The 119,585-nt window shown below is 39.6% G+C and overlaps 7 protein-coding genes across 8 annotated transcripts; 3 read left to right on the top strand and 4 right to left on the bottom strand.

Annotated features, from left to right (window-relative positions):
* Positions 1-4,987: 4,987 nt before the first annotated feature.
* LOC112576605 lies at positions 4,988-22,021 on the bottom strand. Its single transcript, XM_025259185.1, has 5 exons — positions 21,603-22,021; positions 15,090-15,626; positions 10,744-10,881; positions 9,983-10,096; positions 4,988-7,758 (listed from the first exon to the last, which is right to left on the bottom strand). The coding sequence occupies exons 2-5, from the start codon at positions 15,381-15,383 to the stop codon at positions 7,423-7,425; spliced, it is 882 nt and encodes a 293-aa protein (XP_025114970.1). The 5' UTR covers positions 15,384-15,626; positions 21,603-22,021; the 3' UTR covers positions 4,988-7,422.
* A 7,410-nt stretch (positions 22,022-29,431) lies between these two features.
* On the top strand, positions 29,432-40,819 carry LOC112576604. The gene is given in 10 exon segments (XM_025259184.1): positions 29,432-31,150; positions 33,100-33,263; positions 33,551-33,749; positions 34,046-34,400; positions 34,815-35,300; positions 35,651-35,909; positions 36,138-36,770; positions 37,345-38,253; positions 38,255-38,522; positions 38,525-40,819. Coding segments are annotated over 8 exon segments (3,477 nt in total). The 5' UTR covers positions 29,432-31,150; positions 33,100-33,263; positions 33,551-33,571; the 3' UTR covers positions 38,914-40,819.
* A 2,546-nt stretch (positions 40,820-43,365) lies between these two features.
* LOC112577055 lies at positions 43,366-45,463 on the bottom strand. The gene is made up of 5 exons (XM_025259967.1): positions 45,192-45,463; positions 44,624-44,815; positions 44,294-44,396; positions 43,911-43,968; positions 43,366-43,719 (listed from the first exon to the last, which is right to left on the bottom strand). The coding sequence occupies exons 1-5, from the start codon at positions 45,456-45,458 to the stop codon at positions 43,392-43,394; spliced, it is 948 nt and encodes a 315-aa protein (XP_025115752.1). The 5' UTR covers positions 45,459-45,463; the 3' UTR covers positions 43,366-43,391.
* A 1,184-nt stretch (positions 45,464-46,647) lies between these two features.
* Positions 46,648-55,549, top strand: LOC112576698 (gamma-soluble NSF attachment protein-like). The gene is made up of 10 exons (XM_025259347.1): positions 46,648-46,797; positions 48,050-48,117; positions 48,672-48,756; positions 49,247-49,264; positions 49,590-49,730; positions 50,207-50,273; positions 50,715-50,785; positions 51,026-51,184; positions 52,614-52,743; positions 53,001-55,549. The coding sequence occupies exons 1-10, from the start codon at positions 46,733-46,735 to the stop codon at positions 53,127-53,129; spliced, it is 933 nt and encodes a 310-aa protein (XP_025115132.1). The 5' UTR covers positions 46,648-46,732; the 3' UTR covers positions 53,130-55,549.
* An 861-nt stretch (positions 55,550-56,410) lies between these two features.
* LOC112576696 lies at positions 56,411-79,464 on the bottom strand. Its single transcript, XM_025259346.1, has 22 exons — positions 79,147-79,464; positions 72,866-74,209; positions 72,285-72,501; positions 71,526-71,663; positions 70,970-71,196; positions 70,245-70,498; positions 69,390-69,681; positions 68,862-69,029; positions 68,320-68,473; positions 67,931-68,111; positions 67,285-67,380; positions 66,580-66,717; positions 66,312-66,443; positions 65,964-66,091; positions 65,512-65,747; positions 65,232-65,370; positions 64,229-64,469; positions 63,965-64,085; positions 63,508-63,658; positions 62,977-63,089; positions 62,429-62,636; positions 56,411-61,654 (listed from the first exon to the last, which is right to left on the bottom strand). Exons 2-22 carry the CDS (start codon positions 72,954-72,956, stop codon positions 61,105-61,107), a joined length of 3,975 nt encoding a protein of 1,324 aa, XP_025115131.1. The 5' UTR covers positions 72,957-74,209; positions 79,147-79,464; the 3' UTR covers positions 56,411-61,104.
* Positions 79,465-80,907: 1,443 nt separating this feature from the next.
* LOC112577427 lies at positions 80,908-97,862 on the bottom strand. Its single transcript, XM_025260492.1, has 21 exons — positions 97,677-97,862; positions 96,717-96,949; positions 95,533-95,653; positions 95,000-95,079; positions 94,639-94,704; positions 94,340-94,394; positions 93,967-94,068; positions 93,495-93,559; positions 93,099-93,216; positions 92,528-92,626; positions 92,241-92,357; positions 88,875-89,134; positions 88,113-88,233; positions 87,807-87,886; positions 87,242-87,307; positions 86,683-86,737; positions 85,949-86,050; positions 85,727-85,788; positions 83,167-83,284; positions 82,652-82,750; positions 80,908-82,184 (listed from the first exon to the last, which is right to left on the bottom strand). Exons 2-21 carry the CDS (start codon positions 96,908-96,910, stop codon positions 82,065-82,067), a joined length of 2,100 nt encoding a protein of 699 aa, XP_025116277.1. The 5' UTR covers positions 96,911-96,949; positions 97,677-97,862; the 3' UTR covers positions 80,908-82,064.
* A 988-nt stretch (positions 97,863-98,850) lies between these two features.
* LOC112577071 (ankyrin repeat domain-containing protein 27-like) lies at positions 98,851-118,820 on the top strand. Of its 2 annotated transcripts, none has more exons than XM_025259992.1 (27): positions 98,851-99,218; positions 99,837-99,995; positions 101,688-101,828; positions 102,057-102,116; positions 102,462-102,552; positions 103,665-103,748; positions 104,209-104,303; positions 105,019-105,078; positions 105,435-105,491; positions 105,851-105,993; positions 106,266-106,399; positions 107,047-107,125; positions 107,370-107,435; positions 108,107-108,191; positions 108,748-108,858; positions 109,213-109,402; positions 109,921-110,060; positions 110,598-110,690; positions 110,941-111,049; positions 111,159-111,313; positions 111,438-111,662; positions 111,886-112,005; positions 112,148-112,342; positions 112,643-112,762; positions 113,124-113,282; positions 113,769-113,859; positions 114,099-118,820. In XM_025259992.1, exons 2-27 carry the CDS (start codon positions 99,876-99,878, stop codon positions 114,707-114,709), a joined length of 3,534 nt encoding a protein of 1,177 aa, XP_025115777.1. In that variant the 5' UTR covers positions 98,851-99,218; positions 99,837-99,875; the 3' UTR covers positions 114,710-118,820. The 2 variants fall into 2 exon arrangements, with proteins under 2 accessions (XP_025115777.1, XP_025115778.1); XM_025259993.1 differs by having other exon boundaries at positions 98,854-99,218; positions 99,837-99,977.
* Positions 118,821-119,585: the final 765 nt, after the last annotated feature.

Raw genomic sequence — 119,585 nt, 5'->3', positions numbered from 1 at the left:
GAGGAACTTCATGGGTTCAGCCTCAGCGACAAATTGACTCCTCCATCCCCAACAGGGGGCGCTTGCTGCCTCTTCATCACACCGATGATCTTCTGCCACTTAATTCTCTTTCTCGTCCAGACCTCATCGTCAAACCCCATTTTTTGGAGGTGAGGTACATTTGCTTTTCTGACCTCGTACACACATGACGAGTAGCCCATCAGCTGACAGCCATCCTTCCACACAGCCATCCGAGCAGGTGGCGTCTGCTCCTGTCGTACCTGTCGGTCTCACCCTTGACGAGGACAGAGAGGACGCGCTGTCGTCACATTGTCATCGACCATCACGCCCGCCATGTCGACCAGAGAATCGTTTCGACTTCAAATGTGCATTCCATATCTGCTAGACCCGGAGATCAAAGAGCACATTTGCTGAGATGGGGCATTTTTATTTTAGTTTATTTTTCTGGTTATTTATTTCCTTACGGTTTGCCTTTTTGCACCTTTCGGTGGAAGCTTTGTGAGTGAGTGAATGAAAGAATACCGACTCCTTTTGAGGATAATGATCGAAATTTTGAATTAAATTGAAATGGATCGATTAAGTAAGTTGTATGTCTTTTTAATTTGTCTCTGAAATGTTACCTTTTTCTCCTGCAATTGAGTGCGGGTAGGTGGGTGGGCGACTTGGCATGCGTGCTCCTGTCTGCAAGTTCTTTTATGTACACGCCGTGAATTACTGTAGCAAGAACAGACGCTTTATAACCTTCATTATCATCACTCAAAGACTCTCAGGTTGTTGTGTAGGTGAGAGAGTGAGAGAAAATGGGGCAGAGAGACAGATCGAGAGAGTGTGGTGTGTGCGCGCGCATGAGAGAGAGATTCATGTACACAGTTCATAATACACACTGTGGACTGAGTCCCAGAGAACGGCTGTACTGAGCGAGTGAGATTAAACCTTAAATCCTTTGCCAAAAACAGTTGCTTCTTTTTATTCTCTTTTGTGTCATACACCGGCGGCAGTTTGCCAGTATTGCCAGTATTGCCAACGCCATTTTGATGTAACGCTCAGGCAGACCTACATCCACCCATCCAGCCACTCAGCCTCCCATCTCACCTTCCTCTGACCTTGTAGCAGCTTTCATCACCGGAAACATGTTTCTCGCAAGTTTTGGAAAGCTTAAAGAAGTAACATGTTGTGATCCAATGCCAATCTTCTTGCTTCTGCTTGCTTCCTGTTAGACTCCTACACTCACAAGTCGCCATGTTTAACCTAAACAGACACTGCGGAAATCTCTTTGTGTATTTCTTAGTTGTTCTGGATAGTTTCATTACTTTCTAACTTGTTTTTGAAGCTGATTATTTTTTTTCAGGTTCTGTTAGAGCAAACTATGGAGTGGGGTATGCTATGCTGCTGCTACGAGACCTGTTTGTGCTTTTTCGTGACATCCCCCTGTACACCACCCACGCTGTCAACAGAGGACTGAGCTCCGCTTTTCACGATGAACCACTCACGTTCACTTTTTCTATGACCACAAGGTAGATAACTTCACGTTTGTTAATTTTTTTTTTAGCTCTTATAAACATTATATACATATACTTTATGTAAATTGATACTGTCATCTGTTAATGCATTGTGTTTTTCCGATCGTCTGCATCAGGACTGGATTGTAGACACAGCAGCCGGTGTTGACCACGTACGCCGGTGGGAAACCATGGTGATGTGAAACCGTTTGGTGAGTTTGTGATTTTCTGTTTCCGCATCATCGAGTTCCTAGGAGTCCTGATCAGGGGGCGAGAGGTTGCTCGTGTGTGTGAGAGCGAGTTTTATGCTAGAGATAAATCCTGTCTGCTTGTTTGAGAGTGTGATTTATGCTTCAGAGTTTGATGCTGTATGTTAGTTAGTTTGAGGGTGTGATTTCTGGGTCGTGGCACTTATGTTATGGTTGAAGTTATTTGTTTATGTTTACAGATTGGTAGGGAGCTTTCAGTAGCCTTGTAAGAGGGTTTAGCTAAGGGCGGGATTTAAAGAAAGGAGTTTCTTCTTGTGAAGCCACCTGGTGATAGATGTTCCTCCTGTTTTTTTTTTCCACAGGCTTTTCTTTTCTTTTCAACTCCTCCTTTGAAGGCCTCAGTGGCAATACCATTATCTCTCCGTCAGAACTCCACCCCAGTGTTTGCAGGTGCTTTGTCCCATTTTTCTTTTTTCACCTTTCCCCGTTAGGTTTTTAATTTATTTTATACGTGGGCGTGGGGCGATTCCTTGCTTTTCTTTTGTGGGTATATATATTGGTTTTCACTGTTATTTTCTGCGTGTGAATAAACTTGTTGTTTGCACCATTCATTTCGTCTTTGCCGTGGGCTACGCTCATCAGTCATTCAGTAGTAACGAGTGGCGGTGATTATGCATCCGGGGCGGTTGTTTGCTTTTCTTTTGTGTGTATACATTTTTTTGTAATATTTTCTGCGTGTGAATAAATATTCTGTTTTGTTCATTTTGCGTTTGATGTGGTCTACACTCATCAGGGGTTCCATAGGGATGTCGTGTCCCGCCTCTCACCAAGCCAGTGTGGTCGTGGCGGCTGAGTGGCTGCGACTGTGCATCCGGCGATGCCAGGGGTGGACGGGTAGCACCGACAGGTACACGTAGGGAGTGTCAACAGACAGAAGACCATCGTCAGACCCAGCCTCGGAACACAGACCTACCTGCTGTTGCGTAAGTAAATCTTTGATGCTAAGTCGCCTCATGCTTCTGGCCCCGTCCGTTGTCAACCGTTCAACTTGCGTCACCAGTAGGCTTAATGGCTGACCTGCCGGGCTTCTAATAGGATCGCTATAGTCTGTCTTGTTGTCATGGAAACTGCTCAGTCTTGCTGGCTTCCATGCGGCGTCTTATTGTCACGTGATTTATGGCCTTGTCGAGGGGGAAGTTGCTGCGCCGTGCAGTAAAAAACGAATTCGATCGAACGAACGATTTAGAATAGAGAGAGAGAAGGGTGAAGGTTGGAAGTTCTAAATTGTAGTTCGACCATATCTGTTCTTTCAAAGCAGCTAAGATGAACCTGGAGTGTGAAGTGAAACTAAAAACCTTTCCATGTGAGGGAAACACAGGAGGAGGTAAATCTATCGCCTTTTGTCACCACGACCGTTGGCGGACAATCTTTCAGATAGAAAATTCCTTTGACTGATTGGCTGAGTGCCAGCGTCATAAAACATGAATAAAAAAACCCACACATACATATATGAATACACAAAAAATGCGTGCGAGCTTCTTTTTTTTGTAATCAGCAGATTGTCAGAAAAGCTTTCAGCAATTCATATCAGAACGTAGGAGAATATAGCATAGCAGGAGAATTTGTTTTTGCTGAGCAGGTAAAGGTTATGGTATGTATGCCTGTACGCAGAAGTAAGCACTTGAAGTCATATGTTGGTCATTAGTCATTTGTACACACAAGCGCGCGTGCACATACAAACGCACACGCGTGAGAACGCGCGCACGAGCGTGTACACTCGCATAGACAAACATGCATACACATAGACCTGCACACACACACAGACACCTGCAAGTCGTTAAAACAGTGTAGCAGTCAACATGTGATGTCCAAGTGAAAAACTAATCCAGGGAAAGCTACATTTGAGAACAGAGCTCGAAGCTCAGTCGACTTTAAAAAGAAAAAAAAAGGTCAGTCTGTCTGTCTATTGACTCGATGCGGCCATTTGGACGGTTAGTGGAGCTACTTGGCCTCTAGGAAGAGAGAAGGAATGAAGTTAATGAGAGGCTGGGAGTTGTGGGTGATCTACTTTGCCTTCCCTGCCATTGATAGCGGCTGATGTTCAGTATAAATTTAGCATTGCCCATCGGCTCTGTAAAGTGAACTTCAAAAAATACTGTAAAGGATCCCGTAGCTTCCACTTTGTTAAATTAACTCCACTATGCCGCATGAAAGGGGTGGATGAAGATCACCCAGCCGGTCTGCATCGAAAGTTTCTTCCTTTTTATGTCGGATGACCCCTCCACTTACAGCCTCCTCTGAACTGGAAGTGGGGTGGGTATAGGTGTTTTCCAGGGGAGAGTCTGACGAGAGGAGAGATGAGAGCATCTAATGATAACAGCTTGTGATGTGAAACTTTTACTTACAGGTGTAGACCACAGAGCATATAACTTAAGCTCCTGTGTGTGTTTTGTGCGCGTGCTTGCTTACCTGTTTATCTGTAACATTTTAGACCTGTGTATATAGACAGTGGAGGGGAGCACATTACAAGTAATCTCCATTATCTTATTCTGTAGCAAATGTAAGCCAATGTAACGGAGGTACCAGGGGGTTCTCCTTAAATAATCATGATATGTGCGGCAATCAAGATGGTCCCTAACAGCAGTTTTTGTGGCTTTTAGTCCTCGAACTTGTCTTCTGGATGCCTGGAGATTCGTGCTGGCAAAAAGTATTGAACGGATATACACCACGGTTTCTCAACAGGACGAACCTGGGAAGTGAACCGAGTGTTTACACAGCCGTACACACGTACAGACGTACAGACAAGCCCTCCCCGCACTTGCACCAGTTTCCAGACGCCAACATGTTGCAACTTGTGCTCCGCGCATGCGCAGTCGTGTAGGCGGATATTAGTTCGTGGTGTAAGGCCGTGGTGGGCGTCCCCCTGCAGCGGTTTAGGGGCGACTGCTGCAACACGCGGTCTCTCTCCCTACTTGGCACAACAATGGCGATTGTTTCCGTACCGCCCGGGACAGCCGTTAAATTTTGCAGCGATGTCGTCCCCTGCCGCAGCGCTGCTGCAATAGGTGGATGTAGATATCAAGCTAAGTAGGATGGCGCAGGTCAGGCTGACCGGGGTCAAATCGTCTTCCGCAAGACTGTACGTCAACAGAAGCACATGCTGTGCAGCTAAACAAGCCGCCAATCAGGTTGGCCGGATACCGACACTTAAAGTTGTTTTTGTCAACAAGTTTCGCAAAAAATCGGACAATGAACATAAACAATAACATTAATGTGGGAAATATTTTTGAAATTCTTTTATTTCTGCAAACTGGAATTATAGAATAAGAAACACATCGTTAACTGTCATTGGCGTTGAGACATTCAACTGTTTTTAACGAACGAGTGAAAGTAAATGTCCTTTGCAAACGAACGAGTGAAAGTAAATGTCCAGTTGCAAAATGATAAAAAAGACAATTTAACATGAAACAATGGTGTAGTGGAAATAAATAATGTCTGTGTGACGAATAACAAATGCATCATAACAGAACAACCAGGAATAAAATTTACTAACCAGAAAAGCTGTGTCATCCGTTTGCAGTCTGCACCAGTTACACATTCAACTCACCAAGACCGTTCAAAAATATCTCAGATACCTTTCGCGATATCTAGTAAAGGGCGGTTTGTTTTTTTTTTTTTGTTTTTTTTTTTAAGTCGAAGGACAACAAGAGATCGTTGAACAAACTGCAAAAGCAGGTATGTAACAAGTGAGTATGACAGTCAATGCTTTTGCACCCAAAGAGTAGAGTAACAGTGCTCACTGGTGATGTGCACCCAAGATGGACGCAGAGATTATTAACAGGTCTGAGGCTCAACAAAGCCATTGACAACAGATTTATTTATATTATATCTTTTATCTGAGGATACTGTTCGCACATAATCAATCATGTAATCAATCAATCTATGTAAATGATTCACAGAAAAGCTCAAATCTGGTTTTCCCAATTCCCCACAATTCTTCATGCACAGTTTTCGACAATGCGCGCGCACACACACAACTGCTTCTTTCCGGCTGAACCGCTGATGTTATCATTGCAACAGGAAGAAAGGGCCAGTTGAGGAACACATCAACTGTTTTTATTCTTTGTAATAAATCAGGAAATACTGGGCTCATGAAGTGCGTGGGTGTCAAGTCAAGGTCCTCATCCTTACACGTCATCTCTCTTTTACCTTCCTGGAGGAAGGGTTGCATGACATTTTGCTTTTCCTTTTACACATTTACTAGTGACCGTAACTTTCACATGCTGAACGGATTCTTTGTGCACTTTTTTGTGAGAAACAAGAATAGAAACGCTCATGCGAGCGGCCCCTAGCACATTCGCGCTTATGTAGGTCTTCTCTCCTACATACAACGACGTCGTGCAAGCGACCACCTGCCAACGTCTTGCACCCTACTGCGCATGCGCCAAACAGACATCATTTTATCACCTCACCCCTGGTCTTGGTGTCACGAAAACCATTTCTCGGTGACACGGTCCTGCCGCGCCCAGTTCCTAATGGGAGTCTGTCGTCTGCAACACCCACCGCGTGTAATGGGAGCCTGACTCCGCCTCCGCTGTCTCCAGCAGTCACATGACTTGGCTGTCATCCAGTGTAAGTATCAGCTTGAAGATAAGACCGAACTGTGTGAGGAAAGTCACAAAGGAGATAAATTGTTTGGTCACAACCATGCCGATGATGAATCTCAACAAACAACAGTATCTGGTAGTAATCGTCTCGGGTGTCTTTAAGAGTACATCACAGGTCACGCATCCACTGACATACGTACTGACCTCCGACCCCCAAAATGATCAACACTTTTCAGTCTCCATCGTGTTGCAGAACGCTGTTGTTTCTAATGCCAGGAGCCACACACACACATGGTGGTCACTCATTTGTTCCAACATACAAAGAATTTTTCTCCTGTCTGTCCACTTTCTCTTCCCGCCTCTCGCCAGACTGACTTCGGCATCTCCCCCTTGACCTGTTGGGTCTTGCGATATTTGATCCCTGACCATTAACAACAACAGCGATAAGATTAACGATAGAACTCGTGTCCAGTGTGTCTTTATCTTCTGGTCATCTACCTCGCACTAGTCAAGCATTTCAAGCGCACCCCCGCACATGCGCACAACATGTAGGAAGTTCAGATTGAGAGAAGCATGGGTGTGCGGGAGTTGGGTGAACCATGAAAACGTGCGGACGGTGCCAGACGATTGTTCCACGTGAAAGTCGTTTGTATAATTCGACAGGGATTGTGGCAGGGGATGGTGGGTGGAAGAGAATGGGGAAAGGCCGTTAAGAAATCTGAAATACAGTTCATCAATGGAATGGTCACCGGATGTGGACATGTCTCACCACTGCGATGGAACAGAATAACAACAACACGTGACTGAAAGCCCGCAGTCCGTAGCTGTGCGAAAGGAAAGCTCGCTCAATTTTTCCCAGCACCTGAAGAAAGCCTCCCGTCGACCTCAACAGCTAGGATACAACGTCGACGCATGCGCAGGAATGGATGACGTCACAGCACACAAGACGTCACAAGCTGGAAGCGGTACATGATGGCGTCATCGAAGCGTTGAGTGACGCGGTTGGCCGACGACAGTTAGACGTGACGACTAATGAAAGCATGGAGGAGGGGGAAAGGAGCGTTGGGGTCGACCACCAGCTCCCGTCGACTACACCAAGAGGAAACATCAAGACGACAAGATGTCCTCCACCGAGCTGTCGTTGTCGGTGGTGTGGATGGCTAGTCCACCTATGGGCACGCTGTCAAACTTTTCATCGCTGGACGAGTCGTTGATGTCCGCCTCCTCGCCGTTGGTGTCCGCCACCTCGCCGTTGGAGCACGTCTTGTCGTCCTCGATCTCGTCACCCGGGGTGGGCCAGTTCCAGCACAGGTTGTTGCACTTGTGCTTGGCGAACACCGACTTGATTCCGCTGGCGCCCTTGTCGGTGAGGCCGTATTTCTTCTCCACGGAATGGATGCAGGGGGTCGTCAGTTTGTAGCCTTGTTCCTCCGTGTGGATACCCTGCAAAAGGGAGGCAGAGAAATAAAAATGCGGAACGTGGAACGTGTCACATTTTATTTGAAACAGAAATATGGAAGCCTTCTTCTCCGTCCCCTCTAAAAAATGGCCACGGAATTTTATGTGGGAGGGAGAGAGAGAATATTCAACACAGAGAATACTGAACACGGAACCCTATTTCAACCCTATTTATTATTCGAAAATAACAGAGAAAACTGTATTTTCCATCTTTTATTCACACACCTGTCCCACACCTGCAGACGGAAACTGCCGTAACCAGTATCACAGGTGCAGACATACAGGTGCGCACCTGACTGACTAGGTGTTGGGTTATATTTCTGTCAGCAGTTTCCTCCACTGCTTGGAGTTCCCCATGCAGCTGAATGTCCTTACTGACCCCTGACAATGAGCGTTTGACTGACAGACATGTCGTGAACCTCACAACAACAAGCTACTGTGTTGGGAGGGGAAAGCGGGACAGTGGGACAATTTTTTTGGTCACTCGACTTCCTTAATCCAACTTCGCAGTCTCGGTACTGGGTGTGACCACCTCGTGTCTCTCACTTCAGTTGCTGTCGTGGTCGCATTCACGACGAACGACTAAAGTCAGGTTTCACGGAGGCAGACACAACTGGGGTCGTAGTCATGAGGCGAGGGTAAGTCGTTGACCCAGGGCAACATGGGAAACTCAAGTTTTCGAAAATATAAAGCAGTGTTCAAACCCAGCAGACGCTGTTTTACCCCGTAGATATAGTTATGAAGCGGTGGCAGTATGCCCTGGGGTAAGAAACAGGAAGTAGTGTGTACAGGATCTAGCTATCGCAATGTCAACTGAAAACAAGAGGCTCACCCATCTTGTCCTTCTTACCCACGAGGAAACAATCTACTCTCACTTCATAGCTTAGGCCCTTGGCGAGTCAGCATCAAGTGAGAGCTTAAAAGGCAGGGAGGGAAGTAACTCAGATTCAAAGGGAAGTTATCTTTTCTGAGAAAACGTCTTTGCATTAAAGTTATCAGGAAAATATCTTTATAAAGTTTCTAGCACATTTTTGTCAAAAATTTAACCTATCGTAGCATATTACAGTCTGAACTTTTTTTTTTACCAGGAACTTGAAGAACATGAACTTTCCTATTTTTAGCTAAGTTGTTGCTTTTTTAAACTCTAGATTTTGGTTGGTTGACTAGGAAAGTGCTTCCGCCTATAGAGGAGAAGGGAAGAAATCAGGAAAACCAGGGTCTCCCATAGGTGTCTCATACAGTGTCCGGAGACGAGATATGAGCCAGGGTCTCATTAGTGATGGCAAGCGATTGTTGTAACCACCACACCACCAACTCTGTTTCCTTCCGGAACTCTTTTGTTTCACTCGGACTTCCACGTGAGCCGTCACTACTTTCTGACCTTTTGATGACCAGTCCCTACCTTACAATGACCTCGAGCTAGATCACTGAGAAACAAGCTGATACAATTATTCTCCATTGTCTTTGTTACATCCTCCAGGATACTGATGACGGCAGGGAGGTAAGGACATCCGGTACAGCGACAACTACGGCGATTTGGTAGAATGAAGTTTAGTGACTGGCAAAGTTTAATTTCACATCGCGAAATACTGATTGTTGTAGAGTAGGGAATGTAGAACATGACAGTACATTTGGACAAAAGTAGCTAATTTATTTAAGAAATGAAAGCAATCCTATAACCCAGTGTATTCGCGGGCAGTGAAATAAGTGGTTCACTGTGTCTAATATACGTTCGCAAGCCCCTCTCCTTCTTCCTCCCTTATTCCCCCTGATCAGATGATCAAAGAACAAAAACTCTCATGCGATATCAATCACATTTAGAAACATCAAATTTTATAGTCCTAGAGTAACTGTCATTGCAAAGCTCTGACTTCCGGGTTAGGACTACCACGAACTGCACATAAACCTTACTTAGGTCATCACGATCATGCACGGGGCGCGTGACGAATCAGACCTTCCTCTCGAGGAAAACAGTGACTTCCATACAAGGTAGTGTTTAAAATGAAGCGACCTGATCACTTCCTGTTAATTAATATGCTCGTGACAATGCCTTGTTGTGGGTTTTCAAGTTGAGCCAAAAATAGAAACAGCTATCCAAGTTTAGGAAGCACTTCACAAAGAGGATACTCTTCGTGTGATTATTTACGAGATAGTTGTATTTCCTATAATCTCTGTGAAATTAAAATGGAGGTGAATTGTGTGAATTTACCTGGAATCCACATAAGACGAACTTCTGACCGGACTCGTGGTATGTGAAGTGAAGGAAGGCGTCCAAGGAGGATGGATCCTTCCTGGCTTTCTCCCCATTCTTTCGCAAGAATGCCTGAACACACACACATACACACAATCAATGCATTCTAATATAATATCATAAACCAACTCATTACTTAAACATTGCATTACTTTTTCCGCCGGTGTTTGTGTGTGTGCGTGTGTGTCCGTGCTCCACATGGCGGTTAACAGTTTTTGCCAACGCTGAATGACGTCAGAGAAAATGCCAGATGAGTCTGTTAATGACATTTTTGTGCTCATCGTTCGCCGACTCTGTGGAAATGGTAAAGGTCAGCCAGTCAGTCTTTTTATCCCACGGCATCTGATCCAAGCATCACATAGTTTCGTGTCCTGAAAGCATTCACAATCGAATTTCTTCCACCAGCCTTCTTGGCCAGAAGACGAAGATCTTCTTGCGGGCTAGGATTCCACACTCCAGGCAGACATGTCAATAAAAACTTTACCTGGACGAAGATGGATGAGCTCATTTCGCGCAACCCCACCCTCTAATTATCCGAAATGCTTGCATTTCAGTTTCCTACCCGCCCTGGTGTTGCTGCTTGCTTGTCGGAGGACTTTTTTTTTGTCTCCCTGCTAACAACTCCACCAGTCGCCTCATGCATGCGTTGGACAAGGGGACAGACAGTTAAACTGCCTGCACAAAGCAAGCCACATTCCTCCCTCCCGCTTCACACCTACCTTGTACTCCTCATATTCCGCCAGGTTCTCCTCGATCAGCACCCACTCCTCTTTGTCCAGAGTTCGACTGCGGTGCAGCAGGTAGGAGCCGACACCCACTTTCTCCACCGTCGACTTGAGGGGCAGCGTGAAGGTGATCTGGACACAAAAGACATGATCGCTGTAGAAAGTGGGAGGGGTGAGTAAACAACCCAACAGCCATCTGGCCGGTAACAAGCTGCAATTTTCTTTAAAGAAAAAAGAAAAAAACCCTTGTAACTGGTGTGTCAGCAACATCAAAGGAAGAAACTGTTTGATTGATGACTGTGGGTTTTCCCCCCTGTCCAACATTGATGGAGAGTAATGTGTGGAGTTGGTCTCGGCAATGTCGCGAAGAGGTTAAATCAACCCTGACTGATTTGATTGGCTTTGTATGTCAGGTGTTCATAGCCGGGAGTGTCCTGTAGGCACGGCCGTTATGTTCATTCTGTCATCATTAAGCTGACACGACAGGATAGAGCAAATAACGACCAGTCGCCTGACTACACCCGGTAAACCTCTCACCCAGAGCAGAGACCACGTGTGTCATAGCCGTTGCCATGGAGAACAGACGAGACAGTCTCCAACATTTTGACCTCATGGTCCTACCCGCTTGACCAGTCGTGACGTCATGACTTTGAAGGGGAGAGGCAATCATCCCCAATAAAAATTGCCACCCTGATATAGGCGAGTACCCTATCAACCTTTGTTTAACGATGGCGGATTACAGCGTCCAATCCTTTTCTCCGTACCGCTATCACCACCCTCAACCTCACCGACTCACCCGTTTAAAACCCCGATTGCAGTAGCCGTTATCATGACGTTGCAATCTTCAAACACATCCGGTGCAAATTACGGACGACACCCGAGCTATTTTTATTTGCATGGATGGACCGCAGCTGTGAGATTCCGTGGAGCTCGTACTCCCTTCCTGTATGCACGACCCCTGACCCCTACCCCCTCAGGTCATACCGTCATGCCTTCAACAGGTATGTGCAGTGAGGACGCATGCCTACAGGGTGACAACATTTCCCGGCCTCGTCTCTGGTTGGCGACTGACCCCAGCCACCTCTCGCGCGACACTGTTGCTGTTGGTTTACCTGCATGACGTCATGGTTCAAAAAAAAAAAAATAAAAAATTCTCTACTCGGGCTAAAACTACAAGTCGACACAAATATTCGTTTACAAGCTTCTTTCAACTATGCACACGCGAGCTCATCATGTTTTTGTTTTTTTTTCTAGAGAATTCTCGAGCTTGCGGGGGAGATCATATTGCAGATCGGTTTTAGTCTCTCCCATCTTCACCCCCACCCACATACGTATAATTCTCTCCCCTTCCCCAGATCTTTGTCTGATTGCAGGTGTAATACACTGGGTTTGTCAGTTATTTCAATTGAATGTCTGCAGGAGTGCGGTGGGGAAAGCTTACATTACGGGTGTGAATGTCAGAGGAACGGGTTGTGTACAAGTGTCACTGCATTATGCTGACAACACCGCTTGACGTCATAGCTACCCGTGGTTGAGGGGATCGGGTTGCCTTTAGGCAATGTTAAAATACACCTGTGTTAAACACTAGTGTGTTACATAATGTTACAAACATGTTGAATACGTGTTATCAGTGTGTTAATGCCGAAATGAACCTTTCTCAACTTCTTTTCCAACATTTTCTCAGTCTCTATTTCTGAATGTGACACACGGGCTTATAACAGTGAAAATTGTTACACTTAGGTAGTGCAGAGAACCGTAATTATTTTCCTTTTATTCTTTTATTTTCGTTAGTATGTTACAGATTTTGGAAGATAAAATGGCGTCTGAATTTGATCGAGGCATGCGTATCGTTTGTACATCTTTTTGCTACACTCACGCCAGAATATTAACCTGGAACTTTTCCCTAAAGATTTTCTAAGGGTTCGGTGTTGAGGGGGGAGAGACAAATAGTCTGCGTGATGCCAGACGCTTTGTGTCAGAGAACGCAGCGAACTTTGCGAACTCTGCGAGGCACTAGGTCGGGTAAAGGTCACGGAAGGCCACGGTGCGGCGCGTGTCAAGGACTTCGTTTCTTTTTCCACTTCCTGTCTGGTTTGTGCCTCTTTGTCCGCCGTCACCACCCTCCCAGGTGTGTGCACGTACGCACTGGCCGTTGACCTCAGGTCGTACCTCCACCCACCTACCCCCCTACACACTCTCCTTCCCACATGCGAGATGTTAGTTCTTGCCCCTCCTGTTTCCCTCCCTGTTCAGACAAGCCGAAAACCCTCATCCGCTCGAGTAAGTGATGATCGCAAGTGGTCCTCCCTGCCGAGGACTTGCCCCGACTCACGTACACCACAACGGTCGTTAGTGAAGAACGTCGACTTCAGGGCGGACGTGTCGACATGCTGTCGTTCTCGTGTCCATCGACTCACTTAACTGGTTTTAGTTGACCCCGTGGCATGGTGCTACAGTTAGCAGGCCACAGCAAAAAGATCCTCTTAAAAAAGGAAAATATAACTGTTTCGGGTTATTCTTTATTGTTATTCTCGTAATAGTTTCTACCTGTACGCCCTTGCAAGCATTCTTTGTTTTGAATCCCATTTTTAGATTACCCATCAACACACACCGCCCTCGGTTTTCTCTCGTGCACTGACAGTATCTCCTCCTTTTGTAGAACTTGGCAACACACCTCCCTTCTCCGCACCGGTAAAAGGAGTTCACCCCTCAACCCCCACAGCAAAATCTTGTTGCTTAATCTTTCCTAAAGGCCTCCCGGCGGTGCTCTTCTATGGTGGTAAGGTCTGTCGGGAAACGATTGGAGAATGGAAGAGAGAAAATTGAATTTCCTCGATGATAAAAGCACAGGCGAATCCTTCAGAGAGCTTGGAAATTTGCATCAGATATATGATTGTGGAAGACAGCGCGCGTGTGTGTGCAAGTACACGCACACATAGCTCAATGCACGGTCAGGCAAAACGAACATTCTCTAACGATCCAAACAGCTAAACACGTGACAAAATACGAATACGTAATGTTTATTCAGTGTATAGTCTGTCATATCCAGTTAGTAAAAAAAAAAAAGACAACAATAAACTTCCGCACACTGTGGTCATCAGCTCTTCACAATGGTTGAGGAAGCCTCTAGTCCGGTCACATCTCTTTCTCCCTTCCTTGCTGATTCCATCGCAGTCACCACGACCAGCAATTAAGCCTCGAACACCACGAGGAGACTTCGCCCTCCTATTAACAAGCTTCGAGCGCTTTCTATTGATACAGTAAGGTACAGTCGCACAGTGGCAACAGGTGAGCATTTACGACCCAAGTGCAAGACAGTCACTGTCAGTGTAACATTTTTTTTTTTTATTCTCTCTTTATTTCGTTCCGGGGACCATGCCAGTAAATGTAGGACTCCAAGCTTCTTCAAGTAACAAAGAGCTGTTTTTTTGTCCGTGTCCTCCCATGGCCTCTATTCCAATGTTGCCCCCTAAGACCTCAGGTCTGTCCGTGTCTGCAGGTTAAGCTCATAGGCTGTTTTCGGTGTGTGAGAGAACACTTCGTTCTTTGAGAACACTTTGCCTTTATGTTCGAAAATACACGCTTCCCACTTTTTAGAACCTTGCCTACATGGATGACGCGCGTTCGAACTAACTCAAGATTTCAGCCCTCAACCGCCCCTCGTAGGAGAAGTGGATTGTGGCCAGAAGGAAGCGCCAGCCAGACAGACTATTATTAGCGTGCTCACGTGCTCACGCATGCAGGAGTGTGAAGGCAGCATAAGTGTTGGTGCAAGTGCATGAGCACCTGCTGGTGGATTCGAACGGCGCGACTGTCATCTGTCGACCAGGAAGTGAACAAACCACATCAGTGGTGACTGCGCTTTTGGCCTTGACCAACGTACATCCGGGCATGATTCACAAGTCCGTAGGAGGGACCGCGTCCTGATGTCATTCCTGACAGAAGACTATCGATGGTTTTATAAATTTATTTTTGGGGTGTTCACAAGGGCGCTGCTTAAAAATAATTCGTTTAGCGCGTATGACGAACCATTATGAGCTACGTGAATTTCCGTGATTCCGCGGAGCCCACGTACCGAAAAGACAAGCACAACGGCGAGGTTTTACGAACTGCGAAGGTTGCCAGGAATGCAAATCCGTGGTGTCATGATCTCCACCGTTAAGCAGGGGGGCAGGGGAGGTCACGGCCTAGCTTGACCCGCGATACTCGTCCTGTCAAATCCCTTCCACCCCTACTCCCACCCCATTAAGGCGAAACACCCACCCAAGCAAAGCACATCCCATCACCAGCTGATCCACAAGCAAGAACAATTTTCGACAGACAGACATGGCACTACTCACTTTATCGCTGGTGTCGTTGACCAACTTGTTGAACTTGCGACTGAGGCGCCTGGCGATGATGTGCTTGAAGATCTCCTCGTCGCACATGGACTCCGTGCCCTTGGCATGACGGAAGACCTTAACCACGGCATGCTCCCCCTTGCGGGGCCCGTCGCCCTCCAGGTGGGCCCGGTAGATCTTCTTCCGCACACCTTTGGCCGACGAGCGCGTGTGGAAGCTGGCCCGGTAGTTCTTGCCCGTCAGGTCCGGGCACGAGCTGTTGGTCTCATTGCGAAGGCGGAAGAAGGAGGACATTGATTTGGCCAGCTGCACCAAGTTGGACCTCACGGCGGGTCGACGGCGGAGGTTGAGCTGACCCCGTTCAAAGCGATTGGCAGCCGTTGCGGCGGAGTGTTGGAGTTCCCACCCGACGGTTGCAAATACTCCTAGCGAAGTGTAGAGAGGACTGAAAGTCGTTCACGGATCGCTGAACTGGATGGGTGTGGGGTGTCTATCAGCTCCCGCTGGACAACTTTCTTGGTGCCTCCATCTGAAAAGCTGGTGAGAAGAAAACAGTTGGTTTTTGTTTGTTTTTTTTTTTTTAACAGAGGATGAACAAAAATGAGTTACGCATGCTTTCATTCTCTCAGTCGCTCAGACAGAAAGACGAAAGGATGGACAGACGAGTAGATATCGAGTTACAAGCTCTTTCAGGAGTCGCTTAAATATCTAACCCAGATTCTGGATAGCAAAACACGATCTAGTACTACACGATTTGCAAGCTACACACCTAATGTGAGTGGCTGGAGGAATAATGTCTGGTCTGTGTAAAAAAAAACCCCAGAGCAGGAAGGAAAGTAGAAGGTAAAAAAGAAGAGCCTCTCTTCTGTGTGTTACACCGGCAGTATTAGTAGTTATGTTGTCAGACTATAATCTTCTGCTCTCCCATGTAAAAACACAATATTTTGGGAGAGATAACCATCTACGAACCTTTTTTTTTTGGAGGGGGAGGGGAGGGGAGGATCTTCTACCCACCTGCCTTTATGGTTAGTGTTTCAGGCGTGACTGCATTTCAGTGGGGGAATAATAACAGGCTTTTTAATGACAAGTACCCGATGAACTGCTGCGCCAAGGCCCTTAATGATCCTGGCATACTGCAGTTCGCTGAACCGAAGAATTATTAATGTTTTTCCCCAAGGATATAACAGTCATTTCCAAGGAGAGAAGAGAAAAACACGTTGGCATCGATAAAAAAAAAGAAAAGAAGTCTCAATTAAAAATGCGTTGACGCATTATAGATGTACAGTAACATTCCTTCTAAAGAACTATGTTCACTCGATATACTAACAGACATACGACCGTCGTTCTTACACTCTCTTACAGTTATATCTATACCTTCTTTCTTCAATGTAACTGCCAACTGACTGAACAGGGGAAGTTCATCCAAGAGACAGGATCCCTCCCTACACGAGAAGCGCATCACTCAGACACGTTCGGACCAGCAGACGGCGCCCAGGAGGCCAAATGGTCGCCAATGGCAACAATCGATGGAGTGAGCCGCCTCCCAAGACATGACTTGATCACCATTTTATTTATGCGTCCATCAGACGACCCAGATATCCAATACTAATGGTCCTCATCACAGCCGTCTCATCTTTCCTCAACAGAGAACTCGTCAAGGTTTTTCACGTCTCAGCGGGAATCGAATAACTCTTCGCCAAGCGTGAGCGAGAGAAGAATGTAGAATCGAACAGAAGGTATTTTGTTTTATTTTTTCCCCCCGAATATTTTTTTCCTGTCGGTGGTGGTATGATGTTTCAAGGTAAAGCTAGAAGGCATCGTGCCCCAGACCGCCTGTTGACAAAGACAGGTTCAGACAAACTCCCTTCTCCCGTTAAAAAAACGATTGTGAGCACAAAACCAACAGGACCAGTTGTAGGACATCCAAGTCGGACGCCGATGAGACGCTGGAAGATGCAGCTGGTGTCAGGACACATCAGTGGTGAGTGCAAGCGACTAATGCCTCACGGCTACTGCACATCAAAAATTTAAACTTTAACGGAAAAAAAGAAAGAAGGTGAATATATTCACTGGACGAGAACGCTTTACTCAGCGGATGGAAATATTGATTGAGCGCTGGAATGGTTTGCTGATGTCAGTGAATACTGCTCTCTAGTATCCTAGGGAACGATTTATTGCAATGTTATTTCCTGATTTATTACAATGTTATTTTATTTTTTTGCACAAAGCGTGTAGTGTTGTATCGTTGTACCGACGATACGTCACACTGTACAGATGGATCTCATCTCGATGTTAATAAACCTTTTACAGGGGATCTCTAAGTTCGGTGTATAAAGGGTGTATAGTGGATCTTGCACTGATGCAAAACTTGAACATTGGACGCTTGTACAGTCAATGTACAGTCAATGTACAGATACCTTCTACAGCGAGTCTTCTACTGAGGTTAAAGGTTGTTCAGTGGATCTTGTACTGACTGTACTGTCAGATGGTGTGTACACGGATGTTGTACACGGGATCTTCGACACTTATGAAGTGATCGTTGCTGCGAGAATCCGTGAATAAAAGCTTTAGTAAGGCACCGGACACAAACACTGACCTGACTCTGCACTTACATACTAATGTACACTGGATCCTATACGCAGACCTCGTTTCATTATACATACAAATAGCCGTTTCATTATACATACAGCCAGTCGTTTCATTATACATACAACCAGTCGTTTCATTATACATACAACCAGTCGGGTATCGATCGGATGCAGACCGTATCAATCACGTATGACTTGTGCCGTGAACTTCAGCTGCATATTATAAGCTGCACGACCATGCATTCATTTTCTACCTGTTGTTATTGTTTGTTTGGTCACAGCTGTGCATGCTGAACAGTTCAGCTTCCTGCATGCGCCATCTTTAATTTTGTCACATATAACTTATTTAGTCTCGTCGGACTAGATGAGACATCGAGACAACATTATCGTCCGTCCATCTCTCAGCCTGGGTTCACCTGCTGACAGACCTGTGCCGTGGATGTAGCCTTGTAACAAGGTGCAATTCGCACCTGCTGCATCTGAGTCTTGTGATGATCGTAAATATACAGAGCAAGCCCAGGTGGACCGTCGCCTGAGGTCACTGGCTGGACTGTCGTGGTCCTGCCACGTGGCACACCCAGCGCCATGTATGGTCGTCTGCCCCAAAACAACACAACCGCCGACTGTCGGATCCTGAGAAGTCAATGTGGGTGACGCAGTTAGCAGTTGCCACGAGCATGGGGGGTATCTGCGCACTGCCTTGTGCAGGGAGGACTACATGGGTGGTGTAACAGCCTTGGGTTTATAGCTTCTTCGTTTCTTCCCAGTTTTGAGACGCATTTAAAATGGGATACTTGGGATTAAGATGATGCAATTCTATTGCTACGGGTGCCATACAACACAACAGGCGCATTTTCAAACTGTATCCCCCTCCTCCTTTTCCTCTTCTCCCCATCTCTCTCTCACATACACAATTGTGTCAGAAGCCTGAATCATTAAAAAAATAAATCGTATCTCTCTCTCACACACTCATAGTCAGCTGATGTTGAAGTCAGCAGCATCACTATGACCAGCTGGTACCCACTGATGTACTTCAACCCTGCGCGGTTTATTTTTCAACTACATTGGATTCTGACGGTGGAATGCGTGGTCTTTATTGATCACAACAAAAACAACAACAACGTACATCAAATCCTGTTTACTGTCTCCTTGTTCCTGTTAGCAACCAAAGTCACGGTGTTCAGTGAAAAGCGCAGTACACAGAGGCAATGGCGGCGCGCGCGGAGGCGTTAGGTTCGGAAATATGGGTCGGGGGGGTTGTCGGGTCGAAGCTGTGATGTGATAGTTTCGGATATTTTTCTCGAACCTTCTTACGTGTTCTCCGGAATTTCCCTTTCTCGTCGTTTCGTAAACACGTGGTCCGCGGGGCTGGTAAACAGGTCTGACTGGGGACAATGGAGATGAATGGGCGATTGGTGTGATTAATGGGCGGCGTGTCGATGCTGTGTATCGGGTTCGGTTCGAAGGAATTTAGAATTCTGAGTGCCCGATGGATGATACTTAGCTAGCGGAAGATCCCTCGACTAAACTAGCCAATTAGCTTGTTAAGAAGAGTAATTACTCTGCTGGTCTTTCTTCACATCCTTGTGGAGGGCGATTGGAGACACTGATTATTGAACACGCATCGCTCTCCAATGTCTTGCTTTTTCCTCACCGACAATCATGTGACTAAAATGTCCGATACACCTTTCTGCTTTCGTTCCTCCTAACAAGGATAACATCCAATCCTGATAAGCACATACCCAAGACAACACAGCAACCTTTCAAAAAAAAAAAAAAAAAAAAAAATTCATGACTACCGGATGCGAACCTAGTCGATTCCTGCTTTAGCATCCCTTGCTCTTGTCAATCGTCTCCTCTTTACGACATGTCATCAAAATGTCATTAACATCCCTTACAAATTGCATCTGTCAAACTACATGCCACACGATGCATGCCAAGTGCTGCATGTTTTCTAAAGTGATAAGTGACAATAGTTCAGCACAACAAACAGCAGGATACCCTGAGTGCTTCAGCTGCCAGGGTAACCAACCACTGTGGCAGTCTTACGTTCACCCTGTCCTAGTTTTTCTTTTTTCCATTCGCATGTACACAGGATGTACTTTTGATTGTTGACGCTTGATCGTGTGAACCAGACATACTTCCTCCATTATTTTTTTTCATCATTATTCAGCAGGAGCGACTTTTCTTTGTCCTGCTCTGAACTTAGACGGTCAGAAGTGACTCACCCCACGGACCTTATTATCACAGAGATGGCCCGACCCTTCTCACCTTGCTGCGTCCTCTTAATGGTAGGGGCAGGGAAGGGCAAGGGTGACCTTTGTGGTTGTAAAGAAAAAATAATGAAGAAACCTGCGAAACACGCAATACTAGAGGTTTATTGCGCCAGTGCGCACACACTCCACAAGGCCGCGAGAGGTGGCCGCACACTATTGCGAAGACGCAAAACCTTTTACGCACAATACTCAGAAACCAATGTTCGCATTCGTTTCATTAACACATTTTTTTTTAAAAAGACTGGTAGGTAGAGTGTGACGGACTTTCTCTCCCCTCTGTTCAAATGCCTCTCTGACATAAGATCGCATGCGTGTTTATAAACAGGTTTACACAACTATAATTATATATTTCTATGAGTGCAACTATTTTTAAAAGGTCGTGGTGTTAAGGTCTATATATCATAGCTCTCAAAACTAGTCAAGAATAGCGATCGAATGCGTCCTGTCAATCAGATCCTTTCAAACCCTGAACCCATGATCGTCTCCATGATCGACAGGACTGTGGATCGCCCATTAACACACCAATGCCGCCGTGTGAACCACTTGCAGCGGGCACCGGGTCGACTGGTGCATGCAAACCGGCAGCATGGTAATGAGAGCGAGACGATTAGTCCCCTTCCCCTACCCCCCACCCCCCTACACAACGACCACGACCACCGCCATCGATCACCTTCCTCGATGGCCTGACGCCAGAACTTTTTGACCCTTTGCCAGACTTGCAGGCAGGCTTTTACAGCCATGGTGTATGATGAAACCACCAGGTGTGCTGAACGGATCCGTTGGTGCTAAAAGGGTCCTGGTACTCGTAGACCGCAGCTGAGAATATGTTACATGACTGCCTCTCATTTTGTAACGAATTGGAAATAGGTTTTGGTTGTTGTTTTGCTTTGCTGCTTTTGTTGTTGGTTGTTGTTTTTTTGTTTTTTTTGTTGTTGTTGGGGTAGGGTAGGGAGTTAAGCATTACTGTTGGTTTTGTAGCTACGAAGTAAATTAAGGGTCTCGAGACATACAGCAGAAGCCCTGTCATGCTCATCGTGAAGACTGTTGAGTGATAGCTTTGGACTCCTTCCAAAAACCGACCAAATTTTTTGGTCTTAAACCCAAAAGAGAGAATTAAGAACTGGTTGCAGTGCATTGTTTACAAGAGTGTTTACATGATTTAAATGTCTAGCTGTCTGTGTCTAGTCATCGTGGATATCCCTCCTGAGCGCTGTCAGTCGTGCGTTGCTGGGGTCAACGAGGACAAGCGTAATGTTAAAGAGATACAAGTATAGGGCCCAGCAGCCCAAGACCTCTTGCGTGACCAAGCAACACACTCGACTAATTAACGAGCGGCTAAACGACCTTGTTGAAAGGAACTACGTAATAATTCTAAACTCAGGCTCCATTGTTAAGACTAATGTAGGATAATCTAATACATTAAATGCCAGCATCAAATACCTTGACCCCTCCCAAACCATCCTACCCGCTACTGCACCCCTCCCACACACACACTCATCCCTAACACATTCCTGAATGTGAAGCTCCGACGGTAGTATTGATATTTCTCGCAAATATCGACAGAAAGTCAACACACTTCTCGTTACGTCTCTCTATCTCTCTCTTCCCTTCTCTCTCTCTCATTCCGCTGTGATCAATAAGTGGCTTACCTTTTCGCTCAGACAAAAGATGCCGATGCTCCAACCGAACTTCTCACGAATTTCAAATGAGACGCGATACCGGTTAACGCGATTCGTGTATCCGGCGTTCGTTCGCTCCTATCGCGTCGTCCCCTTGGCCGCTGCCGTGCGTTCGTTGGCTGTCGCACAAGCAAAGTGATTTCCCGAAGCTCGGCCGCTATAATTATATAGCGAGGGTTTCCCTCAAGAGCAGGGTGTGCGGGGAATTAAGAATGGGGAAGGGTGGAGAGGAGCGAGCGTTGCTGACGTCACATTACGGCGCGGGGCGCCGCGTGGCGCGAACAGTCACTCCCCGACGAGCACGCGGCAACGTCGTGCAACGTTTGGTATGGTGTTCAAACGCTGTCATAATTGTGTGAATGGTGGAGTGTTGATGAGAAGGGTGCGACCGATCGACATTCAGTGTACGATGGAGTCTGTGATTATATACAGGTTACCACTGTAACGTGTAACACTGTATATACTCACTGCTGACCGCCGGGAATATCTTGATCAGGGAGTAGATGTGATTTATCTGCATTTCTCCCGTCCTCGTCGTTTTATCCTTTCTGTGGCTATATTCATCTTTTTGGGTCCGATATACTTCAGTTGATGTAATTATATCCTTTGAGTTCACTCCCTATTCGCAAAAAATTGCAGACCTAATCTCTTTTCAGAGACACGGATCCATTTCTGCAGTGCAGTTAATTCCTGCTCAATAAAGAAATGTTAGCTAAGACCAAACTTCAGACTCTTTAAATTTTTAATACTTAATTCCCCCTTTCCCCTTTTCATGAATTTTTCTCTAACCCCCGCTTTTTTCCTTGCTTCTTATCGTCGTTTTAACGACGGGTCAGATGAGCCAGGGCAGAGCATACGAAACATTTTCGATTACAGTTTATCAAAAACCGCCGCCGATTTTTTTTTTTTTTTTTAAAGATTGGGGAATCGCGGGCGGGAAATAAATAAATCTCAAGGTCAGAATAATAGTACAAAATAACAATTTTATCTTGTCCAGGTTTTCATAATATTTTCTCTATTTTCGAATGGGTTCAGCTGTGGCAGGACCAGACGCAAACTTGACCCATTTTGTTTCCTAAAAATAATGAGGATACTAAAAATAAGGATGCGTACGTCGGTTGAGCACTCCCACATTTCAAGCCTGATGGTGGTGGTGGGGATAAAATGATTTAGTAAGATTAACATAACCCCTAACTATAAGTGCTGACACAAGCTCGACTTATGGTAGCAGTTTGAAATACAAGAGACCGCATAGGCCTTCAGTGGAATCTCACCTCACAGACCATTCAGTGGGGTGGATCGACATAGAGAGCGCGTGTACTTGCGTGCACAGCTATACATGTGTGTGTCTGCGTGTGCACGCGGACGGGTGACTACAAATTATGACTAGGATGATTCAGAGATTTTCACAATTAAGGGAAGAATTGTATAAACACGAAAACGAAAGGGGAAAATAAAAAAAGGAACATTAAAGGGAAAAATACATCAAAACAAAACAGTTAAACAACAACGATTGCCTAATCTGGTTCCTTCGTTGGAATCTCGTGTAGCTTACTCCAAATCTGTTGACTGCTACTAGCCTATTTCTTAGTCATCTTAGTCAAGCTGGCTAAAATCCGTTTAGCTCATTTTTTTTTCTTTCAAAAAATCTCGCTTATGTGCTAAGAATCTACCCCACCCTACACACACTACCCTAAGATCACGTGGTGGTTACTTCAGCTTTAGTCATACAAAGGACCTATACAAAAATCATAATGCTCCGTTGAAAACAGTGCGAAACTTCCCCAAGTTTTAACAGTAAATTCCTTCTTGTTGTTGTTGCTTTGTTTGTTTTTCAACACTGAACAATATATGTTCAGTTTGAGTTATATTTCCTCTCTAGAAACTTCGTGAAAGGAGCCAAAGTTCGATCATGCAATTCAAGGGAAATAATGCCTTTGACTGTCTTGAGTTATGCTTGGAAGAGTTCCTTCTCTTCAGATCGTAACCTTTTCCTTTATGACGGGCGCCGGCCATTAAAAAAAAAAAAAAACCCAAACAAGGTATAAAGACCTTGAGGTTCCAACTATGTTTAAAAATGGATGTCAATAAAATTGCACAACATTTAGACCACTAAAAGTGCATCGTAAGGTAAGTTGGACTAGTAAGATTTATTTCTTGACAGTTGAACTAGATGGATATACACATTCCTGAAAGAAAGCTGGACTATGTGGATATACTTCTTGAATAAAGCTAGACTACATCTTTACATTTCGAATGCAGACAAACCACGCTGACTCTAGCTAAATCAAAACAGTGTTATTAAGATGATGATGCTCCTCCAACGTTCGAACTGTTAATGTTTGACTTGGAAGATTTTACGGTCTGGTGAACAATAAATTAAATGATTTGTTATTTCGAAAAAACAATAACACAAAAAATAGGAGTGTAAAGATTTAAAAAAAAAAAAAGCTGATCTAATATATAAGTAGTACTAGCTATTGCTTATACCCACTCGACCTCTCCGCTGCAACCTCAGGTGTGACAGATGACCTTGTCTGGGCAGTGTAGCTGGTGGCACTGACGCAGTCTTATACCTGTACGTGTCCTGTGGCATCACCTGCAGTCTGCCAGCTGTTTACCAAGCAGCAAAGAACGAGTCGTGGGAGTTTCTTTAATCAACAGTCGTCTTAAGCTCCATGACCACAGCTGTGGTGATCTTCCTAGCAAAAGAAGTTTATACCAGTCGAACGCTGACGCCACTAAATTGCTCCTGCGCACGTTTCTTTACTCCATTCTTTCCAACACTTTTACATTTCTCTCTGCACTACAAACCTCTTTCACTCAATCATTTAATTTTTTTTTTCGTTTAGGTCATCGTCAAGAAATTGGACACTTTATGATGTCTCGCTGCGTGGCTTTCATGAAAAACTGCGCCTTGTGCAAAAGAAAAGACTGTCGTAAACAAGTTTAGTGTTGATTCTTTTTAAAAGTGAAAGTTCAAACTGAAGTCAGGTACGGCCGGGTGTCATACATGCCACTCTCCTGACAGTAACAGATTGTTTCAACGAGGTCGATGCGTGCACTGTGTCCGATGGGGCTGCCGCTGTATTGTCTGGTGTGTCGTGATTGCTCCCATTAGGGTGGTCCCCGAGGAGATATAGTTTACCTTTGTGCAGGTGGTCTGGTCTCTAATTAGTCAACACTGTCCGAATAAATGACAAAACAGACGAGAGAGGGAGGGAGAGAGATGGAAGGGAAAAAAAACCAACATAATGGGACGTTCAGGCGGACTAAGAGATGTTGATCCATAAAGACCATGATAATGAGAGCAACTATAGACACGCGGCCTGTTGTCAGGTGGTGTTTGTCTCGCGCTCTCTCTCTCACTCACGTGCCTGCTAATTGCGCACTCGTTGTCTGACAGCACTGCTGCTAGAGTGCATGTACTTTCGTTCTTTCCAACCCCAAGAAAGATCTAGCCACATCAAAGATTCAAATGCTGTCATCCTAGCCTTTCTTGTGTGGTGGCTGTTGGCTGAAGGACAGGAAGGGATGCAAGCAGGTCCGGTTCTACCACGGAAGTGTAAACACGGGACATTAGTGCGTGATGTAAACAAGTGCTTGCTTCTACCAGGCGAGCCAGGCAGTCGCCCAGCTCAAGCATGGATGGGGAAGGAGGGGAGAATGGTCATCGTTTTGTTTTTTAAGTAACGAATGATGTTAAGATAAACATCAGTACTTTAATTGCAAGAAATCTGTCTTGCTTGTACGTTGACTTCGCCTCGCGAAGTTTCTCAGTCCACTGTGAAGCGAATTTATTTTCCCCGAAGTTTATGCAGGGACCTCACCCGAACCTTCTGATTGGTCCACTTGGTCATGTGACTTAATCTCCAACCCATATAGCTTTGCAAACACTCATGGCCTTCTTTCGGGTTGTCGTCTGCTCGACTTGGAGACTCGATCACATACGACAGTTTGTGGCACGAATAAGCAGCTTTAATAAATATTACAAACAATATCAAGGCTCGGGTAAGGTCTCTACATAACAATGCTTTGCGGATAAAACAAATTTGCCACCGGGAAAGCGCCAGCATGTGAAAGCGTCAAGGCGCATTTGAAGTGTCTGCACCGGGAAAGTGGAAAGCGGGTTGGAGCAGATCGAGACTGTAAATAATTTGTTATATGTTATTTATAGTCTCTGATTTGGAGGGGCAGGTGGGGAGGAGGGTAGAGGTCGTGGTTGGGTGGAGGGGTGAGTACTGACCAGGTAATTTACGTTTCCATATTTATGCTCACAGGAAAACTGCAGCACAGATTTAGGAACAAGAACACATAATTTGTCACGCATGATTTTTCTGAAATATGCTTTGCGCTCAATTTTTTTTTTTTTTTTTTTTTATATTTATAAATTTTAAACCAAGGATAAACGTGCGAGAGCTAATAAGAGTATTAGAAACCTCGACACTCTGAGATTAGGGTGGCCTAGAAACTCGAGATATTTTAGTTTTAGGCAGAAAAGAAAAACCAGATCAGTAGACAGTGCTGCGGGTTTCTTGTCTACATCAGTGTCTTTAGGTGAGTGAGTGAGTGAAATTTCCTTTTTCGTAAGTCTGTCAGATGTGGTAGGTGTGCAAGTGTCCGTGTGTGCATGACACACGCCTGCCATTGACAGTTGGACGTACTTTTACTTTTCGGACAACAAGTAATTATTGTTTATTAAATAAAGATGGGGATCAACTACCTTAAAAGTTTTCGTTTTAGTTACAATTTTTTGACTCAGAGGAGTCCTAATAATTCTGGTCTTTATGGGTCCTGTAGGCTGTAGTCATTATCATATATCACAACCCCACGTGATGTGGTCTGTAGGTGAGACGACAAGAGAAAAATCTTACTTGTGGATTTGGGGTTTGGATGAAAAGAGAGGAAAAGTAGTGTTTATTAGTAGGAAGCCATTGGGGTATTAGCCCTGGCTACGTGTTCTCTGGCGCCTGAGAACTCCGAATCGTGGTTTGACCAACAATACTGAATATTTAGTCAAATCATTGAGCAGAAAGACTACCAACGCAAGTACTGTCAAGTCTACCATCGCTCACTGGCATTTTTCCCTTTTTTTTTTTTTTTTTAAATCAACAGTTTCGGGTGAGAGAGAGAGAGAAAGAGAGAGGGGATGATAGATGTGTTAACCAGGAAACCAAACGAAACCCTTTCAGTTGCTGAAATGCAACATACCCAATAATTTACGCGCTGTTCACAATGGCATGGATTCCTTACACACTCTACATAGCTGTTTATAATGATTGATAGACGCTCTCTGCATTTTTCTTTTTAAAGGAACTGGGACAGTTTCAAACTTCTCATGCACTGTTGACGAGGTCAGCGTCCTGGGCTTTTGCACCATCCACCGGGCGTGCACCCTTAAGAATTTGCACAATCATCTGTCCGCCACAGACCTTTGACCCCACTGGATGTGGGACCAGCTTGCTTTCGAGGTCGCGACGACGGGTTCGGCATGTCATCGATGTTTCTATTTTGCTTGTTTTTTCTGACTATTTATCTGAAGTTGTTTATTTCGTTGACACATTCCTTCATTCCTAAACCTGTTCACACAGAAAATAGGCAGCGGAGATACACAATTCTCTAATGAATATTTGTACACACCCACATAAGCTTCCTGAGAAAACGCGGTATTCACATACACACACACACACGTTCTCTCTCTCACTCACACACCCAAATTCATTACTCACAAATAAATTCATTACATTTAAAGCACCTCTGTCAGGTCGATAAGCCTCCTATACCATGCATTTGTATCCCCCGAGCCTATACATTCAAAAATTCACACACACACACAATCAAAAAGAGGATTTTTCTATAACGGGTTATCTAATTAATAAGTGTACGCAAGCAGGTTGCCAAACGCACAGATAAAAGAGAAGATAGTGTCAGGAGTCGAACAGATGCAAGATACGTGAATGCGATTCACAGAGAAACAGAAGGTGACTGCATGGTGAATGACTGTACTAAAATGAGAAAATGTTCAGACTTAGTGTCCGAGGGTAGGGAATATAACAGCTTGGAATTTCATGACCGCGCACTTTTAGGGTGCTAGAGATATCACATGCACCGATCGGTCACGATATAAAGTAAGAACAAACTAGAAAACAGAAAAAAGAGGAAGGAGAGACAGAAAGAAAGTCTAGTAACTCTCGAGTTGAGGTTAGTTGCTTTTTTACATTGGTAATGGCAGATATATACACCGAATATATATATATGTATTTTTTAGATAAGTTTAACCATTGTCACTTCGTATAGAATGAGTTTAGAAAATTGAAATTACGACGTGGCTTCTCCTTCCTCTTCTCTCTTCCTTTGCTTCACGTTGCTTCACGCACTCGATCTCTACACTTCTTTCGTCTGTCCTACCTTTTTCTTTTTTCTCTCGTCATTTCTCTCGTGCAATTCTAGATTTCTCGGCCTTTTGGCTAAAATAAAAGTACAGTATAAGAAATGAAAAAGATGCGTTTCTTTCTTAAAAGTCTTTTAAACGTGTTTCTGAATGTCAGATAGAGAGAAAGGTAAGTTGTAATAGACTACAGGGATGAAAGAAAGCTCATCGTCCTTGAGTTTGTTTGTTTGACCGGGAATTGTGAAAGGATCAAGAATCAGATAAAGAGCACTCAGACCTGAAAGGAGTAAAGACAAAGAGAATATCTGCAAAACACACACAAAAATATAGAGCGATCTGCTTGATGGTATGGAAACAGAGTGTAGACATTCTCCCACTGCTAAATCCTCCAGGCTCTGTTATTGAAAAATCGATGATATGTTGACAAAAGTCAATGTTTGCACGTACTGTTGATGTGACTGGTTGCCCTTACACATAGCTGGTCGAACTTTGTCCAGTAATACCATTAATTCCTAACCTTTGCTATACATGTATGTGCTTAACCTATATAATGGTACTCACACAAAAAGACATTTGGAAATTCCAGCAATGAAGTTAATAAGTACAAAACTTTAAAGGCTGTGACATAACTATTTGTCACCAGTTCGTCACGTGATCGGATAAGGCCATCACTGACGGTAACTTACCCCAAACCCCAAAGATATACATGTAATTTTAAAGGGAACTGCTTTTGCTCTGAATACGTTGGTTATTACGGACTATTTAATTAATTAGTGTATGTACACAGGTTGGCACGCGCATAGATGTACAAGATAATGTTAGGAGTCCAAACGGGTGCAAGGTATGTAGATGCGATTCACAGAGAAACAAAAGGTCAACGAGTGACACGCGGATGCCAGGGCCAACGTGGGAAGAATTTCAGATTTAGTGCAAGTACCGAGGGTAGTGATCGATGTATGGCAGCCGGAATTTCATGTCCGCAGACATCTAGAAACGCTAGAGATGTCACATGCAAGAATGGTAATGTCATAGTTCTGATTGAGCGAGGATGTGTCTGACTTTAAACTGAGCATTTACTCATCTCTGTCACTTGCTCATACTCTGAGCGATATCTCGCTTTACTTTTTGCCAGCTCTGCTTTAAAGTTAAATTTCTAATTGTTGCAACGGGGCCAGGCGCATGCCAATATTCACACCTTGTTAATATGTAAGCGCTGTCTTGTAGTATTCAGACAATATACCTTGTCGACCAATCTTTTATGTTTTCGCACGGACTTGTATCACTTATACAAATCCTTGTGTTTTCGCGACTCATACAAATTTGAACTCATCCTGCTCAACAGCATTCAAACGGCAAATGTTGAATAAATTCCTTTTAGAAGTATAAACTGTCTTATTTAACTTTACAGATACAGATAGCAATACTTGTTCTCTAACAAAAACATTAATTCCACGAACGAACACGCATATACAACCAATGCTGAGGACACTCTCATACTATTATTATTTTACAGACCAAGCGTTTTCTATCGCTCCCAACAGAAGACATTTCTCTTCCAATCTGTTCTGCAGTCAATCACACATCATTTTCCCTGTTATGTTGCTGCACACAAGCTAGGTCAGCGAAGCGATCAGTGGCAAGCTAAAGAAAAAAAAAATAGTTGGCAACATATTGGCAATGAATGCTCGGTTCAGATGGCCCTTTCAGCAAAAACATCAAAACTAGGACGCCTAGTGCACAGCCGTGAACATGCTGTGATAGAATCAGGTCATGATCTCACAGTACTACACAAACATTGCACGCACACACGTGAGTATGCACGCACTCTGTAGCCGCCCACACCAGCCACCCGTGCCCACACGCCACAGCTTAGCGCACGTTCGCTCACGCACTACCATGATGACACCCAGTCGAACTATTGACATGCTTCGCTGCACGAACGTCTGCAGGAGACGTAAGTCACGTGACCTCATTCCTCAACACGCGTTTGTTTGCCTCCGTCTTCGTTTCCTCCATGTGTACATATAAGGAGGGGCATATACCTGGTTGCACTCTGCGCCCTAGATAAAGGCAACGATTCGAATATTTGTTAGTCTGAAGTTACCGGACACTGTCATACCTCATAGACTTTTTTTTTCTGGGCGGCGCTGTAGACATCCGTCAAAAGGAGCGTTGAAGCGAAAATTACCCTCCACCCCAACCAAACAAAACAAACAAACAGGAAGAAGAAGAAAAACACGCCCAAAGCAGACACAGATCATCCAGGGTTTCTGGCACTAAGCAGAACACCTGTCATGTCACCTGTGATCGGTTCATAGTCGGTGGGACCAGCGTTCGATTCTCCCCTGAGCACACCCACCACTCTCTCGACAGCTTGGTTTGCTGGATTGGCTTTGTATCGAAAGCAAGGTGCGCGGGCGTTTGAGGGGTTAGGGAGGGGAGAATCCATCCCGCACATCTTTGTGCACGAACAATTAGCATCACGAGTGAGAGAATACAAGACTTGCCACCGAGGCCATAGCCAGCGGAGACGCGTGGATCGTTGGGATAGATCGTGGAAAGACACTACTCCTGCAGCTCTTAACATAATTGGAGTTTCAAGCTTTCATCAGAACTTGAGGTCTGTGGGAGGAATCGAGCGACTTCGTTGTTGTCGGCACTTCTCTTCCAGCTTGTTCAGCTTCGTGCAGTAGTTGCTGGGTCATCATTTTTCTTCGCCCATCCTCTCTAATCTGTGAAGCTCGACGGTAATCCAATTCTGCTCACGCAATTCTACTCAACCTTTCGTCCCGCTTCCCTCCTCCTACCATCCAAAGGTCCTCGGGTTCTTCATTTTAACCGTATCTGTGTGCGAGGCCGCTTCCCCACCTTCGTCCACCTCTCAGTTCTTCACCAGATCTGCATATCGCGACACTGCAGTGAAAAGTTTTCTGCCTAGATGAAAGTTGAATCGAAACGCGAACTTTGTCCAGGATTTGGGTGTGACCGTGACCGGCAGTCAGGCTTTATACCAGAAAGACGTATCAACTTCATACAAACGTTGTGGGGCAGATCACAGTCAGAAGTGGTGCTGTCCTTCTACAAGTGCAGGAGAGTAGACACTGCAACAGAGTCTGACCGCTGCTCGGTAAGTTGTGTTTCATCACTGACCCTCCACTTCTACGCCTTCTGTACAAGTCGCAAAGATAAAATGTAAGCGTCGCGTTAGGCAATAAGAAATGGATAGCTCGACAACGAAATTCGTCGTCTAAAAGGCTTCGAACATGTTACCGCTAAGTGATTGCATGTTTTGCAAGTAGACTGTATCGAGTTCGAGAATATTTGTTTACCACGATAAAAGTTTTAGATGGACTTAGGAAAGCTTTGGTCTTCGCTTACAATCATCGAATGTGTATAGAAAGTGCGAGGATGTACTGCATGGGTCGGGACGACAGTTATGAGTTATTACCTGACCAATGTTGTAGTTCTCTATTTTAAAAATTGACTAAGAATAAAGCTATATAATACGTGACCAAATAACGGTTTGTATTTTTATTCGCGCAGTCGGTCATAAATCAACCTGCCTAGTAAAACTGTGCTGACGCGGGTAATTTTTTTTTCGAGAAATTTATACACGTTATATGCAAATCACAAACAGCCCTCTATGTAACACTAGACCAGTTGCTTAATTTTGTCCTTGATTGTTTTACGATGAAGATTATGCGCTGCCTGTAAGCAGCCACGTAGCTTCATATTTGTTCAGTAAGGCAATAGTCTTTGGTCCCACTTTCAATTCAGATGGCTGGCCGGAGTAGTTCCGTTATATATAATATGGCCTCGCCAGACGGATAAGTAAAGCAAGTGGCCTACTATCAAGCAAATGTCGCTGGCGCAGATTGTAAGTACATTCGGTGTAAACAGCTGTAGTCGAGATGTGCGAAAGACGTTGAGAACCTCGAATTATAGTACATCGGCTCAACTAACGAACTGAATTGTGTCAAATGGTCGATAATGGTAACAACAGTTACTAATCTTAACTCCACATATTTTGTAGTATCAACCAAAACTAACATTAAACTAGTGAGTTTTATTATTTATCATTTATTTACTATATATTTACAATGCTGTGGCACAGATCACGCAGGGAATTTCGTAACAGTCGCAGAATTCTGGATTCGAACGGCTGTGGCGTAAGAACTGTGGGTAATTACTGGGAATCGTGCATAATGATGGGAAGAAAATATCAGTAGTAATACAGAGAGAGAATATAAAAGAAATAATAAGGCTATGAGTAGAATTCACAACTTAACAGTTATTCCTTACGGTCGTGAAGTTTATAATTAGGTTACCAAGGAAAAAAAAAAGATACGTACGTTTGATTTTATTAAATATAACCAATCAGACTGTTAAATAGTCTTCAATATTCACACAAGCACTACGTCTTCTATTTCAGTGCAAATCGCTTGAATATTGTAGATTTTCATTTAAAGCAGATTTTATAGTGCTATGGTCGCAGCGGAAATGTCGGATTTCTCCCCCCTCGCGACAGCATGAGTGACCCACATGTGAACGGAAAGAGCGGCTTTCTACAGCTTCCACTAGAGTTCGCTTTGTGATGCTTACACTTTAAGGTGTACTCTTCTAGCTATTTTTTATAATCTAGTCAGAGAACTTGATCATATATATGGATTTCTATAAATGATTCTCCTAAATCGACACGTAAGGGTTACACCAATACTAACTGCTCCCTGTCGAAAAAAGTCGTCTGCTAAAAGTACTTAAAAATACATTGATGGTTAATATGAGCTGTTATAATTGTAGCTGTCGCTTTATCACGTGTTATATTGTAATAATTTAAGTAGTGTCAGTTATTTGATCTGATTCAGGCAGTTTTTCTTACTTAACAAATAATTATCCATTCATATAATAAGGTATATAGGTTTAAGTTCCAGAACTGCTTATCCAGTCGATTAATAAATCTTCTTGTGTATTACACAGAATCCATCATCATAAGTCCACATTCTAACTATCACAACCACTGTTGCTTAAATGCTTCTTCAGAGACAAGAAAGCGTTTTATTTTTGCCTACCTTACAGGTGAAGCAATAGACAAAATATAACACCTTTATTCCTGCTGCCTCAATGATATTCTCCAACAATGCAGTCTCTGGTTGGAGGGTTGAAGACTGCTTCATTTTTTCTGCGTCATCATGCCAGAAGCGACATGAGATACATCTTGGCGTATGGCTTCTTTGAAACAGGTATTTATGTCTTTTTTTTTTTAAATTGTGCTGAGATTCATGTTAAGAGGCTGAAAAATATTATGAATGAAGGGAGAATTCTCAAGTAGTATTTTATAAGTGCTAAGGAAACAAAACTTGCACCATATTAGGCTCATGTGTATAATAATTAGCTATGTGGTGATATATTTGTTTCAATCCACAGCATACATGTACCTGTCTATTTTACACTGATTTTTTTTCCCCCATCAGTTGATCTTGGCCAGTGAAAAAAAACTTCATGTCACTGTTTTTTGTTTTTTTTTCAGCACCATGTAATAAGCTTTTGAATGTTACATTCAGTACAACACCCATATGTAACAACCAGCGTATATATGAAACTATACGAAGTAGTGGACTTCAACGTGGTAAAAAGAAAAAGGCATCCCTTGTCATCTTTGACAAAGATGGGACTCTTATCTGTTTCCACACCATGTGGGCACCTTGGGCGCAAAATCTTATTTCAAAGTAAGAAAACTTTTTTCCACTCTTTTGAACTATTTTAATTTCACATAGCAAAAAAAAAAAAAAACAAACAAAAAAACCCCCCCAAAATATAGGGAGAGGGAGAAAATACAAGAAACAGTTTAAACATTAATACTAAACAATTAAATGTTTTCCATATTAAGTGAAGAAAAAAAAAGTAAGAAAATTTAATAAGTGTCAGTCTACTATAGTTGGAAGTCTGTGATACTTTAATTTTCTGGTAGTATGTTTGGCACAAATGCTTTATAATCATGGAAAAATAAAACAATTTTCTTCAGCATTGTCAAGGCAACGAAAACTTGACATTAGTCAACAGCTGTCAGACACGTTGGGCTTTTGTGCAAAATCCCAGCGTGTGTTCCCAGGTCTTCTGGCAGAGGCCACTGCACCCATGGTTAAGAAGGAACTGATACAGACTTTAGTCAAGCAGGGAATTGAAAAGGAGAAAGCCACTCAAATCATTGAAAAACATTGGCTTGAAGGAGATGTTGGCAGTCCTGAGACAGTAAAGTCTGTTGGGGATTTGAAGATTTTGTTTCAAATTCTGAAGGAGAATGGTGTCAAAATTGCAATCTGCACTGCAGACAATCGTAGAGGAACACTCAATACTTTGAGAAACCTGGATCTTACAAAGTAAGTTGAAATGATTATCCAAAGATTTCGGTTACTTTTCAAACTGTTTCCTTCTTTTTTTCTGACTAGTTATTGTTTCCTAAATATACAGTTAAACAGATTTTTCAAATTGCAAACCTTTATATTTGAACAAGCAGGAATATTGAGGTGGATAGGCAATGTATTTTTTATGACCCCATAAATCACAGAGTTTGGCCTTACTTTGGGGTGCCACATTTATTAAACTTGATAATCATCACTATCTGTGTTATATTTTTAAAGTAGTCACATAACCATGTGTAGGTATATTGTTAATTGTACAGATACATTATGTCAACATAAAGCCATCTTGTGCGTTTGCACAATTTAGTTTTGTGGAGGATTGTCAACTTATGGTTATGCATTAACCCTGGATTTTTGTGTGTGTGTGTGTAGATACATTGACATGATTGTATGTGGTGATGACCCAGACACTGAGCCCAAGCCATCACCTTACAATGCATTGAAGATATGTAGAGAGCTGGGTGTCAGTCCGGACCAGGCAGCCATGGTAGGGGACACAAAGGCAGATGTGGGAATGGGACATGCAGCAAAACTTGGCTGGACTGTGGGCGTTCTCACTGGAGTGTGTGCAACAAATGACTTGCTGCCTGAAGCAGGACACATCATCAGCGGCGTCAATGACCTCTTGCCCCTTATTCTTCCAGAGGATATGCGCAACTATTATGCCTATTCCACAGATGAGCGTATCCTTAAGGACAGGTGGGAAAATGCAACTTTGAGTTCTGGTTCCAGTGGAGAGAGTGGAATTGAGGAGAGTGTCAAGATGCAGAGCACAGAACTTGTTATTGTTGATCTGCATGGGACTCTTATATGTCTTAACTCCAAGTACTCCAAGTGGCTGGCTCATCTTTCAAACAGGTGATAAAATCTAAAATCTGTAATTAATTTCATGTGTCTGTTTAAATGTTTTTGTAATAGACCTTTGTCACTGGTTAGAAGCAAAAGTAAAACTGTTAAAATTAGTAAAATTTAGTTAGCATCATTTGTAGATTGAAGAAAAGGTGTGTTACAAGACTGTGTTCCAACAAACTGTCGAAAATCTATTTTTCAGACAGTTCAAACAAGAAGAAATCTCATATAGGCTCTGGATGTTTATTTGCATTCTTCAAAACATTAAGCTTGGGTGGTGTGTTAATTCAATGCAGGATGTACATTGGAACAAATATCCCCAAACCATATACTTTATTCTGGGCTTGTCTTTGCTACAGAGTGGAGAAGATCACAGATATGAAACTTGCTGACAAAATCTATGCAGCTTTGGGTGCATGTAAACAGACTGACACCATCCAGATGGGACTTCTAGCCAGTGCCTCTGATGAACGTCTGAAGTTGGAAGTGTTCCAGGTTTTACGTGATGCAGGCTTTCCTTATGAGGAGGCACTTCTGGTTTCTCGTCAGGCTTGGCATGAGAGTGAAGACATTCTGGCCAAGACCACTCCAGTCCTTGTGGATCCTGATACTGACAAGGTCAGTGTAATATGGTTGAAGCAAGGACATTTCATGCTCTGTAATGAAAACTTAAAACAAATTCGAACATTTCTTTGTGAATACTTGATTAAGAGTAGTGAAAAAAAAAATCATTTATTTTAAGATGTACATGAATAAGTCTCACATACAGCAGATTTCTCATTGTGTATGATATTGATTATTTCATGAAGATCAAGCAGAATTGTAACATTCAAGTCACTTACACAGATGATGCATCGGCTGAAGAAAGCAGGTATCAAGATTGCCATATGCACTACAGCCAGACGGCAAACTTCTGTGATAGATCTTCAGAAGCTGGGCCTTCTCCACTATATAGACATGTTGGTATGTGGTGACGACCTTCCCAAGATGACAGAGCAAAAGTCAGCCTATGTTACGCAGCTTATCTGCCAGGAGCTGAATGTGCGCCCAGAGAAGACCATGGTGATAGGAGACACCATGGCAGATATCAACATGGGACTGAGTGGGGAAGCAGGCATCACTGTGGGTGTACTCACAGGAGTTGGCTCATACAAAGAGCTTGTGCAGGCCGACCACATTGTTCCCAGGGTCAGCAGCATTCTGGGGCTGATTTTTAAGGGAAAGAACAATAGTCCTGGAGGTGAGAAAAATGGCACATCAGATGCTTTCTCAGGTGCTGGGAATATCAACAATAACCATCAGAATGGGGCTTCAGTGCCTAAGGGTGATGCCTTGTTTGCCCAGCCCAAGAAATCATTCAGCACCATGCCAAACTTAAAGATTGCCAAAGATATTGCCACATTTGACTACATCATTGTAGGAGCAGGGTCAGCAGGTTGTGTGCTGGCAAACAGGCTGTCACATCATCCAGATCAAAAGGTGTGTGTGCTTCTTATGTGTGGTAAGAAATTAAGCCATTATCTCATTTCAGAAGAATTAAACTTTTTCATAGCAGGTTCTCTAAAAGTTTTCCACAAGAAAATGACTGGGATAGCACCTATAAGGTGCACCTATGAATATGAAATTATGCCATCATGCTTGCAGGAAAGGTGGATTTCCATCAGCAATTTTTATAATCTTTTTATTTCTTTTACATCCATCTTTTTAAATATTTTCACTTTATTTATGAAAGAGAATGTTTTCAGTACTAAAAATAAAAAATAACTGACATGGCAGAAATGCCATTCACCATTTTGAAAGATTTGTCAGATTTGTTTTTTCCCAGATAACAGATAATGCCCTATAAAGCTGAACTTTGAGATGAAGCAAAAGTCTATTTCTGTCTAAAGTCCTAATGATGTTTTGGGATAGTGAGAAGAAAATTATATTTGTATGTAACTGCATCGGTAACTTTCCATTTTAACAGGGCAATAGTGACAAGCAGTAATCACTTGACTTTTCTATGTAGTTTTCATTTTTTTTTATATCATTGGATATCTGTGTTATTGTTTAGGTTCTTCTGGTAGAGGCAGGCCCTGAAGACAACACATGGAAGATCCACATGCCTGCTGCCCTGATGTACAATCTCTGTGATGATCGGTACAATTGGTATTACCATACGCAGCCAGAACCATACATGAACAACAGGGTCATGTACTGGCCAAGAGGCCGTGTATGGGGAGGCAGCTCCTCCCTAAATGCCATGGTATACATACGAGGCCATGCCTTCGATTATGACCGCTGGGAGAAGGAAGGAGCCAGTAACTGGTCGTATGCAGACTGCTTGCCATACTTCCGCAAGTCACAGACCCATGAGCTTGGGGCAGATGAATACAGAGGAGACTCTGGGCCACTACATGTTACCCGAGGCAAGTCCAACCACCCTTTGCATCATGCATTCATAGAAGCTGGCATCCAGGCAGGTTACCCTTTCACAGACGACATGAATGGCCACCAGCAAGAAGGCTTTGGATGGATGGACATGACCATCTCTGAAGGTAAGCGTTGGAGTGCTGCTGCTGCTTATCTGCGTCCCATTCTTTATCGCCCCAATCTCAGTGTTGTCAGCAAAGCCCTCACAACACATGTCCTGTTTGATGGAAAGCGTGCCATAGGAGTTGAGTACCTCCAGGGTAGGCAGACAAAGCAAGTCTATGCTGACAAGGAAGTGATTTTAAGTGGAGGAGCCATCAATTCTCCACAGATCCTTATGCTTTCTGGTGTGGGGAATGCCAGACACTTGCGGGAACTGGGCATTCCTGTAATAGCAGATCTGCCAGGTGTAGGGGAGAACCTGCAGGACCACCTGGAGGTTTATGTACAGCAGGCTTGTACTAAACCTATCACACTTTATTCAGCGCAGTGGAAATTTCCCCACAACATGATTCGCATTGGCCTGGAGTGGTTCTTTAACCGCACAGGTGATGGAGCAACAGGCTCATCTGGAGAGTGGAGGCTTTATTCGAAGTCGTCCAGGTGTGCTGCATCCAGACCTCCAGTACCACTTCCTGCCATCCACAGTTAATGATCATGGCCGTAAGATAGGGCCTTGTCATGCATACCAGGTGCATGTTGGTCCAATGCGCCCCACAAGTCGTGGGTTTTTGCGTATCAAGTCTCGCAACCCTATGGAACATCCCATTATTGTTGCCAACTACTTATCCACAGAGCAGGATTTAAGAGAAATGCGTGATGCATCAAGCTTACTCGAGAAATTTTTGCCCAGAGGGCTTTTGACCCCTACCGAGGCATCGAGATAGCACCAGGATCAACAGTTACGTCAGATAAAGACATTGAGGACTTCCTCAGAAATATGGCAGACAGCGCTTACCATCCTTCTTGCACCTGCAAAATGGGATCGCCTGGCGACCCTATGGCTGTTGTTGACCCAGAGACTCGTGTCATTGGATTGGAAGGTTTGCGGGTGGTGGATGCCTCAATCATGCCAAGTATCATCAGTGGTAATCTTAATGGGCCAACCATCATGCTGGCTGAGAAAGCTGCTGACATTATTCTGGGCAAATCTCTTCCCAAGTCTGATGCATCAGTCTGGCAGCCCAAGACTCTTGACACACAGAGATAATGTAATGAATTAAATGCCTCACAATACTGATGAGGTACCTGCAGCTAAATGGAAAAGAAAAATAACAGAAACAAATCTTTAATGTGGCTAATATATAACTGTTCTGGATGAGTGTTATTTTTTTCCAAGTGCTTTGATTTGGAGATTTGGGTATGAACATCAGGAAATATGAATGTGGTCAATGAAGCAACATCAAACAGGGTTGCAGGACTAAACATGGTGCAGGTCATAAAATATTTGCTTGTAGCCATTTTCATCTCTGACCTCAAGGTAAAAGATGAAAGAGTTATTTTGAAGTTCTTATCACTTGTAGTGTGTGAATATTTAGAGATCAGCAAAGATCTGAAGTGATTTTTTGTGTTTGTGGTGAAGAGAAAGTGTGTGAATGAGAGAGATGAGATAAAATGTTCCTGTGATGCAAAACATTTGATCAGAAAGTTAACTGCAGTTTTTTTGTGACGATTACAGCTAAAAATCACTTTTATGTCACTGCTAAAAGTCAAAAATCATCTTTTTTACCTCTAATAAGCATATCTTTACTCCTTGCATGCCACAGAAGTGGCTTAATAGATGTAAGGTGCAAATGTTCTGATAATGCTGCATATCAAAAACACCTCAGGTGCTTGTACACTTATATAAAAACACTTTTATGTGTATATATATAATAATGTTATTTTGATTATAAAGCCTATTTGCCTCTTTTTTTTTTTTGAAAGGGAGACATCAGGTATTTGAACAGTCTTGTTTACCGTTGCTATTTTTAATCAAGGTGGAAGTTTAAAGAGGCTACACTGTCTTAGTCATCTTATTATAGGCTATTGTTTTTTTTGATGCAAGTGAAAGTCACAGTTACTTGATGCCATATTTTAAAGGGCAGTCAAAATACAGTTTATTAAACTCTTTTTTTTCTACTGCTTAGAGACATTTATTTATATTTTTTCTTTATTGTTATTATTTTAGTTTTGATTGTAACATAGCAAATATTTTCTGGTGTAGGTTTTACATTTTTTATTTACTTTCTGTGATATGCTACTTTTTTCCTGAAAATTGTAAAGTGACTAGAAAAAGACATTGCTTTGCACTTTTACATGGTACCACGAAGAACATGATCTTTCACACTGCACATTTAAAGAACTGTATGGCAGTTCACACAGAGATGTATAATATTCAGTCTTAAAATCTATTTGACCTGTAGATAATTACCTGTAGATCGGTAACATTTTTAACACTGATCATGATGTAGAGTCTGGGTTGTAATGTACATTGGAAGTAAAGAGGTCAACACAATGAATAGTCCTCTCTCTCTCTTCTGTCAGGAAAAGCACTCACTTTCCGTTTGTAAAAGACCTTGGTCAGGTCATACACACTCACACACTGTGTTAGTTCAGTTACCCTGGATTAAGATAAAAAAAAAAAAAAAACTCCAGAGAAGAGAAAAATCTGTCTCCATCAGCTGGACAATAATAAATTCAAACACTTGATCCAACTAGAATTTAAGGAAGAGTGTGAGATATCACATAAAAAGTATGCATTTTACATGTCGTTGCATTTCATTTCCATTGTGTCTTCTATCTTCTAACCTACAATAAGCTACAAGGTCAACAGAGAATGCGTAACATTTCTTATTCTGCAAGGTCTGTTGCTCTTCCTTGGGTCTTTCAGTGATTTAAGTGTATAATTTATTTTCACATTGAATTACACAGATCAAATTCTAAGCACTGTTTTGGCTGTAAAATCAGCAATAGTAACTTTGCATTAATTTTATGCATAAGTGTTTGCAAATTCATGTGTGTGTACAATTTTAGAGTGAGAGATCAGACAGTCCATATAAACTATGGCTCCTGGTGCTTTATATTGATCGACATGATATACATTAGCTAGTAATAAATTATGTTTGTTAGCAGCATTCATGGCTTTTTTAATTATTGGTGGTTGTATTTTTTTCAAGGGTTCAACCTCTTATTACCACTACAAATACAAAACAACTTTATTAATCCTTTTCAGGAAATTGTTTGTCTGCCAATGTTACTATTACATAATACATCAGACATTAAAAGTACAACATTAAATATAAGCATACATAAAAACAAAAAAAGACCCAGCACTCCAGGAACGGGAGCCAGCAGTATGAGAACCTTCACTCATAGGTGTGTCCTATCCATGATTTGGTTGTGTATGTGGATTGCTGCCAGAATAAAAGAGTGCAGATAGGGTGTGGTTCTAGCTTGGGGAACTGTAAATCTACCACTTCTCTCTATACATCTGTTTCACATTTCTGTGGGAGTAGATGAGAGTCGCCGGCTAAAATTGCTGTCAGTTTGTTTTACAGAAGTTTGTGATGTATATAGTGTCTCTAAGTCATTCTGCCCCCTACTGCTTTTTTAATGTTTTCGTTCAGCTTGTCCCTATTCTGTTTTTCTTTGCTCCCACCCCATCACACTAGGCCAAAAGGTCATGGTGCTACATATTACAGAAGTATAAAATAGTTTTAGGATCTCTGGGTGCACCTTAAAGATATAAGTTTTCTCAAACAGTAACGGTGCCTTTTCTTGACAATGCTATCAAAATGAACTTCCCAGGTAATGTTATCATCGATAGTTATACCTAAATATTTGTAAGTCTACTCTTTTGACAACCTCACTTTTAATGAGTATGTCATCAAAAACAGCCCTGTTTTTCCTGAAATCTACAATCATTTCTTTTGTTTTCTTAACATTTAACTCTAAATTATTGTTGTCACACCATGTAACAAAATTTGTAATCTCTTTCTGTATAGTAGGAATCATCATCGTTGGAAATCTGTCCTGCAAATCTGGTGTCCTCTGCAAATTTAAGGGCAGTTTTCGTTCCTGTGTCTACACTCCACCATGTACAGGAAACAAGAATATGAGAAATAACATCACTAGAAATTTTTTTTAAATTGTGCTAAGATTCCTTTGTACCCAAACAAAACCACCCTTCCTGAAAACCCTAACTTTGGTTTTCTGAAGGCTAACATTGAAATTGTCCTCAAATTCTTTTTGCTTTTGTAGACTTTTATTTGAGTAAGAGCAACATCAACATACAAATAATAACATCAAGAGTTGTACCACATCTATGTACACCATTACCACATCAAGTTCATTTATGAAGGAGAACAATAAATATGAAAGCCTTGTCTAACCCCAACAGGAAAGTCAATCCGTAAGAATATCTTTACATCTTATGCAAGACTTGACATTCTTGTATATGTTTTGTAACATCTTCAACATTTTGCAACTCCTGGAGACCACAGGGTATTCCATAGTACACTTAAATTATATTTTTTATATCTCAAAACCTTTTTTAAAATCAACTTAAAACCAAACATTTTTCCAGACTTTTCTAGCACAATGGTGTATAAGGGGAAGCAGTTTTGCTCTTCTACGATCTTCGTGTGTTCAGTCAAGACTTAAAATATGAGAGTATGCTTCACCCAAAATGCTAAGGAAGTGATATACCCTGATTATTGTCCGGGTTATCACAATCCCTGCTTTGATGAAGTTAATATCAAAAGCACACCTCCAAGCCTCAGGGTACAAGTGTTTTACTGTCCCTTTGCTTTCTGCGACTGTTGTTTTATCAAGATATTCCACACCAGTCACATCGTTTATTCAACCATGTGGAATGTTTACCCTGGTTGGACAGATGGAGTGATCACCTCTCATGACTGAAAATGTAATAACTTTATCGATATAGTAGGTCATGGGTAGTTTCATTAGTGACGGCTTTAACCATATGCCAAGAATGCGTACACTCATCTCTTACCATTTTTCTGTTGGGTTTTTTTCCCCAGGTTTTTAGATATATTTTCATAACAAGCTCGCTTCCTCAGCGACGAAATTTCCTGAGATAATTTTGAGGTGCACTTCTAGTAGCGTAGCAAGGGGTTGTATGTGTGTGAGAGCGTCCAAAACTCTTCTTGGAAAAAAATACCATCCTTTAGTCTTTGATCTCACTGACCTGGATGAGTTCCCTGGTTGGCGACAAGGATCCCGTGTCCGGCAGGTCAACTCTTAGAAGCGTCAATGACCTAAGGCAGGGGTCCCAAGTCGAAGTCGACAACAGACTAGCGTTGACGCTGTCCCGGGGCTTGAGGCCAGCTTGACAGTCGATCAGCGTGTCGATGTAGATGGCCTCTTCCACAGAAGAACAGGGGGTCAGAACCGAGCTCTGTGACTGATGCCGATCGGAACTGGGTGCCCATGATGCTTTCACCACCGAGTCGAGTTCGGCAGGGGCAGATTGTTCCACGTCATCGAAGGAAGACTTCTTGGAGGAACTGGCTGCAGGCCGGTCCGAGAAGCATATCCATGGGCTTCCTTGCAAGGTGTCAACGTGACTGGAAACTGGCATCAGCGTCTGAAAGTTGCCTGTCAGCACCGATGGCTCGACCGCCGACGAGGCGCTCGTCAAGGTGACGTTCATCAGGATGCTTGACGAAGTGGCAGGTATGAGACTTACGTCACTTCCGTCAAACTTATTTCCAGAATCTGTCGGTCTGAGCAAGTAAGACTTACCCTGGTGTCCACGACCATGTCCAGCTGCTGCTGCGGCGGTGATGACGGCAGCAATGGGGCGAGAGATGGAGTCGATTCTTTGGAGCCGATGATCACCTGGTTCGACGTGACGTTTCCAGGAGCTGGGCCATTGCTCTGATCCGTGTCCATGAAGGAGAGGACTTGTCGCTGGACGTTCTCTTCTTTTGCGGAACGAAATGCGTATGAAGACAAGTCACGTAGCACTGTCAAGCCTTGGATCTTGTGTTCACCTTTCGGGAGCATATAACTACACACACAGAGAAACACACAGCCCCCCCCCCCCCAACACTCTTTTTAATATTTGCCTTTCTATTTCACGGTCATTATCCGAACAAAATCTATTCCAATTACATTTACACATTGTGCTATAATGTGTTAGGTGTTGTCTCAGAACTAGTGGTGCAAAGCAAGTGAACTACAGATTATTAAGCAACTTACTTCAACACACTACAGGTGGGACCTGGCTGGGCGCCAACAGAGCAATTACTCTTACAATCTGCAAGCAACAAAAATATCGACCGTGTTATTGATACGGTAATTACGGTAAGATGGAGGATACAGTTGTTTACATTTCATCTCGTGTCAGCCTTTTCATATTTTGGTTTATCGGTAACTCGATTAAAAAAAAAAGAAAAAAAAAAGCGTGTCTTAGTCTCTCTCTCTCTCTCGTGCATGTCTCTCACACACATTGCAGACAGAGAGACAGGGAAACACAAACGTAACAGTTTATATGCAAGATGTGTTTAGCACCGATTAGAGGGAAAAAAACCTGTTGATGAACGTTTCATACGCATAGATGTACGGTATGCACCAAAACTCACTGTTAAAATCAGCAGGTTTGTCTGGACGCAGCAAGGGATGAAGAAGTATAGATGAATTGTTTGAGCTGGGTTCTGCATTGAAGCCAGCTGGCTGAGACGAAGACTGCGACATATAAAGCACGCGTACATATATGAAATCAAACTTATTCCACTGCAGACTGAAGCATTGAAAAGATCGCAAGCACGATGCACAGACTGTACCTTAGCAACAACCCTGAATAGAAATGGGAGAGAAAGAGTAAGAAGGAATCAGGCATAATCGTATAATCTTTTTTAATGTATCATGTAAACTGTAGGAATGGCCAAAACCAGCTGTGTGCACTTTCTTACTTGCGGACAAAGCGTGGCCTCCCGAGGTTTGGGTCGCTGGCGTCTGGCGCCCTTCTCTGGGCCGGAGCGCCGGCAGCTGCGGTGGAGGAAGGCGATCATCTCGGGGCGGTCTCGTGTGAAGAGTGAGTTACGGTACTCGGACAGACTCGCCGCCTCCTCTTTGCTCTCATCTAACATTATGGGGTTGGTGATCTGCAACAATATGCCGGCATTCAATTCATACACCCAGAAAACACGTGAAAAGGCGAGCTATGGTATTTCTCTAAAAGTTGTATGGATGATGATGATGATGATGTTGTTGTTGTTGTTGTTGTTGTTGATGATGATGATGTGCAATTTATATAGAGCAGAATCACATTCATATAGGAACACGACAGAAAAATGTGTAGTGCATGGAGGAATAGAAAAATGGGCAAAGATGGCGATAAAGTACAGTCAAAATAATGCTATATAGGAAGCATCAACAACGAAGAGCTAGCTGCAAGGGGGAGATGTGTAACGATTGATCGTTGGTCGTTGTGATAAATATATTACACATGTACTGCAATCGACATATATATGCATATACCTTCTTAAATCCGTAATGGTTTAGCTGACGTACAAAACTTTCAAACTTCGACGTCTTGAATGGTTTGGAGACTGCAAGCAGATATTCTTTCTCAAACTTGTGCCGCAACACTCGCACAGTTTTTCCATTGGGCCCCCAGGAGATGGCCCCAGACGTGCAGGAGTTGACAATGCGCCACAGTCGAGCGGGAAAGCGCATCACCATGGAATCGCTGCTTAACCGCGGTGGAGAATTCATCGTCTGAGCAGCATTAAGGAACAAAATCATCGAACCGTTGGAACGCTTGATGTTGCAAAATCGACCTCAGAGTTACGTCAAATTAGTGGTTAAGGGACGGCAGCTATAAAATGACGACATTAAGTATGATTGACGTAATGAGGTGATGACGGCAGCGGTTTGCCGGTTTTGTCAACTGAGGTCGGTTAGACACTTTACTTCAGATGTTGAGAGTCTCACTTTGATGTCAGCTACCTCGTTTCCGTCTGGGTGGAGACCCATTCATATACGATTGCTTTAGCGAATGAATAATTATAAATGAATATATAATTAAGCGGATGTTTTAGAGCTAAGATATATATGCCAAATACAGAAACAAATTGAACAAGGAATACAATTTAATATTAATTACATTTATTACACATTCAATATTCTCAGCTACTAACATTGAAAGAATGTTCCGTAATAATAATAATAATAATAATAATAATAATAATAATAATAATAATAATAAAAAACAATATGTGTTGGCTTGTATAGGGCCTTATCCTGTGGTCAGCTCATGGCGCTTCACAACTGACAGAAGGATATGTGACGTCAAAATAAGATAACGACAAAATGTCGGTGTTCACCGGACCGTGTTACCACAACGTCCACATACAGCACGAATAACAATCCGCAGTCTACATAACAAAACACAATGCAAGCTGTAATACACTCCATCGCAAATGCAACAGATCGATCCAACAGGCAATATATATATATGATAGGTCTGAAGTCAGTGTCTCTAACTGCAGTAACAAGCGATTGGTGTGTGAGGAGTGGAAAAGTCATATGTGCATCCCGACTATTTTAGCGTGACGTGTAATTTGCTCTTTTCGTTGTCTGCAGAAACAGAGGGAAAGCTCGGAGCGGTATGTGTTTTATATATATAATAGGTCTATGGAAAAGAAAAAAAAAAAGTTTGTAGAAATAACAGTGAAGGGGAAGTAAGCTTAGTACACAGTAATAATAAGGAAGTCGAGATTTATTTCCCTTTAAACTGCTGTTCTATATTTCCTAACCTGATTCTAAAGGTAATCATTTTTCTGTTCTTGTTGTTGTATATGGATTTCTCTGTTAAGTTTTCTTTCTTACCAGACGAAATACATTTAGTCACTTTTATTTTTAAGTATCTTGCAGGCATATAAATGAATTTCCAGGACTGATCTAAAACTTTCGGTTGTGGTTTCTACCGCAGACAAAACAATGGAAAACGAAAGATAAAAAAGATCCATGCGAGTTTCTACGAGAAACCGCGAGCTGATAGCAGACGAGCTTTCAAGATGTCGGCTACCACTGACAAAAAGCTTGTTGAAGGCTTAGAACATTTACGTCTAGCCGACAAATGGTGAGTTCTGGGTTAATTTTTAACTCCACCATGAGTATTTATTGTTAATTTAATCAAAAAAGCTGAAAACACATTACGTATCAAATTGCCCAGGGAAGCAAGCCTAGATCGTATTAACGGCAGTGAATATCCTCTTCACGGTCTTCAGTTTTTAATCTTGATTTTCATCACAGCTGATTACGGCTGATTCATAAACCGCTGCTATTCGTGTGCAATGCATATCTGTTTTACAGATGACTTTTCAAAATAAGATCATATTTAAATTTTAGCGAATAATGTAAAGCGAGACTTTCGGTGTCTGCACTGTCTTTGAACATATAATGTGTACTTTAAGTTTAAACAAAGAAACAAAAAAACAAACAAACAAAAAACAACAACAACAACAACAAAATATTCGTTTAGATTTTTTGTGTTAAGAAAAAAATATAAATTCTATTTCACATTGATAAAAGCGTTTTGTTGCAACATGCACGCTGCAGACAATTCATGTACTAAACATTAAGAATTAGATAGGTATATAAAATATTTTAATTATATATTAAAAACATATGCCTTTTTTCGTACAATAAATACCTCCAAGAATTGAACAGATAAACACGAAAAAGTTTTTAGTAAAGATTGTGTAGGATGATTGCTTATTACATTCAAATCAGGCCTTTAGTTTCATGTCTAGTCTTCTTAAACTGATGTGATTTGTGTATACTGGGGTTCATAATCTTTTTACCAATGCATGAACTAGTAAATCTCTCTTGTTACCTTCTTTTGTATTGCCACAGATCTCATTTTCCGTCTTCTTTGATACTTTCCACCCCCCACCCCCCATTAAAAAAAAGCAAAAGTGCAGCTTTATAGTGGAGGCAGAATTACATATCTTAAAAGATTTGTTTAGAAAGAGAGATGTTTAGTTAAAATGCACATTTTTTGTGGGCACACCAAAATGAAAAAACCATTGTAATGAAACCAGCTAATATGATGGTTATGAGTGTAATATTGAGTGTATTTTAATAAGTTTGTGAGAGAGAGAGAAAGAGTGAAAGAGAAAGTGAAAGACTCAGTGAGTGTGAAAAAAGAAAGGGTGAGTGCAAAAACCAGTTAGATCACTCATAACTTCGAAGAAGTGCCAAAGTGGTTGGTATTTGCCATATTTTCAGCATCTATATACAAATTTTGACAAAAACATAGCTGCCCATTTGTTGTCCTTGTTAAAAGAGTAATATAATTATTCTTAATAAATATGACACTATGTTGTCAGCATGAAGACATCTCTCTTCAAATGGAAACCTGACTTGGATGGAGCTGCTGCTGAATTTGCAAAAGCAGGTAATTGGTGCAAGTTTTAGCAAGCATGTGGGCATGGCCTTAGACATGTCCTTTTAGGAGATGTTGTCATGACCAACTAGTTTTCTTACTGCTGACATGTTTGTAGCTCTTTTTGTTTTGACACATCAGCTGTATATAAAACCATATAAAAGATAGGGCTTAGGTATCGTTACAGACCTTCACTCCATGAGCATTGTGCACTTAACAAGGACTAGAGACTAGAATTGTTTGTTAAATAATTAAGCAGATTATATCTGATTCTGTCTGAAAATGATCTCTAGTAACTTTGTAATAACATTAGACTATTTCCCTTTATACTTTGAGAAATCCATTTAAGTTGTACAATCAATATAATGAGTTAGACAAAAAATTCATGTCAGAATAATCAACCTTGACTTTGCTTAGAAGATCAATAGGATCCAACTTACTATTTCAAAATATGAGTTTTGTGTATGTGTTTATGCAAATAAGAGAAAAAGAGACATATTATAGGTGCAAGAATCGTTGTATTTAATGTTGATATTTGCTATAGTTTTCTTTGTATGCCTTTAAAGGCACAGCCTTCAAGAATGCCAAAGCATATGACCAAGCAATAGAATCCTATGTGAAGGCAGCAGAAGCACAGAAAGCCATGAATTCATATCCTTTTTTGTGATGCAAAGGCAACAAAGACAAACAAGCTGAATATTGGTTCTTGTCTTCTACTTGACTCAGGACGAGGGAGATAAATATAATGGGATTTTGTTATGGTTGAATTCAAAAGCAGCATCATGCAATGTCTTAGTAGAGATTATCACAACTGTATGTTGACATGCTGACTGCCAGAAAGAAGAAATGTGACAGGGAAGGATGAGGTTGAAGCAATGACCCACAATTCACTCTTAATGGACATATACACTAGAATTGCAAGTTAGCTTTGGTGCTTTGAATGCAAATTGTAAAGGTTACAGAACAGTTATAAATTCAGTTTCTGGAAAAAAAAACTTGTTTTATAGACTCAGCAGATATGAGTGCATCTAATAGATTTGATAAAGAGAGGGAAAGGTTACAGCAGTAGCAATACTGTTCTTGAATTACTTTGAATATATTACAGTGAAATATATTATTGTTTTCTTAACTTCATGTTTAAACCTTTCCATTCAGCCAAGTAAGTGAAATCATATTTATCATACACTTCTAGGCAGTGATAAGTGAAGTGTCAAGCCTGTTAGGATTTTGTCTTTTGATCTTGAAATATAAATATATAACAGTAATTGTTCATGGTTGTATGTTTATTGAGACTGAAGATGGTTAAGCATGTTGCAGTCAAGAATTGTATTCAAGTCATTTACAAGCTTGTAATGATAATTGAGATGGTTCTTTTCTTTTTACTATGCAAGTTTGCATGTTCTTTTGTAGATATATCTTTTGATTATTTTTTAGCTGCTTTACTAAGACCACTTGAGTATTTTGACATTTTATCTTGTCTGCAGATCATATGAGCAGGCTGGATTGCTGTGCAAGGAAAATAAGGCTTATGATCAAGCAGTAGATTTCATGGAGCTAGCAGCATACATGTTCCAAGAACATGGAACCCCTGACACTGCAGCTCTTACACTGGAAAAAGCTGCAAAGTAAACGTATAACTTGAATGTACTTAGTTGATGTTGTCTGTGTTGATGAAAATTCATGTTGTTATTTTGTTTGTGATTGTAATAGTAAGACCTGTTTGTTACTTTGTTGGACACTGTAGTAAATAGGTTTTTTTTCGTTTATTGGAGAAAGAGATGTAATGTTAATTGCCTGCTAATATTTTGTAATATTAATATCCAGTCCCAAAGCATTTCTTTTTATTTCTTTTTATTTATTTCTCTAATTGCCTATAATACAACTTTTAATTCTTGTAAAAGTTAAGAGAGTCAAAAATGGTAAGATCTTTTATTTCCCCTCTCATTTAAATCAGGATTAGCAAAAATAAAGATATATATATATACTCACACACAGTATACTGCATTCTAGAGATGTCATGTGGTGACTTTGTTAGAAAATGTAATATGAGTAACTGTTGTTTATAAATCTTGATAGTTGATCGTAAGTTTTTGTTGGCCAGGATGGTGGAACAAACACATCCTAGTAAGGCAATACATCTTTACAAAAAGGCATGCGAGGTTGCTGAGGTGAGTAACTGGCTAGATTAACAAAAGAGATACGCTGCAGCTATGAAAATTGTTCTGTGGACCAAACAACCCAATTTATGTATATACATGTCATTTTTATATGAGTTCTAGTTTGTGGTATCTTCCTCAACAAAAATAATGTCAATTGAATAACATGTGCTTTAGAAGCCATGACTGTGTAATAGAAGCTCTAGCTTTATTCAGCTTCTAGTTAATATAAAATTATATACCACACCATTTTACTTTCTTAAAACCTCTAGCAATCTGATATTTGGGGATTTTGTAGTTTATGTATGCAATCTTGTTTTGGTTCAAGTAAACCTGCATTGTAATCCCTTGAGCTAAAGAAAACTAAGTTCTCCATCTGTCCCTTTACTGTATGTCTTAACTGAGGACAAAGTTATTTTTTTTTTATGAAACCACAATTCATTTTCGTTCAAGTGTGAGGACAGACCGATGCAATCAGGGGAGGCTATTGGGAAAGCAGCAAGGCTTCTGGTGAAAGAAAACAGGTAACACTATTTTTTTTCTTACAGTTTTCAAAATAAAATCAATTAACTTAGTGTTTTTCTAATTATTAAAAAAACATTATTACACCATAATACTTGGTTTAACTTTAGAAGTGTTACATTTCTCAAGAGTTCTACCTAAACAATGCAGAACTAAAATAAAATTGACAAGAAAGAATATTAAAAGATCCTCATGCTTGCAGTATGATCATAAACAGTTATTTTTCATACTTCTGGTACAAGGTTTGATGAGGCTCTAGAGTGTCTGAAGAAGGAGATAAACTTCTACTTGGAAGTGGAGTCATATGCTCATGTACGCAAAGTTGTCCTGGGAATTATTCTTATTCATCTTCATCAGGAAGATTATGTTGCAGCTGACCAGTTCTTCAGAACTGCTTTGAGGTCGGTGAACTTATTTATCCTTGTTTCGTTGCCACTGTTGCATTTTATCTTTGTAATTTATAGTTAAATGTGGATTTTAGGTACAGGAATTACTCTTTGTTGTAACAATGAGCTGAGGGAATGGGAATGCTGCAAGCTATCACATCATGTGAAAGTAGTCATGTAGAGGATTATAAAAGGAAAGGGCTGTCCAGAATGCATTTTGCTGTTTTACTTTCAGCAATAAACATATTGTTGTCTTATCCACAGCTTTATTTATGAATTTTGATTTCTTACCACCGGTTTCTTACCACCTTCAAATCCAAACTTAAGATCCATTTTTTTAAGAACAGAGACTTAACTGCAGCCCTGTCCTGACGATGAACATGCATAACGTGTTCATATTTACCTTGTGTATGAGTAGAAGTGAGCTTGTCTGTTACATACGAATATGGGTGCATGGTTGTTAGTGATTCTGTTTATGTGAATAGGTCTGTCTATAATAATAGTAAAGTTGATTTGTAAAGTACTTTTCCCCACCATTAAAGGTGGTCTCAAAGGGCTTTACTAAGAAGAAAAACACACAAACATAATAACAATGGATGCTGGTCTCAAAAAAAAAACTTTTCTCTGTTCTTATCATTATTTAAACTCAGTCCCTTCCTTCCAGCTCTGGACTTTGAAGACAATCTTCGCAAAGCAAGGATCAATATAAGCAATGTCTTGAATTTCAAGTGTAGGTCAGTAAAAAGAAAGATTTGCTGGAATACTGAATTGAGAACAGAACACAGTCCTGGCACTGAAGATGCAAAGGTAACAGCAGTCCAGTTACATGCACAGAGCAAGATGCAGGATGACACAAACACATCACTAGAGGACATCTTTGAAGCGCAAAATCTAATCTACAGACAACATGTAGTAACGTACGTGGTTCATAAATCGAAAATGGAAAATAACATAGTCTACAATGCCAGAATAGTTAAAGTGTCGGTAAAGGAGGTGCAAAATCTTGTAAAGTCAAAAATCCAAAGCAAGATGGCAAAACGAAGAACAGGAGATAGAAGCCATTAATGGAAGATGTCTATTGTAAGGAATGACGCAGCACAAGCATTGAAGAACAATCCATAATGGAGGTGATCAGCACAACAAACACCACAGATGAATAGGAGAAACCAAAACTTGACATAGATCCATGGACGAGACAGAAAGCTTGTCCCCTCCAGCCAGTCAGGCAGAGGGACATCAGTTCTTTAAAGCACCCTGAGCAAATCATTGGAAAAACACTGAAAATGCTCGTTAATATTATTATTCTTTTTTTGACATTACCAGATGACATAAAAATTTGTAATAAATTGATGATAAGGAGAATGTCATAAATGACAGAGAATTCTCTTGTTTCTGGTTCTTTTTTCCCTTCTTCTGAATTTTCTCCAAAACATCTTACTCGCAGTTACCCTGAATTTGGTACCAGTGAAGAGGCTGGGGCTGTACAAGATTTGTTGAGAGCATATGATGATGGCGATGATGAATCAGCGCGGTCTACACTGTCTTTACCCATCTTTAAATATATGGATAATGCTGTAAGTTGAGATGTGTGTTTTACAGTGTCATACAGATGTTCATGCATTTGAAAGTATATGTACTACTAAGTGTAACAGTTTTACTAGAGATAAAAGATGAAAGCACCAAAATGTTTACACACTAAACTTTTTACAGGTTTTGGTAGCCTCAGATATGCATTGAATGCAACAAGGAATGTATTTTAGTGATGAGTGTCAGACATAACTTGCAGGTACAGGATGTCTTTATATCTACTGAACATTTTATCTCTCCACAGTTTGCCAAACTGGCCCGTGATATGAAGGTACCTGGAGGCATAGTGAGGTCTAAATCACCTGAGGGAGGAACCAGTGGTAGTTTAGGAACAGCAGATGAGGAGGAAAAGTACCCTGGTGGACTGTGCTAAAATTCCACTTGTGAGAAAATCGACAGTTCTGTGTGCAATCATACGTTTTCTCTTGGTACATAGCTACTTAGATGTTAGCATCTTTGAGTGATCTTTGAAACTAAAATATTATGTCATTGTCGATGTTTAGTCATGAGGAGTAGGGGGTGGGAGAATATAAAACATGGGTCAAAAAACTTTATAAACTTATAGTTTTCGTATTAAATTTTTTTTTTTTGGAGGCAAGGTAGAGGGTTTGCAAGAGTAGTGTCTTGCAGATTGATATGCAGTAGGTATTTTGAGGAGTTTAATTAATTGAGAAATGAGTTGTGATTACCTTATTTGTGATAAACTTTAAAATGATATTTTTATGGCAGTGGTTGTAACATATAAGAATTCAGCATCTTATTACAAAGTAACCTCCTGCTGGTTTTTAGGTGTCCGTATAATGAATGATTTTTGTGTTAGGAGTAGATGCTCATAGCTACTAAACAGCTTAGTAGATTACATACTAGTTCTTTATGCTCTTATCCTTTTGTGTGAAAGAACTGTTCTTAAAGTATTGAACAGAATAAACTGCAGTTCGCCTCATTTTTACTTTTGCAAATTTATTTAAAAAACCGAAAATGGATCAATACTTAGACTAACCAAAGTGAATTTTCGGATGACTCACTTCAAGACTTTTTTGTTTATTGTTTGGTCATCAAGTTTATGTGAGTGGTTTCTCAGCAGTGGTGACATTAGTCTGAGGCATCAAGAAGGCCCTGAGATTCATGTTTTTTTGGTCGTCGATTGTTCTTGACATTTACAGTGAATGGTTTGAATGCATAGAATGTTGGGTACAATGATGTATAGTCCAATTTTGTGTTTATCTTGATTCCAGAATTAATTAAATGTCATGTGCTAAGATTTGTATTGTTCTTTTTCTATTATTGTATCTGTCAAGGGTTCATTGTATGTACATGATGTGAACTCTGAACCTGTTTATAAACTGCATAGGACTCTTGATGATGAGACCATGTATAATTTATTATTTGGCGTATCTGAAATACCATCAGATGTTACTTCTTGTACTGAATTATTTGTACAATAAAGTGTTTTTATTCCTATCTTAATATGCATTTCCAATCTTTCATATTTCTCATATTTTTAGCTGATTATGAACATATACATGTCAAAATGTTTTTTAATACTCTAAATTTTCTAAACCTAATTGTTGTCATGAGACTTGTTTGTGGTTTCAAGTAGTGATTAGGAATTGGGAGTTCAAGGATTGCGCCAGTACTGTTATCAGGAAGAGTCATGTTTGTTTGATGTTTTCACTGGAGATTGGAGAGAGTAGCATAAAGTCAGCATGTATTTATACATACTTTTCTTATACCTCTGTTTTATAGATACATTATCAGGATTTCTAGAGCCATGCCAAGACGTGTTTGTGCATTCACAAAATTCCACTGATTATTGGTTAGTAGAGATAGCATTGGTCAAACATTTTTACGTTTCTTTTTATTAAGGTTTTTTTTAACCATATGGAAAAAAGACCACACACACATTGACAGCAAACATCAGTCTTTATGCAATATACAGATACATAGTATATTATGAACAGTAATTTATATTCTGTTGTGTTGTGAAAGAAATTGTTTTGAAGTTTCATTGTCAAGGCATAGGCACTCATTTACAAAAAAAAAATCTCAGTAAGCTCATAACAGATAGTAGAGGACCAACTTATGAAATAGAAAATAGTTGTGTTCAGGTGCTTTGACTGAAGTATGCTGCTATCTTCATGGCATGACAACTGCTAACAATACCTAGTGCAACAGCATGGCAATGCAAGGTGTTTAGACCAGCTACTTGCATATGTGGTGACTGGAAAAGTACACAGAAGCTTGTCTATTTTTTTCTCCTTTTCTTTAATTATGGGTATTTTGAATGTTGTGGGTATATTTTCTGACGTTCATATATGTATATTTTCATTCATCTTGTTTAGTATCATTGATATTTTAGCATCAGCAAACCTTTAGTAGCCTTGATTTATATAACAACCAACATTTCTTGGAATTTGTACCCTAATCTTGAAGTTATGCTTTTACTTTTTTCCTTTTGTTGGTCCACTGTCGGATATAGGAGGCATGCTTCCTGAAGATTTCCGTTTTTAAAAAGGCTGGCAAGAAAAGACTTTAGTACATTTTGATCAACCAGGGAGGTTACATTGTGTCCATTTCAGTTATATATTACAATATAACTAGATATGTTGCTCATAAACATACATTATGTTGCCAGTTTTATTCTTATATTCTGCTGTAATGTTTGGTCCTTCAGCAATTCTTTAGGAACAAAAATATAAGAAAAAAAGTAGAGTTGCACTGTTGTGTGGATGTGTGTACGTGTGCATGGCTGCTTGTAGAAATGGCTTGGATAAATATAATGTTCTGCTTCTAGCCTGAGGTAATGCAGTTATTTCTGATCATCAGAGATGAAAGGTGTTGACAACTGGGTGATAAAAGTTTTATGGAGACATTTAGCACCTTGGTGAACGCTATTGTTTGTGACTGTATTGCACCATTGGTGCCTAAAATCTGTAACAGCTTTTGATGTTTCTTGCTCGGTCATAACCCACCCGCCACATTCATGATAGCATTTCTGTGCACTAAACTGTGTAGACCTGTCACTTTGATTTTTATCTCGATTCACATGAAATAACCTCATGAATAACCTGTGAACTTCATATCTCATCATCATTACAGCTACTGCAGTTATCAGCAAATTTCTTTTTATACAATAACGATGATAAATTATATGATACCGGGGCATTTTCCTATATAGTTGCAAGCCAGTGTAGTTGGAACTTGAGGCCAAATAGAATGCAGTAACAATAATTAGTGATAACATGTCACAACAGGTGCACATGCACACACAGAGGGAGGAGAAGCATGTATTTTTATCACAGGCCATGGTAGTGTCTTGTCCTTCAGGTTGGCCATAAACCTTGTCATCTATACCTGCAAAAAGACTTAAATTCTGCACACCTACAAAGTCATCTATGTGGACATTAGAGAGTAGTTGGCTGATGCTCAGTATCTCCAACTAAAATGCATATTCACATGCTGGTAGGAGTGGGGGTCATTTTCTGTTTCTTATTTTGAAAACAACACTAATATTCCATGGACTGCCACTGTGAACAAGTCTCATGTATGCCCAAGACAAAATCTGAATCCGTGACACCATGCAGGTCCATATTGCAATGGGTTTAACATCCAAACATAAAAAACAGTCATATTAAATGGGTAAAAATGTGTCAGTAAATAATCTCACATTTTATTTTATTGGGTCTGTTCTGATTGATGCAGCAACAATCACCTTTCAAATGTAGAACAAATGTAAATGACAAATACAGAAACCGATGTTTATTATTTAAACATAACGAAAAGGCAACTTCACAACTGCTTTCCAAGGAAGGAAAGTTTCCAATTTCATGTAGCTGGGTGGTAAGATTAATACAATGCACAGAATGCCACATAAGTTACAGATTTGTGCTAAATGCTGGTCTCCTACACACACAATCCACAACACATTAGGAGATAAGAAGTCACATAGTTATCTTCTGTCAAGAATACAAGGCCAGGGAAATCGTTACTTTATTTTTACCAATTTAGCAGAGGAACGATGCCAAGTGTTCCCCTACCCAAAACCCAAAGAACTGGCTTGTGGGCAGTACAAATCTAACATTTGTGCTTAGGGGGTGGTCATTAATGTGCCACTCATAAAGATTTCATCCCATGAACCCCAGATATAAGCAGCTTCATAGTGGGAAAGGTTTGGTTTAAGTAGATGATATATATTGGATAACCAAACTGGTATGAACAATGAACATAACTGAATTCGTACTTCAAATCTGCCCCCAAATCATATTCAGTTTGTATAGCATGTTAAGAAATAATACAACAGAGTGCATCTCTTGCTGCTGCAGAAATGCAGAAATATTATAACAAGTCTCCATACCTGAATAGAAAATCTTTAGAACTACAGTATAGAAGTTTAAAGAACAGTGGCATTACATGAATACACATATATACCCCACACACACACACACCATACACAGAAGATACTGAAAATAGCCTAAAATTTTTGTGACAGGGATTATATTTTTATGGCACAGTATTTCACCTTTCTTCCTAGAAAGTGCACTTATTTTTACAGTTTGTGGAGCTACTTCTTGTCACATCAAACATTCTCACAATATTTGTTGTTACTACTTTTTTTTAAAACATCAAAGCCTTTCTCCCCATGCACATCTGAAAGAAATGATGTAGTGATGTTATTCACATGATGCCAGTCCTATGGAGGGCATTACTTGATTTGTTGCTTGTTCTTGGTCAGCCCTTATAATCAATTATCTGATGTTTAAAAAGTATACATGGAATAAAATGAATAAGGAGAGAGGGACATTTCATGAATGACAATACACTATAATACGTAAGCACACACACACATACACAGAGTACTGCTAACAAGCTTACTTGGCAAAATATAAACATGAACCATATCAATGAACAAAACATTGCAAAGGTAACTGTTTACACAGTAAATACAATAGATGATGCCAAATCCAGGAGTCTGCATAGGCAGTTTAAGTGACAGAACTCAAAATCTGTGCCACAAAGCACAAACTCATAAATCATGTCAGGCTACTGATGTATGACCATAAGCCATTTCAAATCATTAATTTGCTAATGAAAGTTGTTTTTTTTTTCTCTTGCAGGCAGGTTTATGATCTCTGAAGTCATAGCCTTACACAACTCAACAGCAGAAGGTTTTGCTTGTAGAACTGGCAATCCAAGACAAACAAAAATAGAAACTAGCCAGATTTGCATCTGGTTGTAACTTAGGAATGTATACCAAACATGATAGACTACTTTGAAGAAAGCCAGTTTAGTGAAAAGTGGCCATAATGGTGAATACCATGCTTCAGTGATAACATATACACCACGCTCCTTAATTTTATCACAGATACCAGCTTTGGTAACAGGGCAGATAAGAATGTGTACGAAAACCCAACAACACTGGGACATGTCAACCATGCCAGGTACAATTCTCCTTTAACAATTATTCAGCAAAACTTCATGAGATGACTGAGCAAAAAATTAAAAACCTATTAAAAAAATTTTAAAAAAGAATAGGGGAAGCTGGGAGTCTCCATTGGATGCACTAAGCACCATGTCTTAGACATTGTACAAGGGAAAACAAGAATTCAAAGTAGGTAGTGATGGTTGATTCAGCAATTTTTGTGTGTGGTTATCATGATATAAAAAGAGGTAACTGTCCTCTAATCACAACAATATTCAACAGCAGTTGTAGCAGCAAGAGTGGAAGACAATAGCAGCACCTGCCACAGGATTTTCTGTCCTTTCACCCATTCCCATGATATGCTAGGGATGGGCTGTTTTACAAACAGCTGTTTTGATTTACAATATTAAATATAACCAAGTACTGCAATATAAGACACTGGGTTCACAACAAATTTGTAAGCTAACTTCAGGCTGGCATTGATAAGGGAAATCATAACTTTACCATTATCTGCTAGCCTGTCAAAATGTTTGCGAAGAAAACAAGAACCAATGACACTACTAGCTAACATTTTGGTTCTAAAACCAGTAGTCATAAATAATAAACATTTATTGGTATGAAAGGCAATTTGATAATAAGAAACATTTATCAGTACTGGACGATACCAGGTCAGTTGATAAAATGGGCTTGGTGTGACCATGTAGCTTTTTATTAAGCAGTAAAAACACCCACAAGTGGTAACGACAGCTGCAAAAGCACTTTAAAGCTTTTTTTCATAAAATATAAATAGTCGGGTGGAAGGGTAGAGGAGAGAGAAGAACGTAATGATCCATTCACTTGAGTGTTATGACAGATTGACAGATTGACATACTTCCCTGGAATTGCCCCAATTCAGCAAACTTAGGGTAATATTGTATAAAATAGTTAAAGAACACTTTATGAAATATGAGATGGGGAATGTCAAAAGTACAAGGTACAAATAAATATATTCAAAGCTTGCATACTACCAAAAATATCATATTATATGAAATTAATTTCATACCAAGAAAGGAAATACAATGGATGCAAATTTTTCCTGTTTCGTTTTCAAAAAGGCTCCTGGTTTGCATGCACAATTTATACTTGAGAGGCAAACAGTGTTGAAGCTTTTCATATTTCTGTAGTAGCAAATCCCAGAAATAAACTAATCTTGTTATCACATTATCACAGGACACATTTTATTTCCCTTTCTACACAGTGTTTTTGTGACATTCTCTTGGGCCATAAGATATTTATCATAACAATATCTGTACACAACTGGCTTTCACGTCGTTATTAAAGGTTGAATTTTTATCTTATGGCAGGAAAGAATGGTCCAACCTGAGGAAGGGAGGTATAAAGAGCACATGCAATTCTGGCTGCCCTTGTTGTCATGCTTCACTCACTGCTTCCATCTTGTCTGACAAGTACTTTTAACATCCCCTACCCTTTGTCTCTCTCTTCCACACACACACATATTGTGGGATCAAATCCATTCTTTCCTGCCGGATGGTGGCAATTCAGCCTTTTAGACAAACCCACCATAGTAAAAATCTGGAAAACTGCATCATTATTTGAATAATCTTAATAAATAAGACTTTTATGAGCTTCACAATGTTTGATTTTTAAAACAAACTTGAGAATTGTATTCATGTGTGACAATTTATGCTTCAAAAGGTAGCTGAAGCAGCTTTACCATTAACAACAAAAAAATGAAAAAAACCTCAACAAACAAAAAAGAAAAAGGAAAAACACGCTTGGGACTTTTAAATGGTAAGTACCACAAGTAAAATCCTGGATGATCTGACTTAAAGTGACTTCAGAAATAGCTTATACCTTTCTTTACCTTTGAGGCAGCATAACAACTAATTATGTCAATAATGTATCACTATGAAATAAAAGGAATGCAGTCATAAAGAAGGAAAAAACTTTATAGGATACAGTTTTTGGCATCATTTGTTCTAACCTGGTGAAACCCTGGTTTCTCAAAAAATGGCACAATTTACTGCCACAAGGCAGAAAAACATTTTAACAATGTAAGGATCCATTTTAAACATCTGATAACATGAAGCTAATACACTAATAAGCACACAAACTGCCGGGCTGGGATACTCATGATGGACATTGTTAGGAAGAAGCCACTTCCCCAGTGATCTTGATAATGGAAATAAGCAGTACTTCTTGGCTGAACATGCTGTGTCAGGGTTTAAGGAACACAATTTATATTGCACACATTTTCCTTGTTTGGATTGCAATCTTTGCCTTAATGAAATAAAACTGGACCTTTTTTAAATAATAATAAAAAGGATCTTGTTTATAACACACTTATGATGGAAAAACATGCGCATCCATAATGAACCCATGAAGGAATAACTATATGTGAAAACAAAACCATCTACGCTGAACATAAATAATGAAATGGCTTTATGGCTGATGTTGATTATTTGTTCTACATATACAAAAACGGCAAAGTTACAGATGATTTTTTTGTTGTTATTCTCAATGGAAAACATCCTCAGTCATGCTGAAAAACACTGTCTACACTCCACTTCAAAGACGTGAAAGATAATCCTGCTCATTGCATGTGAATTAGCAGTACTGATGCAGATAAGCACCTTGGCCAGTGTGAATAAAATTCCTCTTACAAATGTTTCTCAATAAGCCACACAACAGATAGAGGTTAATGGCACACAGCACACGAATGCCCACATTATCCAGACAAATAATGAAAAGGCTTTATGACAGGCATCCACTTTACACATACAACAACCATAAAGCTGTAGATGATCTTTTTTATAGCTGTTATTGTAAAAGACAACAAAGAATCTTTCCTTAGTCACACTGAAGCACACTTTCTTGATGGCATACAGAACATAAATGCCCACAATCAACAGTTGAAAGCAGCACAGTCTTATACAGTTGTGACAGTCTGGCAAACTTCTTTGGAATTGTCACTGAAGTAGTCGCTGTCACCACGCTCTCCACTGTCCCCCATTTCACTAGTGCCTCTGGAAGACAGCTGTCTATTACATAAGTTACCCATCCTCAGGTCCGTGTCATCAGTTGGCAGCAGGGAGTCCATGGCTGTTGGTGACTGTACCATACACATGCTGTTGCTGTGAGCACGATCTAATCCAAACAGAAGTGTCCTAGTGTGCGACTTTGGAATACACTTGCTGGGTACTGACAGTGTCTTTCTGGCAGCTAAAGCCAATTTATCTTGCCAGCTGCCAGACCTACGCTGTAGAAGGCCAGAAGGCAAGGTGGAGTGAGTAACAGTTCCTTGATCGGGTGATAAGGCCATTTCCAAGGAATCTGTGTCCTCCATCACAACACTAGCAATTGGTGTGTCCAAGCATGGCACAAGAAACTTTTGGTTGAAATGCAAATAGTCAAGGATGTCTTCGAGGTCAGGACGGAAACCCTGGTCATAAAACATGCACCAGTGGATGAAAGACCGCCTGTAAATACAAAATAAAACACGAATTTAAATATGACAGGTAAAGTGAAAACTGGTGATCATATAGCTCAATTTACTTTTAGTGCAAAAAGGAGGCTCATTAGCCTGGTTGTCAGTGCACTTGACCTTAAAACATAAGGTTGCTACTGTGGCTGGAAAATTCCCTCTGGTCACTCAGCAGCTACTCTGCATACATGGGCATTTATTAATATCAGGAAAGCTAAAAGCAGCAGCAGGAGACGATTGAGTTCTGCTTACATAGTGTGTGCCAAAACTCTTCAGACACAGTGGATCACTTACATTCTCTGTTTCTAGAGCCACAAGGCTAAAAGGGACCATTTACTTCTGCATTACTGTGGGAGCATAAAGATAAACATGAAAGATCCAAACACAGAAGTTTTTTTTTTTATTTGATGATTTTAATTTTCCTAGAGAAGCAAATTTTGTTCTTCACTAATCTCATACAAGGAGGAAATATTGTTACTAGCTTTTGTCATGTTCTCATTTGAAGGACAGGAAGAAAAGACATTTGCAAAGTGACCATCCTTTTTGGCTACCTTGAAACGCATTTTTCATTTACCTCATTAACATAAAAAAAAGTTACAATAAACAATTGTGACAAGTCTAAGTTGTGAAATGACTTGAATTTCTAACAAACTATGGAAAAATCACACATCAGATGGAACTGACCAGTGCTTATACAGAACAACATTATTTTAATTCTTACAAAGAAACATCAAAAAAGGATACATAACAAAGAATCTTAAAAACTTACAAATCTTCTGGGCAATTGTCAGGCAGGATGAGACGGTTACCCTGTTTGACATAATCCAGTACTTGTGTGTTGGATAAACCTTGGTAAGGGAAGCTACCAAAGGTAACAATCTCATATACCACGACTCCAAATGACCAAATGTCAGATTTGAATGTAAATAGTCCATCTACAAGACTCTCGGGTGACATCCACCGGACCGGTAACATACCTAGATATAAACAAAATAATGAGTAAATATTCAGGGCACATATGCACACATTTGTATGTGGCTTTTTAAATAATCGTATCTGTAACATTTGCTGATGTTATTTTTTAAACCAACTACAAAAGCAGAAACTTGTCATCAAAGCAAATTATGCTGTAGGATTATTTATGATATTACTTAAGCTAATATGCAAAATTTGGAACAAAAAATCTCTGCACATGCTGACAAAAATAACTTCCAACAATACATAATACTTGTAGAAAATCAGTTCACTCTCATATTTATCAATTTATTATTATTATTCTTATGGCAAAAGAAAAAAGAGATATCATTCTAAGATCACCTTTACGAGTAAATCTGTAGTAGTCTGAATCAGAGATATGACGAGTCATTCCAAAGTCGGATATCTTCACCGTTTTGTTGGCATGTACCAGACAGTTTCTACATGCTAGGTCTCTGTTGACAAAAAGGTTTCTTTGTTCAAAATGCATGCGTTTTCCTTTAGTTTTGTTTGCAGAGATCTTTCCTAGGTGAGGATATTTCTGTTTGCCATAAAAGTGCCTATAGCCTAACTAACAGACTTCTGTAGCTGGAAATGTCTCCATAACCTAAAAGGACACATACCAGAATCTTCTTAACAAATTCTATATGCAGTCATTATTAAGATAAATTTGAGACCATTGATCTGAGTACCCTAGATACAAAATCTGCTTCTGACAAAGCATGATAGAATAAAAGGAACTGGGGACCAAGCTTATTTCTTTGGTGACCCAGCCACTAATATGATATCAATGGATATATCCAGAAAATGACTCCTTAGATCAACGTCACCAGGACGGATAACTGCTAATCCCAGTGTTCAAAAAGCTCTTGCCTGTGGACATATTTAAGCTGGTGTAGGTACTGCAGTCCTGTGGCAATATCAATGGCCATTCTAGTCAAACTTTCAGCATTGACATCTTCAGATTCTTTGACATTCTGATCCACAAGGCTGCGTCGTGACAACAGGTATGTTTTTAGGTCACCTGGGTGAAATAAATTTCATAAGAGATTTTCTTGGTATTGTAATACTTGTTAGTATGGCTTGCACAAAAAAGGATGCACTTAAACTAAAGCACTTACTTGACTAAGAAACTGAGGAATCTTTCTAATAGTGAACAGAACTATTGACCACCACCACCAAACAGTATAAAGTCACTTCTAATAAAATCAAATTTAAATTTCTTTTCAATCTCTTTACTCTTTTTTTTACACACCATCTTCAAAATGCATTTTGGCAACATGTAGTTACACTATGGTGGCACTGGATACTACAAAAATTTCTTGCTCACCATGCAGTAAAAACTCCATTATGGCATACACAGGCTCAGTGCGGGTACAAACTCCTAAAAGAGCAACAATATTAGGATGCTTGAATCGTTTCATCATGCCAACCTCACTGAAGAAATCCAGCTGCAAAACGAAACAAAGCAGGATAACATTACACTATAACATCCAGAGAAATTACTATTTGTTAATATGTATTCATATAAAAATGATCTTTGGCATTTATTGATGCAACAGGGGAAGGAAGAATCACAACACTGTAGGCTCACCTTCTCCTCCATGGAGTGGCGTATTTTGAGGGTCTTAACTGCAACAGCCACCCAGTGATCACCATCCAGCATCTCACCCCCACACACTGTGCCAAAAGCTCCCTCACCAAGTTTGCGATTGAGAACAACATTTTTACGTGGGATTTCCCACTCATCAAGGGTTAGGCAGTGTGAATATTCAGATGACAGAAGCCCCAACTCCTTCATACGTTGATGTGTGGCTTTCACTTTAGCATCATACCTACAGCAGTGAAGATAAACCATGCAGACTTTAAACAGAATTAAAGAATCTAAATGACACCTAAATAACCTAAAAATATTACTACTCCCTTTTACACAAGATAACCTAGCACACACTTGTGAATACTTTGTGACTATTATGTTTAATGTGTAGCTGTATATTGTTGGTATTTTTACTACGGCAATCACTTGCAGGCTGCCTGAAGCTACATCTGCAACCACTGCCTAATAAAGCAAACTCTAGGTATGCTTTCCGGTAACTTCTCAATTGGGTTGCTGGTTGAAAAGGCGATGTTTTTCATTGGCAGTGCTGTGGTTTGCTCTTCCTAAGCTTCTCTCTCCGACCTGTTCCCTCCTTTTTTACCCAGTGGGAGGGTTAATGTGCCATTGGTGGCTAGCTGATTGTGCTACTAGGGCCCATCTAGCAGGAGGTTAAGTGTAGCCCCCTCTTCCCCGGAGCCCCTTCTGTCCCCTTTGGATAACACAAACTTGTATGCCAATCATCCTGCCAATCAGCCTTCAGCTGGTATCTAAGCCAGCCTCTACTACAGAAACAAGACACTAAATGAGAAAACCTATCTGAACAGAAGCTCAAATATTCACCACAGATGGCGAAATTTATATAGGATAATGCTTTAAATTTATCCTGAACAGAACCTAGCATATGTAAAGATGCATCTATTCATTCATATGCTCTCCCCTGTCTTCTCACTCACACATACACATGGATGTTTGCATGCAGAAACACTTAAAAGATCATCACCTGCACTTGAGAAGAACTAAACAGATGATAGTGATGATGACAAAGGCAACAAAGCCCATGACATTAGCAATAATAATAGCTGTCTCGCATTCCACACCTAGAAATGCTCTGAAGTCTTCCACAGCACAAGTATGTCCACCTGAAACAACCCCACAGACATCACATTAACTGTCATTATTACCTCCTCTTATATATATATTACATGAGATGGGACAAAACCTGTATGACTATGTTTTAGAAACAGTCATGAATAAATCTTCACAATGTGGCAAAACCTCACCTGCATTAATAAAGCTTGGATGTGCCCCGAGTGGAGACAGCCATCGAATTTTAGTGTGGTTTATGATAAGAGAACCTTCCTTGTCTGTTCCCTGGGGGGTGTAGAGGGCAACATTAACAGTTTCATTATGGAAAAACTGCTGAATCAATATTGAACCCAACCGATCGCTGCCATCAAAACGGATATAGCCAGACACTCCTTGGAAATGTGTCTCATTGATAGCTTTCATGTATGCCCTGGACAAATCAGAAATAAGCAAAAATGTAGATTAGAGAGGCTTGGCAGGTGGGAGAGAGAGTGCATGTACACAAGTGAGAAAAATAATAATGTTCAGACTGGAAGATTGAGAGGTGAAACATTTCTTTCTAATAACTGGATAAAGTTCATGCAAAATATTTTGAACTTCCAGCAAGCTGAAAGATGAACAAAATTATTTAAACTGCTTTGTGTACTTTGCCATTCTTTCATCTCCAAGTGAGTCCAGAGCAGCGGGGTTTGCTGTCAGCAGATTGTGCAAACCCTTTGCGAAGACCCATACTGCATCATACACAAAGCTGGCAAATGGACTTTCGTCCACGTACTGGTAAAAACCACAAAAGAAAAGAAAATCAATGACTCAATGCTGTACAAGTTGATTTATCCTGAATAACACTATACATAAGTAGTTAAACTGTAACTAAAACAGATGTCTAACATTTTCCAACTTTAAGAGTTTTTTTGTCTGTGGAATAGGCAATCAATAAAGGATTTCTGAGATCTATAGGTGACTAAATGAATAATCATAAAAAATGGTCACATACAGCTTTCCCCACACGCAATGCGTAGATCTCTTTGAACTGTTTAATTGTGATGCCTCCCACTGCTGTTAGATCCTCATTATCTGTATTCCTTTTAGCAATGATGAAGTGGCCTTCAATGGCATACTCCATTTCCTGAAAACCCCAACAAGAAATGTTAAATATCCAAAACACACCAGTCCCAATAAAGCCAAAGGTACATTTTAGGCACTCTGGGGCTAGTTACACTACACATTTCTAATTTTAAATACTTTTAGGGCTTTATTCTTACCGCGGTTGTGCAGGGAACAAACTCCTGGGGTCGAGGGTCAGAAGATGCAGTAGGGCTGTTGTAGAAGTCTACATCCCACCAATCCATAGGGTACCAAGCTGGCAAAAACCACACATATCCCTGATGTGCAGTCATTTTCTACAGAAGACAGAATAAAAAGACATTTTCTTTATATCAATTAGTTGGAACTTCCTCTCTTACGTGACATGCCATTAGTAGACTATTAATAGTCTTTCACACTAACGTTGTGCTAGAGCCCTGTACAAACATACTCTTACCATTGTCATACGATAAAATGTTAAAGTGTACCGACAGTCTAGGAAGGAATGTTGTGATAGAGACTAATCATCAGCAATGACTTGAATAACTCAGTGCAGCATTAAAAACATTCTTCTGACATATTACCTCATGATAACAGCAATAAAGCTCATTCTCTTAACTCCACAGCTTTATCAATTTGCACTAAAATACACTGGTTTATTATAAACACAGATATTTCAAAGATAACCTATGACATCTATCATGACAGCTCAAGAATAATGAACAAAAATCTGTTGTACCTGTAAACAACATAATGCATTTTGACAACCTTATAGACTGAAATAATCCTTTCGCAGTTCGTGGGCTTTAAAAATAAAAACAGGTGGATGGTAAGATAATAGTATAGAAATACTGAAACCATGAATGATGCATGAGAAAAGTTACCTGTCTATAGGCTTCACACATGACAGCTCGAGCCACATTGTCATAGAAGTCCGCAATGATGACATGAACATTGCGCTCCCTTATCTCTTTAAACATCTACAAGGGAGAAAAAAAAATTAAAATCAGCCTCCATTCCCTGCTGTCTCCTTACCAACACACATCAGTTGATTGTGCTTCACTAATGACCTTTTGCGGAAGTCACTTTATAAAAATGAGATTCTTGCAACTGACCCACATGCATTGATCAACTGCTCTTCCCTGGAGAGTTACTTCCCCTATAAATCTTCAGTCGAGCGCACCGATGGCAGAATAAGCATGACAAAGCGAACTCAAAAACAGCAAAAAGCGTTATGATGTGGTTTTCAAAAGCTTCATTTTCAACATTTAAATAAATGAACTTGAATTAATAGATGTTTGAAGTTATGGCTTGTGCAATGAAATCATACTGGTTGATTTCCCTACTATGACCCGATTGTAAATTTTAGCAAGTCTTAATAGAGAAGTTTTACTGCATGTGGAAACAATAAATACAAAAATCTCTTAGATATCAGCCTCTTTCACTGCTACCTAGGTGACGCTAGTATAAGTCACCTCTCTGCTGAAAAGAACAGTTGCATATAACTGACAACACATAAAGTCTACTTACAACAGACAGGTCCAGCTGTTCAGGATTACGCACTAGCTTGCGCTTCACAAGAACAGATACACCCTGCTCCTGAAGGTATTCCTGAAGTTGCAGATGATATTCTGGTAACTCCTGGCCACCTTCTGCAAGAGCCCCAACCTGTGTCCACCCCATGGCCTTGAAGAATTCGGCATACACAAACCTGGAAAAAAGAAAAGATCTTATCTGGTTCAGTCAGTACCCTACAAAACACACTGATCAGCATATCTAACCCTTCTTTCCTTCTGTTCTTAGTCTATCTACAAAATTCTAGTGAAATAATTAGGAACAGTCAAGCAAGAACAACGCTGAAATTGGTGAAAACAGAACTGTTTTTCTACATCAATGATTTGAACTGGAATCATTCTCACCTGTAGTGATTTACTTGTGGAATGGTTCTGAAGAAGTATGGGTATTTTGCTCGGTCAGCAAGAGATGATGCCTCGGCACCATAGCTCACCATCAACGTGTGAAAGTGACCAGTCAGAGCTGCTATGGGTTCAGCTGCGTCAGAACAGCCTGGGCCTACACATTTAAAAAGCATCCATCCAACAATTGGAAATCCTGAACATAGCAGGCATTCTTTTCCTGAAAAGCCATCACTCTCCAGGTAATTAATGTGCATAAAAGAATAATGTCGCAAATATTCATTGAAGCAAAGTGTAAAAATAGCCATCTGCTGTCTGGCTATCCTTCTGTTTCTGCCATGGAATCTCTTTTATCTTCGATGTCTTCTTGCTTCCCTTTTGCACCATTTCCTTGCCATAGAAACAATGTAAACAAGCACAGAGTAACAAAGTGAACTTTGAAGAGGGTTTCATCATGGCTTTGGCTGTAGATTTACGATAATAATAATAAAAAGAATCTGTAACAAAATGAAGCATATCAATGACCATGTAAAAGATTACCATACCTAGTATTCCAAGAATTTTGAAGGAGTGATCTTGCATCAGCATCAGTTTGATGAAATTATTTAATGCTACATCTGCACGGCATCGAGTATCATTTACAATCAAATCAAGCTCATGAGTGGGCAGAACAGAGCTGTCCTGGTTGACCATGTCAATAGCAAATTTGGCACCTACAAAAACACACACACACACAAAGTTCAGAAAGATGATTATTAGTTTTTACAAGATGTCAATGTGTCAAGTTTGCTTGGTATTATGACTTGTAACTGCAGCTAAACTATGTCAAAAGATAAGTGAAGTTTATGAAAATACACACACACCTAAAATAAATAAATGATAAAGAATGTAAAACCTTTTAAAGGTCAAAGCAACCTAAGCATATTCTGTAGAATATGGCATATATTTTCATGAAGCAGTACTTAAATGCAGTCTCATTCCTCAACTACATTCCAGGCACACAAAATCTCAATATTCTTTGCTGCTAGATGAGACACTAATGCCAATAAAAGTACTTGTAATCTTGAACGTACCAACAACGAGTCCTGGAGCAGTCCAGTACCCGCCTGTCAAGGGAAACAACCCAGCAAGATAGAGTTTAGGTTTTTTTGTGAGGCTTACAGGCACCCACTTCTCCCAGACTGCTCTGTTTTCCTGAACCCAGTTGCATGCTGTCTCCTCAGGCTTTAGGTGGGGATTGTGGGTCACCTCCTGGAGAAAGTCATAATACACCTGTTGTGGAAAGTTCATCCTGCTAATCACTTGGAATGCTTCAGGCGCTCCAGCTTTTACTCTGTACCAGGTGACCTTGGAAAACTGGTTAACCTGCAGACAGTCAGTCATTAAGTTAACAAATCCTGCCATCTAACCAACCACCAATCAACTGATGGAATCTCCATTCCACTCATGCTTAGACACACTGTCTACAGCAAAGCATTTTCTTTACACATATTTAGAACAATTTTCAATTACTTCTTTTTCCTTTTTGTTCTAAAATACTCCATGCATTTTAGACATTATGTTTAATGCACTTTGATGTATGGAGACTAGACCAGTGGATCACATGATCATAGGAGTGTACTGTATTGTACCACATAGGTGTATCTTTAAATGGGTGTAGAAAGTCAGGTCTTTAATTTTTACAGTCTCATGTTTATAACTGAATATGATAGAGATGGTTGGGCAGCATGGACTTGACAGCTGCTGAAATGACTAGACATGTTTATCCTCCACTGTCTCAATGAGTTGGCTACTGTTCAATCCAGTACCTTAAATGTATGTTAATCATGTGTGTTGCTGACACCAAACTAGTAAAGAAAGGTGTTGATTCCCTTCATTTATTTTAACCAGTAGACAAGCATACTTGAAATAGAAGCAGTCTTGTTCACCTGGAACTCAGTGGTGGAGTAGATTCTCTGCTTGACACTCTCATAATACCCTTCATGGTAATGCTCAGGAAAGTTAATTCTTGTGAAATTACCCACAAGGGTCAGCCTACTAGGCACCCAGCTGAAGAAAAGAATGTGCTTCCCAGCTGAAGTCTGATTCAAGACAAAGTCCTCTAACAAAGTGTCAAGCCAGACAATGTCCACAGGCAAGCCGAGAGTCTCAATTTGCTGCTGTAGCATGCCTGCATCAAGACCTGTGAAAGAAAAGTGGTCTAACAATTTCTTCATAGATGATTTTGATGAACAAATGCATAAGCTGAATAGGATTCAACTAATTTGGGACTCACACTAAGGCAAGAAAATTTCTGTCAAATTATTAATTTTGTTAAAAGATAATGTTCTCTCATATCTGAATGAGAAACATTTAGCAGTATATAAGAACATGCATCACAAATTCTCAGAAGATGAACAAGAAACCCTGACGTGTAAAGAGTAAAGTTCCCTTCAATTTGCGAGCCTTTATTGGCATATCCAGTGGCATATCATGTCTCTAAGTCTAACATGACCTCATGGATTTGACCTCTTTCTGTGCAAGTCAATGTTTGAAGGCTTATCATCAATGACAAAAATATTTTGGAAAAGTATTATACCCAGTCATTTTTTTTAAAAATTTGCATTCCAGTGGATCTTTACAAAGTAATTACAAAGAAAGTGTATGGGGCTACCTTTGAAGCTTGAGAACAGAGTGGCACAGTTCCTCCTGCTTTTGGTACAGCGAGAACTTTTGTAGGCTGTGACATTGTAGTGGGGGCACACTTGAAGCAGCTCTGGGTTCCCCCACCAAGAAAAACTGCGAGCCACTGTTGAGTTTAGCAAAGCCCGCCAGTGATCCACCATGACCCCTTGTGCCCACATCTCCTCAACACATGATGATGACAAGAACCAGCCCATTCTGAGATACATCCAACCGATAGTAGTTATCACTTATGAAGAAGCTCTCAAATTAATCATAAAAATTTATCTGGAGGCAGTAATCTATTTCTAATCCACATCTAAATAGCAATATTCCACACTATATTTCTAAACTCACACAGCAACTTTCAGGTTCATTGTGTGATTGCTTTCTGTCAAAAGTTCTTTAACTTGTTGAATAAACATTATTTAGAACAGCTGGCATAAGTGATTTATTACATGTAACAATCTACAGAAGCAACTGATGGCAGGCAGATGAACACAACTGAAAAAAAAAAATGCCAAGACTTAATCAGTATCAAAATTTACCGTCCATACGGCCCCAAAGGTCCTGCATCAATTAAACGTTTAGTATCCACCCAGGGGGCTTTGTCAAAGCCTGCAACCATCCATGACTCCAAGTTGATCATGGTTTCTGGCACAGAATCCATGCTCATTCCCTTGCATCTGTAAATTGAGAAAAATGTCAAGTGACAAGGAACAATATGTCCAAATTTTACAGAAGCTTTGAAGATACTGTGCAGTTATATTGGCCAAACATTTATGCTATAAAAATCTGCTGCTCCTATTAACATTTTACCCTATCCACCACCTCTGCCATTAACAGTGAAAAGGTAAAGATATTAAGTACAGGACATTATTTTGATAGGAAAGACTATCCAGTAAGTTATCATGGAATTCTACAAAAGCATTATTTTAAGATAAGAGAGTAAAGTTGACCTTAATATGTGGGTTGCTTCCAAATGTAATGCTGTGACAGAGTTGTATGATAATTACAAGATCTTCTGAAGCCCTTGCTCTTTCTAATAATGTGTACATACATGCACAACACACACACACTCTCAAACATAAAATATGCACCCAAGATGAAATGAAAGAATTCAGAATGTTATATTTTTTCCCATGACTCCATTCATAACATTAAATACTCAGCAATTTTTTTTTCTAGGCTATTTTTGTTGTAGTTTATTACTAAACCTTCGGTAAGTTCTTTAGACTATACTGACTCCTTGTTAATAAAATGACGATGACATTAAGTATGAAGAGTTATAATTAAATATCACTTACTTAGCAGGGGAGCAGCCTGTAATCCTGTCCAATGCAGCAGAGGCATTGACGTTGTCATAGTAACTCTGATGCCTGATGTCTATACTATGGTAGCACAAGATGTCTTCCAGGATTATCTTCAAGATGTGGTTGGCCACTTGATGGGAATCTCTGTTGCTATTTTCCAGCACAAGTGGAAGCTCATGGCCATTGTGGTAAAAATAGTGATGTAGTTTGCCTGCATGCCAAAGAAGTCTCTTAATCAATAAGAATAACACACAAACACTGATTTTTTGACAAATGACAACTAAACACATATCCTATTTTGTATGCAGACATCAAAACACTAAGTTCCTTAAATATACAGAAAACTGATCTAAAATACCTCGTTTCATGATTAATTTAACATAATCATTAGTTAGATGCAGGACACAGCTATTGTGAACCTTCTTGGTTCAATCTTTAGACTCATTTGCAAACGTTTAAAAAAAATAGTCTGACAGTAATAAGAAAACTAACAACTGAAAGATGTTTAAGAACACAAAAGGTAATATTACATATAGGGAAAAAACTCACACAGAGCAGACTGTATGAAAACTTACAAGGTTCATTTGTGATGCAGGAAGCACTGGCTTGCACAAATATAGCATAGATAATCACCCCACATAAGGTGGGAAATGTCAACATCCCCATGCTGTTGCAGCAACAGTACTAGCACAGCTAACACATGTCCACTTAATCCATTTCTTGAGCATACTCAAAAACTGTTTTTGATTCCTTCTTGCTCAGAGATGTTGACATTGGTTTCTTATTCACAATCATGATCTACTCTCAAAAAGAGAGCATTTCTCTTCCAATATAATCACATCTTCAGCACAGATGAGAACAGAATTTCCTCCAGCTACACTTTCAGCTTGGTAAATAGGTGAAATCTTCACCTTTATATATAGGCTGAATTTTAAAAGTGACCTTGTTCTCACAGGTGTTATTAAACAAAATCAGAAACACAACTCTCCCACAGGTTGAATAAAAAAAGAAAGACTCCAATTAACATAAAGTCTGGAATACTGCTCTTCAGCACATAACTTGTTCATTCAGAAACTTAGGAATGTTAACATTTAAAAAAAATCAGTAACTGTAACTATCACTTGTAAGTACCTGAAGAATAACAACTCTTTCAAAGTATATATTACACAAAACAATTTAGTCTGAATAGATCACAAATTAAAACAAGACAGCAGTTTGTTTCTGGATAAAAAAAAAAATTAACAATGAATAAAGTAACATTGGATGAAACTGGAATGTTGCGAAGACCAACACTGTCAAGTCTGTTATATCAGTTTTGAAATCTCCAAAGTCCTGTCTCACAATACTCACAATCACAGCTTTTTACAAAAATAAACTTTTTAACTGTTTGCACCATCACTGACCCAACACTTGCCAGTATTTGAGTCCTCCAGCATTTGATTCACAACCAGAGTGACACATCATTGTGATTAACAGTTTTCAAATGAGTATCAAGTTTCACACAATAGTAGCATTTAAATGCCCTGACACTGGCTTTCATGTGCTCTGTAGTTTGTTGTAGCTGCACATGTTGCCACTTCCTGATATAGCTGTCCTTTTCACATATGCTATACATGTTTTCCAGCTGCATTCATTAATTACTGCTCCTGGTGTACCTACAACAGCAGAGTCCCCAACAGACTGGCAAATTGCAGGAAACCTTTCTGCTAATCAGAACAATCCACTCATGGAGCAAGGAGAAGAAAAAGCTGCAGGATAAATGCTGGTGAGGGTGGAGTTAGGTGGTTGTGCTCTGCTACATAACACCACAACAATAATAATGTAAGGCTCCTGGAAACACTGTCATTCCTATGTCTGAGCGCACCATGGTAAAGGAAATATGATGGATGGAGCTGAAGGCGTGAACCGCTACATTTTGTCTGAAACAGGCAAGAGAATTTAGTCATAACACAATGAATATGCACTCATACAAGCTACACACAAGTATACATTCACTTATGGTGCATACAGGTTTACATCAAATCTTGCACCTACAGCTCACCACACACACACTGAATACAGATTTACACAAAGCCAGCTATACACAGATACAGTACATGCACATTTACAGCACACCTTAACCTGCACTAACACAACACACACAAATAAGGGTCTCCTGCCGGTTTGCCAACAGGTACTGCAAGGGTTTTTTTTTTTGGCAGGGGGGTTACTCCTTCCCGGCAGCAGTTTAGCCTTGCCAAATGGGTGCGGCTATTAGAAAAGTAAATGACAAGGTGTGACGCATCATCTTTCCACTCCGACAGACACAATCTTTGTGTTTGATTTTCAAAGCTGCACGCTGGCTTCACACCGGTACTTCTCATTTTCTCTGTGAACGCGAGACGGCTTGGCCCGAGGTCATTGCATTACTGCACCGTCATCCATTTCCATCCGTTAGTGTCACCATCAAAGCTCCACTGCCTTAGTACATTCACGCGCATAAAAGCGTTCTGGAGATTGGGGTGGTGGGTGTTGATACATGCCTAATGCAGTGCAATGGGAATTTAACGACAGACATCTCAACGTCTATATTTACTGTTTGAGCAACTATAAGACAAAGCACATAAAATGAAACTCGTTTATTCTTTCTCGCTGACATAGTAAATAGTACTTAGAAGTGACAAAGCAGGCTGGCTTAACTATTGTGCACGTATGAATTGCTTCTAATCTCTCGCAGACCGTTGACCATGAGCTCAAGTGGCTTTGGGGAATCATGTACCGTTATAGTCAATTCACCCGATATTTCGTTGTGGCTCATCTTCAATTTTACGTTCTATTTAATAAAAATACCTTTTTTAAATACAGCCAGTCTCCAGTAAATGAACTTTCAATTTAATTAACATTCGACTTAAGAATGAACTACCACAAGGACTTTAATTGTTAATTAAGCAGTCCTATAGTTACAAATGGTTACGAATGAGGTTGCTATTTATGTTGCTCTATTAATTACGGTTGTGTTTAAGTTTTATTATGACATTTGGGCGAGCTTCCTGAAGGTCTTATGTGCACAAAAAGATAAAACCTATGACTGATGCCGAGTACAAAGCGTACATAATTCTGACTTGCATACAATATTAGTGTAAAGATGACCTCAGGGAGGTAACGTGTTCGTAACGCGGAGACCGCTAGTGTTTCGTAATCTACATGACAGGTGTCTGTTCAGATAGCGCGTAGACTAGGTGTTAAACAGTCCTGTCAGCTCTTTATCACTCTAACCTGCCGCTTACACTTAGTAATGATGATGATGATGGCAATAATATATAGTGATGCCACGTGCACGTAATGCATACCGGGGGACTAGAGATGCGCGAATGTCTCCAACACAAAATGTTTGAGTCTAGTATTTTTTTCAAGCTGTAAACTCGAACCCATATAAACCTCCCGTAAAAAGGCGTCTGACTGGAATGATTGGCTTCTTTCATATTCAGAAGCACAACTCAAGCTTTTGGTCATAAAAGACTTTATCTCCCCTCGTAAATGTGCGTGCAACCCTCGTAAATGTGCAATGAAAACAATGAGTGGCAACAATAGGAAGAAGGATAAACGCTGGTCCCTTTCCCCTCCCATCATCTCTGGAGGGCTGTTGAAGGGAATGCTTGTCAGGACTGGGTTACTGAATGGCAGAAATGAATAGCGAGCTATATGTCCTCCCTATCTCTACCCACAACCTCTGTAACATGATCTTCATCCACGCACTTACGTGTTCACACTATCCAGTGAACTAAACAGACTCTGTGAGTAGCTTGCCCTCATATGTGTGCTCACTAACAACCAACACGTGGAGACTACGCCGTCAGTATGCGTACTTCTCAATGTCACAGACTGTGAAATACGTGCCCCTTACACACACAATACATGCAGCTTGCACACACATGAACTCCCTGTCACTGCACTACAGGAATATTGTGCACTGAGCACGTTCTCTCACTGTCTGAAGTTTTGTCTTCACAATACACCTCGGGTGTAACTCATAGGCAGGAAATATACCTCAGGACACCAAACAACTTCCACTTGCATCATTATATAAACATAAAAATTCAAACACTCCATCATGCATGGTTATAATACATTACGCCTAATGTGGTTCTATGCAAAGGCAGTAACTGATATGCCATTTTCCCAACTCGGTCAACATATGCATACGGATCTAAAGAAAAACACAACTATTTTAATAATTTTTAATTGCCAAGACTGGTTGGTGATTAAAACTAGGCACTTGTGGTTTCCTAGCCCAAGACAGTAAGCTTTATGTGAACAAAGAATGGGGGAGGGGGAGTTATGTCTTTACGCACAGTAGTTTCTTTCACAATGAAGCTGAAAGCTCTTTTAAATCAAAATGCAAGCTTCTTGACACCCACACTTAAACTGAATGGACTGTTTGCATTCTATTACAATTTCTGGGTCACTAGTTTTCTTTCACTGCACCTGACTGAACTCAAGGGGCTTGCATATGTGGCTTTGCATGAGGACATGACCCCCACAAAACTGTACTGTATATTTGTTTTTAACACTGTTCTTTTAGTGAGAATAACTGTGACTATGAATTTCATATCACCCACAAAAAAACTCCAAAGCATAAAGACATGCTTTTTTGTTAATTCTAGATATAAACAGTTTGGAGAATATAAAAGTAGATGAAGTTAAATTAAAAAATTATTTACTGAGCCAGCAATTTCTAGCAAACCTCATAAAAATGTGGTTCACCAATAGTCAATCAAGCAAGGGGGAGGGGGGCATTGGTGTTTTACATCGAGGGAGGGGGAAAACTGGTGTTTTACACTGAGCCAGCAACTAAGGCTATTTCATGGCAAGGCAAGGCCTGTAAACAGATGCCACTTGCAGAGAAAGAAATGCATGCCATGATGAGAGCTGAACCCAGACAGTCAACCCTCATTGTATTGGTGACAGGTGGTAACCTTTGGGACCTTTGTTTTACTTTGAACCAGCAACTAACACTATATCAGGGCAAAGCAGCCAGCCCTGTAAACAGATGCCACATGCAGAGAAAGAACAGCGTGCGCAAGAGTCAATCAAGTGAGCAACTGTAGATATGTAAATATTACTTACAGAAAAAAAAAGTCTATCTGAGATTATGCATACATGTACACAACACATACAAGCATGCATGCAGGTGTACATACACATGCACAGACAAATTTTGGCTTGCTAAAATGTATTTGTCTTTGAAGAAATGTCTGAACATGGATAAGGCAGAGATCTGAATGTCCCCCATCCCCACAACTCCCATATGTTTTTTATTTCAGTTTCAAATGATTATTGATTCTTAACTGCTGAAACTATTATTCTGCTATCTCTACAGCTACTACAATTTTTATTGCCTTATCATTCATATGATCATTATTGATAAAAGTAGAGCTAATGCTCTGTCTAAATTTTCACCTAGAGAATTATGTAATTAATAACATGAATCCATGAGAAGTTCAAGGTTATCTGCATTTGAACTGAAACATAAAGTGTTGATGTTCTACAACCGTAATATAAAATCAAGGCCTCACTAAGGCCTTATTCAGCACAATGTTTCTGCTTCATCAGTTTGACAATCAGCATTCGAGTTCTTTCTCTAGTCCTACAACCTTGGATCACCTAAGCATATTTAACTTCCACTTAAAATATGTCACGCTAGTCATACAACAAAAATGCACATACTGAAAACAGTTTTGTATTACAGACTAATATTTTTTAATGTTTCCCTCTCATCACAATGCTTAATTACTCAGTAATGCTCACTGCGCTGAGTGCAGTAATTTTCTTGTTTGTCTTATAAATAAAGCAAAGTAAGAAATCTCAGATTGTGTCTTAGCTGTCTGATCCCCACCAAATCTGGCAAGAATTTTTGTTTAATTTCATGATTGCACTAGGTTTTGTTTGGCAGGTTTATGATGCTCCAAAGCATGCTTTTTTATATCTATTTTCTGTGTTCTAAGATGTTACAACTGGCTCTGGCTAAAACAATGTTACACAGAAGAAATTGTGTCATACATCATGGTGACCTCAAGGACAAGCATCTTATTTCTGAAAATAAAATAGTGTTCATACCCTGAAAATATTGGTTTACACCTGAAGTCATAAATATAAAGTGGCGGCAATGATATCCTGTGGTTAAAAAACATGAAGCAGTACATGTGGGGTCTGGGTGTTGCCATGTAATTACTGAAACAAGATGCTTTTCCTTGAGTTCCCCATTTTTCCCTGATCAGAAGACAACTTAATCTTGCTTTATAGCTATGGCACCAGAATGTGGAAAGCAAAAAATACAAAGCTATCTTTACAAAAGGGCTAAACATGACCTCATAGAAAACATCCTCCTAAATTCATATGGCTTGCATATGATTTTTAGCTGATCTGCAATCACGAACTCTGAACATACCATGAAACCAATATTATACTGAATAAATTATTTCTCTGCATTTATCTAATAACTAAGGATCGACACAGCATAAGTATTATAATTCTTTACAAAAGTTTTGTGTTCTTTTACCCCACACCACCCCCCAAAAAAGAAGAAATGTTTACCTTTTGTTGTTTACTCAAAGTCAACAAGCAGTCAATTATAAGCGGTTAGATTTATCTCATAGGATTTGTCTGTTTTTGTGTTTTGAAATACAGCAGTGCTCATCAACTTCACTATTCCTGGGCATTGTATTTCAACTCGAACGAGAAACTTTTCCGCGGACTGCATTATCGTGCATGAAGAGTTTTAGTTGTAAACAATACTCGAAGTTTTGGTGCGCACTGCTATATATACTGCAAGCTGCGATTATTACTACCAATATTACTCCCAGACATGCAGACTTACCGATCCAAACTTGCTGAATGAAATCAAAGGACGAGCCAGGGCAAAAACTTTTCTAGTTGCCGACCAGACGAGAGCATTTTGCGCGTTGATTAAAGTATCATTTAGTCCTTTTGCACTTATCTCCGTTGTCTCATCTGAAATTCACCGTTGTATTATCATCCTGGTGGTGTTAAGAACCCATCACATTTGTTTGGCAGACGAAAAAGAGAGAGAAATTTCTGATAAAACATTTCCAAAAGTGACGGCGTCTGCAGACAGCTCTGACAGTCGTTTCTGCGAGGCAGCTACGTGCAGCGACACCTACAATAAACATGGATGTGTATAGGTGGATTGCTGTCTGTCTTCCAAGACCAACGCTTAGCTTCTTGCGAAGTGATCCGCTGTTAGTCTCGGCGAGCCTAAACAAAGAATGTGACTAAACCGGAAGCTTTGTATTCTCATGCCTCGTTTCAGGAACAAAAAAAAAAAATCCTCTGCCAGCAGTCCAGTAATACACGTTCGTGAATCAACTTACCAAGGGGAAACTACCTTGTCACACCTCAAGCTTTGTGCACCTGCCTCGGCAAGAGGTGAAACACACCGCTTTTATCTGGCAAAGGGTCGACGGTACTTTAAATAAATGCGGTTTTAAAATTAGATCTTTTCCGACGTGTGCCAGTAAATTGCCAAAGGGAATTGAGTGCAAGTTCTGCAACGGTGTATTCCCTTCACCACGCACACCATCCCAAAATGCGGCAGAGGTGATTCTGCTCATTACCAATGCTACTATAACAGTAACAACGAAGTATCCTGACACTTGACAGACATGATAGGGTCAATGCTCCTTTTGGTACATATGAATTTCTAGCTCACGCACGAGGCCATTTTAAGGTGTCTTACAAGAGGTGTCAGGCACGATCCCACTGAACTGAGGAGAGTGAGGCGCGTGATCGAGTTGTATATCAAAGATACTAAATATATAGTGTATTTATTATCTTTGGTTGGATTAATAAAATGCTTTTAGTGAACCATTGCAGGTGTTAGTGTTATTTTATTTATTTATTTTTTGCATGTTTAAATTAGGCTGCCTTTGCGTGTAAGGTGTAACGTGTGTGAGTCTCGTCATTTTTTCCTAACCTTTAATGGAATTGCTCGAACATTATTAGCTGTTTTTGACATCTAAGTTGTACAGGTCTAACGGGTTTGAATCATGTGACACCCTTGATGTGTTAGCTTCTTTGTACGTTGAAGAAGATAGTTGGTGGTCTCACTGTCCCGTTTTAGAAGTCGGTATCTGTTGGCAGTGATAAAGGTCCTATATATTTGGCTGAAGTTTATCGATGTTGGTGCACTACAAATAAAATGATGCCTTTAGTTTGTGGACATATACCTTTGTCAAGACGGTAGTAAAAAACCAAAGGATTTATCATCTATAAAAATATCAAATAGACTACCCCCTTCCCCACACCATACCAGTATTTAAAAGAAATTACAGAACAGTCAAGAACCAGAAGGGGTTTTTGTTGCTGTTTTTTGTGCGTTAATAGAAATGTTTGTCTTGAGAGACACAAGTTAAATATCGATTATATGTCCATTTAAATAAAGTGTGCGGAGTACACGTTTTTTCTTACTGCTAAAGGGAGGTAAACTGTAGGGAACAAGCCAAAGAGACATTGAAATGCAAGTACCAATTTTCACTGTGTTTTATCTCTGTACACTGAGAAGCCGTTTAAAACATACACCCACACACACACACATGCATATAATATGTTAATTTCTCTATTTTTGACCTAAATTTTTATTTGCTAGCAAAATGCAAAGGTATATATAGTTATGGGATATATATATGATTCCTGTGATCTATTCCATGTCACCAAAACAATAAGAGCTATAAAGACTAGAGTAGAAAAGTTAAGTTACAGGTGGCAAAAGGATAAGCCAACCACACATAATGCATTCCACCTAAAAATTCTGCTCATAAGAACAATCTGTTCATACATATATATGTGTGCCACGTACTTTATATATATATATCAACAAATGTATTATAATACAAGCATGGTATACAAATGCATGCTCCAGCAAATTCGACTGCTTAGGAATAACTTAAATAGATGATAAAATGATGGTTTTCCATGACAGAAATGGCAGAACAGGGTGTGGAGTTATGGAAAATTTGTAACCTCATGTCATCTTTGTCCAGTCACTACCTAATGCTACCTCTAAATCATGTGTTCTTCTTGTTTGTAGTGTCACCTATTATTCACTACTGTGTTTGTTGGTTGAGGTAACTCCCCCATGTTACAAAGCCTACCCACATTGATGGTGAGCCTTGTTTAGTTTTAGGCTGGTGTGCAAATAGGCCTAGCACACTATTATACATGGTTCCTTTAGGTCAAATTCATAGACAGCAAATTTACCAGATGGCATAAAAGACACACAAAGCACATTATTGTGGACATGCTTAGGCTTTATCATCAGTCCACAAGCATTACTAATCTGATAAGAAAGCATCAGCAACATTAATTGTGTGTCCAAATATAACTTTATTAATCTACAAGGGCAGTTAAATAAACGTGACTGTTAAGACTTTAAAGGAACCACCCTCTGTGGATAACAAAAAGCTGCAGTTATTGACTCATGTCAAGTTTTCACTCGCAAGAAAAACTGCAATGAACTGGTTGTATTGGGATTTCAGCGACAAGTGGCACGTACATGCTCCAATTACCAAACAATAAAAAATACATAAGAAAAATATTTATAATTAATGCCAGGAAATATTTTATTTTTAAAATGTAAAAAAACCCAAATATTTCTGAATAGGACTTTAATGTCATTTTGATTTGCAAAGGAAAGTCATATAGATGCAACATTCCTCATAAAGTCTTACAAAACTTAGTCAAAGTTGGAAACAAATGCCTTGCTTGCTGACAGTTGCATTACAGCTTTGACTCTTTGACAACCTGCCCAGAGATCTCTTCAACCAGTTTTGCTGCCTTTATAGCTGTTCCCCAGCTGAGTGATATGCCATTGGCTCCATGACCATAGTTGTGAACTACCTGTTTCAGAAATTCCACAGCAGTTACAAGAAATGAATATTATGGGGATGTTGAAGAAGTCATAATAATTTTTGATTTCCTTTCCAGCTTCTAAATTATCGTCCTAATTATCTTGGGAAGGTGGAATGAGACAACTCTAATAAAAGCTGAGATTTTAATTAAGAGACAACTTGACAATATAGAGAGCAAGGCATAGCCCTAACCCCACCCCATTTTTAGACCCAGTCTCCCTATTCTTTGACTTTTTACGCTGTTTCAGAAATTGACATTCATGTATTATACCCCTAGCACATCAGTGAAAATAATGTTAGATACAAACTGAAGGAAAGAAAAATATATGTGATCTTCTCCAGTCATGTGATTCTAAAAAATAATGAAAAAAATGGTTGAAGATGAAGTTTTCATGTAGTAGCATGTCTTGTTGGAATCATATTTCAGTGAAAACAGCAAACAGAAGCAATACACACTCCAAGTTTCTTTCCATTGACCATCAAGAGTTCTTTCTCAAGCCGAAGAGGGTCTCTGTGTGGTCGCAGCCCTGCCCAGCTTCCGATCACCTTTGCTCCCTGAAAAAAAAATGAAGCACAAATGATTTAATTGTTCCCTGATGTCTCGACAACAGTCTGGTAATCTTTTCATTCCTGTCTGTTCTCTGCACTTTTATTCAAATGATAACTTGTTGTGAGTACACGTTTTGTGTATGGTTTTATTTTTTTTTTTGCCTTCTTTCGCATACATATCCTACAAGAAAATGTCCCATGCTCTCTATGTCCATAAAAGAAGTGCTTTAACTTTCAACTGTTTTCAACCATCGCGAAATTTTTTCTTTCTGAATGAGCACCTTTCCCAAAGTTTTCTTGTTTAATTTTCTCTAAAGATAAATTTTTGAAACATGCTGCTGTAGCAACCACATCGAATGCACACATCAGAGGGTGAGGAATTGTGAATCAACTGGGCAAATAATTTCATACTGTGCTCCAACCTTTACTTGTGGCAGAACTTCTGCTGCCCTTTGAAGTATGTCATCTTGGACCTGTGGCACAACATCTGTGTTGAAGTTGCCTTCTTCTCTTGTACCACCCACAATCACATACTCATCACTGAGAAAAGGCAATAAGTTACGAGTTACAACAAAAAAAACAATGTGAATGTCATCTCAAAGATGCAGAACCAATCCACAAGAGAATGAGAAAACGTTCATAGCAGAAGACAATGTCAACAAATAACTTGAGAGTTATCAATCTAACAGTGCATCATGTATATCAATTCCAAGTTTTATTATTTGTCATTGAATTGTTATTTCCCCATGTGGGGAGTCGATCGATCCTGGCCGTGCTCTCAACGAGGCCGACCCGTGAGAGAAGGGGGTTCAAGCCCTTGAGACGACGAGATGGTCGACATCAGTCTAAATCCGCATAAACTGAGTCGCCACACACCAAGTCGCACCTGTACCACAAGACGAGTTCGCTAAACGCGGCGATTCGTCAACCTGGCAGTCACGTTCACAACAGTATAGTCTGGCTTTTCGTGATATTCGGGTTGAGCAGCATAGCATGCAGTGTAAGTAGCTTTTAGTGTATAAAATTGCAAGTTTTGTAAGATTTTTCTTAATAATCTAATTATACATATTTTTAATTGTCTTACCATATTTTTACATTTATTTGTCACTAAGAAAACAGAAGAAACATCGTAATTAAAACGATACTTATCTTTTCTGAGCATAAACAAGGGAAACAACCCTGCCCTCAGTAGCTTTAGTACTTATTAACTAGACACAAACGAGAACTTTTAGGAAAGCTAGGCTGTCACCGATAGTGCGCAGTCTATAGCTGTACTAAGCTGGTTGTCTTTGGCATGTCGCTCCTTGATCGTGGGTCGTGCAGATGGTGGAACTTGAGGGTTCAGAGGAGCTCGGGTTGTCTCCATTGAACGAATGTGGTCGTGTGGGTCAGGGTGGCGCGGTCGTTGTCTGCATTGGACTGTCACCTTCTGATTTGTTTCTTTGTTCTAGGCCATTCTAGGAGATGTGCTCGTGAAGTTCTGTAGGCACACCTTGAACTTTTAGTGTGAGTGTACGGTTCTTTCATAAAGTTAGTCAGCATTTGCTTACGGCCATACCACGTTGAACACCGTACGATCACCGAAGTTAAGCAACGTCGGTCCGGTTAGTACTTGGATGGGTCACCGGGTGCTGTAGGCAATCTTTTACCATTCTGTATCATACTTCTACATCATAGGCTGCATTTACTAAGAGTCGGAGCATTCAGCTAGGTATAGTATTTTAACCTTCTGCCGTAATGAGAATAACATGCCTGCCACTTGGTTTTATTGCTATTAGCGGGTGAAGGAGCTTTCGATTCTTTCTCTGTCAGGTCCGTCTCTGGCACAGGTCACGTTAAACAAGAATATAAGAATAACAAATATTCTAGGTTTCGACCTGTATGCGAAGACGATGATAAGAGAATGCAAGAACGTGTACAAGACATTTATTTAGTCACTTTTGCAAGGAATAGCGTGAACGCTGTCCCCCTTACTAATAAATTACACACTCGTCCCCTACATTTGTGATGATCGCAAGGGTCAATCCGCCCGAAGACCAGGCCTCGTCCAAGGTTGTTTATATATATATATTCTTGCAGGAGACTTTAACGGCTTCACTAACTCTAAACTAGACAAAATTGGAGGAAAGCCACACAAAGGAAAAGCCTGTCAGGCCGAACTATTGAACTATCATATGCGGGGCCGAGCAGGCCTGACGAGAGGGGGGGACAGGGTCTGGTGTACCCGGGCCCGCGGCTGTCAAGGGGGCCCGGCCTTGGTCAGTGGATTTTCTTTTCTTCTTCTTTTCTTTTTCTTTTAAAGAAAGGTCTAAGGACAGAACACCCAAGCATTACACATGCAGAAGTTGAGTTTCAAGTCTGTAGAATTGTAAACATACATTATATACTGGGAAAATAATTTACGATTACAAGTACAAGGGGCCCGGAGAGGTCGTCTGTCCCGTGGCCCGGGCTGGCTCTCGGCGGCCCTGCATAAGACCTCGTTATCTTCCAAATTTACCATTCTGTAACTCTCGATTTCCCGACCTGATGCCGGGTCGCTTTAAGTAGTTTGAATGCATATTCGATCTGATTTCATATTAACCTAATTTTGCTTTTCTTGTTTTAATAATAATTGTATACGTTGTACAACTATTTTGTCGGTTGTATTTGCACACGCGGGTGAAAATAGTTACCAGTGCGTACGCGTGTAGACGTGCGAATTAGAGGGTGAGTGGGTGTGAGAGGGCGAACCTCGGGTGAAGCGAGCCAGCAGAAGTGTCCCTTTCCCCTCGGGCGAGTTACGCCCATCCTTCTCCCCGCACTAGTTCGTCACATGATGTGTGCACAATGCGCAAGGCACAAAAGAAATACAAATATGCAAGTTTCGACAAGCACATGTCATCTGTGATAAGATAGATAACTTTTAACAAAAGAATTTTTGCAACAGAAATTGTGTTGAATTTTTTTAGACATCTAATGTATAAAAAAATAAAGACTTACTGAGGAATAAAGTATGTCTTGTGTCCCCCATAGGCAAATGTCTTGATCCATGGGGCCTTCACCTAAAAACCAAAAACCCAATCACAAAATATAGATGTCTACAGAAAGCAGATGGTGTCACAGAACTAGTCATGTATGAAGTGTCATAAACCATTGTAATTTTATTGGTTGCCATGTAAATATTTAAAATTAAAAAAGAAATCAATAAATACAAAAGCTCACTATTGCCAGCTGCCCTTTGACAGGATACATTGCCTGATCATTTAGAAGCTGCCGCGAACCAAGTCCTGTACAGTTGATGACTATGTCATACTGCCCAGCAAGCTGTTATCATAAAAAGAAGACGAAAGAGCGTTTTTAAGTATTGAAAATTGTAAATTTTAACTAATTGTAAAGTTCTAAGATACCTATTGTAATGTTACAAACTCCCTTCATCAATGGCTAATATGTAAAGTTCTAAGATACCTATTGTAATGTTACAAACTCCCTTCATCAATGGCTAATATGTATTTCTTTCATCTTTTATTTATTTCCATGGGTCATCAGACCTGTTCTCATGGTCCTGATAGGATGCTAAACCAAGCCTGGTGAAGACCTTAACTACTGTATCTTGACCTCCCAATGCATCTCACCACCTACAGCAAAGTGATATTGATATTCTTTAATGCCGGCAGATTGAGCACAACAATTTTGTGCAGAGCATTTCACAAATGGCTTTTACACTCTCAATAATCAAAATCTGATGCCTTCATTATCATATACAAGCATTGTGTTTGCAATTTTGTATAAATTTTTTTTGTTTTCAGGCATAAATGTCTTATAGTAAGCTCTTAGTTATTACACTATAATTAACATATTTTTACATAGAAAAAAATTATCATGATATTGAAACCAAGCTGATAGCCCTGACCCATTACCAGTGATTAAAACTCATTAAAAATAGTTTTTTAATGTACCTCCTCTATCTTTCCAACTGTGCGAAATTCAATGCGGCCACCTTTGCTTTTAAACCTGAAAATTGGACAGTTGATAAACATATTTCTCTGTGTGCATGTTTCTATAATCAGGTAAATTATAAGGTAAAGATCCAATGGCCAAGTAGCCATAGCAACAGTGAATACTTCCGCCATCTTTAATTACTTCTCCTGAACAATCAGGCACTCATTCACTGTAAGTTGTAAGAGTATATCTCCAGCCATAGGCCTTGTACTTCCTGACCTTCTGCTGCTCCAATTACTAAACACAGAGCTAAGGTGCCTCCTCTTCTAAAATGGATATGGTCCTGCTAGCAACTTAAGAACCTATTCATACCTGCTAAAATGCAGAAACAAATTTTTAAAAACCCTGCTGTTTGGTACAGTGGCATTATCTGTGGAGAACTGACAGAATATTTTTTATAAACTTTTGCAATGGTTGTACAAAATTGTGTGAATGTTTTTATATTGGGAACTTTGTAGCATTACCAATATTAAACAGTCATGCAAAAAAGGGGTAAGATGAGCTATGAGTACTCACTGTGTCATTAGCCATGGCATTAATTTTTTTGTCTGAGTGATAACAGTTGTAAAGAAACACCCATATCTGAAATTAAGATAAACCACATCCTTGTAAAGAGATCAAATAATTAAGTAACTGTAACAGCTAGGTTGATGCACAAAATATAAAGTGTTCCTGGAAGACAGTAGCTACTTCTCATTTTGATGAAAGGTCTCGTGTGTGAAAAACACTTGAAGTAAGCTGGAAGATATGAATAAACTGAATAGAGAAGTGGAACAAAACAAAAATCAGAAACAGTTCAACTGCATGTACAGTGTGTATGAAAATAAATGAAGGACAGGAGAAGCAATAAATCACTATGCACACTCAACTTTTGCCCGACCCTCACCACACTTCAAAACGGTTACTTTTTCATAAAAGACTCATTATAAAAAAGACTGATGTTAATGTGAAAAAAAATACAAACTTGGTTGAATACAAAGAATGGCAGTACACTTATAAATATGAAATTCTTTCTCTATACTGACTGAGTTTTCTCAGCTAAATAAAGATCATCCCTGACACAACAACAAAATATTTGTACTTGAATTTTGAGTTAAGCCTTCTACGCTCCTCGTCTGTCATCACTCTGAAGTTCAGAAGTACATCTTTATATAAGGGATCCTGAAAAATGAAGACAAGCCAAAAATATTTTTTGTTTACTAGCTGAATACTTTTCTGTTTGAAGAAAACCTTTCCAGTTCATTCTACTGGTGATCTTTAGAGAATTAAATAGCTCTCTTCACATAAATATGCACATAAAAGCATACTGTTTCAAATAATAAATTTATAGTCTTTATCCTGAAATGTTATGCAGCATGAGATTTTACAGAATTGGTGTGATGAGTACCTCAATGTCCTTAAGGTCATCAGAAAACAAAAATCCTGATACAAGTCCATTTCCTGTTTCTCCAGCTAATGGAGACATTGCCAGTCCAAAAAAATAGTCCCAGCTGTCTTTGATCCATGTCCTGTACAAAGCAAATCTGGCATTTACAACTGTTCACATACAAGCATAATGTACATTAATTTACTTAACAATAAGATGTTTAACCAATTTAATCTATTAAATTATGCATTTGCTCCAGCAAAGATGTTATATCATATAAAGTCTTTGGCTCTATTTGATTCTATCTGGTCCTCTCTCTCTCACAGTGTGTGTGTGTATAGATGCTCATGTATGCATATGTGAAAGAGAGTGTGAGTGTATATAAATTTGGTGATTTAAAATATGTGTTTGAGAAAATGAAGCATACAAAGATCTAATGTTTACAATTTTTTTTTAATAATATGAATTTATCAAAATTGTGGTGGTATGCATAAGTGAGCAATAAAAGAACAATTTGAATTTATATATAAGCAGGGCATCATTTTAAGTGCTGAACTTGACAGCTATACAGAATGTGACTAACTCTAGCATAATTACAGATACAAGCATAACAAATATGCTAATGAGATTTACTAACAGAACTGTAATTTTTATTTTAAAATCACTAATGCAGCTACATTACTAATGTCATTAACATTACTGTATCTACCTGCAAAAGTATTTTTACACAAACTTGATGGACTTACAAATTAAGTTTACTCATACAATTTACCTAAAACTCACTTTAAAACTTCAGGCTCCACACCCTTAATCAAAGCAGCTGAAGGTCTGAATATTCCCCCAGCCCCAGCACTTGTTGTGTTGTTGCCAAACTTGTCTGCAATTATGGTGATGCTTGCATGAGGCATAACCTTTTGCACATTGACTGCAGTTGCCAGCCCGACCATGCCAGCACCAATAACAGCAATTCGCACCATACTGACTGTGTTGAGGCAAGAAGTTTTTTGTAGGTCAAATACCTCTGCACAAAAGGTGGTGAATTGCTAAGTAACATTAACCACATCAATATATTTAACATTTATTATTATTATTTCATTAAAATATTATTGTAAGACAAATTTAAGTTGACTTCTTTGCTAAAAAAGTTTAAATTTAAAGCCCTTACCACGTTAGAATTTTTTTTTATTGCGTACCAGATTGTTTACCTGCAACCATCGGTTAACCTAAAATTTCAAGATTTGTTCCACATAGATAAAAGAAGATGTAGCACTACTGCAGAGTCAACGACGACTGGATAAAGATTCAAGAGTTGACAGTTTAGGTTACCTAGCTACTATCAGTAGGTCGCCAACTTTTTATGGTGTAATTATAGAAGTCGTCTGAATATAGCTCTACTTCATGTCAGCTGAAATGTTTACAGATGTCAACAAAACACTTGTTCGTAAAGGTGTGTGGAATCAGCAAGATGAGCTGCAGTGGCACTGATGCCACGTGATTAATAGTTACTAAATATAGGGGTCAGATGATTGCCATAAAAGTCCATTGTTTCTGCGCAATGGTGCGCGCAGGTTCTATATTGTCTCGTGCAGTCACGCATATCTGTCGATCCTGTGATAGGTACTCGTAATTTAATGTCCAAAACAATCTTTACAGGGCTGGCTGGCTTGCCGTGAGATAGCTTTAATTAACTGCTGGCTCGGCGTAAAACACTAATTTCCACCTCTCCCAGAAAACAACCATTCACATGTTATGAGAGTACGTGCCTGCATGTATATATAAATGTAAAACCATGTCTGTTTTTTTTTAATTTTTTATAAATTATGGTAAATATGCATTCACGCGTGAAATGTAACTGCAAACTTAGTTCAGTTATGGTCTGTAGAGCTGGCTGTATGCTCTAGCATACTGATAAATGTTCAGTTACATTGCTGACATGTGTTTCCACGTGTGATTACTCGTATATACTTTCTATACATGAACCCTCAGGCGAGACGAGGGAGGGAAGGACAGGCCGGGGGATCTGGTGTGTAATAAAATAGAAGAGTTGTATAGCGTATACACACTCACAAAGAGCATGCTCTTATAGCGCTTAAAATAGAAATGAGACATGGACACTATACGAGGAACGGAGGAATAACTAGCATGGTGTGGACTGTGTAATTAGTAATGCTGAAGGAAGAGGTCAGTGCAGATTTGAAGTTTTCAGTTGTAGGTAGGTGGGGGATGTGGAAAGGGACTGTGTTAAATGGACTTGTAATCGAGAGTCTAGAAAGCTTATATTGCAAGCATCGGGGATCAGCTGCAGTTCGCAGCTGTTGATAATTAAACTGTCTCCTATTTACACAAGTACATGCAAGTGTCTATACATTTCAGGTGAACGGACTGTATGGGCATTGAAAGCACGAGAAATGAGATTATTATGCAACACAACCTTGAGTCTTTGCTTCAAAATACACACATTGTTCTGTCATGGAGTACAAGGTGGTGATGGTTACCGAACTAATGGGAATTACTTAACATATATACATACAGTTCTTTGGTTACATGACCTTGTAACAGTACTATGAAGCGTGCTGTGCGTGTCACCTCTACCACTTACCTGACCTTTACCCCCACAGCATGTGTCTACCGCTGCCATTAAAATGACAAAGCACAGTGCAGAAAGTATTCCAGTCTCACCGACATGAGATTACCCTATATAGGCTTGTTCATAGTTTATAACCGATGTTACAAATTATTCAATTGTAGAGTGTCAGGACCATACCTTAGCGAGTCCTTGTTGTTGTTGCTGGGTGTTGTGTCAACCGTTCTACAACGTCGTGACGTCGACAGCGACGTACGCACGTGGAACAGCGACGATGGACGCGTGCTGGAGTCAAAGGTACATGTGTATGCCAGTCATGTCAGCTTAATCAGACAGCTGTGCTGTGACTGAGGTCTGAATTGAGGCGTTTGTACAGTACGGAAAGTAGGACGAGGGTCCCCCACTTCCCCATCTGAGGTCAGCACATCGAAAGATAAGATGCAACGTGTGTGTAAGGATTACGACGAGGATCGAGCGACCGCGGGAATCTTTCGTAAGCACGCACCACTCTATGTACCTATACCTGCCCTATACCTATACTTGTCAAAGAGAAATCCACTGAGATTTAAAGAAAAATAAAAACAAGTTCCTCATTGATACATCAGTCCTGAATCATGTTACATTCCCTTAAAATTAAATTAAAACCCATTAAATCTTAATCGCTTTCTCACAACGAGTAAGCCTGTAGAGGGGGGCTTTTGATGTTGCAATGCAAATTTTCCCTAAAGGTTGCCAATATTAAACTCTCTATTGAGTGTATTCTATCAGTAAGCTAGTCATCCGAACAGAAATGCACACACACAGACACGCATTCTCTCTCTTTCACACAAAGAAAAAAAAAATACACGCACACACTATTTGCATAAATATATAAGCTTTTATATGAAAACAAACATAAACACATTATAAAAAAAGATACACTAATCACTCTGACGTTGAACAAACGGTTTCGACACCACTAAAGCATTTTCAGTACATTTATTTTATAATTGTACATGAGCATTTTCGAATTAATTTGAACTTGTGAGTCTATCTATTGTTCCTCGTAACGTTCAACAATTAATGTAGCTGATTATGTATAATCAGTTATAAATAATACAAAAAAGCCTTACAAACGAGAAATAAATGCACCCATAGCCCCATGCAACCATCGTACATTTCTTTGAAACATCTAGTTGTCGGTGGTGGGTCGCACTTGTCATCAATAAACCGAGGACTGGGTGTCCTGGGCTCAGACCTCGTGTTATACCATGCATTTGGTATGTATTTCCAGAGACGAGCTGCTTTAACTTTGCTAGAGTCTTTATAGTTTCTTTATAGTTGACTTTGCTACAAAAGGTCACATACAAAATAACGAAACATCATCGTTCAACATTCGATATACACTGCGATCTGTTTTTCAAACATTTCACACGCGCTTGTCTGGAATAGCCAACCCAAAGTAAGCTGCTTATGGAAATGATGATGATGATTATGCAGACTTGTTGAAAGCAAGACATCTGAGTAGTCTCATAAGCGGTTCCAAAATGACCAACAAGCCGAGCAGAAGGATTCTCGAGGTCTTAAAGTTTGGCGGACTGCGCGACCTGCTCAGCGATCTCCTTCGCCATTTTTGCTGCCCGGATGGCTGTCCCCCAGCTCAGTGACACTCCGTTGGCACCATGTCCGTAGTTGTGCACCACCTGTTCACAAAAATGATCATTGTCCTGCAGTAATCTGCATCATTGCTTTCTCGGTTTCTACTCTTGTTGCAAACTGTTATAAGAAATATTTGCCACAATCAGTTAACCCTTAAAAGTAAAACATAATCACCGCAATAAGAAGCATTCCTACAGTTATAAGAAATATTCACCCCGAGTTTCTTGCCGTTGATAACTCGTATCTCCTTCTCCAGCCGTACTGGGTCTCTGTGTGGTCTCACCCCAGACCAGCTGCCAACCACCTTTGCACCCTAATATATATATACAGATGTATATAAGGATTAAATATAAGGATTGTAAACTCGATATACCTCACAAACGAAACATAAAAAATATTAAAAGAGAGAATTAAGATATGATAGTGAAAGACCTTGCCCTGGCTCTCTTTGCCTGAAAGCGACTGTCCGCCATATTGGAACTCGCCAATATTTGAATGACCTCTACTACATTGTAATATATTTAATATACTAATAATTTACACTATTATTTGTTTGTTTATTATTGATTTTCAAAACTTCTGTCTTTTCGGAATGCTCTCCCTGGGTTTTTTTTTTCAGTGTAAGAGTCAACCTGTTTATATTCCATGTTGTCGTGTATGCCATTACAAGTGACTTCATGGTAGGCTTAGCAAAGTTCTGTTACAGGGTCTGCGTGCACAGGGTCTCTCCAGTAGTGTTTAGATCAGTGAGCTCAGTAAATTTGTAACTGTTATATACACCAAACCTTTATTTGGGGCAAAAGTTTAGCTGCCCTCTTCAATATGTCGTCTTGAACTTCTTGTACGACGTCCTGGTCATCAACTCCTTTTTCTCGAGTTCCGCCCACAATGATATAATCATCGCTGCAACAGGCAGGAGCACGATACATGCATGCCAATGTTCTTAGCATAACAATGTGAGAGTTCTCAAAGACATAGGAAAGATCACTTCTCTGTCAGAGTAAGTACTGTATAATTTATCTCATGGGACAATTAAGTCATATGGTGTATAAGTCACACATACAGAGAGAGAGAGAGGGGAGAAATTTGATCGACAAGGTTCAAAGTAGAAGAAGTCACAGTTATATAAACATAATTAAAAGAATAATTAAGTTCGTGTCATTAATCATTCTACTACTCACTGAGGAATGAAGTACGAGTTGTGCCCTAACCCTAAAACAAACATCCTGATCCAAGGAGCTTTTACCTGCAGCAAAAGATACAAAATTTCCTTTTTGTGAATAGGTGGTGCACAACTACGGACATGGTGCCAACGGGGTGGCACTGAGCTAGGGGACAGCCATCCGAGCAGCAAGAGAGAGAGAGAGCTCAGATTATCTTTTATTTGTTACAGATTTTATCACCCCCGCGGTAACTCCTAATCTGCTGGTAGGTTTGAGGGTATGCTAGTTCTCTGAATAGGAGGTGGAAATAATGTTAAAGGATTGATCGACTGAATGAAGGTCTTGAACTAACTGTCGTACATTTTTAATGTTTAATCAGTTTTTCATCGCCACGCAATGCAGGATGATTTGCAGCTGTGCAGTATCATCGAAGGACTAATCATTGAAAAGCGGAATGCAGGACTTGGAAACAAAATTGCACTCCACTCACCAATACCAGTTGCCCTTTGGCTGGATACATGGCCTGGTCCTTGAGCAGCTGCCGAGAACCTAGTCCAGTGCAGTTGATGACGATGTCATATCTTCCCGCCAGCTGTTGACATGGCATACATATCAGAGAATACAACATTTTTCCAGAAATCATTTATTTGTTTAAAGGTCCCCTATGTGAAAACTTTAACATATTTATGCGGTACGATTTGTATTTATAACCATTCTTTTCTCAGAATGTATTGTGGTCTGTCATTTGTCAGCTGCTACAGCTACCATACAGTCTCTCAAAGGCACTATGAAAGAGCACTAATGTCAAAATCATCAACTCCTCTAGAAAAGGACAGACAGACAAACTATGCAACAACGATTACCTCGTCAAGCTTGTTAACTTTCCACATGTCAATTTGACCCCCATTTTTTTTGAACCTGCAAATCCAACAATTACAGGGAAATAATAATAATCATCATCGTCATCGTCATCCACATCAGTGCCATAGTTAAGGAAGATGTTTGTCTATTTTAATTCAGTTTTTTGTTATTTGATCCGTTCAGAAAAAGGAAACACTTTATATTTTGTGCATACTAAACAATTTTTGTTGCATTTAAGAAGGAACTGAGATTGGTTTTATGAAAGAAACCCATCTAGAGAAGGGTCATTGACCATACCCACCATGTCATAAGCCATGGCATAAACTTCTTGTTTTGTGTGACAATAGTGGTGAAGAAGCATCCGTACCTGGAAAGTGAAAAATGTGTTGGTGGAGTTAGATTATAAGATGGCTTGCAAAAGGATGTCTTACTGCATTTTTAAACTCTTCTGAAAACTTATATAGTAAATTGAATATAATTGCACTGTAAATAGAAAATAAATATGAACATACACTCACACATCCACAGACACAGGCAAGAGAACTTTTACAGCCATATATCACACACATATTCACACACGCGCTTGCTTGCTTGCTAACATACACATGTACGCAATAGATATTGTAATAGATAAATAGACCAAGAAGAATGCCCAGCTATACTTGAAGTTTGGATTTATCCTCTTCTGTTCTTCGCTGGACAGAACTCTGAAGTTGAGAACTATATCCTTAAAGAGAGGAGCCTGCAAAACAACGAGTGTTAAAAAAAACCCCACGTATTTATTTATACGAAAACTGTACGAAACCATTAACATCACAATTACCGCTACAACCATATGCACCAATTCCAATACCCCTCCAGCATTGCCTCCACTATTACCACCAATACCTCCTCTTTCCTCCTCCTTATCTTCAAGGTTCACCGAATCCAATGACTCGCATCAAATATCGCAACACAGACTGGTTAGAATAAATAAATACATTGGATATTTTTGAGTGTTTTCACGCAGGTGCACCAGCCGAATTTTTCATCGGATTGAGGAAGGGTAAAAGAGGATGGAGGAATTAATTTTGGAGAAAAAGACAAAAAAGAAATAATACTGTTGTGGGGCTGCTTTGTAAAACTCTTAAACTCTACAATTTTAAGGTATAGAAGCATATATAATAGTTTAATTAATTAAGCAACGGATAGTTACCTCCACGTCTGTTATTTCATCAGAGAATATATAGCCTGATACAAGGCTATGTCCAGTTTCCTTGGACTGCGAAGACATAGCTAGTCCAAAGAAATAGTCCCAGGAGTCTTTGGCCCATTCCCTGTACAATGTTTAGTATACACAGGAGGTAACAAAACTGTGCTTGCTTACAAAATGGTTCATAAATAGTGCTAGGTTAAAACTGATAGGGTTCAGTGGTTTTTGCTATTGAAAGTTCTTAGATTATTTTTGAAAATGGGATATTTATGATATCTGGAATGAGTTATCGCGACACACACACACGTGTGTATGCACATAACATTTTCGGGCATGCACACAAAAAGATTTGAAGTAGGATAGACAGTTGTTAAAAAAACGTTGCTGTTCTCATCATTTTTTTGCTTGTTGGATATACGCACAATTGTGGAAATGGAAATTATTCGTGTAATGAACATTATTGAGTACCCAAGTTAGAATTTGTACGGTCATGTAGTCAGGGAGGTAATCCCTTGCTTGAACAAGCACACCTCGTGAAAATATATTGGAAAACACTTTCTTGGTGACACTTATGGACAAAATCAACCCTTAGAAAGATGTCGTTGCACATTTTTGAGAAAATAAAGGTAATCACACGCGCGCGCACACACACACAATCTACTTCAATTTCACAAACTTTCGAGTGTTTAAAAAGTGCCTGAGATTCTCACGCAGTATATAAAGACAGACTAATAAATTATTTGATGAGCTTTTCTACAGAATCTTTTATTAAAAAAAGAAACTTACATGGATCAGCAGTCAAAATCGAAAAAAACAGGTTACACACCAAATTATTTGTACCTGCTATGAAGTTTTAATTATATTCAGATTTCTTTAATCTGATATTGAACCGCTTCAAAATTTATCATCATAGTAATTTCTTCGCCCATCGAAAACATCACTTTGGAAGAATTATTATTGTCTCAAATGGGGAATAAACACCACATTTTCCTTCGTTTAAACACCTTGCTAACATAGGTTTTGAACTATCCCACTGGCTTTGATGGTGTAAATCTTATGTTCAAGCGATGTCACAAATTTGACTTTTTTCTGTGTATTTCGGTATTTTGTATGTTTCATCAAGTCATTTCAAAATCGCTTACGTGTGTCTTGAAGACTTTAAATGTGTGAAACATTTCTACACTCACTTCACCGTTTCTGGCTGCACACCTCTAACCAGGGTTGTCGTGGGTCTGAAGAATCCCCCAGAGCCAGAACTGGTGGTGTCGGTACCAAACTTGTCTGCTATAATGGTAACACTTGCCAACGGAATCTCTCTTTGCACATTAACAGCTGTTGTCAGCCCAACTATGCCAGCACCCAGAATGGCAATTCGTACCATGACTAGGTAGTTTAGAGTCTTTGCCAGACGTCTGCAAAACTGATTTTTGTCATATGCTTAGTAAATTTGCACGATTTTGAAAAAATATAATATTGATAAGTGACACTTCGTCAGAACTTATATGGACTCGTCATTTGGATTTAAACCTGCAGCCAGGTTTTCTTTGTTGAGTCTCACTGCACCAAGTACGGCATTCTTCCATACCATTCTTTACAAAGTCCCTGTTTAACATCGTCAGCAACTTTTTGGAAACTTGCAAATGTCGAAGATGCGACTTATAACAAGACCATTTATTCCATAAGCTAATTGTTAACTACAGACATCATATACGCTTCGAATATTCTTCTACCAGAAAAAAGATAGCCATAATCATGGGAAGAACAAGCAAACTCCACACAGATAAAGTGGCCCCAGCCGGTACTATTTTGTCTTTCTCATCAACTTTATAACGAAACGATATCAAGCTAACATAAGCTTAAGGCACAAGCAAATCTTTAAAACTGTTTCTCAACAACAGAACCACCTCATGTTCTCTTGTCAACTACAATCTGACCGTGACAATCTACAACTATTGTATTAATCTTTGTCCACTGTCATCATGGGAGGACATTTTGTTTCTGTTTGAGACCTTCATGAACACAAACGCATAGAGATCCCAGTAGGTTAAGATAACATGACTTGGCACTGTCGACAAATAATTCTGAATAGCAACAATAATGATACAGTAAAGAATAATAACAACAATAATGATACGCTATGTACTTACTTCTTGTCGAATAGTTCAGTGTTTTAGCTGCACCCAGTGATAGGGTAATAGGCTATAATGGCATGACTCCCGAAAAAAATTGCTTAAGTGGATAGAGATGTGGTCTCTAGACAGCTAGTTGACATATGTGGCCGTGTTCTCTCGGCAGCATCTGTGCAATGTCAGTAGTGTTGCACGATGTACAGCCAGAACAAGCAGAACTGATAAAGAAATAGATAAATGCTACAACATGTTTAACCCAGTTAATGGTACGTTTCGCAAAATGTTAAAGGTAAACAAGAGCGCAAGATTTTAAAAATTGTTGGGTTGAGTTCAGTACAAGATTTTTTTTTCTGAAATCTAATTAAATTAACTTCCATCTGTTTTAGAGGTAAGGTACACGTAGTCCTGTAACCTACGCCCGTAGGAGTGAGCTGTGTTAGAGCCTTCGCCAAACTTTCACCCTCTGAAAGGAAAGAATGGATTCAAACTGGCGGAGGGTGGTGAGGGTACTTGTCGATCCAGAAAGAGACAATTAAGAACAAAGAATAAACAACAAAGAATGACCACTAAGGTAGCCAGCACCATTACTGGAATCGAACCATCCTTTCCCGAATTAGTTTGACCACGGAGGTCCCTGCGGGAGTAAAAGAGCGCCAAGTTATTGTAAAAGGAGTATAGTGCGTTGATGTAAAAATTTGTTCTGTGTAATTTGAAGTTACATGTATATAGTTACCATAGCCCCACAACTCACAATGACAATATTAATCATTATTTTTATAATTGTGCAAGTCCTAGCTATATAGTAGCCACACGCCGCAAACTATTCCTGTGTGTACACGTCAGTATGTCAAGTATTTCTAGTAAAGAAGCTTAATAATATTTTTTTAAAAAAAAGTTCGTGTCTGATTATGTTTTAACTGCACTGACTGTTGAAAACTGTGGCTTCAAAAAGTCGTTTGCGAAAGGCTATAGGAGCACGTCATGAATGCCAAATGAGGGCAGATTATAGTGCGTAAACTGCTCAAATCCATTAAAAATCAGATTCTGAATCGCGCTTCGAGGAAACTGTGTTCAGTGTTGTCCTTGCTGATAGAGAACTGAATGCACTTAAAATAAAAATTTTTAAAAACCGAACAGGCAAATTTTCCGCAGTAAATCTTTAGTTGTGAGGCCGACGAAACGGATACCGACATGCCAGCGCATGCGTAGTGTAGTGAGTCACCAAAGGCACATGACATACTACATTAAAAAACAACAAAAAAAAAACAATTAAGAGGCTTGTCTTGCAGGATCAGTATAACATGATAGCTCAGACCATTTAGTCTTTTCTAGCCTCAGTCAAACGGGGAGTGGGTAATGACAGATCGAGGGTAAAATCATTTCGTACACAGAGCTCCGTGTTTTCTCGTCATCACCGCGAGACAACAAACTGTAGCTCTCTAACTGTGGAGGAAACAACACTTCACTTTATTTTTAGTGATGGAAACGTGCGTCAATGCAGGATCAGCAGCAATGTGCGGAAAATACTCTTCTAATGACATAATATCAGCATTAATACAGGTAATTACTTTTAAATGGTATCATTCATCATTAGATAATATAAATGCGAGAGACTCAAACTGTTTTTATAAGTTGCTACTGTGGTACCTGCTCCGCCCATTTTTCACATTTGTTTACATCCCTTCGCTTCGGCATATGATAGTGCAGATATTAGGATAGAAACTATGTGATCAGAATTCACCATTTCCTTTCGGAAAAAAATGTCTAGATCTTTATCGAAGCACATTGAGTGAGGTGACTCATAAAAGAAAGCGGATAACGATACTCTAGGTCTTAAACAATCAAGGGCATTCTAGTAAGCGGAGAACGGAAATGTTGAGTCGCACATGCATACTTTAATGAAACGCTGCAATTGTGAATCAGTCTTTTCAGCATTTTGTCATTGTTGTAAGCGAAATCTCAAACATAACAATTATCACGCAGAGTCATTTTCACCAAGTTTTAGAGCTCCCTCATTAGGTGATTCGTTTGCTTTGGACTGTAACCTTTTGACTGATCAGTTTTCTAAAACGATTAGTAAGATGAGGAAAGTTTTTCAAGGAGAACCACAAAACATTTGAAGTTTGTGAGAAGAAGAGAATTTAAAAATGTATTTGATTTACTGTTTTCTGGTTTCAGGGTGTACTCTGAAGAGGATAACTTAACAGTCAAATCAAGATGGGAAGTTATGATGAAGACCTTTTTGACAATCCGTTTTTTGTGGCAGTCCACAAACAATACACAGAACTCTTCAATCAGGCAATTGCAAAAAAGGCTTTAGTAAGAGATCTCTCTGTGGTGTGTTGGTTTGGCCTTAGACAGTTTCTCATTAATCCTATAGATTGTTCTTTTGTTAATTAGCTGTACTTGCCTGCCTACAATATGTATGTACATTCTTGTTAACCTTTAATATTCAAAATTATGACATACACTTATTGCAGTTCTTCATTATCTTTTTAATAAGATGCGTTGATGTTTGTCTTTCTGTTTGTCCCGGGAGGTGTGTGTGTGGGGTAGAATGCTTGATTACTGTCAAATCTATCTGTTTGCCCATTCTTAATATGCTCCATGTTGTATGAGTACTTTTTGTCTGTAGAAAACTCATAGGTTATGTTTGGTTCCTATATTTTTGCTGTAGGTGATCGTTTGATTTTTATGGTAGTTGTTATAAGATACCTATTAGTCCAAATGAAAATCAGCACAGAAATTTTATCAAAGATTTTGATGTCATTCATAGCATCATAGGGTTCCTATGACAAAGTAAGCAAATATATATATGTGAGTAGAGAGAGAGAGAGAAACTATAAGAAAGCAAGAGCAACCATCTGAGAGAGATAGATTTCCAGATTTGAGCACTTCATCATCATTTGTCAAGGGAACGGTTTTAGACTATGTTTAGTAAATGGAATAGAGACATCAAGAGTACAGCATCTCATGCTGCATCCAAAGCATAAACATAATCATAATTATTATTTAATAATAACAATATAAGGAAGGCATAATGCACTGTACAGGTTACTACCAAGAAAGTATTTACATGACACATCAAAACAGAAGCTGCGAAGTTTATTGTGAATGAACTTTAATGTGCAATAGATAAGAGTAGAACAGTCCTGGAGACAAGGAAGCATTAGTGAACATGACTAGAAATATTCATGGAGCAAGATGCAAAATGGCACAGAACACATGTAAAAAGTCAGTCGACATCATAGACATGTATACAACCAAAATATAACCTGCAGAAAATACAGTGAAAAAGCACATGTTTGATGACAGAAAAGGGAAATAGTGTATGGTCCATAGAGTCAAAAACATTGAATTTTCAGTGAAGTGGAGACAGTCCTATCAGGCCAAAAACTTCAGACAAGATGGTCATTAGTGGACAAAGATGTCTATTGGGAGAAACAACAACAGGTGGAGAAAAACAATTCAAAACAGATAATTGAAGTAATAAAAAGAACAGAACAATAAAACACACCAAAGAGGAGAGGTCAAACATACAGCAGTCCTTGAAAACACCTGCCTCACATCTGTTTTTACAGACTGGTGCCTTGCTGCCAGTTACAGACTTGAATAAACTTGACTCACATGAAGGGGTAGATCAAAAGTTGATAGTAAAATCACAGTTGAAAGAGTTCACAGGAGAAGAAATAAATCTATGGACGAAGTGTTATAGTTGGATCCCCCTTTTTGGAATGGTTTGGGAAAAAGCAAGTACGGTTCAAATATTTTAATGTTGTGATTCCTTCCATAACAGTTATCTTGTGATAAAAAATTTTTGAGTAAAATATTCTGAGTCTTCTGCCATTTTCATTTCCTCATCAATAAACAAACCCAATCATTTTTTTAAAAATCAAACCCAGGCAACACTGGATATGCCTGTTAAACAATAATTACTTCTTGTACACCTAGGCTTACAGTTGAAGTTATTGGCTTTGTACAACTACAGAGCAGTAGAGATAAAGATATCAGTATATTTTGTTTTTGCAGCTTTGTGTTCCAAAATTCTCTGTTTGTGCTCACAAGAGCATCACCAAAGAAGATGCTGAAGATCACATTTTACTTCCTGATGAGTCAGTGGTGGAGGATGAGAATAATTCCCAGACAAAAACCAAGACATTGTCTGGAAAGGTACTTTGATATGCAACTGTTGTTTTGTCATTAGATAGAAAGTTAGTTAGGAACTTACACATTGATGTCCTTTGAGACAGTAAATGGATATGCATTGGTAGTTCCACCCACCCCATTAAGAAATGTTTATTGTAAATCAGAAGAGCATTTATTTGGATGAACCATGTATTTTCATTTTATTTTTAATGGTTCTGTGACCTTTATTGGGGGAATGTTCATTTCATGCAGACCGTGCTGATTTCGGATGGCAAAGTACATACATCCTCAGGTTTCGACCATCCTCAGTCTGTAAGTATCTACAGTTACTTTTATTATGTTATTTTATTTGTCACTGAAACAGACAAATGTAGTCACATGTTATCAGATGTCTCTGAAACAAAAATATTACTCCCATTTTATCATTTTTGGGATGTTACTTTTTTTGCCTGTTCACATACATTTTCAACAGCAACAAAGATAATAACAAAATCATTAAGTACATTGTAAAAATGTGTAATTTACTTTTATAAATTTTCATAATCATTTCAGATGAGATGGAAGTTATTCATTGAGAATTTTGTTGTAGGTGAAAAGTTAGCTTCTCTACAGATTATGGTCTCCAGCCTGATGTATTGCTCTCTTACGTCACTATAGGTTCAAGTGCTGTTTGAGGAAACATTTCACAGTGAAAATGACAACAGCTATAGAGTACTGTGCATTGGTCACTTTCTGAACTCATCTTCTGGTCAGTACATGCCAGTCTAGAAATAGAATTTAGAATTTTAGAATCTCTTGTTCCTTTCAGTCGTTTGAAAGTGCATATGGCTAACAAAAAAATCTTTAATTATAGCTTGGTGTAACATATTGAAATAAAAAATATATATGTGCTGTATGTATAAATAATTTTTGTCAGCTGATAGTTGCAATCTACCTGATCCCTTGCACAGTTATTTAAACAATTTCATAGCTTTTTTCATTTGACCTTGTCTAGGTAGAGTGCTTTGATGATTTTCTAAGAAATGTGCTTGTCTTCATTATTCATTTAATAATTTTTGGATTATAGTTTTTTCCTAAAATAAATAAAACGTATTACATTTTTTTATTGATGAGTATTCTCAAAAGCTTTTTCCAGTGCATTCAAATCTAAAACCACTGGCATTGCACCAGATGTTGTAAAGCAAAACCATATCACGAAAAGGCATATTTTAACATTTTTAGGTACTTATCTTGTCTGTAAGTTAAAAAAAAAAAGGTATATTTATAGATGTATGAGTTCCTTCCAAAAAGTAATGGAATTGGTCAAGAACAATTTTTCTCAATTCCGAACAGCAAAGTACATGGTTTCCCCTTGAGTCTAATGCACTTTTCTGTCCTTCTCTGCTATGCTTCTCTGTGCTGATGGAGAGATTCTTCTGGGATGCCCCTCAGCTTTGTTGTTAAAGCCCTCTTGATGGCCTCCATGCTTTCAAAATAGGTCCCCTTGATGATCCCCTTAAACTTGGGGAGCATGAAAAAAGTCACGTGGAGCAAGATGAGGTGAATAGGGAGGTTATTCCCGTATGGCTATATTCTTCTTCCAGGAACTGCTAGATGCTCAGGGTGTTGGGAGCAGGTACATCGTCATGGTGAAGCAGCCATGATTTTTCCTGCCACAACTTTCATTTCTTCCTGTGTACCAAATGAAGCAAATGCCACAGAATCTCTTTGTAGACTTGCTGATTGACTGACAAAGAAATAATGTTAGATGATAACACAATAAACTTATCCTCTCTTCACCCATAGGTCACACAACACACCCAGTCCTGTTATTTTTCAGATAGACCTTATATTATAAATGTACTTGTTCCAACATTACAGATTCTGTTCAGCTAGAAAATGCTTACAGTCATCAGAAACCTTCATCATATGAACAGTGCTTGGATCTTTTATGGAATCATTCAGGTGACTATCTGATCACTCCGAATCACTGTGTGTGTGTCTCAGTTTGCATGCATACTTGTTTGTGTTTGTGTGTCTCAGTAAGTTTCCATTTGTGTGTTTAGAGTATATACATGTTCACACGTGTGTTGTAAGGTTTGTGAAGCAGGCATGGATGCTTAAAAGCCTAAATGTTTGCAAACACATGAGGTAAAAGATTAAGGCCTATTGCCTGTAAATCAATGATCTATAAGTCATGGTGTAAGATATCCAACCCTCTCCTTCCCTTGCCTTTGATCTTCCATGCTAAATTTCAGGTTAGGCAAACTAGATGAAGAAGAACTTATGCACATAATAATACTAAGTGGGCTAATACAGGACAGTTCTGCAGCCAAAGCTATACCTACTGTACTTTACAAAAAGAAAAGAACCCAGTTGATATTTTTCCTAAAGAAAAAACATTAATTCCCATTTTTTCTTCTAGGAGGGCAGAGAACAAGGGACAACCTGGACAAGCTGATGAATGCTTTTGCAGATGTCTACGATACCCTTGAAGTAGAAAACCTTCGTAGTGTGATGGTTAGTATTTTTGTTTTTACAACCACTTTATAACAGATTTTTTTTGAGAGAATCAAATTCTGATACTTATTAAAAGTAGTATTGCTACGGTATGTGGAAACTTTGTGACCCACATTGCTCATTGTAATTTTGTTTTTTGTTCTTAAATAGTGAGATTCTTTAAAGACCAACCTGAAGGGTTTGCATTTTTTTGCAGATATCAGTAGATATAGGGGATATAAACCTAACCTGTAAATTTCAGCTTTCAAAATCCATCCTTTAAATTATTATCCACTAGCAAAGTATGCGCTCCGCACCTGCGATCCACAAGCACCAGTAATGATGTATTGCGTCACGCCTTACACCATACACAAAGTTGCAAGTAGTCAACACCAAACACAGAGAGGAAATGAGCGACAGTTTGGACTGTTTGACATTGTCTGCTTTTCTCGTGCTAAAGTAGCAGTTTTTCAGAACCACGACCACTCGTTTTCTCTCTCTCTGATTGATGTCAACTGCTGGCAATGTGATGAACAGTACACTAGCATGATGTCGTAGCACTGTCATCAGTGCTTGTTGATCATAGGTGTGAATCGTAGCTGATAATTAATGGACAGGGTTTTGGAGGCTGAAATTTACAGGTTAGTTTTATATTGCCTATACCTACTGACATCTGAAAAAATGCAAACTGTTCATGTTGGTCTTTAAAAATCTGCTCAATGTTTTGATTGTGCAGGATATGGCAAGTGCTCATTTTACAAAAGCCATGCAGCATCTTTTGAAAGATTCCTTTGTGGTGAGCTTTTGTTTTAGTAACTATTAAAATGTCACATCTGTGTTCCATACCTGAGGAAGTTTTGGATGTTATAATTTTTCCCATTATTTTAATTGGATTAGTTAACATTATCTGTTTCATTGACTGGCATGTCCAGTGTTTAGCATGGGTAATAAAAGTAATTGTTGACACTGATACACACACCTTCCTCTTGAAAGTTCAACAATGATCACCAGTCTTGTACACTTGGTGAGAGATAAGGGAGGGGGGTAAGAGTGGAGAGGAACTGGGGTGGGGAGGTGAAGAAAATGTGTTAACCCCATCCAAAATACTTTAATAATAGTTATGTCATTCAAATAATTAATGCTTTGTTCCAGAGGCAATCAGCAAAGCACAGTTCTGCATATATGGACAGTCTAAAAGTGGCTGTTGAGGTTTGAGCTTTTCTTAAAATAGAAGACTTTTAAAAAAGAAAAAGTCATTGCATCGCCTTTAAAATTATCAAAATCAAAATCAAATCAAATCAAAACAGACTTTATTGTCTGCCCAGGAGGACAGAAATTTGTCTTTGCTCACATACCCATATTTGCTTTTTCTGCCATGGTAAAAGTAAGCGGAGGCATTATCAGTTCACAATTTCCAGCAGTAAGAATACAGTCATGAAACTATTGCAATAATAGTGGTATCTCTCTTATTCTGACTCCTTGATGATGTGTATTTATTTCATTATACACATAATTATTTTCTTATAACTTCTTTGTTGATTGTAAACATACCTGATGGGTTCTTACAGACATACATGATGAATGCTGTGCATGTTCGGCTGTTTTGCGTGATTACTGCAGCTGTGGCAGCTGAAGATGCTGAAATCAACAAGATGACTCGCAACCTGGCTTCTCTGCAGCTGCAGGATATGGGCATTCGCAAAATTTTCAGGTTCTTAAATCATCAGATGTTTCTTGATTTTTGACAGTTGGCGATTGCTTCTTTATGGTCTTTTACACAATGTGATCTGTCATGTTCACATGCTTAAAGAGTGAACAACTACTAATCTTACAATACAAAAGGTATTCAAGCATATTTTACTTTTGTGTTGGTCTAAAAGGGGCTTTTGAAGTTTGATGATATAATTTTACCTGGGCAGTTGTTATATGTTATTTACTTCTTCAGGCAGTATGTTCAGTACTAGTCCTTCATGATGATTTCAGTCGGAACATTCCTGCTGCAAAAAAGGAACTTGCAACTCTCAACAGATTTAGCACACCTCTTGGGCGACTTTTCTGCATGAAGCGGGTTGTGACTGCACTGACCCGACCTCTCAAGCATTGTGGCAAAACAGACCGTAAGCTGTTTGTGTCTGATCAAGACTTTTGCCCCCTTCAGAAAACAAAAGTTAAAAACTATAATTGCTGTGGAAGCAAAGAGGAAGTAAGAAAAAAAGAAGAGAATGATGATAACAATGGTGATGGTAATGACAGTGGTGATGGTGATGGATGAGTTTTATAGCATTTATCAATTTTGTTATCAGCTATCAGACTTTTTATTATCATTTATTACCATTTATAATTATTTCAGGCTGCTTTATTGTCATTTATCAAGCTGTCTTATTAATGTTTTCAAGCTATTTTATTATGTGGAGTTTATTGTCATGGTATTTTAGATTTGAGTACGTGCTTTATTGATGTTATTATCATGTCGCTATAGTAAAAATGTTCGGTGTGAAAGCACCCTGTGATGGTTGGATTTTATAAATGTGTGCTTGATATTTAAAAAGTTATTTACACTATGGAATGATTGTAAAGCACATGCAAAATTTAAGTTGGATAACATTGGAGGTACACATAATAAAAATCTAAGACTTTTTATGATATTAAAATATAAAAATATCAAAGTTTGTCAGAATGTAGTGCAAAAAAGGACCAACAGTGAGATGATTGTATTATTGATACTTTTTCTGAGATAATGCTTATGCACGTCCTACTTTGACAGACAGCACCACTATGATGACCACTGATGATTTTCTGCCCATACTAATCTTCCTCATCATCAAGTCAGAAATTCCTAACTGGTATGCTGAGCTGCTTTATACTTTAAAATTGGGAGTTCCATGTATTTTCTTCCATGCCTTTTATGTGACATTTACCATTATCTGTAGTGCAAATGGCAGTTTCTGTGTTTTATGATAGTGCAAGTAATGTAGCTGACTTTTTAAACTAGAAGTTTTTGTCAGTTATTCATTATTTCATGACTTGTAAAAGCCTTTTCTCAGAATGTTTAAAAACTATGAAAGATTGTAGAGCTATGTGTTGCAGGACAGCTAATCTAGTATACATGCGACATTTCCATTTTGCCAAATGCACAGATGACGATGAGTTTGGGTAAGCGATTGTTGAAATTAATTGTTTTATGATAATACTCATGCAGAGAAATTTCAGTATCATCTGCTTGCATGGAATATTTTGGAAAATAAGAAGTTTTGTATGCTAGAAAGTTTGAATGGAGCAGCAAATATTATTGAAATTGCAAAGTTCATGTTTAGGCTTTGAAAGGGGACAGTCTGCATAGGAGCAATAATGATGAATAATTTTCCCTTTTGAACTCCCTGTCTTATGTGACATGTCAGCAGATAACAGAGTTTGTCGAACATACCTTAAAACACACTCTTCAAGAAACATCTAGAGTTTTAGGCCACAAGTTTTGGTCTGATATTATTCCATGTCATCTGTAGTTTTCACTCTTTTCATGTTGTCCTGTTGTTAATATTGTTCGTTTACTTAATGTTCAAAGCATAACCCTAGTCAGGTAGAGTGCTATGCTAGTGTACATTTATTATTATTAATTATACATAGTACTACATAAAAGTTTGCTTGGTTAAAGACTTTTTTAAATATGTGTAGATGCAAGATGCGTAGATGTCTGACACATACAGGCATACTTCTTCCTTCTGACCTTTCTTCCATTGAGAAAAACATGAAAACACATAGAACAATCTATTAATTTATTAATTCTGTGAAAGGTAGACAACATTGCTGTTGTTCTTTGTTTGCAGATTTTACCTTGCATCAGTTGAGGCAGCTTTGGAGCATATTAAGAGTGGATACATCTCGGAGGACATGAAGATTAATAAACCCATAGTGAGTGGATGAAAGTCACCATCATCGTCATCATCATCTTCATTATCATCACATCAATAATCACAAAGAAAAGGACTAAGATATGGCATTAATAGGGAGAGATAGTGGGAAAGCATTGGCTACTGGAGTTATTCACTTTGAAAGCTTCAACGTTGGTCACTGTACAAAGCAATAGGAAGCAATGTATTCCAGACCCTGGGGCCTGAAGAAAAAAAAAAAATTGCTCTCCAAAACTACAAGCAGCTAGAGAAAGAGTGCTTTATTGCTAATTGCTAATTTTATTTAATTCATATTCATTCCTCACTTTTTAAACTCTTTTAGTGATGTAAAACATGTTTTATGGCTTCTAGCTAGCATATTTTGTCTATGGCTATGCTTAGTTCTTGACCAATTTGTCCATGTTATAAAATGCTGGCATATGAGATGAGGGTAATGTATCTGAATCAGAATGAGGCAGGTCAGAATTCTGTGGATTCACTTAGTAGTATTTACAAATACGTCTAACATAAATTCTACCTGTTAAGATCTGTTTGCAAAGTCAGACTAATTTTTCCAGAGAGAAAGGTGGAGTTTCTTGGAACTGACACCCTCTTCTTCTGATTCTTCAAATGACAGCCCTGTTTTCCAAAGGCAGCCTAGTTCTTCCATCATTGATGAATTCTTTAAGGTAATAATACTCATTTTATTATTTGGCATTTAAGTTGTGATAGACTGACTTTAAAATAGTAAAGATGTTATAAATAGTCTTTACATGTGAAGTTAGCAAAGGCAAACAATTTTTTTAACAAAACAATACAGTGAAATATAGACCATATACTAACAGAGGAACAGTTTGGAAGATGAGGTCTGTGTACCAGATAATTTTAAGCCCAGTGATATATCAGATTGTACATAGCAGCAAGCAGGAAAGCATGGTGCTTAAGCATCTTTACATGTGACAGTCAGCTGATTTGCTTGCATAAAAAGGAGGAGAGAGAGAGAGTTATATGAGTGGCTGACAACAGCACATGGCATATTCCAGTGTGTGCAAGATGGAGACGAGGAGGCTGTCAAGGGATTGCTGCAGCGACCGCAACGTACCAGTGAGGAGCTCACCATCAAACTTTGCCATCCCTTGTGTTCCTGTGACAAGTGTGAAAAACTACTGGCTTCCAGCCGCAGCAACTCTAACCTTGTCACTGCCTACACTCGGGATAACCGTGGATACACTGGTTTGTCCCTTTTTGTTATTTATGTCTTTGAAATTAAGTCTTTGAAGTTGATTGCTAAAGATCTATATACAGTAATAAATTATTCTACTTTTTCTGTCATGTTTGACTGTATGAACAACTGATCCTTAGGACAGAGGTGTTTAATTGTAATAAATTTAATTGCATTTTGAATGTGTATATATATATATGTATGAGGGTATATGCTTATGCATACTAGAACAGTTAAAAACAGGTTTTTTGTAATGAAAATATACAGTCCAAAATATAATCTGTTAGAAATTTACATAAAGTTTTGTAAAGCTGTTAGAGTGTTAGCTATAGGGTGCAAAGTACTGTAGATTATTATTGTTTTATGTGGAATGTTTCTTAGGATAAGGTATGGTATGTGTGGTTACAGAATGTACATTCAAATGGCATTTGTCATGATGTATACATTTGAATTCTGTTTTTGTCAACTTGTATGCATCCTAGTATCAGAGTGTATGTCTCCTCATGATTTTCTGTTGGTAAATTTCCAGCTTTGCACATGGCAGCCTACCATGGCCAAGGCAAGTTGATTGACCTTTTGATACAAAGTGGTGCTGTGGTGGATGCCACTGACTATCTGGGTTTGACACCTCTGCACCTTGCCTGCCAACGAGGCTTCCAAAATGTCATGGTATATAAACATGCTGCAAAAGACTATGTCTGTGACTACACCAGGCACTTTACTCACCAGATGTTTGAACAGAGCATTAGAATCTGAGGGTCTAATAACTATCCATGCAGGTCTCATACCTGAAAATACAAACTAGCCCCTGAACCCACAACTGGAATAAAAAATGCTCACTTTCGATTACTTATAACTCAAGACAAAAAAATGTAGCCATTGTACTTTTCAAAGACATGTTGTTGACACCAGCAGCTATACATTAAAAAAAAAAAGAAACTCTCATGCCCATTTTCTTTCACACATTCTGTTTGCTAGTAACATTTCATAGTCCAGTGATGTAGCTTTAAGTTTTGTTGTGTTAGTATGATGATTTTTTACTGCAAAAGAACAAAATTCAGCATTAATTGTCTGGCATCATCCCACTGAAAGAGCAAATATCAACATCAGATGAGTTGTCTGAGAAATAATGATTCAGTGTGTGTGAACATTTTTAGTGTTTGTTGAATGGCCTTTATTTGCAAGAGTTGTTGTCTGCTTGTGCAGTTATTGTTACTTCACTTTGGGGCTGATCCTATGATCAAGGACAACGAGGGCAACACAGCTCTGCACCATTGCTGTCTGAATGGGCATGAGGATGTAAGGGAAACATTTTTATTTGTACGTTAATGACTTGTTAATGAGTGCAGACAAAGGGCAAAAGTAAACAGTGTTTCTTGGGATTCATGGTGGTGTTTATAGCCTTAATAAAGTTGAATAAAAATGAGTCCAGATAGAAAAAAATCATTTGGAGCGTGAGTAGGATTCAGACTTTTTCAATTCTTTATTGACTGTCTGAAAAGCTTGACATCTCAGAGGAAGAAATTTGCTTAAAAATTCTCATTTTCAGTGTGTCAAGGGGCTTGTATTTTATGACACTTCTTCAAGCAAGCTACAGGTGAATGGTACAAATGATATTGGCGATACTGCACTACACATGGCAGCCAAGTGGGGATATGGTGAGTCTAATTCTTTTGTTATGTCAGTAAACAAAATATTGCCTGTCTCTTTATGTAATAATACACCACTTCTTCAATCACGAAATGTTTTATGGTTTTCTGGCTACAGAGAATATTGTAAAGATTCTCCTGGAAAATGGAGCTGATGCAACCATGAAAAATCGCAAACACCAGTCTCCCATTCACATGGCGCAGAATATGAGAGTGCAGCGTATCCTACAGAATGCAGCAGAAGAGTTTGAACTCCAGCCTTTTTCTGCTTTTGTGAGTATATTGTTGCTGTTAGTTATGAACGAGAGCATCATGTATTTTTGGCTGAGTGGATGGTTGGTCAAATGATATTTTAACTGAATAACAATGCCTTTCAGGCCTGCATTGTCTTTTCCAGAATCGATCGCTACCATCAGCCACCAGCTTGCTTGGAAAGGTAACTCGAGCGTCCAGCTTTTCAAGTGGGGGTCGTGGCAGATCTGGATCATCTGTTACCAACAGTGATGAGGATTTTTTAGCCAGTCGTATAGAAACTGCTTCACTGGATGAAGCCCAAGACAAACAGTTAAAACGAAGAAAAGACAAACTCTTTAAAGCCATCTTAGATGGGGATATACAGCTGGTAAGTGTTGGTGTTCACTGTTGTGTGCAGAAAGTTTATGTGCAGCAAAGAATTTCTGAGATAACTTTGAACTAACTATAGAATTATTTTTATTGCTATCCGTTACAATTGTGATTGTGTGTATTCTTTAGAAATTATACACATGATACAGAAAGATATAATTTGATAGAAATATATGGTCTTGCTTGCCAGACAGTAAACATCAGGCCTTTTTTACCCCCAGGTGAAATTTTATATTGGTGTGGATGAAAAATCAGATGATGAAGAGCCATCAAAATCTAACTGCTGGGAAAATATGTGTCATCCTTTGTGTCAGTGTGACAGATGTGCCTCCATACAAAAGGTTAGACAAACTGATGTGCTGTCTATAAAACAATACTCGAAGAAAATTCTTCTTTGGAATTCATGGGTGAAAACAAAAAGTAATTCTCAGCTGCTTAAAATGTTCATTTGGCTTGTTTGTATAGAGAGATTTTCATCAACAGGCACGAGTCAAGGCCCATCAGTCACTCAGCGTCAATGTCCAGACCACCTCAGGCTACACTCCCCTGCACATGGCAGTCCTCCATCATCATAATGATTTGGTTGACCTCTTTCTACAACATGGGACCAGCGTTAACACCCAGAACCATAAGAAACTCACTGCTTTGCACATTGCAGCCTGCCTCAGGAATCTTCCTGTAAGTTTTTTCATTTATATCATTTTTTTAAAGATGTGATCAGTGCAAATTTTAGTTCACATTTTTTTGGAATATTTAAACCGTAGAAAACGCTCTTACAAGAACAATGTAATGTTTAGAAAAGTCCCACCTTTCACTCTTATTTTGCAGATCAAATCATGGCATAGAAAACTGAACAAATGACCAGGTGTTTTTATTTTTGATCTCTGCCAGTAACAGGAACATGGAATTAGTGAACCAGTTTATTGCCAGAGAAGTGATGGTGCTAGTGCATTGGTCTGTTTTCTGTTGTGTGTAAAGGTGGTAGTCAAGCTTTTGGAGAGAGGGGCCAAGATCAACATCAAAGATATCAATGGTGACACACCACTGCATATTAGCTGTGCTAATGGCTTTGTGGAGGGTGTCCAGGCCTTAATTATGGTATTATCAGTTTTGCTTTAAACATATTCTTAAATTTCATATGGCAAATTGCTTTACTATTCACAATTTAATTTCTTATTTACCAAATTTGTAAAATCTGCGTGTATTTTATTATGGACTGAGTTAATGTGTTTTTAGCTTAGCTATTGAGAATGCTGATTTATTTCAGAATTCTTTATGCAAGGTAAACATTTTGCATAATGTGGATTTAGGTCAAGTGAGAACTGTATCTGCTCTAAGGGAAGTGCATTGAGGATTGTACATGTGATGTGAACAACTTAATCTGTTGGAAGATCTGAGAATGATTATGATGACTGTTATTGTCATGACCACCACATTAACACCTCTCAATAAATATCAGAAAGGTGTGGATGTTAACATAATCAACAACAATGGGAACACTCCTCTTCATGAAGCAGCTGATCACCTGCAGACAGGCATCATAAGAGTACTGCTGGAAGCTGGGGCAGACCCCACCATCCGCAACAAGCTCACTCAGACAGCCTTGAACTTGGCCAAGGTAAGTTGCTGGAATGAACAAGCATGTATGCTCAATCCCAGACTGATAAATTATACAATACAGCAGGATAGTATAATTAGAATTACTTTGAAAATGAGTACAAATAACTCAAGATAACTCTATGTAGAATGAGTATTAGATTACTGATGACTGGACTCTCGGAAAGTGGGCCAGAACATCAACTGTCTTAGCCCAGGGATGAGACAGTTTAGCCTCTGGAGTATAATAAGATCAGAAATGTGAGTCCATGCATTTATGTATGTGGATAGGAATTATGTCACAGTATTTTATATAATACCTAGTGGAGTTCTTTTGATGTAGTAATATTTCTACTAAAGAGAATAGGATAAAAAGCACATTTATTATCTGATAGTTTAATAGAGTGTGTCTATTCACATATGATAAATTTCCACATCCTGGAAATCTAATAATTAGTCTTTTAAGGATTTTGAACATGAAGATGCGGAGGCAGTCTTTTATGTCCAGGACCCACAGTCTGAGAAAGTACTCCAAGCAGCCATTGCAGATTGGCAACAAAAACTTCCTGATCAGCAACTACGGAAGAACTCTGGCAGAGGTACAAGCTTGACCTTTTGACTTAAAGTCATTACTGTTATTCTGCCATTTTGCTCTTGAAGCCATCGTAGTGCACTAAAGAGAATCAACAAACCATCCCTCCCCCCAAAAAAAAAACCCCAGACAAAACCAAAGAAAACCTGAAAATGTGCCCTGTAGTTAGAGGAAAATTTGACATTGATTATTATATTTCATGTATCAGCTGAGAAGTTGAATCTGACATTTGTTTTCTTATTTCAGCTGCACCGAGTAATCAGGTAAGGATTCAGGAGCTGTTTGCAGCTTTTGAGGATGAAGACCTCAAAACTCTGCAGTCTTTGACCGCTTCCATCCGCAGTTTTCATCAGAAAGGAAGCCTGCGACAAGCAGTCACTCACGATAAAAGCCGCATGTTTCTTACCTCCATAGCTCGCTCACACTCCATCAGAAAATTTGATCTGTCAACCTTGCGTAAAGTTCATTCAGAAGACAAAAGTGGTCCACTGCACATGTATTCTCTTGCCACTGAAGGAAAAAGAACTCAGCAAGGGGCAGCAACTTCAGCTGGCACTGAGACCTTGGTCAGGGCTGATTCAGTTGCAGAGGGGGATGGGGCATCTGAAGAAGATGCGAAATCACTAATGCTTTCGACAAAAGAAGGATGGGTCTCCTATTTTAATGGATCTGTTGATTTGGAAATCCCTGAGTTAAGCTCATTACCTCAAATGCTGGATGACTTAACTAAGACTGGTGTGTCTGTGGAGGTGCAGGTAAAAAGCAATTTGTTCCTTGAAGACTTGGATCTCTGTTCCAAGTCAGAGAGTGTTGATGGGTCAAAAGATGGAAAGATCTGCACAGGATTCTTCTTGTAGCAAAACTTTTTCTTCTGAATGCCCTGGCATCTTGCCCATGTCTGAGGGTTCATCTGAAAGCTCAGGCATCTTGCCCGTGTTAGAGAGTTCAGACCCACCATCTGAAAACCCCACGATCTTACCCATATTTGAGAATTCAGATAGTTCACCTGAGAACCTCAGCACAGAGACCATGTTGGAGAGTTCAGAGGGTTCATCTCTGAGGACTTGCAGACTCACTTGTGACCCATCCCCTGACTTTGCTGATGAGACAGATGAGAAGGCCAGCTCTATTACTTTATCTGTGCAGCACAGTCCTTGTGGTTCACTTCCCCAAAATGCTATATTAGACGATTTTTCAGTAGTCCAGTCCTGTGAAGGGCAATATACACAGAAGTCAGAAAACTTAGAGAAGAATGAGGAAACAGCAAATGGTCTTACTCCTGAGGACAAAGCACATCATTTGCTGCAACTTTCATTGCCGCTGTTGATGCCTTTAGAGACTGTGCCAGAAACAAAGCAGAACTGTCAATCAGAGCATCAGGCAGCTAAAGCTGTGGAGCATGGATTCGTCCCAACATTTTCAACATGCACATCCACAGTGTCTAGCTTGCTATCACCAGTGGAAGTGGCCCGCCATAAAGAGACATTGCCTTGTGAACAAGCAGCTGTTTCAAAGGACAGTGCAGAACAACAGCTCAGAGACAGCGTTATGCATGACTTGGCATTGTGCAAACATGATGGAAAGATATCACAGCAAGAGTACGAACAGCAGACAGCAGTTGTTACATCCCCTTGCAGTGATGTGTTGCTGTTGTCTTCCTTGGAAGACAGTTTGCATGACTCTGCTGTGGGCAATGATGTCAGCAGCATGTTGGACTTGGAATGGGAACGATCTGAAAGCACTTCTGCCAGCAGGGCTGATGAGGGTTTTATGGAGGAAAATTCTGCCCATGATGATCCTGAGAGCATAAGCCTCAGCACTTCAAGCAGCGTCAGTGATTTGTTTGAAGCAGAGAAGAACTAGTGTCTTGCAATCGGCTGTCTACAGTGTTTTAAGTTTAGTCAAAGGTTAACACAGACCAATCATCCTACAAACAGCATTTTCTTTTTCATTTTTGTTTTGATTATTACATATGCTTGAAAGCATGTCAGATTGTTTGTTTCTGTTCATTTGGTAGTAATAACTTGCTCACCTCAGCTTTGGACAAATTTGTCCTGGAATGCTAGAGGCATATATAGACTCAACAGCCAGTTAGGTGACAAGACAGCTTCCTCGCTTGCTCTCTCTCTCTCAACAATGATGTTACCATTCCTGTTTCCAACTCTGCCAAGAACATTGGTGTCATTTTGCAGTGTGTTTAAAACACTGCTGCTTCATTTTCTCTTAGAATAAAACCTATTACATCACTCTCCTCTTTCTTACACTCCATTGGCTGCCAGTTGCTAAACTTGCTTCCTGATTGTGATGCCCTTCGCTTTCATGTGGCATTACCTACTGCCCCTTTTACCGTGTAAAACATATTGAGTGTGGCTTTGTGGGGAAATGCGCTAAATAAATCCTATTATTAAACACATTTCATACAAAGTCACTGTCCTGTTACAAGTGTCTCAATGTCTTCCCCGCCTCCCTTTCTAACTACACACTGCCTTGTTCTCCACTCCTTTTTCGATCCCCTCGGGCTTTGCATTCCTAGAATCAGTCTGCATACATTTGGTCTACATTCCTTTTCTGTACCTGGTCTGCTGACCTAGAACAAACTGCGCTCCATACTTACAGAAACCCTCTTTCATCTTTTGAAATGTCTCTGAAATCTTATCTTTCTCTTACCATGACCATGACTTTGTGTCTGTCTGTGTGCCATGGACTGCTGTAACGAGAGTGGGAGTTTTAACAATACTTTATTATAATACATCCTGGAAAAACTAGGATTTGTAAGAGAAATAAGAGCAGGAGTGTTTGTATGAGCAAGAGAATGAAGCCATATTTGTCTCTCGAGCAATACCTTGGAGATGACTGCTAGATATAATTGCACCCATCACCTTTGTACCGCCCCACTCTGGTATTGAATAATCTTGAGGATGTCTCTTGGTATGCATAGTTCCATGATACAGTTGGATGAGCCACTTACAAGACAAATAGTGCATGACCTGCATTGGAGAGACTTAGGGCTTTTAATACCTGTTATGGGTGAAAGAAGAATTTTTGTGGTGAAAACATATTTCTGGCACTGTTCTTATGAGTACACCATTTTATTATATATTTTTTTGTGGGGGTAGTAAATTCTTTTTCATGAATTTGTCCCGCATATTTATTCTTTGATGTCATCTATTTTTTCCATTTCTTTTTGATGTTTGTAAAACTGTTGGCAGTGTGTACAAAACCAGCATGCGTGATTAATTATTATGTTACTAGGCATCTTAAATATAAAATATATTCTACAGTGCTAAAAGCAAGCTAGTTATGGAAATAATTCCTGTGATATTTCTGTTTAAATAAGAAGGGTATTGGTGTAGGATATTTTAGGTAATGAATGCAACTTTTTTCACATTTTGCTGTTTTGTTGTTTTAAGAGCAAAACAATTTTTGGATGACAGTGTATCAGTTACCTGAGATTGCAACTTACTTTCATTCATTGTGTGCTGATCACTTTCCTTGTGGGAAATTTTGAAAGAATGTACTATTTATTCTGTTCAGTGTAAGATATAGAAGTTAACTAGTCATTTGTTTCATATAAATGTTGACATAAAAGCACCATTTTATTACCCCTTGTTTTGATATATATCTGAGGGGATATTGCCCATTGTAAGTTTTAGCTGACAAAATATAATACAAATGCTTAATGATAAAGTTGGAATGAGAGTGTGTGTGTGAAATAGAGAATGTGACATGCATATATGTGTGTGTGAGCCAGCAAAAGAAAGATTTTCAAGGTATAGTCGGTTCATCCTATTTATGGTTTGAGCTCCTGGTTGCATGTCTGTGCGAAAGCTCTCAGCAGTAGGTGTGATTGCATTGTCTGCTCATTGAGACACTTCGGTTTCTCTAAGTATGTTTAAAAAAATGTCATATATTTTAATGGCGTTAAGGTTTTCTGGAAAGTGACCCGTGCAGATTTTCCAATGGAATCTTTTTGCATGTCTAGCCAATGCAGTCCCTAACGGATGACAACGCTAAAGTGATATAGCCCCACTTTCACCATGTTTGAGGAATGGCCTGGTGGCCCAACGGTTAGTGCCTGTTACCAATACACTGAAGGTTGGCTGCCCTGGGTTCAGGGCCCATCTTTGACATGCTGTTCTTTCTCTGCTAAGTGTCATCTGTTTATAGGGCTGGCCTCTATGATATAGCTTTAGTTGCTGGCTCAGAATAAAGCACCAATTCCATCATCCATTCAAGCAAAAGGTGCACTAAACTGTTGTGCATCAAGATGGTGTAATTTGTGATAGATATTGTCAAAATATATTTCTATAATCTGTTAAAAAAAGGCAAACCATTTGGTATGGTTTGCCATTATTACTGTTTGACTAACAGGGGGTCCTTGCTGACTATCAATGTCCCTGCTTTTTTTTTTTTTTTTTTTGAAGAAAAATAGAATTTATTTAATTCATGGCAATATGCCCATGTATTTTTTTTTTTTAGAACTGGTCTTAGTGTACATTTCCACGAAATAAAATGACATATCGGTATGTATGTGCAGTAGACAATGAGCTTCAATTTGTTGACAGCAATTACAGATGTGCAGATTTTGTGCACAGTTTTTTAACATTTCCTCAGATATTGTCATTCAACTGGTTTGATAAGTCATTCTTTACCTTATCTTTTAGTTTTCAAAGAAAGGCACACTTTACTATTGCATGACAATATTTATTTTGTACATACGTTGATGTTCTTTTTTTAGAAAAATGATTTTTTTATGCATACTTAAGATTTGTCATACCATGTTACAAACGAGGCAATGAATTAAGTGTATTTTGACCAGATGCACATGTATAAAGTTCTTAAAATCTGTGACAAAAGGGAGGGTTGGAGGAAGTGAAAAAAGTAAAGAAACCCTTGCGAACATCATTTACAGTGTATTCATATATTGCAGGCAGTAGAAGAATTAATAAAAGACACTTCACAAACATGCTTGATTAGCACCCTTTGATCTCAGTTATTGGATTCAATTATTTTGCTAATTATATTAATTTGTTTAAAATACACTGGACACATGCTATCCTAAAGTTTATTATATTCCACCTTGTAGATAATACACTATGTTCAGATTACAGTGCTGTTGTTAAATGCTAGAGGCCGTAGAAGACATCGATAAAACATTTAGAAGTTTTAAAAATACATGATTATTTTTTAATATGTATAACATTATTGGAAGGGGAGCTATATAAGCCTAGTCCATTGTTTGTTCGCTTGACTGCAAAGCATGTCAGTGGCTTGTTCCTTGCACCGACATATGGCCATGCCAACCAACTATTAGGACCTTAACCTTCATTATTTAAAGGTCGGAAGGAAGAAGCTATATACATATATGCAATAGGTATGATACAAATTAGTCCTAATTAATTTTGTAGTCGTATGGCGCTATTTGTGCAGTCACAGGCTGTGTAAGGTTTGTAATTGAATTCGGTTAGTAGGCGATAATGTAAGTGCAAGCAAGACAATACACACTTATTTGTACCAGATAGCACTTATGCAGCTCACACAGATAACTAATCACTGACACGTGAATAGAACAGGACCCAGCCACACTTTACTCATTGCAACGATCTGCACCAACCAACCCCAAATCCAATCACGATTTATTCAAACACATTCAGGAGCCACATGGCGGATTATCAAAAGATCGACTGCCTCCTCGTGCTGGTCCTGCACGCAGACACACAGCATCGGCGACCC

This window comes from Pomacea canaliculata, linkage group LG12 (genome assembly GCF_003073045.1).
Source record: "Pomacea canaliculata isolate SZHN2017 linkage group LG12, ASM307304v1, whole genome shotgun sequence".
Lineage (NCBI taxonomy): Eukaryota > Metazoa > Mollusca > Gastropoda > Architaenioglossa > Ampullariidae > Pomacea > Pomacea canaliculata.
This window is presented reverse-complemented; position numbering and strand designations above follow the sequence as displayed.

Coding starts and splice junctions, on each gene's coding strand:
- LOC112576605 (XM_025259185.1), bottom strand. CDS start 15,383: ATGTCCTCCTTCTTCCGCCTTCGCAATGAGACCAACAGCTCGTGCCCG. Junction 10,882..15,089: donor TCAACGACACCAGCGATAAA/GTGAGTAGTGCC, acceptor TTTTGTGTCCAG/ATCACCTTCACGCTGCCCCT. Junction 7,759..9,982: donor TCGTCTTATGTGGATTCCAG/GTAAATTCACAC, acceptor TCCCTTTTGCAG/GGTATCCACACGGAGGAACA.
- LOC112577055 (XM_025259967.1), bottom strand. CDS start 45,458: ATGATTTTGTTCCTTAATGCTGCTCAGACGATGAATTCTCCACCGCGG. Junction 44,816..45,191: donor ACCATTACGGATTTAAGAAG/GTATATGCATAT, acceptor ATATTGTTGCAG/ATCACCAACCCCATAATGTT. Junction 43,969..44,293: donor CAAACCTGCTGATTTTAACA/GTGAGTTTTGGT, acceptor TGTTGCTTGCAG/ATTGTAAGAGTAATTGCTCT.
- LOC112576698 (XM_025259347.1), top strand. CDS start 46,733: ATGTCGGCTACCACTGACAAAAAGCTTGTTGAAGGCTTAGAACATTTA. Junction 48,118..48,671: donor TGCTGAATTTGCAAAAGCAG/GTAATTGGTGCA, acceptor ATGCCTTTAAAG/GCACAGCCTTCAAGAATGCC. Junction 50,786..51,025: donor CTTCTGGTGAAAGAAAACAG/GTAACACTATTT, acceptor TTCTGGTACAAG/GTTTGATGAGGCTCTAGAGT.
- LOC112576696 (XM_025259346.1), bottom strand. CDS start 72,956: ATGGGGATGTTGACATTTCCCACCTTATGTGGGGTGATTATCTATGCT. Junction 69,030..69,389: donor TGCTCCAGGACTCGTTGTTG/GTACGTTCAAGA, acceptor GTGTTTTTGTAG/GTGCCAAATTTGCTATTGAC. Junction 66,444..66,579: donor TTGTTCCCTGCACAACCGCG/GTAAGAATAAAG, acceptor TGGGGTTTTCAG/GAAATGGAGTATGCCATTGA.
- LOC112577427 (XM_025260492.1), bottom strand. CDS start 96,910: ATGGTACGAATTGCCATTCTGGGTGCTGGCATAGTTGGGCTGACAACA. Junction 94,069..94,339: donor AAGTTAACAAGCTTGACGAG/GTAATCGTTGTT, acceptor CCATGTCAACAG/CTGGCGGGAAGATATGACAT. Junction 87,308..87,806: donor AGGCTTAACTCAAAATTCAA/GTACAAATATTT, acceptor TCTTAATTTCAG/ATATGGGTGTTTCTTTACAA.
- LOC112577071 (XM_025259992.1), top strand. CDS start 99,876: ATGGGAAGTTATGATGAAGACCTTTTTGACAATCCGTTTTTTGTGGCA. Junction 104,304..105,018: donor AAAACCTTCGTAGTGTGATG/GTTAGTATTTTT, acceptor TTGATTGTGCAG/GATATGGCAAGTGCTCATTT. Junction 113,283..113,768: donor CAGCCTTGAACTTGGCCAAG/GTAAGTTGCTGG, acceptor TTTTATGTCCAG/GACCCACAGTCTGAGAAAGT.